The sequence below is a fragment of the Rutidosis leptorrhynchoides genome, chromosome 10, assembly GCF_046630445.1.
Source record: "Rutidosis leptorrhynchoides isolate AG116_Rl617_1_P2 chromosome 10, CSIRO_AGI_Rlap_v1, whole genome shotgun sequence".
NCBI classification, from domain to species: Eukaryota; Viridiplantae; Streptophyta; class Magnoliopsida; order Asterales; family Asteraceae; genus Rutidosis; species Rutidosis leptorrhynchoides.
Window position 1 is genome coordinate 284,655,682 of NC_092342.1, and position 144,179 is coordinate 284,799,860.

The window sequence follows — 144,179 nt, forward strand, 5'->3', positions numbered from 1 at the left end:
AAGTTAATCCTTCTAACATGACTTTTAAAATCAACTAAACACATGCTATATATCTATATGATATGCTAACTTAATGATTTAAAATCTGGAAACACGAAGAACACCGTAAAACCGGACATACGCCGACGTAGTAACACCGCGGGCTGTTTTGGGTTAGTTAATTAAAAACTATGATAAACTTTGATTTAAAAGTTGTTCTTCTTTGAAAATGATTTTTCTTATGAACATGAAACTATATCCAAAAATTATGGTTAAACTCATAGTGAAAGTATGTTTTCCAAAATGGTCATCAAGATGTCGTTTTTTCGACGGAAATGACTACCTCTTTAGTAATTGACATGTAACTTAATTTTCCGACTATAAACCTATACTTTTCTGTTTAGATTATTAAATTAGAGTTCAATATGAAACCATAGCAATTTGATTCACTCAAAACGGATTTAAAATGAAGAAGTTATGGGTAAAACAAGATTGGATAATTTTTCTCATTTTAGCTACGTGAAATTTGGTAACAAATCTATTCCAACCATAACTTAATCAACTTGTATTGTATATTATGTAATCTTGAGATACCATAGACACGTATACAATGTTTCGACCTATCATGTCGACACATCTATATATATTTCGGAACAACCATAGACACTCTATATGTGAATGTTGGAGTTAGCTATACAGGGTTGAGGTTGATTCCAAAATATATATAGTTTGAGTTGTGATCAATACTGAGATATGTATACACTGGGTCGTGGATTGATTCAAGATAATATATATATATCGATTTATTTCTGTACATCTAACTGTGGACAACTAGTTGTAGGTTACTAACGAGGACAGCTGACTTAATAAACTTAAAACATCAAAATGTATTAAAAGTGTTGTAAATATATTTTAAACATACTTTGATATATATGTACATATTTGTTATAGGTTCGTGACTTGACCAGTGGCCAAGTCTTACTTCCCGACGAAGTAAAAATCTGTGAAAGTGAGTTATAGTCCCACTTTTAAAATCTAATATTTTTGGGATGAGAATACATGCAGGTTTTATAAATGATTTACAAAATAGACACAAGTACGTGAAACTACATTCTATGGTTGAATTATCGAAATCGAATATGCCCCTTTTTATTAAGTCTGGTAATCTAAGAATTAGGGAACAGACACCCTAATTGACGCGAATCCTAAAGGTAGATCTATCGGGCCCAACAAGCCCCATCCAAAGTACCGGATGCTTTAGTACTTCGAAATTTATATCATGTCCGAAGGGTGTCCCGGAATGATGGGGATATTCTTATATATGCATCTTGTTAATGTCGGTTACCAGGTGTTCACCATATGAATGATTTTTATCTCTATGTATGGGATGTGTATTGAAATATGAAATCTTGTGGTCTATTGTTACGATTTGATATATATAGGTTAAACCTATAACTCACCAACATTTTTGTTGACGTTTAAAGCATGTTTATTCTCGGGTGATTATTAAGAGCTTCCGCTGTTGCATGCTAATAAATGGACAAGATTTGGAGTCAGCATGCTTGTATTATATTGTTTAAAAACTGCATTCGAGATTTATTTTGTTGTAACATATTAATATTGTAAACCAATATGTATTGGTAGTGTGTAAGTGTGATATTTTAGATTATCATTTCTGGATAATCTAAGTGGAGTCTTTTTAACCTTGTCGATAAAATAAAGGTTATGGTTTGTTTTAAAAACGAATGCAGTCTTTGAAAAACGTCTCATATAGAGGTCAAAACCTCGCAACGAAATCAATTAATATGGAACGTTTATAATCAATATGAACGGGACATTTCAGTTGGTATCCGAGCGTTGGTCTTAGAGAACTAGAAAATTTGCATTAGTGTGTCTTATCGAGTTTGTTAGGATGCATTAGTGAGTCTGGACTTCGACCGTGTTTTCTTTAAAAATGATTGCTTAACATTTTTGTTGAAAACTATATATTATTAACATGTATATATTATGTGATATATTAATCTCTTAATATGTTTGATATTATGTGATAGATGTCTACCTCTAGCACAAATCCCATTGACTCACCTAATAATAACGAAGAGTCGAATATATATTGGACTGATTCACAAGTTCCCGAAGAGGAACTGGAAGAAGAATCAGAACCGGAAGAAGAATCAGAACCAGAAGAGGAGGAACCGGAGGAGGAAATAGAACCAGTGGGGGAAATAATAAAACGGTTAAGTAAAAGAAAATCCTCAACCAACCGACCAAGGTTAATTAAGGTCAATGGTGTTTCCGCCAAAAAAGCAAAATATTGGGAGGATTACCAATTCTCCGATGAATCGGATTCCGACGAGAATTCCGATGATGTTATAGAAATTACCCCAACTGAATTTAAAAAGGCAAAAGAAAATAATAAGGGAAAGGGCATAAAAATAGAGAAATCTAATTCCAACCCCGATGAACTTTATATGTATCGTCAACCCCCGAAGTCCTTAAGTTGTAACAATGACCCGGGAACCTCTAAACCACCAGGTTTTTCTAAACCGTTGTGGAAAACGACAGCTCGTATTAGGGGAACATCATATATCCCTAGAAACTTGGCAAAACGAACCAAAATCGAAGAAGAAGAAACGAGCGAGTCGGAATAAGATAGTTGTATTCGTGTGGTGTAATATATGTAATATAGTGTGCTTATGCTTTATGATATATGTAAAAACTGCTTGTATTAATAAGTATCTTTTATGAATCTAACTCTTGTCTATTTTACAGTATAAAAACACAAAATGGATAGACAACCCAATATTTTAGAAGACCTACCCGGAGATATGATTGATGAAATCTTGTCTAGAGTCGGTCAGAATTCTTCGGCACAACTATTTACGGCGAAATCAGTTTGTAAGACATTCGAAGAACGTTCCAAGAATGCCTTGGTTTATAAGAGAATTTCGTTTGAAAGATGGGGGATATCACATTGGGAAACCCATAAGTTACGATGTGTTTACTTTGACGCATATATTGCGGGGAACCCAAGTGCTATTTTACGCAACGGGTTAAGAAATTATTTTGACTCAATGTATCCGAACATAGGACTTCATGATTTAGAAAAAGCGGCTAACATGCAACATAAAGAAGCATGTTATGCTTACGGGTTAGTAATGTTCGCTTCTCACCAAAGTGAGAAAAAGAACATCGGGCTACAACTATTAAACAAAACGTTCCCACATGTGACGGAGTCTGTAATTGGGGTAAGAAATGAGGTTTTTAGATTGTTACGGGACTGTTGGACATTACGTAACCCTCGTCCCTTTGACGACGTTACAACACGCTGTCTTATCAACGGTCACAACAGTTATGTTCCACAAGACCAAGGATGGGAAGTAGTCCTAGTAAAACCAGAATGCATGACTTGTTTCTGGACGTATGAATTACGTGTCTTTATTTCCTTTGCTGAACGACTTGTGTACTAGCTAGAATTATCTTCACAACTATCTTGTATCAAAGTTATTGTGTGCTATATTTCATGCTTTATGTAAAATAAGCGGTATTGTAAGTTTGTAAAATATTGTATAAAAGTTTGAACGCGAAATATTATTATAATCAGTTTTTCATATAGAATTGTAGTAGTTGAATTGTATATTAGCTACTAAGTATGAACTTAACGGGTAGGTACTACCCGAATTTAAACTTATAAAACGCTAATATGAAGAAAAAGCTTTTATAAATGAGTTCATATTATGCTACGAAATACTATTAACTACTCTTAATATTCTGTATGATTAACTTGTTCCATTTGACTATTTTGAAAGAAATGGCACCGACTACTCGACACACCGTGAATATGAATGAAGAGGAATTCTGTACTTTTCTTGCTTCAAACATAGCCGCAGTACAGGCTGCGCTACATACCAACAATAACCTTGGATCTAGCAGTACAGGAAATCGTGTAGGATGCACCTACAAAGAATTCACTGCCTGCAAACCTTTTGAATTTGATGGAACCGAAGGACCGATCGGATTGAAACGGTGGACCGAGAAGGTCGAATCGGTGTTTGCCATAAGTAAGTATACTGAAGAGGACAAAGTGAAGTATGCTACGCATACCTTCACAGGTTCTGCGTTAACATGGTTGAATACCTATCTAGAGCAAGTGGGACAAGATGATGCGTACGCACTACCGTGGTCAGCATTCAAGCACTTGATGAACGAGAAGTACCGTCCCAGAACTGAGGTCAATAAGCTCAAGACAGAACTTAGAGGGTTACGAACCCAAGGATTTGATATTACCACGTACGAAAGACGATTTACAGAATTGTGCCTATTGTGTCCGGGAGCGTTTGAAGATGAGGAAGAGAAGATCGACGTGTTTGTAAAAGGATTACCGGAAAGAATCCAAGAAGATATAAGCTCACATGAGCCCGCCTCCATATAACAGGCATGTAGAATGGCTCACAAACTAGTGAACCAGATTGAGGAAAGAATTAAAGAACAGACGGCTGAAGAGGCCAATGTGAAGCAAGTCAAAAGAAAGTGGGAGGAAAACGGTGATAAGAATCACCAATACAACAACAACAATTTCAACAATAATCGCAACAACTATCCCAACAATCGCAACATCAGTCGCAACTACAACAAATGGCCTAACAACAACAACAATAACAACAACAAGAACAACAACAACAGCAACTACAACAATCATCCCAACAACAATAACAACCGCAACAACAACAACAATCAGAAGCAGCTATGCCAAAGGTGTGAAAAGTATCACTCGGGGTTCTGCACCAAATTTTGCAACAAGTGTAAAAGAAATGGTCATAGCGCGGCGAAGTGTGAGGTCTATGGACCAGGGGTTAACAGAACGAAAGGAACAAATGGTGTCAGAACGAGTAATGGCGGAGCAAGTAGTGTCGGAGCAAGTTATACCAATGTAGTTTGTTATAAATGTGGAAAACCGGGCCACATTATTAGAAATTGCCCGAACCAGGAGAACACGAATGGACAAGGCCGCGGAAGAGTTTTCAATATTAATGCGGCAGAGGCACAGGAAGACCCGGAGCTTGTTACGGGTACGTTTCTTATTGACAATAAATCTGCTTACGTTTTATTTAATTCGGGTGCGGATAGAAGCTATATGAGTAGAGATTTTTGTGCTAAATTAAGTTGTCCATTGACGCCGTTGGATAGTAAATTTTTACTCGAATTAGCAAACGGTAAATTAATTTCAGCAGATAATATATGCCGGAATCGAGAAATTAAACTAGGTAGCGAAATATTTAAGATTGATTTGATACCAGTAGAGTTAGGGAGTTTTGATGTAATAGTTGGCATGGACTGGCTGAAGAAGGTGAAAGCAGAGATCGTATGTTATAAAAATGCAATTCGCATTGTACGAGAAGAAGAAGAACCCTTAATGGTGAAAGAAGATGATATTCCAAAGACTGCTTTCAGAACACGTTACGGTCATTACGAGTTTATGGTCATGCCGTTTGGTTTAACTAATGCACCAGCTGTGTTCATGGACCTTATGAACCGAGTGTGTGGACCATACCTTGACAAGTTTGTCATTGTTTTCATTGATGACATACTTATTTACTCAAAGAATGACCAAGAACACGGTGAACATTTGAGAAAGGTGTTAGAAGTATTGAGGAAGGAAGAATTGTACGCTAAGTTTTCAAAGTGTGCATTTTGGTTGGAAGAAGTTCAATTTCTTGGTCACATAGTGAACAAAGAAGGTATTAAGGTGGATCCGGCAAAGATAGAAACTGTTGAAAAGTGGGAAACCCCGAAAACTCCAAAACACATACGCAAGTTTTTAGGACTAGCTGGTTACTACAGAAGGTTCATCCAAGATTTTTCCAGAATAGCAAAACCCTTGACTGCATTAACGCATAAAGGGAAGAAATTTGAATGGAAGGATGAACAAGAGAAAGCGTTTCAGTTATTGAAGAAAAAGTTAACTACGGCACCTATATTGTCATTACCTGAAGGGAATGATGATTTTGTGATATATTGTGACGCCTCAAAGCAAGGTCTCGGTTGTGTATTAATGCAACGAATAAAAGTAATTGCTTATGCGTCTAGACAATTGAAGATTCACGAACAAAATTATACGACACATGATTTGGAATTAGGCGCGGTTGTTTTTGCATTAAAGACTTGGAGGCACTACTTATATGGGGTCAAAAGTATTATATATACCGACCACAAAAGTCTTCAACACATATTTAATCAAAAATAACTGAATATGAGGCAGCGTAGGTGGATTGAATTGTTGAATGATTACGACTTTGAAATTCGTTACCACCCGGGGAAGGCAAATGTGGTAGCCGACACCTTGAGCAGGAAGGACAGAGAACCCATTCGAGTAAAATCTATGAATATAATGATTCACAATAACCTTACTACTCAAATAAAGGGGGCGCAACAAGGAGTTTTAAAAGAGGGAAATTTAAAGGATGAAATACCCAAAGGATCGGAGAAGCATCTTAATATTCGGGAAGACGGAACCCGGTATAGGGCTGAAAGGATTTGGGTACCAAAATTTGGAGATATGAGAGAAATGGTACTTAGAGAAGCTCATAAAACCAGATACTCAATACATCCTGGAACGGGGAAGATGTACAAGGATCTCAAGAAACATTTTTGGTGGCCGGGTATGAAAGCCGATGTTGCTAAATACGTAGGAGAATGTTTGACGTGTTCTAAGGTCAAAGCTGAGCATCAGAAACCATCAGGTCTACTTCAACAACCCGAAATTCCAGAATGGAAATGGGAAAACATTACCATGGATTTTATCACTAAATTGCCAAGGACTGCAAGTGGTTTTGATACTATTTGGGTAATAGTTGATCGTCTCACCAAATCAGCACACTTCCTTCCAATAAGATAAGATGACAAGATGGAGAAATTAGCACGACTGTATTTGAAGGAAGTCGTCTCCAGACATGGAATACCAATCTCTATTATCTCTGATAGGGATGGTAGATTTATTTCAAGATTCTGGCAGACATTACAGCAAGCATTAGGAACTCGTTTAGACATGAGTACTGCCTATCATCCACAAACTGATGGGCAGAGCGAAAGGACGATACAAACGCTTGAAGACATGCTACGAGCATGGGTTATTGATTTCGGAAACAGTTGGGATCGACATCTACCGTTAGCAGAATTTTCCTACAACAACAGCTACCATTCAAGCATTGAGATGGCGCCGTTTGAAGCACTTTATAGTAGAAAGTGCAGGTCTCCGATTTGTTGGAGTGAAGTGGGGGATAGACAAATTACGGGTCCGGAGATAATACAAGAAACTACCGAGAAGATCATCCAAATTCAACAACGGTTGAAAACCGCTCAAAGTCGACAAAAGAGCTACGCTGACATTAAAAGAAAAGATATAGAATTTGAAATTGGAGAGATGGTCATGCTTAAAGTTGAACCTTGGAAAGGCGTTGTTCGATTTGGTAAACGAGGGAAATTAAATCCAAGGTATATTGGACCATTCAAGATTATTGATCGTGTCGGACCAGTAGCTTACCGACTTGAGTTACCTCAACAACTCGCGGCTGTTCATAACACTTTCCACGTCTCGAATTTGAAGAAATGTTTTGCTAAAGAAGATCTCACTATTCCATTAGATGAAATCCAAATCAACGAAAATCTTCAATTCATCGAAGAACCCGTCGAAATAATGGATCGTGAGGTTAAAAGACTTAAGCACAACAAGATACCAATTGTTATGGTTCGATGGAATGCTCGTAGAGGACCCGAGTTCACCTGGGAACGAGAAGATCAGATGAAGAAGAAATACCCGCATTTATTTCCAGAAGATACGTCAACACCTCCAACTGCTTAAAATTTCGGGACGAAATTTATTTAACGGGTAGTTAATGTAGTGACCCGAACTTTTCCATGTTTATATATATATTAAATGAAATTGTTATTTTACATGATTAAGTGTTTCCAACATGTTAAGCAATCAAACTTGTTAAGACTTGATTAATTGAAATAGGTTTCATATAGACAATTGACCACCCAAGTTGACCGGTGATTCACGAACGTTAAAACTTGTAAAAACTATATGATGACATATATATGGTTATATATATAGTTAACATGATATTATGATATGTAAACATATCATTAAGTATATTAACAATGAACTACATATGTAAAAACAAGACTACTAACTTAACGATTTTGAAACGAGACATATATGTAACGATTATCATTGTAACGACATTTAATGTATATATATCATATTAAGAGATATTCGTACATCATAATAACATGATAATATAATAATTTAAAATCTCTTTTGATATTATTGATGTTATGCGAGGTGTATATAAAATAGCTTTAAATTTTAGCAGGAAATACTATTAAATACGATACAATTTTACACAAGATATTTATTTATTTAGTGAATGGATATACTTAAACCTTGCTACAACACTTATAGGCAGTGTACCTAATCGTACAGTAGTGTAGTTTTTAGTAAGTCCGGTTCGTTCCACGGGGAAAATCTTTAAACAAAGCTTAATGCTATATTAGTTTACTTTTACAAATATATATATCAGTAATATTATTATTATAAAGGGGGGTTTTTACCGTTTAATGACCGGTTTGTTGATTTTAAAACTTTAGTCGCAATTAAAACTAAATGTAAAATAATAAATAAATACAAGACTTAATTAAAAGCGTAAAGTAAATAACGATAATGAAATTGCGAATAATAAAAGTGCGATAAAATAAACTTGCGATAATTTAAAAGTACGATAATTAAAAGTGCAATTAAATACAATAACAATAAAAATGCGATAATTAGAAGTGCAATTAAATATAAAATAAAGGAAATTAAATATGAAATAAAAGAATTATGCTTATTTAAACTTCCGTAATCATGATGTTTGACGTGTTGATTTTAGTTTTATGCCCATGGGTTAATTGTCCTTTGTCTTGGATTATTTAATATGTCCGTCTGGTTTTTGTCCATAACAATCCATCAGTCATAAATATAAAGTGCGAGTGTCCTCGTCAAATTATCCTTATACCCGAAGTTAAATATTCCAACTAATTGGGGACTTAAACAGTAACAAGATTTTAATACTTTGTTTAATAATTACACCAGGATGTCGACTGAGTGTAACCCAAGGTTTTAATATTTTGTTATCAATTATACCAAGTGTCCTTGTACATAATTTCACCCCTGTTTTAATTATTCTAGTGGCTATTAATCCATTCCCGTGTCCGGTTAAATGAACGATTATTCGTACATATAAATACCCCGCCCATCGTGTCCGATCGAGTGTATATGGTAATTTATAGGGACGCTCAATTGTAAATCTTTATATTAACATTAACAAACTATCATTTAGTTAAACAAATATAAAGCCCATTAATAGCCCATAGTCTAATTTCCACAAGTGTCGTTCTTTTGTCCAAACCCCAATTATGGTACAAAGCCCAATTACCCAATTTTAGTAATTAGCCCAACATCATGATTACTTCGGATTAAATAAGCATAATAATAACTTAGCTACGAGACATTAAATTAAAAAGGTTGAACATAACTTACAATGATTAAAAATAGCGTAGCGTTACACGGACAGAATTTCGACTTACACCCTTACAACATTTGCTAACATACCCTTATTATTAGGATTTAAAATTAAAATTAAAATTAAAATATAAATTATATATATATATATTTACGTATATATTGAGAGAGAGATAGATTATGGATATTGGTTTTTGCGATCAAACTGCGTTTGCTTTTATAGGGAATTGAGTCCAGGTGAGCTCCGCGACTCGCGGCATTTTTGCTCTTCAAACTCCGCGAGTCGCGGAGTTTGAAATTCCAGCTCACTCCAAATTGGATCTTAGTCTGCCGACAGTTTATTATATAATATAATATATATAATTTATATAATTAATTATATATTATATTATATTTATATACATAGTTAACTTGTAATTTTTAGTCCGTTGCGTCGAGCGTTGAGAGTTGACTCTGGTCCCGGTTCCGAATTTTCGAACGTCCTTGCGTACTATTTTATATCTTGTACTTTGCGTTTTGAATCTTGTACTCTTGTAATTTCGAGACGTTTCTTATCAATAATTGGAACCTCTTTGATTGTCTTTTGTACTTTTGAGCTTTTTGGTCGTTTGCGTCTTCAATTCGTCGAATCTGTCTTTTATCTTCACCTTTTATTATTTAAACGAATATCACTTGTAAATAGAACAATTGCAACTAAAAGCTTGTCTTTCTTGAGGAATAATGCTATGAAATATATGTTCGTTTTTAGCATTATCAAATATTCCCACACTTGAGCGTTGCTTGTCCTCAAGCAATATAGTTTCTACCTATATGTCGGCAATAAGCTATGATTTGGTTTTGATGAACTTGCCAATCTTCAAATGCTCTCTGTCTAGCATTTTCGTACTCCTGTGAAGCTATAAACCTTTGCATTTCTTGCATTTCATTTCCCCCTCCTACATTACCTTGCTGTTGGTTTCTCTCAACCTGTGGATGTCTACCATGGTATTGTACTACGGCATTATTTCGCCTCTTCAAAACTTTCGCACCATGGTATACATTTAAACCTATTGTATCGCGGGGTTCTGGTTCTTCGACTAATAATCCCCCCCGACTTATATCCACACCGAGATATTCAGCAATCAAAGTAATAAATATACCACCTCATATTATGCTATGCGGTCTCATCCCCCTAACCATAGCTGATAAATAATAACCCACACAATAAGGTATACTTACAGCGCTTTGTGGGTCTCGAATACACATATGGTAAAACAAATCCTGTTCATTTACCTTTTCCTTGTTCTTACCTCTTTGTGTAATCGAATTAGCTAAAAACCTATGAATTACTCTTAATTCAGCTCTATCTATATCCAAATAAGAGTAATTTCCCCCTTTGAATCGGTGATGGCTTGTTATTTGACTCCATACACCATGTGTATCAAAATTTTCATCTATCTTTCTACCATTTAGTATCAACCCTCTACAATCGGCAGATGCTAACTCCTCAGGCGTATATATACGTAAAGCCTGAGCCATGTCTAGTAAAGACATGTGGCGCATCGAACCTCCTAACAAAAATCTAATAAAAGATCGATCGGTTAAACTAGCTATCCGATCATTTAATTCTATACTACACAACAATTCTTCACACCATACTTTATATACAGGTCTACGCATGGTGAATAAACGTACCCAGTCGTTAAAAGTAGAATTATCATACCTCTGTGCAAGTAATTCCCTAATTGGCCCGGCCAATTCTACAGCTTCTAATGGTCCCCATTCTATGACCCTAGGTACCTCAACAACTTTAGAATGAAGAGTATGCAAACCCCTTTGGTATTTTGGATAATCTATCCAAAGTCTGTCAAATCTCAGGTTCGGGTGCAAATCTTCTAAGTGCATATCAGAAAATGTCATGACTGGATGAGGTATATCTTGTTTGTAGTAGTTATCCACCTCCTGTTGTTTCGCATTCTCAACAGGAGCATTGCGAGCTTGGAATGAAGATTCACCCCTTTCAGTCTGCAAAACACATCAAACACAATTTTTGTGCATCCAAATATGCATTAGTGTCAGCAAAATCATCAATCAAAATAATTACAATGACATGATCAATTTATATCAAACTTAAGCTCATTTTCATATTTTTATCAAATCTACACTTTTTCAAATAAGCATATACGAAAATGTTCTCCAAGTTCATAAGCATTTAACTCAAATAACATGTCAAAATAATCATTACTAGCAATTAAACAAGTTTCAAATGGCATTATCTTTCAAAAATCAAGTTCATGAATTTTAGACTTGAAAAAGTCCACTTTAATTCTCAAAATCATGTTTAGGCTCAAAGTTTGGATCATTTAACTACCTAAACATGTTACACTACTTAATTTAGCAACAATTCATGACAAAAATCGGCCATAACCTGTTTATATCAAAAAGCCCCAAATTGCTCAAGAACACAAACCCTAGATTACTCAAAATTTGAAGTTTAAGGCTTCTAATCATGTTAAATAGCATCAATCTAGGTTATACAAGCATAATACATAAACAATTTAAGCATAATTACACTAAAAAGCATCAAAATCAAATTGGGTATAAAATTGCTCAAGAACACTAATTTTCGGATTAAATGGTGTTTAGGTGTAGAAATTTACCGTTTTTCTTGAGTAATTCCTTGATAGCATCCTTCTCAACATGATTTTAGTAAAAGATTTGATGATTAACGGTGAAAAATTGTGAATTTGGGAGGTCTTTTTCGGGTTTTTTCGGGTTATTTTCGCAGTATTTTTGTTTTTGTGGTGTGCAACTGAGCTGTTCTTGCGTTTTATTTTTTTCTGTAATTCGGTCCCTCCGCGAGTCGCGGTGTTTGACCCTTCAAACTCCAAGAGTCACGGAGTTTGTATTTTTTATTTATTTATATCTTATACTAATTAAAACAATTAAGTAATTAATTTTAAAATTTTGTTTCCCTTGTTATTTAGGACGAGGTCGTTTCGGATCGATGTCCTAGTCCGTCCCTCGACAAAATTTTAAAATTTGTCTTTTTCAAGCGATTGTTTTTAAAAGCTTAGATTTTTTTTTTAGTTTTTTAATGTTTTTGACATACTTTAATTCAATAAGATTAAAAATAATGATAATAAAAGTTCTCGTCCCTCCCTCGGGTAAAGTAATTTCGGTTCAACGACCTAGTCTTCAACTTACGACGAATTTTAAAAATCATATTTTTAACTTAATGAGATAAAGTAAATTTTTTTTTTTAAATTCACACAATTTAAATATAAAATTCAAAATTAATATTAAAAATTCACAACAAACTTACAATTTAAAATGCATAAAAATAAAATTAATATTTTAAAAATTAAAAATTCACACCAAACTTAATTTAAAAATTCATATTATAAATTCACACCAAACTTATATTAATTTTTCAAATATTTACAATTTTAAATATATTGATTTTACAAAGTTTACAATATTAATTTAAGATTTATATATTAATTTTAAAAACATGGTAAAAATAAAATTAAAAATCTTTTTGGCTTTTTATCCCACTTTAATCAATCAAATATTATCAAAAATATGCGCCCCTCTTTTCGGTAAAGTAATTTCGGTTCCAAGACCTAATTTAACTCATGACGAATTTTTGAAATATTTTGGGTTGATTGATTAAAGATATTTATACCTTAAGAATAAACGTTAAATTTCGCAGTGATGTAATAAATTTTTGAATGATATCAATAATTTTGGTCGCCAAACCTAATTTTATTCAATACCAATTTAATACTTTATAGCGAACAAATTAGCATTTATTATCAAAAGGTTAAAAATAAAAATAAAAAATAAAAACTGTACAGACTTACCTGTGAAATAGATTTCTTAGTTATATGATCTATCACATTCATAAGATAGTCGGTTTAATTGGTTTTCCATGGCTACATAGGCGTAACCTCGAGCATTCAGTGTTTTTCTTCTAAACATATGAACGGTCCGTCTCTGCATAAAGTAACAAATTCGGTGTTTGAATAGGTTTGATTATTTGAACATTTACCTCCATGTGACCATTTTCCGCATTTGTGACATCTTTCTAGGTGTCGTGCTCTTCTTTTCGCTGCGGATTTTGATTTTCCTTTACCAAATTGTAACTTATTATCTTCGCATCTGGATTCTTTTCTTACTCCGTCCAATCTTTCTCTGATTACTGATACTATTTCACTCGGAAGTGTGTCATTATTACGTTTAGTGATCAAAGCGTGTAGCATTAGACCATGATTTAGTTCACAGGCAGTCTTCATTTCCTAAAAAAAATAAAAATTCAGAATGGGGGAGAAGACTAGTTCTTTAGGGTCTGCTAGGGAAAGACCGTTCGGGTTCCATTTTCGAGAACTACACGAAAACAGACAATCGAACTCTAACAGAAATACATATTATCCTTTAAAGACTTGATTCTCCCCACACTTAGTTAGCTGTGGTGTCGAAATTGTGATTAACTTCGTTGTCAACTTCCATCGAACCATGTATGTAATGTTTAACTCTGTGACCATTAACTTTAAATTCAATCCCATTTGAATTTATTAATTCTATCGTTCCGTATGGGAAAACTCTTTTGACTATGAATGGTCCAGACCATCTTGATTTCAATTTTCCAGGAAATAGCTTGAATCTTGAATTGAAAAGAAGAACTCTGTCTCCTTCTTTAAATTCTTTTGAACTTTTGATTCTTTTATCATGCCATTTCTTCGTTCTTTCTTTATAGATTAACAAATTTTCGTATGCTTCATGTCTTAATTCTTCTAATTCGTTTAGTTAACTTAATCGTAGACGTCCGGCTTCATGTAAATCAAGATTACATGTTTTCAAAGCCCAAAATGCTTTGTGTTCAATTTCTACTGGAAGATGACATGCTTTTCCATAAACAAGTCTAAAAGGTGTGGTTCCAATTGGAGTTTTGTAGGCTGTTCTAAAAGCCCAGAGTGCATCCTCCAATTTAATGGACCATTCCTTCGGATTTGATCCTACGGTTTTCTCTAGAATACGTTTTAAAGCTCGTTTGGTATTTTCAACTTGTCCACTTGTTTGTGGATGATATGCGGTGGAGATTTTATGAGTTACTCCAATCTTTTAAGGACTTTCTCAAGTTGATTATTACAGAAATGAGTACCCCGATCACTTACTAAAGCTTTCGGTGTTCCAAACCTTGCAAAAAGACGTTTTAAAAAGTTGACTACAACTCGTGCATCGTTAGTTGGGAGAGCTTGTGCTTCCGCCCATTTAGATACATAATCAATGGCTACGAGTATATATAGATTATTATGAGATTTTGGAAATGGACCCATAAAGTCAATACCCCAAATGTCAAATACTTCACATACTTGGATGACATTTTGTGGCATTTCATCACGTTAACTTATTTTTCCGGCCCTTTGACAAGCATCACAGGATTTGCAAAGAAGGTGTGCATCTTTGTAAATTGTAGGCCAATAGAATCTAGCATCATAAACTTTTCTTGCTGTTAGTTGAGGCCCATAATGCCCTCCTGTTGGTCCTGTGTGACAATGGTTTAAAATTTTACTAGCTTCATCTCCAAATACACATCGGCGTATTATTCCATCGGGACAACTTTTAAACAGATGTGGATCTTCTCAAAAATAGTGTTTTATATCACTGAAGAATTTCTTTCGTTTTTGGTACGATAATCCTTTTTCAAGGAATCCACATACTAAATAGTTTGCATAGTCTGCAAACCATGGGATTTCATTATAATCTATCTTCAATAGATATTCATCAGGAAAGTTGTCTTGTATGACCGATTCATTTAGAACTTCTAATTCGGGATTTTCAAGACGAGAAAGATGATCAGCGGCGAGATTTTCTGCTCCTCTTTTATCTCGGATTTCAATATCAAACTCTTGTAAGAGTAAGATCCAACGGATTAATCTTGGTTTAGCATCTTGTTTTGAAAATAGGTATCTAAGAGCAGAATGGTCGGTATAGACCACCGTTTTTGCTAGAACGAGATATGATCGAAATTTGTCAAAAGCAAAGACAATAGCAAGGAGTTCTTTTTCAGTAGTTGTATAGTTCGTTTGTGCTCCTTGTAACGTCTTACTAGCATAATATATAGGTTGAAATCGTTTTTCAATCCTTTGTCCTAAAACGGCTCCCATTGCAAAATCACTTGCATCGCACATTGGTTCAAATGGTAGATTCCAATTTGGTGTTATCATGATCGGCGCATTAGTGAGTTTCTCTTTTAGAATATTAAAAGATTTGATACACTCATCTGAAAAGATGAATGGAGCATCCTTTTCTAGGAGTTTATTCATAGGAGTGGCGATTTTAGAAAAATCTTTTATGAAACGTCGGTAAAAACCGGCATGCCCTAGAAAACTCCTAACTCCTCTAACATTGGTGGGATGTGGAAGTTTAGCAATTACATCTACTTTAGCTCTATCCACTTCAATTCCTTCTTTTGAAATTTTATGTCCAAGAACGATGCCTTCTTTAACCATAAAATGGCATTTCTCCCAATTAAGAACTAGATTTGATTGTTCGCATCTAATAAGCATTCGTTCCAGATTAACTAGACATGATTCAAATGTATCACCGAAGACTGAAAAGTCATCCATGAAAACTTCCATGCATTCTTCTATCATGTCATGAAAAATTGCCATTATACACCTTTGAAAGGTTGCAGGGGCGTTACAAAGTCCAAATGGCATGCGTTTGTAAGAAAAAGTACCATAAGGGCACGTGAATGTGGTTTTCTCTTGATCTTCGAGTGCCATTGGAATTTGAAAATATCCGGAAAATCCATCTAGAAAACAATAGTAACTATTTCCGGCTAATCTTTCCAACATTTGATCTATGAAAGGTAAGGGAAAGTGATCTTTTCTGGTGGCGTCATTTAATTTTCTATAATCAATACACACACACCATCCTGTTACAGTCCTAGTAGGAATAAGCTCATTTTTCTCATTTGTAATGACAGTCATGCCACCCTTCTTAGGCACGCATTGAACTGAGCTTACCCATGGACTATCAGAGATTGGATATATCAAACCTGCATCTAGCAGTTTAATAATCTCTTTCTTAACTACATCTTGCATATTAGGATTTAGTCTTCGTTGGCATTGCACATACGTTTTATGACCTTCTTCCATAAGGATTTTATGTGTGCAATACGAAGGACTTATTCCTTTAATATCATGAATCTTCCATGCAATGGCTGGTTTATGAGCTTTCAACACAGAAATGAGTTGTGATTTCTCATTTTCAGTAAGAGAAGACGATATTATTACAGGTAATTTAGATTCACCATGTAAATAAGCGTATTCCAAATGGTTTGGAAGTGGCTTTAACTCTAATTTCGGAGGTTCTTCTATCGATGATTTATATCGATATCTGTCTTCTTCTTTTAGCATTTGAATTTCTTCTGTTGTTGGTTCATATCCATTAGCTATAAGTGTAGCTAACATTTCAACTTCATCGATTGGTTCATTACCTTCTCCTAAAGAACATTCTCCTGTTCCTTGTAATTCTGGAAATTCTTCTAATAATTCTGCATGTGCATCTATAGTTTGAATATAATAACATGTATCATCTGCAGATTGTGGTTGTTGCATTGCTCTATCAACTGAAAAGGTAACACTCTCATCCTCTATACTTAGGGCCAATTTCTTACCGAACACGTCTATCATTGCTTTAGCCGTGTTTAAGAATGGTCTTCCTAATATGAGAGGAACTTGAGAATCTTCTTCCATGTCCAGAACAACAAAATCTACTGGAAATACTAAAGTACCAACTTTAACTAGCATGTTCTCCATTATCCCTCTAGGATATTTTATTGATCTATCGGCTAGGTGTATGCTTATTCTGGTTGGTTTCAATTCTCCAAGGTCTAGTTTAGCGTATAGTGAATATGGCATTAGATTTATACTAGCACCTAAGTCTGCCAATGCTTCTATTGAACTAAGACTACCCAGAAAACATGGAATTGTGAAACTTCCTGGATCAGATAGTTTTTCTGGTATCTTATTCAACAGCACTGCTGAACAATTAGCGTTCATAGTAACAGCCGAGAGTTCTTCCATTTTCTTTCTATTCGAGATTAGATCCTTCAAGAATTTAGCATATCTAGGCATTCCTGAAATCACATCAATGAAAGGAAGATTTACATTTATCTGTTTAAAAATATCCAAGAATTTGGATTGCTCGGCTTCAAGTTTCTCTTTCTTCATTTTACTCGGGTAAGGAAGTGGTGGTTGGAATGTTTTAACATAAGGTTTAGCCTTAACTGTGTTATCTTCATTAACCTTTTCAACTACCGGTTCTTTTTCCTTATCTTGATTAGGTTGTGGTTCTTGTGGAGTAGGAATAGCTTCATCAGAAGTTACAGGTATTTCAGGTGGTTTAAGTGTTGTACCACTTCTTGTGGTAATGGCTTTAGCTGTTTCATTCCGGGGGTTAGTATTTGTATCACTAGGTAGACTTCCCGGTTTTCTTTCACCTATTAACCTTGCTAGGTTACTTACTTCTTGTTCCAGATTTTGAATAGAAGCTTGTTGATTTCTAAATGCTTGAGCATTTTGTTCATTGGTTTGTTTCTGAGATGTGAAAAACTGCGTTTGAGTTTCAACTAGCTTTGTCATCATATCTTCTAAATTCGGCTTTTTATCATCGGTTTGTTGTGGTGGTTTGTTTTGAAAATTAGGTCTTTGCTGGTTGTAAGTATTATTGGATACTTGTTGATTGCTAGGACCTTGTTGGTTATTGTATGGAATATTTCGGTTATAATTCTGGTTTTGATTGTAAATCGGTCTTGGCGGTTGATAATTATTCTGATAATTATTTCCAGGCCTTTGGTTTATGTATGAAATATTCTCTCTTTGTTCCATTGTTAATTCAATACTGAGACAATCTTTTGTCAAATGTGGTCCTCCACACTGCTCACAACTAATTCGTATTGAGTGAATATCTTTAGTCATCTTTTCCATTCGTCTCTCAACAGCATCTATCTTTGCGGAAATGGAATCTAAGTCATGGCTAGAATCGGCTCTAGCTGCTTTAGATGATCTAACGATATCTTTTTCTTGGTGCCACTCATGTGAGTGGGAAGCAGTGTTATCAATAATTTTGTAAGCATCAGTTTCGGTTTTCTTCATAATAGAACCACCAGCTGCTATATCTATGTCTTTTCTTGTAGTGATGTCGCATCCTTGGTAGAATATTTGTACTATTTGACAGGTATCTAAACCATGTTGCGGACATCCTCTTAATAACTTTCCAAATCTTGTCCATGCCTCATATAGAGTTTCATTCAGGTTCTGTGTGAATGTAACAATTTCTCCTTGAAGTCTTACGGCTTTAGATGCAGGAAAGAATTGTTTAAGAAATTTTTCAACTAAAACGTCCCATGTATCAATCGCCCCTTCAGGTAACGATTCCAACCAATCTTTGGCTTCTCCCTTTAAAGTCCAGGGAAATAACATGAGATATATCTGTTCATCCTCCACTTCTCGGATTTTAAATAGTGTGCAGATCCTATTAAAGGTACGTAGATGTTCATTTGGATCTTCCTTCGGCGCACCACTAAATTGGCATTGATTAGTCACCATGTGTAGAATTTGTCCTTTGATTTCATAATCTGGCGCATTAATGTCTGGATGAGTAATTGCGTGACCTTGGCCAGTGCGTTTAGCTCTCATTCGGTCTTCCATACTTAAAGGTTCCAGATTCTCCATAATTGAATTTGTTGAATCGGAATCACTAGAGGATTATGATTTAATGGTTCGTTCCTCAACAATCTCTGTTTGAATGATTGGTGGTTCCGGAGGAAAATTTAATGGTTCAGGATCTACGAATCGTCCCTGAATATTCTCCGGATTCTCAATTGTGAGGTCGGGTTCGAAAAATGGATTATCGGAAATTTGAACTGGAGTACTTGGTCGACTGGATGACGATTCTAAAGAAAAATCAACGGCAGTAATATTTGCTAAATGTCTTGATCTAGTTACAGGTGGTGAACGTACAAAAGGTGGTGAACGTCTTGCTCGGTGCATTCACTGAATATCCTATTAGTTTTTAAAAGGAAAGAAAAATTATAATAAGTTATCCAATCAATAGACTTTTTTGATTTTGCCCACGTTTCGAATAGCCAAAAGATGCAGCAGCGGGGCAGGATTCGTTTGGTCTCAATATAATTGAGGACTGTTTGGCTCCAATAACCCGGTCCACGTACAAATCCAACTATTACTACGAACCAGAAAATTTTGATGTCAATCAATTTAACCACTTAAACTAAATTTTCGTAATTTTAAGAATTTTGGATAAGAAATAGAAAAAATTCTAAGTCCTAAAAACTAGAATGACGAGAAATAAGAAAGAAAAAGAGCGCGTCGGAAAAAGGTCGAAAAAGAAAAATGGTTGAAAAATAAAAGGTGACGGAAAAATAAAAGAAACTTATAAAACTTAAAAACACTTGACTAACCTAACCTTATTACTACAACTAACTTAAAATTATAATCGCAAATTGAGATTACTAATTGGAATGATAATTGATACATAGGTAAAAGTCGTCTAAAAATATTAAAGCTTACAAGAAAAACTATATCCCAAATGGAAATAACTTAAAAAGAAACTAAAACTTAAAAAGGCGTCGCAAAGTTCTAAAGTACCTAAATATTAGTCTAAAGAAAAAGCACTTAAGGAATTCTACGGCAAAGCCTAAAAATCTAGAAGTAAAAATAACTATGGCAAAAACTAAGTTTAAAACTAAATATGAGCTAAAAATACAAATATTACGCTAAAACGATTAAAATGGAAAAAAAAAAATATAAAATTATACAAAAAGTTGTAAAAATTACAATTTTTATAAAAATATTATTTTTATATTATTTATTTATTAAAACTATTAATTTTATATTTTATTTAAACTAATTTAACTAAATAAAACAAATAAATAAAAACTAAACTAAATAATATAATATAATATAAATAAACTAATTAGGGTTTAAAATTAATTAAAATTAATAAAACCCGTAATTAATGCAAATTAGGGTTCCTGTGTACCCGTGTCAGGTCTGCTCCGCGAGTCGCGGTATTCGATGCTTCAAACTCCGCGAGTCGCGGGGTTTCAAAATTCAACTCAGGTACAGTTTTGAAATTCGACGCGTTTTTCTTTTTTATTTTTTTATTTTATATTTTCTATTTTATATTTTCTGTTTTAAAATCTAAAATATTTATATAATAAAAACTTATATTTAAAAAACTAGAATAAAAATAGAACTACTTTATAATTTTATAAATAAAAATCTTAAAACTAGATTTATATATATATATTTTTTTCGGTTTTTTTTTATGTTTTAAATAAAAACAAAATACTTAAATAAAACTAATATTTTTATAAAATAAAAATAAAGAAACTTTATAAAACTTAAATATTTAACAAAATCTTAAAAATACTTATATTTTTGTTTTCTTTTTATATTTTCGAATAATTAAAAACGTATTTTTTTTTACAAAAACGTATTTTTATAAAAATGAATTTTAATAAAAGTAAACTAAAAATATTTTTTTTTTTAATTAGCGTTGCGCTTCCGGCTTTTAAGCTAAATTGTTCCCCGGCAGCGGCGCCAAAAATACTTGATGTTATGCGAGGTGTATATAAAATAGCTTTAAATTTCAGCAGGAAATACTATTAAATACGATACAATTTTACACAAGATATTTATTTATTTAGATAATGGATATACTTAAATCTTGCTACAACACTTATAGGCAGTGTACCTAATCGTACAGTAGTGTAGTTTTTAGTAAGTCCGGTTCGTTCCACAGGGAAAATCTTTAAACAAAGCTTAACGCTATATTAGTTTACTTTTACAAATATATATATAATTAATATTATTATTATAAAGGGGGTTTTTACCGTTTAATGACCGGTTTGTCGATTTTAAAACTTTAGTCGCAGTTAAAACCAAATGTAAAATAATAAATAAATACAAGACTTAATTAAAAGCGTAAAGTAAATAACGATAATGAAATTGCGAATAATAAAAGTGCGATAAAATAAACTTGCGATAATTAAAAAGTACGATAATTAAAAGTGCAATTAAATACAATAACAATAAAAATGCGATAATTAGAAGTGCAATTAAATATAAAACAAAGGAAATTAAATATGAAATAAAAGAATTATGCTTATTTAAACTTCTGTAATCATGATGTTTGACGTGTTGATTTTAGTTTTATGCCCATGGGTTAATTGTCCTTTGTCCTGGATTATTTAATATGTCCGTCTAGTTTTTGTCCATAACAGTCCATCAGTCATAAATATAAAGTGCGAGTGTCATCGTCAAATTATCCTTATACCCGAAGTTAAATATTCCAACTAATTGGGGACTTAAACAGTAACAAGATTTTAATACTTTATTTAATAATTACACCAGGATGTCGACTGAGTGTAACCCAAGGTTTTAATATTTTGTTATCAATTATACCAAGTGTCCTTGTACATAATTTCACCCCTGTTTTAATTATTCTAGTGGCTATTAATCCATTCCCGTGTCCGGTTAAATGAACGATTATTCGTACATATAAATACCCCGCCCATCGTGTCCGATCGAGTGTATATGGTAATTTATAGGGGCGCCCAATTGTAAATCTTTATATTAACATTAACAAACTATCATTTAGTTAAACAAATATAAAGCCCATTAATAGCCCATAGTCTAATTTCCACAAGTGTCGTTCTTTTGTCCAAACCCCAATTATGGTACAAAGCCCAATTACCCAATTTTAGTAATTAGCCCAACATCATGATTACTTCGGATTAAATAAGCATAATAATAACTTAGCTACGAGACATTAAATTAAAAAGGTTGAACATAACTTACAATGATTAAAAATAGCGTAGCGTTACACGGACAAAATTTCGACTTACACCCTTACAACATTTGCTAACATACCCTTATTATTAGGATTTAAAATTAAAATTAAAATTAAAATTAAAATATAAATTATATATATATATTTACGTATATATTGAGAGAGAGATAGATTATGGATATTGGTTTTTGCGATCAAACTGCGTTTGCTTTTATAGGGAATTGAGTCCAGGTGAGCTTCGCGACTCGCGGCATTTTTGCTCTTCAAACTCCGCGAGTCGCGGAGTTTGAAATTCCAGCTCACTCCAAATTGGATCTTACTCTGCCGACGGTTTATTATATAATATAATATATATATAATTTATATAATTAATTATATATTATATTATATTTATATACATAGTTAACTTGTAATTTTTAGTCCGTTGCGTCGAGCGTTGAGAGTTGACTCTGGTCCCGGTTCCGAATTTTCGAACGTCCTTGCGTACTATTTTATATCTTGTACTTTGCGTTTTGAATCTTGTATTCTTGTAATTTCGAGACATTTCTTATCAATAATTGGAACCTCTTTGATTGTATTTTGTACTTTTGAGCTTTTTGGTCGTTTGCGTCTTCAATTCGTCGAATCTGTCTTTTGTCTTCACCTTTTATTATTTAAACGAATATCACTTGTAAATAGAACAATTGCAACTAAAAGCTTGTCTTTCTTGAGAAATAATGCTAGGAAATATATGTTCGTTTTTAGCATTATCAATTATAAACATTGGGTTAACAACATTTAACAAGATCGTTAACCTAAAGGTTTCAAAACAACACTTACATGTAACGACTAACGATGACTTAACGACTCAGTTAAAATGTATATACATGTAGTATTTTAATATGTATTCAAACACTTTTGAAAGACTTGAAGACACTTATCAAAATACTTCTACTTAACAAAAATGCTTACAATTACATCCTCGTTTAGTTTCATCAACAATTCTACTCGTATGCACCCGTATTCGTACTCGTACAATACACAGCTTTTAGATGTATGTACTATTGGTATATACACTCCAATGATCAGCTCTTAGCAGCCCATGTGAGTCACCTAACACATGTGAGAACCATCATTTGGCAACTAGCATGAAATATCTCATAAAATTACAAAAATATGAGTAATCATTCATGACTTATTTACATGAAAACAAAATTACATATCCTTTATATCTAATCCATACACCAACGACCAAAAACACCTACAAACACTTTCATTCTTCAATTTTCTTCATCTAATTGATCTCTCTCAAGTTCTAAGTGTTCTTCATAAATTCCAAAAGTTCTAGTTTCATAAAATCAAGAATACTTCCAAGATTGCTAGTTTACTTCCAAGTTTTCTAAATCCATTCCAAGTAATCATCCAAGATCAAGAAACCTTTGTTATTTACAGTAGGTTATCTTTCTAATATAAGGTAATAATCATATTCAAACTTTAATTCAATTTCTATAACTATAACAATCTTATTTCGAGTAGAAATCTTACTTGAAATTGTTTTCGTGTCATGATTCTGCTTCAAGAACTTTCAAGCCATCCAAGGATCCTTTGAAGCTAGATCCATTTTTCTCATTTCCAGTAGGTTTATCCAAGGAACTTGAGGTAGTAATGATGTTCATAACATCATTCGATTCATACATATAAAGCTATCTTATTCGAAGGTTTAAACTTGTAATCACTAGAACACAGTTTAGTTAATTCTAAACTTGTTCACAAACAAAAGTTAATCCTTCTAACATGACTTTTAAAATCAACTAAACACATGCTCTATATCTATATGATATGCTAACTTAATGATTTAAAATCTGGAAACACGAAGAACACCGTAAAACCGGACATACGCCGACGTAGTAACACCGCGGGCTGTTTTGGGTTAGTTAATTAAAAACTATGATAAACTTTGATTTAAAAGTTATTCTTCTGGGAAAATGATTTTTCTTATGAACATGAAACTATATCCAAAAATCATGGTTAAACTCAAAGTGAAAGTATGTTTTCCAAAATGGTCATCAAGATGTCGTTTTTTCGACGGAAATGACTACCTCTTTAGTAATTGACATGTAACTTAATTTTCCGACTATAAACCTATACTTTTATGTTTAGATTATTAAATTAGAGTTCAATATGAAACCATAGCAATTTGATTCACTCAAAACGGATTTAAAATGAAGAAGTTATGGGTAAAACAAGATTGGATAATTTTTCTCATTTTAGCTACGTGAAATTTGGTAACAAATCTATTCCAACCATAACTTAATCAACTTGTATTGTATATTATGTAATCTTGAGATACCATAGACACGTATACAATGTTTCGACCTATCATGTCGACACATCTATATATATTTTGGAACAACCATAGACACTCTATATGTGAATGTTGGAGTTAGCTATACAGGGTTGAGGTTGATTCCAAAATATATATAGTTTGAGTTGTGATCAATACTGAGATATGTATACACTGGGTCGTGGATTGATTCAAGATAATATATATATATCGATTTATTTCTGTACATCTAACTGTGGACAACTAGTTGTAGGTTACTAACGAGGACAGCTGACTTAATAAACTTAAAACATCAAAATGTATTAAAAGTGTTGTAAATATATTTTAAACATACTTTGATATATATGTACATATTTGTTATAGGTTCGTGACTTGACCAGTGGCCAAGTCTTACTTCCCGACGAAGTAAAAATCTGTGAAAGTGAGTTATAGTCCCACTTTTAAAATCTAATATTTTTGGGATGAGAATACATGCAGGTTTTATAAATGATTTACAAAATAGACACAAGTACGTGAAACTACATTCTATGGTTGAATTATCGAAATTGAATATGCCCCTTTTTATTAAGTCTGGTAATCTAAGAATTAGGGAACAGACACCCTAATTGACGCGAATCCTAAAGGTAGATCTATCGGGCCCAACAAGCCCCATCCAAAGTACCGGATGCTTTAGTACTTCGAAATTTATATCATATCCGAAGGGTGTCCCGGAATGATGGGGATATTCTTATATATGCATCTTATTAATGTCGGTTACCAGGTGTTCACCATATGAATGATTTTTATCTCTATGTATGGGATGTGTATTGAAATATAAAATCTTGTGGTCTATTGTTACGATTTGATATATATAGGTTAAACCTATAACTCACCAACATTTTTGTTGACGTTTAAAGCATGTTTATTCTCAGGTGATTATTAAGAGCTTTCGCTGTTGCATGCTAATAAATGGACAAGATTTGGAGTCAGCATGCTTGTATTATATTGTTTAAAAACTGCATTCGAGATTTATTTTGTTGTAAGATATTAATATTGTAAACCAATATGTATTGGTAGTGTGTAAGTGTGATATTTTAGATTATCATTTCTGGATAATCTAAGTGGAGTCTTTTTAACCTTGTCGATAAGATAAAGGTTATGGTTTGTTTTAAAAACGAATGCAGTCTTTAAAAAACGTCTCATATAGAGGTCAAAACCTCGCAACGAAATCAATTAATATGGAACGTTTATAATCAATATGAACGGGACATTTCAGTTGGTATCCGAGCGTTGGTCTTAGAGAAACAGAAAATTTGAATTAGTGTGTCTTATCGAGTTTGTTAGGATGCATTAGTGAGTCTGGACTTCGACCGTGTTTTCTTTAAAAATGATTGCTTAACATTTTTGTTGAAAACTATATATTATTAACATGTATATATTATGTGATATATTAATCTCTTAACATGTTTGATATTGTGTGATAGATGTCTACCTCTAGCACAAATCCCATTGACTATGTCAAAACTCACCCGAAAACCCCCATAATCACAATCGACTAGTGATTATGTTCCAACAACTCATTTTACTCAAGGTTTCATCATCAAAGCATATTACTTGCATCAATTTACACAAAACCCATTTTGACCTAATCTTAAGTCAAAACACCCATTTGCAAGCTTACACAATTATTCACTTATAACCTAAATTAACTAGTTATATTAACATCCGAACATGATTATCAACTAATCAATTTCATCATCCAACCCAAAACCCACCAACAATGGTTATCAACACCATTTACTAGCTCAATCACCGAATTATCAACTAGTGGGTTTACTCAAGAACACCCAAATCAAAACCCTAATTATGAACACTAATTATACAATGAAAACTCGAAGTTAAAACATACCAATACTACCACAATGTAGCTAGGAGCGAGATGAACAACTTTAACACTCGAGCTTTTGATCGATTCAAGCTCCTTCTTCCCCAAATCTCTAAATCTCTCTCTAGAAATCTCTCTCTCGCTCTCTCTCTCTAGATGAAATTGGAGTGTTTGTAGATGTGAAATATGATCCAAAATTAGATCTCAAACTGATAATATGGCTACACATCAGGCCTCAAGTGAAAAGACCAAAATGCCCTTCATTTAACTCAAAATAGCAAAAGCAGATTTCCGTTGCAGGATAGGTGCGCGGGGCGCACCACTGCTTGTGCGCGGTGCGCACAAGCTCAAACTCAGCCTGTCAGTTTCTGTTTAATTCAGTTTAAATATCCAACGTTTATGTACACCTGTACACTTGGGTTTAGGGTCTTACAACTCTCCCCCACTTAAATTGGATCACGTCCCCGTGATCCTCGCCACTTAACTTACAGGACCCACACTCTATGGTCCTTCGACATACGTCTAAATTCGACATCCACAACAATCCCCACAAATCCTAAGATTTCGCACAACTCCCTTAGGCGACTTTACTCAAAAGTTACCCTTCCGATTTTAAATCATCATCCGTGATTTACCAAATCCACCAAACCAAGCACTAAGTCTCGCTTCGTTCCTAAACCAGAACGAACTCATACCTCGACCGCATGACAAACACATGCTAACCTTCCAAATCACGTACCGAGTTAGCAATCCCTTTAGCGTACCCTTATCATGTACATCACTAAAGTAACAACACACCAATAATATGGCCAACAAACAATACAATGGAGCTGACCAAAAGTGAATCCTCACGATTGGATACCACTTGTCCCACATCATGCGTACGTGGCCGATGAAAAGCGGTTGATCAAACGTTAACCACTTACCACTACGCAAAAAAGGCTGACAAAAAGCGCATCCTTACGGATCACACTTACCTCTCCCCACACATGGCCAAACAAAAGCGATTCCTAACGGAAAATGCATGCCACACACCAATAAGTAGTCAACGAAAAGGGAATCCTAACGGATAACACTTACTACTTATCACACTCCAACCGTGGCCAACGAAAAGTGAATCCTCGCAATTGGATAGCACTTGCCACTATACATACAAACAAACTAAGTATATACGCATACTTAGAATCATTCCACTCGACTTGGAATCTCCCGCACACGAACCATACGTATGCACAAACATCACTATCACGATCGCGCAAATCATAACCTATATCACGCATAGGTTCAAGAATACATTTCTCTAAAAGAGAAATTGGCATACCATCCCTCGATTACGGGACCCTACCTTGCTCAACGAGCCCGTCCATTTGTCTCTTAATGAGCTTAACCACATTACCGCCTCAAGTAGTAATTCACATCTAAACAAATAAATACAATTTAACCAAAATTGTACTTTACCACAAATTGACCAATCTAGGTCCCGACACTAATCTCCGGATCTACCATGAGCATTATCCGAAATTTCACACTAAAACCTCCTCGTGTGGGAGTGTAACTCCCCCATTTGGAACTACGTTCCATAACCACATCGTCGTGGTAATAACATCCCGCGATAATTACCACTCCCCAATATACGTGACCAATCTCTCCATCGGTCGTAGCACTCGAATTCCCAAGAATTCATTTCGCACACTAGAAATTGACGCTCATCGTCACCCGTTGTGTTATTTAAGCAACGACATAGAACCAACACAACACGCACCTTGTACAACCGTACAATGCTACCGAAAGGTAGACCTTTCCACCAATTGGGTTCACACGAACCATCACCGCATCTTGGTCCAACCTTGAGCATACAAAGGATCTTAACCTATCCTTATTCACTTCGAATGAAGAGTTCATCACAAATTACACAAACTTTATTCTTGCAATCCTCCGATTGCCATAGTTTGTTAAAGTTCCACCTAGTCACTCATGTACCTAAGGGTTTCTCTCCGGTACCCTAAGTACAATGTAACCACAACTTCGTCGGAGTCAAACATTACGCTTGCAGGTATGAAAGAGGCACCTGACATCTCGTTACATAGACTCCACTATCAACATTCATCGAGACCGAAAAGCTCGACCTCGAGGTTTCCATTCATCTGATGTCACCCATCACAACACTAAAGTGACCTTAAGTCATCCGTACCTGACGAAACTCATGTTTCATAAATTACGACACAAAAACGACTACGCGCGACCAAAACAACACCAAAGCCCATTCTCATGGCTTGGTAAAATATTTCGCCCAACACTAAGGAATGCTTGGAAGCACCAAGTCTTACGCCCTTCGCCCGTCAATATGACCATCATCATAGGGTAATTCCATAAGGAACGCTACCCCTCATCACACTACGCATTAACACAAAATGCATTAAACAAAATCATGAGTACGTTTCAATAAGATAATCGAAAATTACCTGAACATCGTCGTCAGGTTCTCATGCATCACCAACTAATTTCGGACATGCCGACTTTCGGTGTCCCTCCTTCCGGCAATTAAAACACGTAACCTTATTAGACTTCACATTCGTCCATTCGCGCGACAAATGACCCCATTGTTCGCATTTATAACACGTGGGTATAAAACCACCAGTACCACTCTTCTTCACGCTTCTGACACCCTCAGAAACACTTTTACTCTTTTTGTTCGAATGCATCGTAGTTTCGAACTTCCGCTTACTAACATCGGAACCACTCTTCTTCAAGACAAGCGTCTCAAAACCCTCCGCCATGTCAAATAACTCGTCAAAGGTTTTCACATAGTTCCTACTAATCTTCTCTTGGTAATGATCGTTCAAGGTTCAGTAAAAGTTTTCCTTCAACATGTGGTCATTCTCGACATACTCCGGAAAAAATTGGGTCTTCGATAAGAAAACGGATTTGAGAGTGTTTAAATCCATTGACCCTTGCCTCAAAGAACGCAACTCGTCCTTAAGCTTAGAAAGATCGGCCGAAGTTCGGTATTCCTTGAAAATTTTTGCCTTAAACTCGTCCCATGTGAACTCCATACATTGTTCCTCACAATAGAGTTGGATTTTCGCATCCCACCACAACTTGGCGTCACCCCTTAACATACTACTACCATACCTCATCTTCTTATCGAGAGGGCACTCACTAGTATGAAAGGCCCCCTCCATATCGAAGATCCATCGAGCACTCTTGAGTGGGTCTCGTTCGCCATCAAAAGTGGGAGGTTGAGCATCCTTGAAGTTTTTGTAGTAGAAGTCTCGCCTTCCTATATTATCTTCGTGAAGAACAATCTTCACTTGTTCCTTGACTAGATCGACTACTTCCTCGTTAATCAAATCTAGGAACATCTTCCTAACATCCTCTGGAAGAGCCGCATGTTGCCTTTGTATAATGGCCTCAACCTTGGCCGTGAACTCGGAGTCCTCGCCTTGATCATCATTATCATGTCCGTTCCTCGTCTTCATTCTTGGTTAGGAACGCAACACGAATAAATTACATACACCGTCACGAACAATAATCACAATCATATAAATACGCCACCGTTCGCACATCCCATCTAGTTCAATACTTGTTGTACATCACTTAATTGACTTGGCTTGCAACCGTAATAATGGTCGCGAAGCATTATTACGCTCACACGCCATGCTGAGCTCATGAATACAATAACCATCTCGCTAGATGCTCAACACAAGACAATATGATTAGTAACAATACAATCAATACTTAGCTAGTTCACCTATTCTCTAAGGCACTAACTAAAAAACCCGAACCGACCCGTAATCCTACAAGTCTCGCATAATAGCACACACAAAAAGTCTAAGTCTAGGCGCCTATCTCAAGTCACCTAAATCCCTTAGAGCATGCTCTGATACCACTTGTAACAACCCAACCCGTTATCCAACCCATTACGCAAAATATTTTTTTTTTAACAACAGAAGGGTGCGCGGCTGATAGTGCTCCAAATGAACATATATTTAGGCACAATATTCTTCCAATATGTAAAACTTTTAGTTACTATTGTTCTATTTTTATCTAATAATCGTTTAAATAAATAAGTGCGAAGACAAAAGAAGAAAACGACGATTTGAAGACGCAAACGACCAAAAAGCTCAAAAGTACAAAGTACAATCCAAGTGGTTCAAATTATTGATAAGAAACGTCTCAAAAGTTACAAGAGTACAAGACGCAAAACGCAAAGTACAAGATATTAAATCGTACGAAAGGACGTTCGAAAATTCGGAACCGGGACCTGAGCCAACTATCAACGCGCGACGCAACGGAGCTAAAATTACAAATCAACTATGCACATGAATATAATATAATATATATATAATTATATAAAATTATATATATATATTATATATATTAAATAAATATGTCGACAAGCTAGGAGCCAAAAAGTATGTGACCAGAAAATGACGGCCATGCGATCGCATGGCCATAAGGCACAAATCTCATGTACTCGCATGAGTTACTGTAGCAGGTCACATTCTATAAAACTCACGTTTTCTGGCCGAAATTAAACACACATCTTTTTCTTTTCCTTCTTTGTAAGAAACATATGTGTGTATATATATATATATATAATTTAAAGTTTAATTTAAGTTTAATAATAATTGGGTTATTGTAAGAAATGTTTGAAGGTTTTGTAAGTCTGAACTCTGTCCGTGTAATGCTACGCGATTAATCACCACTGTAAGCAATGTTCTTCCTTTTTAAATTAATGTCTTGTAACTAAGTTATTATTATGCTTATTTGAGCCGAAGTAATCGTGATGTTAGACAAAATATTAAGACGGGGTTATTAGATTTTGTACCATAATTAAGGTTTGGACAAAAGACCGACAGTTGTGGACATTGGACTATGACTATTAATAGATAGGGGGTATTGTCTAATTGAGCGACAACTCATTGGAACCTGTCGAACCTATCTTCAAATTAGTTAATCTAATAATCATTAAAATGATTATGTATGTCCTATTTAGTGACATTTATACGACATCTTTTACGATCATTTAATTAATTATTTGGGTTGGGTAATTGATTATTCATTCTGATCAAGTGGGTAAATTAATATTCATATCTCATTAAAACAGGGGTGGATTACATACAAGGATAATTGGTGTAATTGTTAACAAAGTAATAAAACCTTGGATTACACGCAGTCGATAACCTGGTGTAATTATTAAACAAAGTATTAAAACCTTGTTACAGTTCGAATCTCTAATTAGTTGGAATATTTGACTTCGGGAATAAGGTTAATTTGACGAGCATTTTATAATTATGACCGATGGACTATTTTGGACAAAAACGAAATAGGTATCAAATAATCCAGGACAAAGGACAATTAACCCGGGTAACAATTAATTAAAATCAAAACGTCAAACATCATGATTACGGAAGTTTAAATAAGCATAATACTTTTATTTCATATTTCATCATACCTTTATTTACTGTCATTTTAATTACTGCAATTTACTTTATCGCAATTTAAATTCTGTCATTTATATTATCGTCATTTATCTTTACGCTTTATTTAAAATCGACAAACCGGCCATTAAACGGTAAACCCCCCTTTTATAATAATAATATTAATACAAATATAGTTTTAAAAATATAGCATTAAACTTGGTTAGTTCCCTGCGGAACGAACCGGACTTACTAAAAACTACACTACTCTACGATTAGGTACACTGCCTATAAGTGTTGTAGCAAGGTTTTGGTATATCCACTCTATAAATAAATAAATAACTTGTGTAAAATTGTATCGTATTTAATAGTATTTTGTAATAAAATTATAACTATTTCGTACCCCTCGCACTACATCAAGTTTTTGGCGCCTCTGCCGGGGAACTCTTGAACGCCGAAACGAAACGCTATTTTCTAAATATATATATATATATATATATATATATATATATATATATATATATATATATATATATAAATCTGAGCCTGCACGATTTTGACCTGCATGTGAACTGAGGCTGAACCTCATGCGACCGCATGAGATTGACCCCTTAACTCCATGCGCCCGCATGGACTAGACTGACAGGTCTGATCATTAGCTGGTACGATTAGGGTTAAGGGTTTTAATTTTTATTATTATTAATTAATTAGAATTAGGGTTTAATTTAATAATAATTAGTTTTAGTTTTTAATTAAATTGTATTTTTAAGTTCTAATTAGTTTTATTAATTTATTAATTTATTAATTAATATTTTATAAAATAATAATATAAAAATAATATTTTTATAAAAATTGTATTTTTATAACTTTAGTTTTATTTTTTTAAATTTTGTATCTTTTAGTCGTTTAATCGTAATTTATATATTTATCGTTCGTAATTAGTTTGAGATTAGTATTTGCCGTAGTTTATTTTTATTTCTAGATTTTTAGGCTTTTTCGTAAAATCCCTTAAGTGCTTTTTCTTTAGATTAAGACTTAGGCGCTTTAGAATTTTACGACGTCGCTTATTGCTTTAGTATTTAAAATTTTAGCGACTTTTAAGTTATTGCCGTTTTGGATATAAAATTCTTTTAAGCTTTAATACCTTTAGACGCAACTTTTAATATTTAGTTTTTAGACTTTTGAGTTTCGACGCTTTTCTTTCTTATTTTTATTTTTCGACGCTTATTTTTCGACATTTTACGACGCACTCTTTTTCTTTCTTATTTCTCGATGCTCTAGTTTTTAGGACATAGAATTTTCCATTTCTTCTCTAAAATTTCAAAACGAAAAATTATTTTAAGTGGTTAAATTGATAGACATCCAAATTTTCTGGTTCGTAGTAATAGTTGGATTTGTTAGTGGCGAGTTGTGGGCTTCCGATTTAAAGGGTCCTGGCTACCTGCTGCATCTATTGGCTATTCGAAACGTGGGCAAAATCAGAAAAGTCTATTAATTTGATAACTTATATAATTTTTATTTTTATAACTAATAGGATATTCAGTGAATGCACCGAGCAAAATGTTCACCACCTTTCATATGTTCACCACCTGTAACCAGATCAAGACATCTAGCAAATATTATCGCCATTGATTTTTCTTTAGAATCATCGACAAGTCGAACAAGTACTCTAACTCAAATTTTCGATAATCCATCTGTTGAACCCGACTTCAAAATTAAAAACCCGGAGGATATTCAAGGACAATTCCAAGATCCTGAAACACTAATCATTCCTCCTGAACTACAAACCGTTAAATCAGAATCCTCTAGTGATTCGTATTCAACAAATTCAATTATGGAAGTAACAGAACCTCTAAGTATGGAAGACCGAATGAGAGCCGCACGCACTGGCCAAGGTCACGCCATTATTAAGCCAGACATTAATGCGCCAGATTATGAAATCAAAAGACAAATCCTACACATGGTAACTAATCAATGCCAATATAGTGGTACGTCAAAAGAAGATCCAAACGAACATCTTCGAACCTTTAATAGGATTTGTACTCTATTCAAAATCAGAGAAGTTGAGGATGAACAGATCTATCTCATGTTATTTCCCTGGACTTTAAAGGGAGAAGCCAAAGATTGGTTAGAATCGTTACCTGAAGGGGCGATTGATACATGAGATGTTTTAGTTGAAAAATTTCTTAAACAATTCTTTCCGGCATCTAAAGCCGTGAGACTTCAAGGAGAAATTTTTACGTTCACGCAAAAGCCAAATGAAACTCTATATGAGGCGTGGACAAGATTTGGAAAGTTATTGAGAGGATGTCCTCAGCACGGTTTAGACACTTATCAAATAGTACAAATATTCTATCAAGGATGCGACATTACTACACGAAAATACATCGACATAGCAGGTGGTGGTTCCATTATGAAGAAAACCGCAACTGAAGCTTACAAGATAATTGATAATACAGCCTCCCACTCTCATGAGTAGCACCAAGAAAAAGATATCTTTCATTCATCTAAAGTGGCTAGAGCCGATACTAGCCATGACTTTGATTCTGTTTCCGCAAAAATAGATGCTTTCGAGAGACGAATGGAAAAGATGACTAAAGATATTCACGCAATACGAATCAGTTGTGAGCAATGCGGTGGACCACACTTAACGAAAGATTGTCACATTGAGCAAACGATGGAACAACGTGAGAATGTTTCCTACATGAACCAAAGGCCGGGAAATAATTATCAAAATAATTATCAACCGCCAAGGCCAAACTTTAATCGAAATCAAAACATTCTTTACAATCCAAATGGACCCAACAATAACTCGTATAATCAATAAGGTCCAAATAACCAACCAACTCAAAACAACACTTTCAATCAACAAAGACCTGGCTTGTATAAACCACCACAACAAACCGAAGAGAAAAAGTCAAATCTAGAAGAAATGATGGCAAAACTAATGGAATCTCAAACACAATTTATTACATCTCAAACCTAAACAAATGAGAGGTTTGATCAGTCATTAAGAACTTAACAAGCTTCCATTTTGAATCTAGAAAAACACGTAGGTACTCTTGCTAGCATGATGAGTGAGAGAGAACAAGGAAAGCTACCGAGTAATACTGAAGTAAATCCTCGGAATGAGAATGTTAATATGGTGTCAACAAATTCTGAAAAACCAGATCCAGAAGATGGGAAGGTTTTAGATGTGAGTAACAATGAAGAAGTTACGCCACCACCACCACCCGAGTATGTAAAGCCAGTGGTGGCACCATACAGACCACCCATCCCGTTTCCAAGAAAAGGAGTTGAGTATGAGCAAGTAATAGGTAATAAAATTTGTGATACCTCTGGAATGAAGAAGAAGAATAAGAAAGTGCAAGAAATAAAAACCGTAAAAGTAAACCCGGTGAAGACAGTTCCACCGAAACCTCCACCCAAGTTAGGTGATTCGGGTGAATTTATTGTTCCTTGTTATAGTGATTGTGTCATGTATGATGCACTAGCATATTTAGGTGCGAGTGTGAGTGTTATGCCTCTTTCATTATATATGAGATTAGGAGTAGGTGAGTTAAGTCCTACAGAGATGAGTGTCCAACTCTTTGATCAAACCATTAGGCACCCAGTTGGAATTGCAGACAACCTACCCATTCAAGTGGGTAATTTAACCTTTCTAGTCGAATTCATTGTCATTAACATAGAAGAGGACTCAAACATTCCTCTAATTTTAGGTCGACCATTCTTAGCGTCCACTGGGGCGTTATTTGATGTAAGAGAGGGTAGAATGACACTTAGTAATGATGAAAAATCGATCACCTTTATGAGTTGAAAGTCTAAATCTCCACCAACTAAAACAATTGAACCAACAAAAACGATTGGTAAGAACCATGTTGTTTTACCAACTCCAACGGTAGTGCTTAGCAATAATAAAACGCCTAAGTGTGGGGAAAATGAAGTAACACCTAATGATGACTTGATAACAAAGAACTCCGTTGTTGATACAAAATTAAATGACTCCGTTATTAATAGTTCAATGAAGAAACTTATTAAACGGATTCGTGATGCTAGAACTAAGGGGAACTTTAAGTTATGTAACCGGTTAGTATCCAATCTATCGCCTAAAGAAAAGGCGAAACTAGTTGCATTTGTGGATATTATACAAGAATCCGACCAATGGCTTAAATCAAAAGTCACAGATATGCAAGTTGATTATGGTCTAAAAGAAATTGACGATGAAGTTAATCACAATTTCGACACCACAGCTACCTAAGTGTGGGGAGATTCAAATGTTCTAAAAAGAAAACGTTGTCTAGATTTAGTTATTCTGTTCTCGTTTAGTTCTGAGAATGGAATCCGATTGGTCTTTTCCACTAGCAGACACTAAAGAACTAGTTTTCTCCCCCCATTCCGAATTTTTGTTTTGTAGGTTTTGTATGAAATTAATTTGCATTTTTAAATTTAATTTTTGTGTGATTTAAAAAAAAACAAAAATTACTTTATTTCATTAAGTTTAAAAAAATGATTTCTAAAATTCATCGTAAGTTGAAGACTAGGTCATAGAACCGAAATTGCTTTACCCGAGGGCGGGGCGAAAAATTTTGTTATCATTATTTTTTAATTTTATTGATCTAAAGTATACCAAAAAAATTTAAAAACCCAAAAATCTTTGCTTTTAAAAAAATCGCTTTAAAAACGACAAATTTTAAATTTTGTCGAGGGACGGAATAGGTAAACATACCGAAACTACATAAAGTAAAAGGAAACAAAATTTTTAAAAAAAATTATTCATTTAAATTGTTTTAATAAATAAAGGTTTATATATATATATATATATATATATATATATATATATATATATATATATATATATATATATATATATATATATGTTTGTAGTTTATGTACAAAACAGGGTAAAACAGCACATTTTCAAAGACTAACATTAAGTTCAGCAAAAGCTACTAATTTTAACGACAAGACGTAAAATATCAAATGTGATATAAAACAATATGTTTGCAAACTCGGTATTTTTAATCACTTTTCTACACTAATCACCCTCATGAATTTATAGTTATAGTCTGATTTCATGCAAATGAGGGCATTGCATGATCTCAAGTGTGGGGAAGGGTTATAAATTCTCTCGGGTTTACACTTAGTTTAATTGCCAAATTTTGTGAAAATTTGGAAAATTTTCAACTAAATGAATTCAAAATCATGTTTATACATATTTATGAACGATAAAACTAGGTGTTAATGCCGAAATTATTGTTACCTCGGAGAGAACATAAATGGAGAAACAACCCAAAACGTTAGAATTCATTTAAAATGGAATAGAGGAGAATAAAAAGGCAAAGAAAAAAAATAAAAATTAACAAAAGCTAAGTGTGGGAAGAATTTATCAAGTTCTTTAAAACACATATCACATATTTTGTACAAGATTATTGCAGGTACTTTTGCTTTGGACTAAACGAATCAGTTTTACCCGAATTACTGTAATATATTTGAAAGAAAGATGGATCTACACGATGAATCAATTCCATCATTAAAAGGAAGTAAAGTCTTTCGAAAAAGACACGCGCTTCTTGATTTAGGTCAAGAAATTGTCGTCCAGACCAGCTGTAGGTTGACGAAAAATCTAGAAAAGTCATCTTTAAAATCAGCAGGAAATCCACGGACCTCAGCATCAAACAGGGTCGCCAAGTGGTCAGACTTATCCTAACCATGAGAGGATCTGTCTCGTAAAATGGGGAGGGCGCCATGTAAATTAGCTTGATAAGACTAATGAATCAGACCTCCAGAAAGGATAATCTCCTTAAAAGATTAAAAATCAGCTTTTAAGCCTGATATTACTCAATCCTTGAGATTGACCTTAAAGATTGAGAATTACAAACTCATGGAATTCAATGATATCTAAACTCGAGCTTGAACGAGAAAATATTTTGATCAAATTAAAGTCGATTTGTTTTCTGAAAACCTATTTTCAATGCGTTCATTACCATTGAATGTAAAATCCTAGGAATTCACCTGAAATTCATTAGGTCACCTGAACCAAATCGGGTGTCAACCGTAAGAACGGTGGTTGCATAGCATGGTCGAAGACAGGACCTTGTGCCAGACCGAAAAATTATAGGGTGATCTTTACTATTTCTCCTACAAAGGATAGTAATTGCATCCGACACGTTGTGGACCATGAAAAAATGCATGTCATTAGACATTGCCTTAACAGTTGCTTGTTCATCGCTTTCCTTTACAACCGGACGGTAGTTTACCGAAAGGTAATATACGAAACAAGTAAACTGGACGTGTTGCTTTCCCAATACAAGGTTAGCAAGTGGGTGACACAAAACCGTAAGTTTTGAGCTAAAATTTTCAAATCTGAAACCCACAAAACCCACAAAAACATTTTGCAAACACCGGTGAAGGGTTATTCCGGAAAACTTATCTAGGGTAAAAGCTAGAATGAATTTTCAAAAGATCAAATATTTTCATAAAGATCCAATTTTCTTAAAGGATCTAAATTTTCATAGTCATGTGGGACTGTAAACCACATCGTTAATATCATTGTTTATACCGCCGTATCAAAATCACTGATGTATAAAGTGTGAGAATAAAAAAATGATTCGAGTGAAGTGTGATTTAATTTCAAGTTCTGTATTGCTTGAGGACAAGCAACGTTCAAGTGTGAGGATATTTGATAGTGCTCCAAATGAACATATATTTAGGCACAATATCCTTCCAATATGTAAAACTTTTAGTTACTATTGTTCTATTTTTATGTAATAATCGTTTAAATAAATAAGTGCAAAGACAAAAGAAGAAAATGACGATTTGAAGACACAAACGACCAAAAAGCTCAAAAGTACAAAGTACAATCCAAGTGGTTCAAATTATTGATAAGAAACGTCTCAAAAGTTACAAGAGTACAAGACGCAAAACGCAAAGTACAAGATATTAAATCGTACGAAAGGACGTTCGAAAATCTGGAACCGGGACCTGAGCCAACTATCATGTGACGATTGCTATAAATTCATATGGACTAACACGTCATTCATCGATTTCATTGCGAGGTATTTGACCTCTATATGATACATTTTGTAAACATTGCATTCTTTTGAAAAGGCATACTATAAATGAATATTTAAATCAAAGGTTTTCGACATCTGATGATTTCTACATATAGACAATCACCGTAAATAATAGTTTACAATAGTACTCCCGTTGACAATGCCGTCAAAATAAGATACATGGTGATGATTTGGTGAATGCAATGTTTTCTTGAAAAATATGCCATGTAAGACTCCATGCGCATAGCTTGTCTAACATATAAGCAAACAGCGGAAGACTTCTAGGAAACTTGAGAATAAACATGCTAACAAGTGTCAACACAAAGGTTGGTGAGTTCATAGTTTTAATGTTTCGCATAATCTGTTTATAAAGGTGGATCACAAGATTTCAGTTGTTTCATCCAGAAACGTTTATCAAAATATTCTACGAAATTGAGCACCCTGGTAACTAAACTTAACGTATATATAATTTATACCCTTTGTATAATCATCTTAATAATACACGCAAATCAACGTGTACGCTTCTCAAATAGCATACGTCCGTTAAAAGGCTAGTGCTCTAGCTCGGACGGGGATATCAAGCCCTATGGATCCATATACAACTACTCGTGCCCACTAGTTCTTATAACCGGCAGTTACTAGTTACCAAAGCTAAGGGATTTTCGGTTCAAACTCGGTGTAGAATTTAGTATGTACTTGTATCCATTGCGTTTAAAATAAAGTGCATGTATTCTCAGCCCAAAAATATAGATGACAAAGGCAATTAAAAAGGGAGCAAATGAAACTCACCTTAGCAGCATATAAAGTCGTTCACCAAAATGTGACTGAAACTCGGAATATCAAATAATCGTAGATCTCAATCTAGAGAACATATGTTGGTTAATAAATGTCTATCAAGCTAGGTCAGGTCATAGTGTATCACAATCCTAATGCTCGAGATCGACATACAAAAGTTATCCAAAGTCGTTTCAAAAAGTCAATTTTGACAATAGTTCAACAAAACGAGACGTACCTTATATAAGGATTCATTTACTCGGTTGATAATATTCAAAAATCCAATTTATCAATCTTACAAATAAGTTGTTTAAATATTAATTGCAGATTCTAAAGCAATTCCAATTAACGTCAATTATAATTCAGTTGATCATATCTTTTAATCCGTTCATCGAAACTATTCGATATCTAAATGAAAAGTTATTGATTTTTCGCCAGATTTCCAAAAATATGTATATCATATACCTTTTACCAATAATATATGTATTTAATTCGTGATCTATTATAAACTGTTTAACGACGAAATTTAGCATACACGTATGTATAAATATATATACTCGAGCACTAGACATGGATACACAATTAATATATAAAAGATAAAAGATGAGTGCTTACGTATCAATATTGAGATTCAATATTGTAAGAAAGTACGTAGACGTAACGGAGATGATAAATACTAGTTTGACTCACGAGAAAAACACTTGAATAATACCCAAAACCTCCTTAGTAATAACACATAGTTTCCTTAGCTCTATCCCGCTTGAAAACCCATTTTGAAAGTGACACGCTCATGACCTCGTCGTAGTATTTTAAGTGATATAATTAGTAATAATAATAATTAATAATAATAATAATACTACAAATAATAATAAAATAAAAAATAATAATAATCTTAATAATAATAATAATAATAATAATAATAATAATAATAATAATAATAATATTAATAATATTAATATAAATAATAAATAATAATAATATTACAAAGGGAGTAGTGTATGTGTAAATAAAACTCGAGCAGAAACTGGACTTTTATAGGCAACTTTTTGGAATCTGATGCCCATGCGATCGCATGAGTTTTTAGTGTATTTTCCATGCGATCGCATGGCCGCCTGATCCAGCTCAAAATGTTTTTATTTTCTTGTTTGTCGACATATTATTATATAATATATATAATATATATAATTTAAATAATTAATTATATATTATATTCAATTCATGTGCATAGTTGACTTGTAATTTTCATTCCGATGACTCGTATGTTGTCACTCGACTTATGTCCCGGTTCCGGTTTCTCGAACGCATTTTCGTACGCTTAGAAAACTCGCAATTTATGTTTTGTGACTCGTACCTTTGTCAAAATATAATCTTAAATTATCAATAAACTATATCATTCAAAGTGTATCTTAAACTTTCGAGTGTTTTGGTCATTTACTTCTATAAATCATTGTCTCGCTATTTGTTAATATATATATAATAACAAATCATTTTATGACCAAGTTAATATATATTTTCAACATTCATTAACACGTTTTAAATATACGTCGCAAGTTATTCATACAATTAATATTCCAACTTATCATATATATTCAAATAAATATTTAAACCAATAAGTTTAATGTACGGTATCAAACAATTAATACATTGTTACTTTTTCAAGTTATAGTATATATATGTGTATCAATATACATATAATTGTTCGCGAATCATCAAGAACAACTGAAAGGTATTTGAATATATGAAAGTAGTTCAAAAATTTTGAGATTCAGTTTTACAGACTTTGCTTATCGTGTCAGAAATATTAAACCATATCGATAATTTGGTTCAGAATAAGTCAAAATTTTTCGGGTCATCACAGTACCTACCCGTTAAAGAAATTTCGTCCCGAAATTTGAGTGAGGTTGTCATGGCTAACAATAAAAATGTTTTCATGACGTATATGAGTCGATAAATAAAGTTTTATCACCATTGAATAATATGGATAAAGCAATCCAATTACTCGAAGTGTATGAGAGAAGTTATCGTAATAGAGTGAAATAGGAATTCGTCTTATCTTTTGACGTAGTATCGATTAATTTCTGGAATTCAAGGATTAAAGAAGATATTTGTAATCTAGATAAGATTTGATTCTTCGGTGATTAAGAAAATTATGATTTCCTTTGATTAAATGCGTAATCTGCCTCGAGTGTTATGTCTGATATTTTTATATAAATTGACCTCTTCCGTTTCATTTATTTTCACCACTTCTATAATCTTCTTCCTCATTTCATACTTCCAAAAGATTGTGAAATGCTTCATCCAGTTCTGATTCTTGATATACTCCTAACTTTTATATCTGTCATTCTTCTTTTTCATCTACCACCAGAGGAAGTTATTTTCTTCTACAATTAACTTGGGGTTAAAGTATTTTTCATTCTCCCGTGTCTTTATATTGCTATACGCATTGATATAAATGGTTTGTAATATATGTGTTGTTGTCAGGCTTTATATTTTTCCTTATATTTAGGAGTTTCATGCTTTCGTTTTTCCTTCCCGAATTCAAGTCAAGCGAATAATGGTCCAGAATTCGTAGCTATACATTTCGGAATGAACATAGTTAATGTTCTAAGAAAGAAATTGTAATGACACGATCTTGATTTGTCAAATTACCAGAATATCTGGAAAAGACCGAATCATCAAGAAAAGTATTTTCTTGATATATTTAGAGATTAAATAGAATGAAAGAGTTATGTAACATGATTCATGATGAGGGTGTGATCTGTGAACCTTTATCATGTTCCATTAGAAACTCAGCATGACTTACTGTAATATAATCACGTTGATCAAGTGTCATTATATTATACTAACTCATGCTTCAGTTCCCAACATTACTTCAAAACATTCATTTTTTCGAATTTTTCAGATTTTAGAAACTAAAATAGTTTCTTTTATGATGTAACACAGATAGTGCGAAGAGATGAATGATTTTCGATAAGAATAGGTATGAAGATATCTCCAGAAATATCGAGGATATTTATAATGAAAGTTACGATGATATCTTAGAATTTCTAATATCAGAGGATGATGCTGAAAATCTATCTGTGAAGGTTTAGAATAAGAAGTAAGGTTCTTACTAATGGTTTCAGCAGTCACTGAATCATTTGGATTCTTTGAAGGCAGGTTCAGTCTTTGTGATTTATCCACAGCCTCTTTCATACTTTACGCAATCCGTTTTTCAGTTCCAAACCTTCTCTTTTTCTCAGCTTTACCACCATACTATTCTTTATCATCAAACTTTTGACTGTTAAGGTCGTTTACAGTTTTTGCTGCTTCAGCAGCATTGTTCCAATTTCAGAGAACTAGTTCATAGTTTGGGATGTTTTTTATAAACTTCACATTCAAAGTATGTAAGTCTAGAAGATAGACATTATATGTATATATATAACTGTTGGCGTAGAATTGCTGCAAAATTCAAAATATTGATTGCTAATTCTCGGTAGTTGGTATGGCAATTGCCGTTACAAGACGTAGATGAGTACATGATAGGGTTTCAATGAGTATAAGGATTTTGCGAAAGATCAAGGATCAATGAGGTTGTTGATAAATTTACTGCTAATGTGGTAGAACGTGAAAGGTTCCCCGGTAACAAGAATGTATATGTCAAGATTATAATAAGGCTAATCTGAAAAGTCGAGGTTGACTGGTTGAATGGTTGATAATACTGGATACTTTGAAAAGGGATTGCAAGATTATTTTCGGTAAAAATAACGCTAAAGGATCTTGCACAGTTTTGAAGTCAAAGTATAGCTTTGAAAGATGTAGAGATCTAAGAATTATGTCACCGGTTCAGAGTTATGACTTGGATTCTGATCCTTCAATATCAGAATATGTAATTGAATTTGTATGACAACGATTGTATATCGTTGTGAGTGTTGTTAATAATTTTTTTTTTTTTTGAATCAAAGTTGAAGAATGTACAGTATAACATATTAATTGTGAACTTATATATTTCCCGAGTATTACCTACCCGTTAAAGATTTCACAATTAATATTTTGTACAAAAGAATTTTTATTACCGTCTTTATGAAAATATATGTATGTATATTTTCTTCAGATATAATACAGATTTAATGAGTTAATATCATATTAAGCTTATTTGATTTTCGGCTTGACTTAGAAATGATTAATCTTTAAAATATTAAAGATTACATAATCTTTGCGGAGTATTTCGCTAATGAAATCAATACTTCATTATTTATTCTTATTGATATTACTTGGTGAAGGATGTTGGTACTCGTGGAATTTTTGTGAACCTTACAAGGCACAGATGATGTTTTCTGGAAAGTTTTGAGTATATCAAAATTGAAAATGTAAAATCAATTATGTAATTGATTAATACACTTGGTTTATTATGAAATGAAATTCATTGGGTTGAAACAGAGATTGTAGTTAACAATGGTTAAGTTGTTAAGGAAGGATGTACATCATTGCATATTAGTAATATGAACTAACCGAGTAGTACCTACCAGTTAAGATTCACATGTAATAGCTTAGTACAAAAAGATTTATTTTGATTTCAAAATTCATATATATTAAATATACATAAAATTTCTTCAGGGGAAATGAGTTAATACTTCATCGGTTATTGTTGCTGGTATTTCTTGGTATCTACGGTGCGTATGACGTTGATGCTCGTGGAACAAATTGTGAAGTTGAGGTTTGCGATGCGGATGTTGTTGGTGGTGGTAATGGTACTGTTGGTGTTGTTGTTGGTGGTACTGTTGATGCCGGTGATGCTGCTGGTGCTTGTAACCTTTGCACCATATTCTCCAAAGCCACTACCCGAGCGCGAAGCTCGTTAACTTCTTCTACTACACCGGGATGATTGGCAGTTCGGACGAGCGGATGAATAAGATCCAGAATTTGAGATAGTATATTATCGTGACGAGATACTCTGGAAATGAGAGAGAAAATGGTGTCTCGAACAGGTTCGCCGGTAAGTGCTTCAGGTTCTTCTCCAAGAGGGCAATATGGTGGATGAAAGGGATCACCTTCTTCTTGTCTCCAATGATTAAGTAGACTAAGAACCCATCCCCAATTCATCCAGAATAGATGATGGCTAATTGGTTGATCCATTCCGGTTACACTGTCTTCAGAATTCAGGTGAATATCCATATCGAAATAGCTGTCAGAGTTTAAGGAATTTGAACTAGATACGGGATCCATCTTGTATAATTAGGGAGATAATTTTTGATATGAATTAGATTATAGAATTTAGTTTGGTATTCTTCAATACATAATTTACATATGTATATATAATACCAAATTCCATAAATCACGGAGAAATTTTTGGAAGATGTCAGGAAAAGTTTACAGTAACAGATACACTAAGATATGAATTTTGTCTATACACTATTCATGCAATCAATGCAGTAAAACGTGTCTAGACTTAAGAATGATAAGCATGTAATTTCTGACAAGAAATGATAAGCAAAACTTTTAACATGCAGACACGGTCGAAGTCCAGACTTACTAATGTATCCTAACAACTATCAGTTAGACACACTCATGCAAGACCTGGTTCACTAGGACCAACGCTCTGATACCAACTGTGACAATTGCTCCAAATTAATATGGATGAACACGTCATTCATCGATTTCATTGCGAGGTATTTGACCTCTATATGATACATTTTGTGAACATTGCATTCTTTTGAAAAGGCATACCATAAATGAATATTTAAATCAAAGGTTTTCGACATCTGATGATTTCTACATATAGACAATCACCGTAAATAATAGTTTACAATAGTACTTCCATTGACAATGCTGTCAAAATAAGATACATGGTGATGATTTGGTGAATGCAACGTTTTCTTGAAAAATATGCCATGTAAGACTCCATGCACATAGCTTGTCTAACATATAAGCAAACATCAGAAGACTTCTAGGAAACCTGAGAATAAACATGCTAACAAGTGTCAACACAAAGGTTGGTGAGTTCATAGTTTTAATGTTTCGCATAATCTGTATATAAAGATGGATCACAAGATTTCAGTTGTTTCATCCAGAAACGTTTATCAAAATATTCTACAAAATTGAGCACCCTGGTAACTAAACTTAACGTATATATAATTTATACCCTTTGTATAATCATCTTAATAATACACGCAAACCAACGTGTACGCTTCTCAAATAGCATACGTCCGTTAAAAGGCTAGTGCTCTAGCTCGAACGGGGATATCAAGCCCTATGGATCCATATATAACTACTCGTTCCCACCAGTTCTTATAACCGACAGTTACTAGTTACCAAAGCTAAGGGATTTTCGGTTCAAACTCGGTGTAGAATTTAGTATGTACTTGTATCCATTGTGTTTAAAATAAAGTGCATGTATTCTCAGCCCAAAAATATAGATTGCAAAGGCAATTAAAAATGGAGCAAATGAAACTCACCTTAGCAGCATATAAAGTCGTTCACCAAAATGTGACTGAAACTCGGAATATCAAATAATCGTAGATCTCAATCTAGAGAACATATGTTGGTTAATAAATGTCTATCAAGCTAGGTCAGGTCATAGTGTATCACAATCCTAATGCTCGAGATCGACATACAAAAGTTATCCAAAGTCGTTTCAAAAAGTCAATTTTGACAATAGTTTAACAAAACGAGACGTACCTTATATAAGGATTCATTTACTCGGTTGATTATTCAAAAATCCAATTTATCAATCTTACAAACAAGTTGTTTAAATATTAATTGCAGATTCTAAAGCAATTCCAATTAACGTCAATTATAATTCAGTTGATCATATCTTTTAATCCGTTCATCGAAACTATTCGATATCTAAATGAAAAGTTATTGATTTTTCGCCAGCTTTCCAAAAACATGTATATCATATACCTTTTACCAATAATATATGTATTTAATTCGTGATCTATTATAAACTGTTTAACGACAAAATTTAGCATACACGTATGTTTAAATATATATACTCGAGCACTAGACATGGATACACAATTAATATATAAAAGATAAAATATGAGTGCTTACGTATCAATATTGAAATTCAATATTGTAGGAAAGTACGTAGACGTAACGGAGATGATAAATACTAGTTTGACTCACGAGCAAAACACTTGAACAATACTCAAAACCTCCTTAGTAATAACACATAGTTTCCTTAGCTCTATCCCGCTTGAAAACCCATTTTGAAAGTGACACGCTCATGACTTCGTCGTAGTATTTTAAGTGATATAATTAGTAATAATAATAATACTACTAATAATAATAAAATAAATAATAATAATAATCTTAATAATAATAATAATAATAATAATAATAATAATATTATTAGTAATATTAATATAAATAATAAATAATAATAATATTACAAAGGGAGTAGTGTATGTGTAAATAAAACTCGAGCAGAAACTGGACTTTTATAGGCAACTTTTTGGAATCTGATGCCCATGCGATCGCATGGCCGCCTGATCCAGCTCAAAATGTTTTTGTTTTCTTGTTTGTCGACATATTATTATATAATATATATAATATATATAATTTAAATAATTAATTATATATTATATTAAATTCATGTGCATAGTTGACTTGTAATTTTCGTTCCGATGACTCGTATGTTGTCACTCGACTTATGTCCCGGTTCCGGTTTCTCGAACGCATTTTCGTACGCTTAGAAAACTTGCAATTTACGTTTTGTGACTCGTACCTTTGTCAAAATATAATCTTAAATTATCAATAAACTATATCATTCAAAGTGTATCTTAAACTTTCGAGTGTTTTGGTCATTTACTTCTATAAATAATTGTCTCGCTATTTGTTAATATATATATAATAACAAATCGTTTTATGACCAAGTTAATATATATTTTCAACATTCATTAACACGTTTTAAATATACGTCGCAAGTTATTCATACAATTAATATTCCAACTTATCATATATATTTAAATAAATATTTAAACCAATAAGTTTAATGTACGGTATCAAACAATTAATACATTGTTACATTTTCAAGTTATAGTATATATATGTGTATCAATATACATATAATTGTTCGCGAATCGTCAAGAACAACTGAAAGGTATTTGAATATATGAAAGTAGTTCAAAAATTTTGAGATTCAGTTTTACAGACTTTGCTTATCGTGTCAGAAATATTAAACCATATCGATGATTTGGTTCAGAATAAGTCGAAATTTTCCGGGTCATCACATATCAACGCGCGACGCAACGGAGCTAAAATTACAAATCAACTATGAACATGAATATAATATAATATATATATAATTATATAAAATTATATATATATTATATATATTAAATAAATATGTCGACAAGCTAGGAGCCAAAAAGTATGTGACCAGGAAATGACGGCCATGCGATCGCATGGCCAGAAGGCACAAATCTCATGCACTCGCATGAGTTACTGTAGCAGGCCACATTCTATAAAACTCACGTTTTCTGGCCGAAATTAAACACATATCTTTTTCTTTTCCTTCTTTGTAAGAAACATATATATATATATATATATATATATATATATATATATATATATATATATATATATATTTATAATTTAAAGTTTAATTTAAGTTTAATAATAATTGGGTTATTGTAAGAAATGTTTGAAGGTTTTGTAAGTCTGAACTCTGTCCGTGTAACGCTACGCGATTAATCACCACTGTAAGCTATGTTCTTCCTTTTTAAATTAATGTCTTGTAACTAAGTTATTATTATGCTTATTTGAGCCGAAGTAATCGTGATGTTAGACTAAATATTAAGACGGGGTTATTAGATTTTGTACCATAATTAAGGTTTGGACAAAAGACCGACAGTTGTGGACATTGGACTATGACTATTAATAGATAAGGGGTATTGTCTAATTGAGCGACAACTCATTGGAACCTGTCGAACCTATCTTCAAATTAGTTAATCTAATAATTATTAAAATGATTATGTATGTCCTATTTAGTGACGTTTATACGACATCTTTTACGATCATTTAATTAATTATTTGGGTTGGGTAATTGATTATTCATTCTGATCAAGTTGGTAAATTAATATTCATATCTCATTAAAACAGGGGTGGATTACATACAAGGATAATTGGTGTAATTGTTAACAAAGTAATAAAACCTTGAATTACACGCAGTCGATAACCTGATGTAATTATTAAACAAAGTATTAAAACCTTGTTACAGTTCGAATATCTAATTAGTTGGAATATTTGACTTCGGGAATAAGGTTAATTTGACGAGCATGTTATAATTATGACCGATGGACTATTTTGGACAAAAATCAAATAGGTATCAAATAATCCAAAACAAAGGACAATTAACCCGGGTAACAATTAATTAAAATCAAAACGTTAAACATCATGATTACGGAAGTTTAAATAAGCATAATACTTTTATTTCATATTTCATCATACCTTTATTTATTGTCATTTTAATTACTGCAATTTACTTTATCGCAATTTAAATTCTGTCATTTATATTATCGTCATTTATCTTTACGCTTTATTTAAAATCGACAAACAGGTCATTAAACGGTAAACCCCCCTTTTATAATAATAATATTAATACAAATATAGTTTTAAAAATATAGCGTTAAACTTGGTTAGTTCCCTGCGGAACGAACCGGACTTACTAAAAACTACACTACTCTACGATTAGGTACACCGCCTATAAGTGTTGTAGCAAGGTTTAGGTATATCCACTCTATAAATAAATAAATAACTTGTGTAAAATTGTATCGTATTTAATAGTATTTTGTAATCCAAGACGTACAATCTCGCTCGTGAGTGATATCGACATATAAGTCAACTAATACGTCAGTGTTAACCGTATTAGTGTCTCGTTATTTAAATGTATAATCATTTGGCACCATCAATTTCGATTTTTAAACTATCACCAAAATTATATATATTACTCAAGATAGCTAAGGATGAAGGTGTCAAACTTGACACATATTTATTTGTGTTTTTAGGTTTCATCTCACATGCATGCAGAATACTAGTAAAAATAAAAAGAATGAGCCTTTGGCAACAAAAGAAAAAACAAGAAGCTTTTTAAGAGAAATTAAACTTACAGATGAGAGAAGGACATACAAAGAGACGGTTGAATTTATGAATTATAAAGAAATAAGTAAAAAGGGATAAGTGGGGGTTATCTTAAATGTAATGATTAGGAAATATAGACCCACCACTCACCTAAGCCATCTCAAGTTCTCAACCACATAAAACTATATGTGTCATAAAAGGAAAAAAATATATTTTTGAATAAGTTTTAAGATATAAAATAATATACAAATGATAAAACTTATACAACTAAATATGAAGTACATACAGTAATGCTATGAAGATTTAACATTTTGTTATATAAAATGGAAATTGATAAATTCTTTATTTTAGACTTTGCATGCACACATTACATTATGTACATACAAACTCTAAGAGACATAATAGTGTACAAAAATTTAGGGGTTTAAACAAGCTGGGCCGGGCCTGAGCTCGACTAGGCTCGAGATCGACTCGTTTAAATTTTACTGAACTCGAGCTCGAGCTCGACTCGATTCGAGCCTTGAATATTAAGCTCGAGCTCAGCTCGTCTGGATTTATTCAAGCTCGAGCTCGACTCGAGCTCGACTCGATTATTCAAAACTAATACTTTTTATTATTATTATATATAGATTATATATTTTTTATATTTATTTAATTTATTGCACATCTTTATATTATATATGATTCGCTTTACTTTTTATATTGTGTATTATATATAGAATAGTAACTATTTTGTAGTTATTTAGTATATTATTAATCTAAAATAATAAATAATGCATATAAATGAAAAACTCGTTTATACTCACGAGCCTGTTCGAGCTTGATATAAGAAGCTCGAGCTCGAGCTCGTTTAGTAATTGATCCTAAAAACATGTTCAGGCTCGAGCTCGTTTAGGCTCGACTCGGACCGAACATTTACCAAGTTGAGCTCGAGTAGCTCGCGAGTAGCTCTGCTCATTTCCAGCCCTATGTGCATATAATATTATATCATTTTATCATTAATAGTGAAGATTATTATTATGTAGTATTTATTAAACTAACAAATGGTCACAACCTTGTTGCAGTGAACATTATTATTTTATAATATATCATCTCATGTTGATCGTATTTTGCTTGTCCACAAAGTTGGAGAGATAACCCTTCAAGGGTGTGCCAAAGGAGGGATTGTTAACCACGTGTTGAGTTTCTCATGATACTTCCTACTAACATACTTTGCCTATATATAACAAGTCAGAAGACACAAGAAGGACGGTCAATCTACAAGGCAAAATCCATTCACATGCTTATAATTCACTTTCACTTATATTCCATATAAGTAATGGAATAGTTTCAAACAAGTAGAGAATAAACAAGTAGAGAAGAAGATCATTCCTTTAAACAACATCAACCCACAAACACTCATATATTATTCTCATGAATCTCATACATGCAATCGGTTCCTATCAAGGATAAGTGGCGTAAAACCAATTACATCTCGAGTGTAATATGAGTTACCAAATAGGGAATCACCACCCAATACGATAAATCATCCAAGAATCCTTGTGAGAATCCAAGACGTACAATCTCGCTCGTGAGTGATATTGATAGACAAGTCAACTAATACGTCATTGTTGACCGTATTAGTGTCTCGTTATTTTAACTTATCATCATTTGGCGCAATCCGTGAGACCAAATTAAACTCTTTTCTGCACGAGTTGAATCTCTTTTATACTAAGACCGGTAAATAATGACCAGGAAAGCTTCCAACACCACGCCAACTCATGATCATGGCAAAGGCCCAAGCAGTCCCGAATTGCCTGCCGAACAATCCGTAGAGGCGAACGTCCCCATTATCGGAACATAAGAAAGCGTACCAACCCATGGAATATAAGAATCCTTGTGTTAATCTAAGACGTACAATCTTGCTTGTGAGTGATATTGATACACAAGTCAACTAATACGTCATTGTTTACCGTATTAGTGTCTCGTTATTTAAACGTACCATCATTTGGCACCATCAATTTCAATTTCTAAACTATCACCAAATTTATATATATTACTCAAGATAGCTAAGGATGAAGGTGTCAAACTTGACACATATTTATCTATGCTTTTAGGTTTCATCTCACATGCATGTAGATTGTAGAATACTAGTAAATAAAAACAAAAAGAAAAAGCCTTTTCGCAACAAAAGCAAAAAACAAGAGGTTTTTAAAAAAAAAAAAATGAAACTTACAACCATATTATAAAACACCTCTGTGACCATATGTACGATATTTGAAGCATTATGTACAACCTTATGGTAAAACACCTCTATGACCATATGTACAATATTTGAAGCATTATGTACAAATTTATGATAAAACATATTCATGACCATATGTACAAACTTTAAAATAAATTGTACAATCTTTTACAAAACACCTCATGAACACATGTACAAACTTTGAAGCATATTTCATATAATAATTGTATTTTATATTTAAAAAAGTAATTAAAGAGGCATTTGTTATTACTAATAATTATTATTAAATTAATATAGATAATTTTTAGAGCAAATTTAATTATTATTATATTATTATTATTCAAATATGAGTTCTCTTTACGGGATTAATTACGTTACATATGTATATGAAATACATGTCTCAATAAAATGTTGTAATGTAGGCTTTTATGACAAGGAAAGTAGTAATTATGATGAAAATTGAAAGAATGTCTCGAGAGAATAAATATGGTTCATTTATTCTGACCAAATATATAAATATGTTTGTAAAAATAATGACAAGTTTCTTAGTCGGAATATGTGATTCCACAGATCATTAAACTGAATGACTTTAGTATTTACGTTCACTTAATACATAAAATATATCATTAAACTATTTCGTTTAAACAAACTCGTAATTTCACGAGTCATTTCACTAGTATTATTATTATGTCATATTTATTAAACTAACAAATGGTCACAACCTTTTTGTGGTGAACATTATTATTTTATCATATATCATCTCATGTTGCTCGTATCTTGCTTGTCTACAAAGTTGGAGAAATAACCCTCCAAGGGTGTGTCAAATGAGGAATTTTTAACCATGTGTTGAGTTTCTCAGGATACTTCCTACTAACATAATTTGCCTATATATAACGAGTGGGAAGACACAAGAAGGACAATCAATCTACGAGGCACAATCCCTTCACATGCTTATAAGTCACTTTCACATATATTTCTCATAAGTAACGGAATAGTTTCAAACAAGTCGAGAAGTAGATCCTTCCTTTAAACAACATCAACCCACAAACACTAATATATTAATCTTATGAATCTCGTATATACGATCGGTTCCTATCATGGCTAAGTGGCGTAAAACCAATTACATCTCTAGTGTGATATGATAAATCATCCAAGAATCCTTGTGTTAATCCAAGACGTACAATCTCGCTCGTGAGTGATATCGATAACAAAATCAACTAATACGTCATTGTTGACCGCATTAATGTCTCTTAATATAAACGTATCATCAGTCAGTTTACACGTTTTGAGAACATTTAAAAACAGTTTTGATTAATAAACGTGCTATTGAGTACCGTAGATTCACAAATTACCAAAACCCTTTTTACGTACAAACATGTAGCACCTTTTATAGCATACGGTGCCTACAAATATCAGCCATTAACGAGGCAATTAAGAAACGACAACCGTAGCCAACTACCAATTTGTTCAAGAACCACACAATCATATCACATGGAACCAAAACTTCAGGGACTGAATTCAGCAATTTAAATAGTACAAGGACTATTACTCTAACTAATACTGATATTCCAATTTGACTGTTGTTGGATCAATTTTGTCTTTAAATACTAAAATCACTGATCAATCATACTTCTCTTTGGCTTTCCCCATAACTACATTCATCAAGCAGCATCCCACTTCCTATCCGCCGCCTTCATCAAAAAGGTACAATTTTTTTCATTTATATTTTGCTAGATCTTATACCTTTACAACCATTTAATTGATCCCATCAAAATCTTGAAAATTTTAATGGGTTTTCTTGATCTTATCATATAACCATTTCCATGTATTAAAAATCCAATCTTTTTGACATTTGATTGTTTTTTGGATATAATATATATTGGTTTTTGTCTGTATGCTGTATAACAAATGGCTGGAAGTATTGAAATGGTGTTAAATGAGCTTAATCTTGAAACATTTGATCTTAAATCTTTACAACCCATTCAATTGATCCCCATCTAAATCTTGAAAACTTTAATGGGTTTTCTGGATCTTATCATATTATCATTTCCATATATTAAAAATGTAATCTTTTTGACATTTGATGGTTTTTTTGGATATGATATATATCGGGTTTTGTTTGTTTGGTCTATAGCGAAATGGCTGGAAGTATTGATATGATGTTACATGAGCTTAATCTTGAAACTGTTGAATCATTGCCTGATGATTTTGATCCAACAACTGTGATTAATGATCCTGTACCTCCTGTTGTGGTTGATGATTCGGGTATAAACGGTGCGAAATTGGCCAATGGTATCGAAAAACCGAGGGAGATTGTTTTAGGAAGGAATGTGCATACTAGTTGTCTTGAGGTAACCGAGCCTGATGCTGATGATGAGGTTACTGGAGAACGCGAAGCTTATATGGCGAGCGTGTTAGCTAGATATAGAAAGTCTTTGCTTGAAAGGACTAAACATCATTTGGGTAAAAAATTTATACTGAAATGAAATATTTTTCTATGATCTTATTCTCTGTTGAATTATCTTGTTATGTAATCTGATTGCGTTGGATGTGTGCTCTGAAAGTGATTTTACGATGCTGTGATAACTAGTTTTTGGGGTTTGAATAATGAAATTTGCTTATGATTATCCAGCTATTTTATACCATATGAAATAATTAGTTTTTTACCCTAATTTACCCTAATTTGAGATCATTTTGCCTAATTTTATTATGTTACAATACCTTAAAAGTATCATGTTATCACCAAGTTATACAATATACACATCTAAACCTGCTTATCAGTTAATCATATTCAATTTTTTCTCCCTCATTTCGGCTTTCTTCACGTTTAAAGTTACTGTAATTATGATTAACCAATACCCATTGTGTATATTCCAGTTCTTTAACTTTTGGGTACCTAAGATACGTACATTAAAACGTTTGATTTAAAATTTGTACATTCTTGCACCTAATTATTGTGTTCTGTATAGGCTATCCTTATAATCTGGACTTCGACTATGGTGCATTATCTCAGTTGCAACATTTTTCCATAAACAACCTCGGGGATCCATTTATCGAGAGCAATTATGGTGTGCATTCTCGTCAATTTGAGGTTGGTGTGTTGGATTGGTTTGCTCGTTTATGGGAATTGGAAAAGAACGAATACTGGGGTTACATTACAAATTGTGGAACAGAAGGCAATCTTCATGGCATATTAGTCGGGTTTGTAGTTTCATACTTTATCAAACTCATTTATCTTGTTTCTACATTTGATATTAGTGTAATAATACCTAATGAGAAATTTAAATTTATAGGAGAGAAGTATTTCCTGATGGGATTTTGTATGCTTCGCGTGACTCGCATTATTCTATATTTAAAGCAGCAAGAATGTACCGAATGGATTCTGAAAAGGTCAACACGTTAATGTCTGGGGAAATCGATTGTGAAGATTTTAAGGCTAAACTTCTTCTTCATAAAGATAAACCGGCAATCATCAACGTCAACATAGGTTCCTTTTATGTTATTTATGTATCTATCAATATCTGTTAGTTTTGAGTGATCTTTATTTACACTTGCAAAATTGAATTTTTTTGTAGGAACAACTGTGAAAGGAGCGGTTGATGATCTTGATTTGGTTATAAAGACGCTTGAAGAAACAGGATTTGGACATGACCGATTCTACATCCACTGTGATGGTGCTTTGTTTGGTCTAATGATGCCTTTTGTTAAACTCGTAAGTTGTTCAATTAGACGCCAATTCCGATTATTTTATGTTTAGGGTATGTTTGGTAAAACTAGCTATTAGCTTATTGATCTGTTAAAAAAAGAGTAAATTGACAAAAAGCTAGGAGCTTTATCTCAAACGCTAGTTCTAGTAGCTTCTAGCTTTTTTCCTTCATCTAAAAGCTCTAAGTTCTTTTAACCAATTGAAGCTCTTTTATTAGATAAGAGCTTTTTTATGAAAGCTAGAAGCTTGAATATTCTAAAACTCCAAAAAGCTCCTTACCAAACATACCCTTAACCGGTCAAATGGCCCAATTCAAAATTCAAAACTTCAGTTTAAAAGGTAACATGTCAAATTTTGTTACAAGTCGCTTAAGTAACCTGCCGATGCATACAAACACAGCCTCCTTTCATACAAACAATATAAGTAGTTCTGTAATAATTTAGGTTTTATAATCAAGTTTAACATACTAATCTTTTATAAGATAATTGTCGATTAACTAACTTTGTGTATGATCAGGCACCGAAAGTTTCATTCAAGAAACCCATTGGAAGCGTGAGCGTTTCAGGTCATAAATTTGTTGGGTGTCCAATGCCGTGCGGTGTTCAAATAACGAGACTCGAGCATATCAACGCACTTTCAAGAAACGTCGAATATCTTGCTTCTCGAGACGCAACAATCATGGGATCCCGTAACGGTCACGCCCCAATATTCCTTTGGTACACTCTAAACCGTAAAGGCTACCGAGGGTTCCAAAAAGAGGTCCAAAAATGCCTTAGAAACGCGCACTATTTAAAAGGCCGTTTAACGAGTGCGGGAATAGGTGCCATGCTTAATGAGCTCAGTAGCACGGTTGTTTTTGAGCGTCCACAAGATGAGGAATTCATACGCAAATGGCAGCTTGCGTGTCAGGGGTGCATTGCACATGTTGTTGTCATGCCTAATATTAATATCGATAAGTTGGATGATTTTGTGAACGAGCTTGTTGAAAAACGCGCTGTTTGGTATGAAAACGGGAAGCTTCAGTCACCTTGTGTTGCATCTGAGATAGGAAAATGTAACTGTCTATGTGTGTTGCATAAGTGACTGATAATAAACAGTTAACAATGTTATAATTCAGTAGGCTTATAACTACCTTTAGTGGATTGGTTCTTGAATATAGACTTTGAAAATCTTAAGAACAAGAGTATATGAGTAAAGAGAGAAAGGAAGAAACACTATGGATGTAAGTGTGAGAAATGGTACATCTTTACAAGCATAACTCATGGGTATTTATACTACAAAAAGATACTATGGAAGTGACCCCAAGTTGACTATAAAATTGTACCAAAATTGACTATCCATACTTGCATTATTGTAGTTCCATACTTGCACAATTATTATTATTATCATAACACTCCCCCTTGGATAGCAATTTTGTTTGTTAAAGATCAACTGTAAGTTACTGCCTCGTTAAAAACCTTGGCCAAAGAAAAACCCAGTGGGATAAAAACTTTAGCTAAGGGAAAAAGAGTGCAGCATATAGTTGACTCCCCCTCAAGTAGACATTGCTGAGCTGTTACATCTTTTGAACTTGCCTCATGCCAATATTGTGAACATGCGTTCTGAAAATAGCAGTTGAAAGTGCTTTGGTGAAAAGATCAGCAGAGTTTTGATGGATTGAACATATATCATTTCAATCTAGTTGTCCTTAATGATGTCTTGAGTGTATGAGAAGAATCTAGGAGGTATGTGTTTTGTTCGGTCACTTTTGATATATCATTCTTTCATTTGTGCTATGCAAGCTGCATTATCTTCATAGATAGATGTTGGACTTTTATCGGGTTCTAGTCCACAAGAATAAGTAATGAGTTGTGTCATTGATCTCAACCAAAAACATTCCCAAGTAGCTTCATGTAATGCAATCACTTCGGCATGATTTGATGATGTTGCAACAAGTGTTTGTTTTTTAGAACGCCATGATATTGCAGTACCTCCATTTAGGAATACATATCCAGTTTGAGATTTAGCTTTATGTGGATCAGATAAATAACCTGCATCTGCATAACCAACCAAAACTTGTTTTGATTCGTTAGAATAAAATAATCCTAAATCGGTAGTTCCTCGAAGGTATCAAAATATGTGTTTGATCTCATTCCAGTGTCTTTTGGTAGGAGCAGAGCTGAACCTTACCAACAAATTAACTGCAAAAGAAATGTCAGGTCTTGTATAATTTGTAAGATATACATAAGAGCTCCAATTGCCCTAAGTTATGGTACTTCTGGTCCCAGAATATCTTCATGATCTTCACATGGACGAAATGGATCAGCTTCAACATTGAGTGATCTAACAACCATAGGAGTACTTAATGGTTTTGTCTTGTCCATATTAAAATGTTTCAAAATCTTTTCAGTATATGTTGTTTGATGTACAAGTAAACCATTAGGCATATGCTCAATTTGTAAACCAAGGTAATACTTGGTTTTTCCGAGATCTTTCATTTCAAATTCTTTCTTTAGAAGTTGAATGGCTTCATGGATCTCTTTATTTGTACCTATGATGTTAAGATCATCGACATAAACAGCTATGATCACATATCCGGATGTTGTTTTCTTAATGAATACACATGGGCAAATATAATTATTTGTATACCCTTTGCTTATCAAGTAATCACTTAATCGTTTATACCACATGCAACCCGATTGTTTCAACCCATATAAAGACCTTTGTAACTTGATTGAGTACATTTCTTTAAGTTTTGCATTGGTTGCTTCTGATACCTTAAATCTTTCAGGTATCTTCATATATATATATATCACTATCAAGTGATCCATATAGATAAGCAGTCACAACATCCATGAGATGCATTTCTAAATTTTTAGAAACTGCCAGGATGATTAAGTATCTAAAAGTAATTGCATCTATAACAGGAGAATAAGTTTCCTCATAATCAATTCCTGGTCTTTGAGAAAAATCTTGAGTTACAAGTATAGCTTTACCTTGTAACTTCATTTTTCTCATTTCCTTTTCGGGTAAAAATTCATTTGTGTCTCATACGTTTCACATCTTTAAAGTGAAAATGATTTATCCGAAAACTTTTCTTTTATTGAGCAATTCTAATTCAGCTCGTATATAGTCATGTCTATTTTGACATTCAATGACAGATTTTGGTTTCAGTTCATCATCTTTATTCATGATGTCATTATATGAAAAATTCTCATCAATATTTGTCATTCCATTTCGATTCCATATTATTGCATAATTTATTGCAATTTATGTATTTACATTTATCAATACCCTCTGCAGAAGGAATATTGATTTGTGGTTCTTCTTGAACACTTTCTTTTACCTCATTATCAGCTGATTTTTCTTTTCGAGGATTTTTATCTTTGGAACCAATTGGTCTCCCACGTTTCAGGCGTGGCAAAGACTCATGAGTGACATTTCCAACTTTTAGAATTTCAATTCTAGCTGAAGCATTTACTGCTGGTATACATGATTTAGTCACTCCTTTTTGTATCTGTAAATGCATCAGGTAATTTATTTGCAAGTTCTTGCATATGCATTATTTTTTTAACTTTCTTTTCGCATTCTTTTGTGCGATGATCAAGATACATTAATTTATGTTCACACCATGAAACATCCTTTTCTTTATTTTTCATTTCTCTCCCTAATCTAGGGAACAATGATAATCAGCAAAACGTGCTGTAAAAACATTATCCGTTATAGGTTCAATATATCTTATAATTGAAGATGTTTCATATTTAACATATATATATATCCCCATCCTCCTTTGAGGACCCATTTTAGTGCGTTGTGGTTGTGTAACTAGAATATACACTGCACAATCAAATGTTCTAATGGTGGTAAATATTTAGCTCTCGGCCAAAATCAAGTTGTAGGGGAGAATATTTATGAGTTGCACTTTGTCAAAAGTGAAATAATATCGCAGCATGTAAATTTGCATGTCCCCATATATATCACCTTGAATTCTTTCAAGAAACATTGGTGATTCTTTCTCAATGTGTTTTTCATTAATCACCATATGTGCTTTTCATTAATCACCATATGTGCTTTTAATTAATGGTTTTTCATTAATCACCATATGTGGTTTTCATTAATCATCATATGTGCTTTTTATCATATGCGCTTTTAATCATATGCGTTATGGTCTAAAACCATTTATTTATGAGTGATACATAACAAGCTAGGAATCTTAGAAAATTCAAACCATTCAAGTCTCAAGGTAGCTCATGGTTTATTTAATTAAGATTTTTCAACAGATTCACTCTCGTTTTCTTTTCTTTTGGGACTTATTTGTAGAGCTAAATAAGATGTTCATGTATTCAAGAAATAGTTACGCACAAGGAATTCAAATGATTCCAAACTTTAATCACGCTCACAATTTGAGCATCATTTTCCCCTTCAGTAACTTGGGAGCGGTTTTAGCAAAGAACCTCGTAAGATTCATTCAAGAACCTCGCAAGGTTCAGCCAGGAACCTCGCAAGGTTCAGTCACGAACCTCGCAAGGTTCAACGTGGTCGGCTAAAAAAACATCTTTTATTGCCAACGTTTAAGGTTCACCACAGTAAACTTTCTGAGTTTCTCCACATGATAGGTTGAGTGCTCGGCTAGTTTCCATTTGAAAAGTGATCCACACAGAATTAAGACGTAATAATAATCTACAACAAACTCAGAAATAACTGAATATCGCTTATCATATAATATAATTCATGTATTAAAACATCCACAATTAGCAGAATACTATGCAGTTTAAAAAAAATTGCGCCTGTTTACACTAGTAGTGAAGGCATATATGTATCACCGAGACCTCATAACAACATATACAAGTATACATTCAAGCCATTATCTTTATCAATTATAAAAGCTTTAACTTGTCGTTATCAGTATCCTCATATATATATTTCAAATAAACATATTCAAACATGCTCATTGTAACATACAATTTTAAGAGCATATTAGAATACAATTCACAACAAGTTAAAATAATCAGAAAACTCTAGCAATTTAATTGATAAATGGTTTGATTTTATACAACAAACTAATTAGTAGATGATATGTTGTAAATCAATTTATGTATAACGATCAGAATCAGATTAACAACATATATAACCCCCAAGTAATAATCTGTATGTAACTTCTATCATAATCAGTTTGTAAACTAACGAATTAATAGCGCATATATAACTCGATTTATGATCTTAATAATAAGCAAAAGAACAAAAAAAAAAAAAAATATAGCAAGTTTTGTTCTACAATTTAATATATCGTTTCAGCTTTTCGCCTTGAATTATAGTGGGATCCAGGTCATACCCTCTTGTCATGAATACAACTTAGATGATGGCTAATTAAGACCAGCAATAGTTTATAGTAAGAGTTAGTAGCAACACAGGGGTCTACCACTTGATAAGTGATCAAATCCAACATATTATTGATTATTTCACCACTTTCTATCATGTCATCTAATTTAACTTTATTTATTATTATTAATTATTAATTATTAATAATAATATTTTATAATACTTCACCGCACTTTAATTCCAAAGAAGCTTTAAGCCAAATTTTAAACATAATGGATATGTAATATTTAAAGATTCACCTACTCCATACAATCAAAACATACATCATCATCAATATATTAATCGTTTAAGAACTGTCAATCAATAGATAGTGGCAAAACCTTATAGATTAGGTACATGAGCTATATGGATCCGATAAATCATAGATCATAGGTAATCTGCTCTGAGTTTACTCAAGATCTAAAGCAAACAAATTAAATATGAAGTAATATTTTATAAACATACCCATAAACAAACATAGCATATATTCAAAAGCAAAGATGTGATATACAGTAATATTCTATAAAAATCGAAGATATAATCAATTTATATCACAAACTGTATTACGTGCATATTTTATCACAAGATTTCTTAATTTGTTTTATATAAACAGTATATAGAATATTTTAACAACATGCTAAAACAACACTTTCGTTTGTCAAATCATATTCTACAGCAGCTACTAATCCTTTTATAAATCGATTCAGTTTCGTAAGTTGGGAATCGAATCTGTTTAAGTTTGTAGGAATATTGTATACGAAACTGAAACAATTATACATATAATCACAAACATAATAATCATGTATAACACATAATTATAATGAGAACGAAAAGATAGAACGATCTAACCGAATTGAAGGTTGAACCGGGCTTGTGTTTGACACAATTCCCTTAAACAGATTTTGCGTCTGTTCCCAGGGTACATCGGTCTGAAGCAGCGTACTGCCGGACTTGAATATTTATCTTGATTAGTGACTTGTACTTGCTTAGATAAACCTTGTTTATACGGAGCACTTCGTGCTGATAACGTGTTATAATTCAGTAGGCTTATAACTACCTTTAGTGGATTGGTTCTTGAATATAGACTTTGAAAATCTTAAGAACAAGAGTATATGAGTAAAGAGAGAAAGGAAGAAACACTATGGATGTAAGTGTGAGAAATGGTACATCTTTACAAGCATAACTCATGGGTATTTATACTACAAAAAGATACTATGGAAGTGACCCCAAGTTGACTATAAAATTGTACCAAAATTGACTATCCATACTTGCATTATTGTAGTTCCATACTTGCACAATTATTATTATTATCATAACAAACAAGAAGTTATTAGTTATGTTTTTTGAATTTGTGTTAGTTCTTGTAATGTATACAAAGCTCTGATGTGTTGGCTTTATTTATCATTAATAATATTATAGTGTTTGATGTTACAATTATGTGACTCAAGTTAATTAGATTACTTAATGCAATGTAATTTACAATTATGTGACATAACAGAAACTTGATAAACCAAAAAGCAACAAATCCAAATCTTCAAGATACAAAATCCATAAAGCTAAAAGCACAAGTCATTCATATTCATATTCATACCAAACAATAAACAAAAAGCCTAAATGTTAATGTTTAACAACCGAAAGTTAAAGCTTTTAAATCAGTAGTTTGCAAACAAACTTTAGGTGATCCTTCTTGAGTTCAAGCTCGGGTAAAGGTGCATCATGGTTATCCTCAAGCCACGTGGTTGCATCAACAATCGCGTTCTCCATATCCTTCAACTTCTCAGCAGACACCTTCATATTAACATTGTTCTCTTCAATCTTATTCTTCAATTCGTACAAGTAATCTTCTAATTCATTATGAGCATCCGCTTTCTTCTTGAACTCAATATCGTCATATTTGTACTCCTCAGCCTCTCTTATCATCTTCTCAATCTCGTCTTTAGAGAGTCTTCTTCAATCATTGTCAATTGTAATTTTCTCCATCTTACCAGTAGCTATAATCCCAACAGTAACAGTAAGGATACCATTAGCATCTATCTCAAAGTATACCTTAATCGTAGTCTCATTTTTAGGAGCAGGTGGTATTCCATCGATTTTAAGTTTGCCCAAAAAGTGGTTATATGTAGATTTAGATCTTTCGCCTTGATTGTTGGATCAATCTTAACATAAAGTAATAGTTAGAGGTTTATTTTGTAAAATTATATCTCAAATGGATTTGAGGAGGTGGAACGTGTGAACGGATAACAAGTGGGCTAGCCGTCATAATTTTCAATTTTGCTTCTTCCTTGATTATTCTAATAGATTCTAGACTTGACTATTCTAATTTATTCTAGACTTGGTTATCCTAGATTATTCTAGACTAGACTTGATTAACTTAATGGACAAGGTTAATCAACTATAAATAGGGATGTAATAATAAGATTGTAATAAGAGTTTTTCTATAATTGGGGAAGGATTTCCAATAAGTTATTGTTCTTAAATTTTACTATTCTGTCTTATAATCTGGTACCAAATTTCTTCAATTGGTATCAGAGCTAAGTTACAAAAGGGATCGTGTTGTTGATCAAAAGGACTAGATCAATCACCAGTGTGACGATCGCTCCAAATCCATATGGACGAACACGTCATTCATCGATTTCATTGCGAGGTATTTGACCTCTATATGATACGTTTTGTAAATATTGCATTCTTTTGAAAAGGCACACCATAAATGAATATTTTAATCAAAGGTTTTCGACATCTGATGATTTCTACATATAGACAATCACCGTAATATAATAGTTTACAATAGTACTTCCGTTGATAATGCAGTCAAAATAAGATACATGGTGATGTTTTGGTGAATGCAACGTTTCCTTGAAAAATATGCCATGTAAGACTCCATGCACATAGCTTGTCTAACATATAAGCAAACAGCGGAAGACTTCTAGGAACCTGAGAATAAACATGCTTGAAAGTGTCAACACAAAGGTTGGTGAGTTCATAGTTTTAATGTTTCGCATAATCTGTATATAAAGGTGGATCACAAGATTTCAGTTGTTTCATCCAAAAACGTTTATCAAAATATTCTACAAGATTGAGCACCCTGGTAGCTAAACTTTAACGTTATAATAAGTACCCCTGTTTTAACATACATGCAACCAACATGTACAATACACGCAAACCAACGTGTACTAAACTCAAATAGCATACGTCTGTTTTATAGTTCAGGCTAGGGTTTCTATACCTGGAACAGACGGGGATGTCAAGCCCTATGGATCCATATACAACTATTCGCGCCCACCAGTTCTTATAACTGGCAGTTACTAGTTACCAAAGCTAAGGGATTTTCGGTTCAAACTCGGTGTAGAATTTAGTATGTACTTGTATCCATTGCGTTTAAAATAAAGTGCATGTATTCTCAGCCCAAAAATATAGATTGCAAAAGCAATTAAAAAGGGAGCATATGAAACTCACCTTAGCAGCATATAAAGTCGTTCCCCAAAATGTGACCGAAACTCGGATTACCAAATAACCGTAGATCTCAACCTAGAGAACATATGTTGGTCAATAAATGTCTATCAAGCTAGGTCAGGTCATAGTGTATCACAATCCTAATGCTCGAGATCGACATACAAGAGTTATCAAAAGTCAATTTCAAAAAGTCAATTTTGACTATAGTTCAACAAAACGAGACGTGCCTTATATAAGGATTCATTTACTCAGCTGGTAATATTCAAAAATTCAATTTATCAATCTTACAAACAAGTTGTTTAAATATCAATTGCAGATTCAAAAGCAATTAATGTCAATCATAATTCAGTTGATTATATCTTTAAATTCGTTCATCGAAATTACGCGATTTCTAAATGAAAAGTTATTGATTTTTCGTCAGCTTTCCAAAAACATGCATATCATATACCTTTTATCAGTATTATATGTATTTAATTCGTGATTCATCATAAACTGTTTAACGGCGAAATTTAGCATACAAACATGCATAAACATATATGTTCGAGCACTTGACATGGATACACTATTAATATATATAAAAGATAAGATATGAATGCTCACGTATCAATATTGTGATTCAATATTGTAGGAAAGTACGTAGACGCAACAGAGATGATAAACACTAGTTTGACTCACGAGCAAAACCCTCGAACCATAACCATAACCTCCATAGCTATAACCCATAATTTTCTTAGCTCTATCCCGCTCGAAAAACCTATTTTGAAAGTGACACGCTCATAACCTCGTCGTAGTATTTTATGTAATAATATTACTAATAATAATAATAATAATAATAATAATAATAATAATAATAATAATAATAATAATAATAATAATAATAATAATAATAATAATAATAATAATAATAATAATAAGAAGACTAATATTAATAATCTTAATATTAATAATAATAATAATAATAATATAAATTATAATAATAATACGGAGATAAATGGATAGATATGTGTGTTTGTGAACCAGAAAATGATCGATTTATATAGATGTGGCCTGTCCTCAGACCCCATGTGATCGCATGGTTTTTGGGCATCAAGGCCATGCGATCGCATGGCCCTCTGATCCAGCTCACATTCGTTTAACTTCTAGTTTGTCGACATATTTAAATATTAATATAATATATATAATTTAAATTAATTAATTATATATTATATTATATTCTCGTGTATAGGTGTCTTGTAATTTTCGTTCCGATAAGTCGTACGTCGTCACTCGACTCATGTCCTGGTTCCGGTTTTTCGAACGTCTTTTCGTACATTGAGAAAACTTGCATTTTTCGTTTCGTGACTCGTACCTTTGTCAAAATATAAACTTAAATTATCCATAAACTATATCACTCAAAGTATATCTTAAACTTTCAAGTGTTTTGGTCATTTACTTCTGTAAATCATTGTCTCGCTATTTGTGAATATATATATAATATCAAATCGTTTTATGACCAAGTTAAAATATATTTTTAATATTCATAAACACGTTCTAAAATACACATCGTACGTTAATCATATATATAATTCTAACAGTTAATATTCCTTATTATTGTATGTGTCCAAATTACGTTATTTAAACAAACACACTTAATTAACAAATTCTATTATATCGAAAAACGTTTTCGCACGTTTGAAACAAAATCAATTGTATATTATGCAGTTTAGTTCTCCATTAACTTTTATCTAACTTTCATTATCTAACACTTTACCATTTATTCCGAATATCGTTAAAAAGAAATGATTTCTCAAATCAGCGTGGACCTTATAACAGAGACTCGTAATAATATCATAATTCTTAAGGGACTCAGTAAATATCTTTTAATTCAATTGTTTGGCATAATTTTTTAACTCTGTAGCTAGATATATCAATCAGATAATCAAACCAATAAGTTTAACGCACATCATCATTTACCTAACACTTTGTTACGTTTTCAAGTTATAGTATATATATTTATCTATTTACATATAATTGTTCGCGAGTCGTTGAGAACAAACGAAGGGTATCTCAATAGTTCAAGAATTTTGAGATTCAACTTTACAGACTTTGCTTATCGTGTCGGAAACGTTAAAGATTAAGTTTAAATTTGGTCAGAAATTTCCGGGTCATCACAGTACCTCCCCGTTAAAGAAATTTTGTCCCGAAATTTGAGTGAGGTCGTCATGGCTAACAATAAATTTTTTTTCATGACGTACATGAGTTGATAAATAGAGTTTTATCACCGTTGAATAATATGGATAAAACAATCCGATTTCTCGAGGCGTATGAGAGAAGTTATCGTAAAAGAGTGAAATGAAAGAATAGAGATTCGTCTTAACTTTTGACGTAGTTACGATTGATTTCCGGAATTTAAGGAATAGAAAATCTTCATAATCTAAATAAGATTTGATTCTTCGAAATTTAAGGAAATTAAGATTTCCTTTAAATGCGTAATCTGCGTCAATTGCTATGTCCGATATTTTGCTATAAATTAACCACTTTCGTTTCATTATTTTCACCACTCCTACATCTTCTTCCTTATTTCATACTTCCAAAACATTGTGAAATGCTTAATCCAGTTCTGATTCTTGATATTTTCTTGGCTATCGTATCCTTCATTCTTCTTTTTCATCTGCCACCAGAGGAAATTATTTTCTTCTACTATTACCTTGGGGTTATAGTATTTTTCATTCTCCCGTGTATTTATATTGCTATACGCATTGATATACACGGTTTGTAATATATGTGTTGTTGTCAGGCTTTATATTTTCCCTTATATTTAGGAGCTCCATGCTTTCATTGTCTCTTCCCAACCTTAAGTCAAGCGAATAATGGTCCAGAATTCGTAGGTATGAATTTTCAGATGAACATAACTAATGTGCTAAGAAAGAAATGGTAATCGCACGATCTTGATTTGTCAAATTACCAGAATATCTGGAAAGACCGAATCATCAAGAAAAGTATTTTCTTGATATATTTAGAGATTAAATAGAATGAAAGAGTTATGTAACATGGTTCATGATGAGGGTATGATCTGTGAACCTTTATCACATTCCATTAGAAGCTCAACATGACTTACTGTAATATAATCACGTTGATCAAGTGTCATTATATTATACTAACTCATGCTTCAGTTCCCAACACTACTTTAATAACATTCATATTTTAAACTCGAAGGTTTCAGAATTTAGAAACTAAAATAGTTTCTTTTATGATATTACACAGATAGCGCGAAGAAGTAAATGATTTCGGATAACAATAGTTGTGAAGATATCTTCAGAAACATCTAAGATATTTATAATGAAAGATATGATGATATCTTAGAACATTTAAGATCAGAGGATGATGCAGAATATTGTCCGCAAAGGTTTAGAGCCAGGAGCAAGGTATTCGTTAATGACTTCAATAGATACTGAATCATTTGGATTCTTTGAAGCCAGGTTTAGTCTTTGTGATTTGTCCACTGCCTCCTTCATAGTTTGCTCAATCCGTTTTCCAGTTCCAAAACTTCTCTTTTTCCGAGCTTTGCCAATACACTATTCTTTATCATTAAACTTTTTATGGTTAAGGTCGTTTACAGTTTTTGCTGCTTCATCAGCATTTTTCAAAATTTCGAGAACTAAATCGTAGATTGGGGTGTTTTTCAGAAACTTCACATTCGAAATATATAAGTCTAGAAGATAGACGTTATATGCATATATATAACTGTTGGCGTAGAAATACTGCGAGATTCAAAATACTGATTGCTAATTCTCGGTAGTTGGTATGACAATTATTGTTACAAGATGTGGATGAGTACTTGATAGGGTTTCAATGAATAAGTATAGTGATTCTTCGGAGAGGCTTTAAGATCAATGAAGTTGTTGATAAGTTTACTGTTAATGTGGTGGAATATGAAAGGTTCCCCGGTAACAATGATGAAGGGGTAATTGTTATAATAAGGCTTATTCGAATGAACAATTGAAGGTGATTTTGCTGGAGTGGTGACAAAACTGTCTATTTTGAAAAGGGATTGAAAAGTTATTTTAGCTAATAAATGCCAAAGGGTCTGACACGGATACGTGTTAAACTATGTCTTTGATTTTGAGGGTTTTTCAGGTACAAGACTGCGGTAACATGTGGTTGGATCATCATCTCGATGATTCATTATTTGAAGTGTCTTCAGGAATTTCGAGGGATTTGAACATAGATTGTAATCGTTAATATTCATATGATGTTCTAGGAATTTGAATGATATAAATACTTTTCTGGGTTCTATGATGTTCTAGCACAGTTTTGAAGTCAAAGTATAGCTTCGAAAGATGTAGGAATCTAAGAATGATGTCTTTTGTTAAATCTTGACTTGGATTTTGATTTGTCAAAATCAAAATATGTAATCAAATTTGGATGAGGATGGTTGCTTTGATTTTTGTAAAAGAATATTTATTTTTGTGAAAATAGTGAGTATAGTTGATGATTTGTTGAATCAGAATCGAAGAATGTAACATATTAATTGTGAATTTATATATCTCTCGGGTATTTCCTACCCGTTAAAATATTCTCACCATTAACAGTTTGTACAAAAGAATTTTCTTAATTACAATCTTTATGAAAATATACCTACATATATATTTTTCTTAGATGTAATCATGGATTTAATGAGTTAACATAATATTAATCTCATCTGGTTTTCGACTAGGACTAGAATATATAATCTCTAAAACTTTTAGAAACTACATATTCTCTGCAAAATATTTCTTCGATGAAGTTATGAATCAATACTTCATCGTTTGTTGTTGTTGGTATTCCTTGGTATCTATGGTGTGTATGACGTTGATGTTCGAGGTACAGATTGTGATGTTGAGGTGTGGGATGCGGATGTTGTTGTTGGTGGTGGTGATGGTACTGTTGGTGTTGCTGATGGTGGTACTGTTGCTGCCGGTGCTGCTGCTGGTGCTTGTAACCTTTGCACCACATTCTCCAAAGCCACTACCCGAGCGCGAAGCTCGGTGACTTCTTCTATTACACCGGGGTGATTGTCGGTTCGGACGAGTGGACGAATAAGTTCTAGAATTTGAGATAATATATAATCGTGATGAGACACTCTGGAAATGAGAGAGAAAATGGTGTCTCGAATAGGTTCGCCGGTAAGTGCTTCAGGTTCTTCACCAAGAGGGCAATGTGGTGGATGGAAGGGATCACCTTCTTCTTGTCTCCAATGACTAAGCAAGCTACGAACCCATCCTCAATTCATCCAGAATAGGTGATGGTTGATTGGTTGATCCATTCCGATTACACTGTCTTCGGAATTCAGGTGAATATCCATATCAGAATAGCTATCGGAGTTTAAGGAATTTGAACTAGATACGGGATCCATCTTGTATAATTAGGGAGATGATTTTTGATATGAATTAGATTATAGAATTTAGTTTGGTATTCTTCAATACATAATTTACATATGTATATATAATACCAAATTCTATAAATCACGGAGAAATTTTCAAAAGGTGTCAGGAAAAGTTTACAGTAACAGATACGCTAAGATATGAATTTTTGTCTATACACTATTTATGCAATAAATGCAGGAAAACGTGTCTAGACTTAAGAATGATAAACATGTAATTTCCGACAAGAAATGATAAGCAAAACTTTTAACATGCAGACACGGTCGAAGTCCAGACTCACTAATGCATCCTAACAACTATCAGTTAGACACACTTATGCAAGACCTGGTTCGCTAGGACCAACGCTCTGATACCAACTGTGACGATCGCTCCAAATCCATATGGATGAACACGTCATTCATCGATTTCATTGCGAGGTATTTGACCTCTATATGATACGTTTTGTAAATATTGCATTCTTTTGAAAAGGCACACCATAAATGAATATTTTAATCAAAGGTTTTCGACATCTGATGATTTCTACATATAGACAATCACCGTAATATAATAGTTTACAATAGTACTTCCGTTGATAATGCAGTCAAAATAAGATACATGGTGATGATTTGGTGAATGCAACGTTTCCTTGAAAAATATGCCATGTAAGACTCCATGCACATAGCTTGTCTAACATATAAGCAAACAGCGGAAGACTTCTAGGAACCTGAGAATAAACATGCTTGAAAGTGTCAACACAAAGGTCGGTGAGTTCATAGTTTTAATGTTTCGCATAATCTGTATATAAAGGTGGATCACAAGATTTCAGTTGTTTCATCCAGAAACGTTTATCAAAATATTCTACAAGATTGAGCACCCTGGTAGCTAAACTTTAACGTTATAATAAGTACCCATGTTTTAACATACATGCAACCAACATGTATGTGACAACCCGGAAATTTCCAACCAAATTTAAACTTTATCTTTAAATTATTCCGACACGATAAGCAAAGTTTGTTAAGTTAAATCTCAAGAATTTTAAATTGTGTTCATACATTCATTATAACCTAGACCAAATTCCGACGATTCACGAACCGTTATATATAAATAAATATGTATATATATGTATATATATATATATTATAACTTGAGAATATTAATAAAGTATTAAACGTATAATACTTTATATGAACGTATTTGTTTCAATATGTTTATCGATGGAATTAGAAGATAATATCAAATGATTGAATTATTAGATACATTGAATTTATGGCTACGAGTTCCTGTTAGGAGGTCCACTTTGATTTAGGAAACCTTTCCCTTTTAACCATATTCGGAAAATGGTAAAGTAATTTTACATATAAGAACAAGGTGTCAACTAACGAGAACTAGACAAGAGTTAGTGAAGATTGCTATTTGATTTTCAATTCATACCTTACAACATTTTTCTCGTGATGTTAATAAGATAACTATTATGACTATCATTTTAAAGTTGAAATGTGGAATGTAAATAACTTAGATATTGGGTATCAACATTTTTCATTAAAATGATTTCATACATTTATTTAACCTTTGAACTTTATCTCATGCTTCACCAATAGACTGTAATTTAAAAACTTGAAACCTATTATGAATGTATATGATTCTACTTTTCTAAAACGTTTTATGATATAACGATTTTCATTATTTTAACCTTTAAATAAAATGATTCTTAAATATATTTAGTTTTGGAAAACAAAATTATCATATTTATTTGATTTAGTTTCAAACGTATAAAAACGTTTTCAGTTTAAAAAGAACTTTATTATTAAAACGTATATAACTTTTATAAATATCTAGAACCACTTTTGACAACTCATTACTTAACCAGTATGATAAAGATAACGATATTTATATTTTATTTTATTAAATATATATAACGATTTAAATTAATATTATATATATACGCGTATTATACGTACATAATTTTATACTTTTACTATACTTAAACTTTACATTTACTTTATTTTTACTTTACTTTAACTTTAATAATTCACTTTAATAATTCATACTTTAATAATTCACTTTAATAATTCATACTTTAATAATTCACTTTAATAATTCATACTTTAATAATTCACTTTAATAATTCATACTTTAATAATTCACTTTAATAATTTATACTTTAATAATTCACTTTAATAATTCAAAAATCTATTATAAATAGAATTCAAAAGGTTTCATTATTTCATAGAAACTTGAAAATATTTTTCTCTAAACTCTCTCAATCGATTTACATATATATATTTACTCCGTATTATTTCAAGATATTATTAGTATACATAAAATATTACGACGGAGTGCTGTCCGAGTGATTTCGAAATTGTTTTTCGAGCGGGATAAGGCTAAGGAAATTATGGGTTATAGCTATGGAGGTTATGGGTATGGTTCGGGAGTATTGCTCGTGAGTCAAACTAGTGTTTATCATCTCCGTTGCGTCTACGTACTTTTCCTGCAATATTGAATCTCAATATTGATACGTTCGTGAATCCGAGGCCAACCTTGCACTTGTTCAATGATGTTATATGTATTTTTACAACGAAATACAGTATGGTGAGTTTTCATAGCTCCCTTTTTAAATGCTTTTGCATTATATATTTTTGGGCTGAGAATACATGCATATTTTATAACTGTTTTACGAAATAGGCACAAGTACTAAAACTAATTCTACGTGGGTTTAAACTAGAAATATCCCCTTAGCTTGGTAACTATAACTACTGGTGTATGACTGGTAGGCGCGAATCCTAAAGATAGATCTATTGGGCCTAACAAACCACATCCTGACTATGGGATGCTTTAGTACCTCGAGGTTTATATAACACACCTGATTCGGTGTACTTTCAGAGGGTAAAACATGAACGTTAAGGCTTGTTACCAGGTGCCTACAACTTATAGAATGCTTTTTATACACTTGCGAGTGTATGGTTATTTATGAAACTGAAATCTTGTGGTCTATTACAACTATTGAAAATCATTATTTATGATAAAACTATGAACTCACCAACCTTTTGGTTGACACTTTAAAGTATGTTTATTCTCAGGTGTTAAAGAAATCTTCCGCTGTGCATTTGCTCATTTTAAAGATATTACTTGGAGTCATTCATGGCATATTTCAAAAGACGTTGCATTCAAGTCGTTGAGTTCAATAGAGATTATTATTAAATAAATAACAGATTAGGTCATTTATAGTTGAATCTTATGAAATGGTATGCATGCCTGTCAATTTTTGATGTAAAGAGCGTTTATCTTTTAAAAACGAATGCAATGTTTGAAAAATGTATCATATAGAGGTCAAATACCTCGCGATGTAATCAACTATTGAGAATCGTTTATAATGTATATGAACGGGTCCTTTCAGTTGGTATCAGAGCGGTGGTCTTAGCGAACCAGGTCTGCATTAGTGTGTCTAACTGATAAGTCGTTAGGATGCATTAGTGAGTCTGGACTTCGACCGTGTCTGCATTGTCAAAACTTTTGCTTATCATTTTTGTCAGAAATTGCCTGCTTATCATTCTTAGTCTAGTCACGTCTTACTGCATTGATTGCATGAATAGTGTATAGACAAAATTCATATCTTAGCGTATCTGTTACTATAAACTTTGCCTGACATATCCCGTAAATTCCTCCGTAATCTACGAAATCTTTTGCGCTATATATATAGATATTCTATGTAATTGGAACACCACCCGATAGCCGAAAAATCATTTCATATCAAAAAATCCTTTATTCAATCGAACAAAATGGAATTCGTCATTAGTTCAAGTCCCTCGAATTCTGATATGGAATCCCACTCAAGCTCCGAAAGTAGTGTGACTGGAATGGATCAACCAATCAGCCATCATCTATTTTGGATGAATTGGGGATGGGTTCATAGCCTCCTCAATCATTGGAGACAAGAAGAAGGCGATCCTTTCCATCCACCACATTGCCCTCTTGGCGAAGAACCTGAAGCACTTACCGGCGAACCTGTTCGAAACACCATTTTCTCTCTCATTTCCAGAGTATCTCGTCACGATTATATACTACATCAAATTCTAGATTTTATTTATCCGCTCGTTCGAATCGACAATCACCCCGGTGTAATAGAAGAAGTCAACGAGCTTCGCGTTCGGGTAGTGGCTTTGGAGAATATGGTACAAAGATTACAAACACCATCAGCAGCATCAGCAGCATAACCAGTACCACCATCATCAGCGCCAACAGTACCATTACCACCTCCAACCACAACCGCGTCGTAACCCTCAACTTCACAATCTGTCCCACGAGCATCAACGTCATACACACCATAGATACCAAGGAATACCAACAACAATAACTGACGAAGTATTAATTCATAACTTCATTGGAGAAGCATTCCGCGGCGATTATGTAATCTCTAAAGTCTTAGAGATTATCTAATCTAGCCCTAACCATAAAGCAGTTAAGCAAACCGAAATGATAGAAGGAAGAGTAGACACCCTGACAAAAATGGTGTGTGATTAACCAGCTAAACTTGTTTTACCAACAGCATCATTAGTACCATCAGCGTCACCAGCATCGTCAGTGCAGTCAGCATCAGAATCAACAACATCTATAACATCACAAACTCCGTCAATTCAAGAATCACTGTGGACATCATTACGAATCAATAACGCGTATATTGTATTATCGAGTTATGAAGAATTAACTCATTCCCTCTGAAGAAATTATATGTATATTTTACATATATATATTTTGAAAAAAATAAATAATAAATAAATAAATAAATCTTTCCGTGCTAAGCTATTGTGTATGAATCTTAACTACTTGGTTAATTCATATTACAAATATGCAATAATGTACGTATTTCGCCCGCAACTTAACCAACGTTAACTACAATCTCTGTCTCAATTCAATAAATTCCAATTCATAATAAATCAAGTATATATTTGATTTTACACTTTCATCATCGATGTACCCGAAACTTTTCAGATAACATCATTCGTACTTTGTGAAGTTTACAAGAATTTAACGAAAACCAACATCACGCCTCAACAAATAACGAAGTATTGATTCATAATTTCAATATTATTGAAGAAATACTTATGTAATCTCTAAAGCCTTCAAGGAATTATTCAATTCTAGTTCCAACCGTAAATCGAATGAGTTTAATTTAGTATTAACTCATTAAAATCTATGTTACATCTGAAGAGAATATATATACATATATATTTTCATAAAGACTGTAATAAAATTATTTTGTACAAAATATTAATTGTGAATTTTTTTTAACGGGTAGGTAATACCCGAGATATATATATATATATATATATATATATATATATATATATATATATATATATATATATATATATATATATATATATATATATATATATATTCACAATTAATATGTTACATTCTTTGAATTTGATTAAGCAAATTATCAACTATAATTCCTACTTTCACAATAATATACATTCTTTCATAGAAATCAAAACAACCATACTCATTCAAACTCAATTACATATTCTGATTTTGAAAAACTCAAAATTCAATTTGAGATATACCGGTACCATCACTTTTAGATTCCTACATCTTTCAAAGCTATACTTTGACTTCAAAACTGTGTTAGAACATCAAATGTATATTAACGATTACAATCTGTGTTCAAACCCTTCGAAAATTTCTGAAGACACTTCAAATATTGAGCAATCGAGATAATGATCCAACCACATATTACCCACAGTTATGTACTTAAAAAGCTCTCGAAACCAAAGTCATAATTCAACACATATATGTGTCAGATCCTTTGGCATTTATTAGCAAAAAAAAAAAATAACTTTGCAATTCCTTTGTAAAGTAGCAAATTATATCACAGCTCTAACAAGACAACTTCGATTTTTCATTCAGAGTAGCCTTATCATATCTCGATATATATGATTACCCTTTTGTTACCGGAGAACCTTTCATGTTTCACCACATTAGCAATAAACTTAATCACAACTTCACTGATCTTCGACCTTCCGAAGAATCATTATAATTACCGAAACCCCATCATTTACTCATTCGCATCTTGTAACGAGAATTGCCATACGAATCATCGGAAATTAGCAATCAGTATTTTGAAATCTTGCAGCATGTCTACGCCAGCAGTTATATGTGTATATATAACGTCTATCTCCTGGACTTACATACTTGAATGTGAAGTTTCTGAAAAACACCCTGAACTGCGAAATAGTTCTCGAAATGTTGATGAAGCAGCAAAAACTATAAACGACTTTAACAATAAAAGTTTGATGATAATGAATAGTGTGCTGGCAAAGCGCAGAAAAAAAAAAGTTTTGGAACTGGAAAACGAATTGAGCAAAGTATGAAGGAGGCTGTGGACAAATCACAAAGACTGAATCTGCCTTCAAAGAATCCAAATGATTCAGTATCTGCTGAATTCATTAACAAATACCTTGCTCCTGACTCTAAACCCCTGCTGACAATATTCTTCATCATCCTCTGATATTAGAAATCCTAAGATATCATCATATCTTTCATTATAAATATCCTCCATATTTCTGAAGATATTTTCATAATTATTCTTATCCGAAATCATTTATCTCTTCGCGCTATCTATATTACATCATAAAAGAAACTATTTTAGTTTCTAAATTCTAAAACATTCGAGTTTAAAATAGGAATATTTTTGAAGTAGTGTTGGGAGCTGAAGCATGAGTTAGTATAATATAATGACACTTGATCAACGTGAATATATTACAGTAATTCATGCTGAGTTTCTAAATGGAACGTGATGATTCACAGATCATAACGTCATCATGTGTCATGTTACACGACTTTTATATTCTCTTTAACCTCTAAAATATCAAGAAAATATTTCTTGATGATTCGGTCTTTTCCGAGGTATTCTAGTAATTTGACAAGTCAAGATCGTGCCATTACAATTTCCTTCTTACAACATTAACAATGTTCATTCTGAAATTCATATCTGCGAATTATGGACCATTATAAGCGGTACTTACTCACAAGAAGAAGAAACGAAAGGACAAAAACTCCGAAATAGAAATTGGGGTATAAATCGCAGCAAATAAAAAAAAGCATTAACTGGAGATGACAATGATTATAGAAGACAGAAACAGGGACATAAAAATATAAGGGAAGATATAAAACCCAACAACAACCTAGAAACTATAAACCATATATATCGATGCATATAGCAATATAAAGACACGGGAGAACTAAAAACACTATAAAACCAAGTGTATAGTAAAAGTAAATAGATTCTTCCGGAGGCAGGTGAAAAAGAAGAATGACAGATATGAAAGTTAGAAGTATATCAAGAATTAGAACCGGATGGAGCATATTGACGAATAATTCAAAGTATGAATTAAAGAAGAAAGAATAGAAGGTGTGGATTGCAAGGAAACGAAGGAGGTGGATATATAGTAAAATATCCGACAGAGCAATCAAAATAGATGATCGCATTTAATCAAAGCGGATCCTAACTTCCTTAATTACCGAAGAACCAAATCTTATTACGAAGATTTTCTCTAAATTCCTTGAATTCTGGAAATCAACCGTGACTATGTCATTGGCTAAAAAGAACGTGCATTTACCCATTTCATTCTTTTGTGATAACTTCACTCGTGCTCTTCACAAAAATCAAATTGCTTTATCAATATTACTTGATGATAATAAAACTATAATTTCCAACTCGTATACGTCATGAAAACATACTTATTGTCAGCCATGACCATCCCATTCAAATTTCGGGACGAAATTTCTTTAACGGGTAGGTACTGTGACAACCCAGAAATTTTCAACCAAATTTAAACTTTATCTTTATATTATTCTGACACGATAAGCAAAGTTTGTTAAGTTAAATCTCAAGAATTTTAAATTGTGTTCATACATTCATTATAACCTCGACCAAATTCCGACAATTCACGAACCGGTATATATAAATAAATATGTATATATATGTATATATATATTATAACTTGAGAATATTAATAAAGTATTAAACGTATAATACTTTATATGAACGTATTTGTTTCAATATGTTTATCGATGGAATTAGAAGATAATATCAAATGATTGAATTATTAGATACATTGAATTTATGGCTACGAGTCCCTGTTAGGAGGTCCACTTTGATTTAGGAAACCTTTCCCTTTTAACCATATTCGGAAAATGGTAAAGTAATTTTACATATAAGAACAAGGTGTCAACTAACGAGAACTAGACAAGAGTTAGTGAAGATTGCTATTTGATTTTCAATTCATACTAGGGTACATCCGGGTTCGGTCGCATGAACCTACTTAGATATTGGGTATCAACATTTTTTCATTAAAATGATTTCATACGTTTATTTAACCTTTGAACTTTATCTCATGCTTCACCAATAGACTGTAATTTAAAAACTTGAAACATATTATGAATGTATATGATTCTACTTTTCTAAAATGTTTTATGATATAACGATTTCCATTATTTTAACCTTTAAACAAAATGATTCTTAAATATATTTAGTTTTGGAAAACAAAATTATCATATTTATTTGATTTAGTTTCAAACGTATAAAAACGTTTTCAGTTTAAAAAGAACTTTATTATTAAAACGTATATAACTTTTATAAATATCTAGAACCACTTTTGACAACTCATTACTTAACCAGTATGATAAAGATAACGATATTTATATTTTATTTTATTAAATATATATAACGATTTAAATTAATATTATATATATACGCGTATTATACTTACATAGTTTTATACCTTTACTATACTTAAACTTTACCTTTACTTTATTTTTACTTTACTTTAACTTTAATAATTCACTTTAATAATTCATACTTTAATAATTCACTTTAATAATTCATACTTTAATAATTCACTTTAATAATTCATACTTTAATAATTCACTTTAATAATTCAAAAATCTATTATAAATAGAATTCAAAAGGTTTCATTATTTCATAGAAACTTGAAAATATTTTTCTCTAAACTCTCTCAATCGATTTACATATATATTTACTCCGTATTATTTCAAGATATTATTAGTATACATAAAATATTACGACGGAGTGCTGTCCGAGTGATTTCGAAATTGTTTTTCGAGCGGGATAAGGCTAAGGAAATTATGGGTTATAGCTATGGAGGTTATCGGTATGGTTCGGGAGTATTGCTCGTGATTCAAACTAGTGTTTATCATCTCCGTTGCGTCTACGTACTTTTCCTGCAATATTGAATCTCAATATTGATACGTTCGTGAATTCGAGGCCAACCTTGCACTTGTTCAATGATGTTATATGTATTTTTACAACGAAATACAGTATGGTGAGTTTTCATAGCTCCCTTTTTAAATGCTTTTGCATTATATATTTTTGGGCTGAGAATACATGCATATTTTATAACTGTTTTACGAAATAGGCACAAGTACTAAAACTAATTCTACGTGGATTTAAACCAGAAATATCCCCTTAGCTTGGTAACTATAACTACTGGTGTATGACTGGTAGGCGCGAATCCTAAAGATAGATCTATTGGGCCTAACAAACCACATCCTGACTATGGGATACTTTAGTACCTCGAGGTTTATATAACACACCTGATTCAGTGTACTTTCAGAGGGTAAAACATGAACGTTAAGGCTTGTTACCAGGTGCCTACAACTTATAGAATGCTTTTTATACACTTGCGAGTGTATGGTTATTTATGAAACTGAAATATTGTGGTCTATTACAACTATTGAAAATCATTATTTATGATAAAACTATGAACTCACCAACCTTTTGGTTGACACTTTAAAGCATGTTTATTCTCAGGTGTTAAAGAAATCTTCCGCTGTACATTTGCTCATTTTAAAGATATTACTTGGAGTCATTCATGGCATATTTCAAAAGACGTTGCATTCAAGTCGTTGAGTTCAATAGAGATTATTATTAAGTAAATGACAGATTAGGTCATTTATAGTTGAATCTTATGAAATGGTATGCATGCCTGTCAATTTTTGATGTAAAGAGCGTTTATCTTTTAAAAACGAATGCAATGTTTGAAAAATGTATCATATAGAGGTCAAATACCTCGCGATATAATCAACTATTGAGAATCGTTTATAATGTATATGAAAGGGTCCTTTCAATGTACAATACACGCAAACCAACGTGTACTAAACTCAAATAGCATACGTCTGTTTTATAGTTCAGGCTAGGGTTTCTATACCTAGAACAGACGGGGATGTCAAGCCCTATGGATTCATATACAACTATTCGCGCCCACCAGTTCCTATAACTGGCAGTTACTAGTTACCAAAGCTAAGGGATTTTTGGTTCAAACTCGGTGTAGAATTTAGTATGTACTTGTATCCATTGCGTTTAAAATAAAGTGCATGTATTCTCAGCCCAAAAATATAGATTGCAAAAGCAATTAAAAAGGGAGCATATGAAACTCACGTTAGCAGCATATAAAGTCGTTCCCCAAAATGTGACCGAAACTCGAATTACCAAATAACCGTAGATCTCAACCTAGAGAACATATGTTGGTCAATAAATGTCTATCAAGCTAGGTCAGGTCATAGTGTATCAAAATCCTAATGCTCGAGATCGACATACAAGAGTTATCAAAAGTCAATTTCAAAAAGTCAATTTTGACTATAGTTCAACAAAACGAGACGTGCCTTATATAAGGATTCATTTACTCAGCTGGTAATATTCAAAAATCCAATTTATCAATCTTACAAACAAGTTGTTTAAATATCAATTGCAGATTCAAAAGCAATTAATGTCAATCATAATTCAGTTGATCATATCTTTAAATTCGTTCATCAAAATTACGCGATTTCTAAATGAAAAGTTATTAATTTTTCGTCAGCTTTCCAAAAACATGCATATCATATACCTTTTATCAGTATTATATGTATTTAATTCGTGATTCATCATAAACTATTTAACGACGAAATTTAGCATACAAACATGCATAAACATATATGTTCGAGCACTAGACATGGATACACTATTAATATATATAAAAGATAAGATATGAATGCTCACGTATCAATAGTGTGATTCAATATTGTAGGAAAGTACGTAGACGCAGCAGAGATGATAAACACTAGTTTGACTCACGAGCAAAACCCTCGAACCATACCCATAACCTCCATAGCTATAACTCATAATTTTCTTAGCTCTATCCAGCTCGAAAAACCCATTTTGAAAGTGACACGCTCATAACCTCGTCGTAGTATTTTATGTAATAATATTACTAATAATAATAATAATAATAATAATAATAATAATAATAATAATAATAATAATAATAATAATAATAAGACTAATATTAATAATCTTAATATTAATAATAATAATAATAATATAAATTATAATAATAATACGGAGATAAATGGATAGATATGTGTGTTTGTGAACCAGAAAATGATCGATTTATATAGATGTGGCCTGTCCTCAGACCCCATGCGATCGCATGGTTTTTGGGCATCAAGGCCATGCGATCGCATGGCCCTCTGATCCAGCTCACATTCGTTTAACTTCTAGTTTGTCGACATATTTAAATATTAATATAATATATAATTTAAATTAATTAATTATATATTATATTATATTCTCGTGTATAGGTGTCTTGTAATTTTCGTTCTGATAAGTCGTACGTCGTCACTCGACTCATGTCCTAGTTCCGGTTTTTCGAACGTCTTTTTGTACGTTGAGAAAACTTGCATTTTTCGTTTCGTGACTCGTACCTTTGTCAAAATATAAACTTAAATTATCCATAAACTATATCACTCAAAGTATATCTTAAACTTTCAAGTGTTTTGGTCATTTACTTCTGTAAATCATTGTCTCGCTATTTGTGAATATATATATAATATCAAATTGTTTTATGACCAAGTTAAAATATATTTTTAATATTCATAAACACGTTCTAAAATACACATCGTACGTTAATCATATATCTAATTCTAACAGTTAATATTCCTTATTATTGTATGTGTCCAAATTACGTTATTTAAACAAACACACTTAATTAACAAATTCTATTATATCGAAAAACGTTTTAGCACGTTTGAAACAAAATCAATTGTATATTATGCAGTTTAGTTCTCCATTAACTTTTATCTAACTTTCATTATCTAACACTTTACCATTTATTCCGAATATCGTTAAAAAGAAATGATTTCTCAAATCAGCGTGGACCTTATAACAGAGACTCGTAATAATATCATAATCCTTAAGGGACTCAATAAATATCTTTTAATTCAATTGTTTGGCATAATCTTTTAACTCTGTAGCTAGATATATCATTCAGATAATCAAACCAATAAGTTTAACGCACATCATCATTTACCTAACATTTTGTTACGTTTTCAAGTTATAGTATATATATTTATCTATTTACCTATAATTGTTCGCGAGTCATTGAGAACAATCGAAGGGTATCTGAATAGTTCAAGAATTTTGAGATTCAACTTTACAGACTTTGCTTATCTTGTCGGAAACGTTAAAGATTAAGTTTAAATTTGGTCAGAAATTTCCGGGTCATCACAACCAGATTCTAAGACAGAAAAATACGAGCGTCGATCGAAGACCAGATTCATGGGGGATATTATCAATACCTCGGATGCAATCAAGGATACCAGCCATCTTACGTTCCAGTGCCCTATCCTAACTACGACCAATTATCCCATCTAGTCGCTTAGGATCAAAGCGATTTTTAAGGCACATGGAATCTGGGAATCAATTGAACCTGGAACTGATGTCGATCAGAAAAAGGATAATGCTGCAATCGCTTATCTGTATTAGTCTTTACCTGAAGACTTGATTCTTCAAGTTGCAGGTTGCACCCATGCAAAGGAAATCTGGGATGCAATTAATACCCGTCACCTTGGAGTTGAACGAGTAATGGAGGCTAGGCTTCAAACTCTTAAAGCTGAATTTGAAGCAGCACAGATGAAATATAATGAAAAAATTGATGATTTTGCAGCAAAACTTTCTGGAATTGCCTCAAAATCAGCTGCACTTGGAACCATCATTGAGGAAACCACGTTGGTGAGAAAAATATTAACTGCCATACCAGAAAAATTCTTAAATATGGCAGCCACTATCGAACAACTGGTTGATCTCAAAACGGTGAAATTCCAAGAAGTTATGGGTAGGCTAAAAGCTTACGAAGAACGAGCCAGTCTAAAGACTACAAATAACAGCCATGACCAACTTCTATTGTCCTATGAGGGATGGGACTCAAGAAAGAAAAGGGAAAACAGCTTTGTTCGAGGTCGAGGGAATGGCCAAGACACCCGAGGTAGGGGCCGAGGTCGTGGACAGTTTGGTGGTCGAGGAAGGGGTTCAGGCCGCGGACAAAACTTTTTTGCTGGTAGACAAACAACTGAAAACTTAACTAAAGATTGATCCAAGCTGCAGTGTTTTCGATGTGATGCATTTGGACACTTCTCATCTGATTGTCCAACGCGAAAGAAAAGCGAACAAGTAAATTTGACTCAAGCTAGATCAACCGAACTACCAGTGGCTAATGATGACAGACCTACACTATTGATGTCCGTAGCCAATCAAAGAAGTGAGAAGGAAGTAATTCATCTAAGTGAAAAGAAGGTTTTCCAGCAAAGTATGAGTCACATGATGGTGGAGAAAACATGTGATACTTAGATACTGGAGCAACAAACTACATGACAGGAAACAAAGGACTGTTTTCAAAACTTGATACGGATATTGGTGGTACAGTGAGATTTGGGGATAACTCGTGTGTAGATATAGAAGGAAGAGGATCTATTCTTTTAACATGTAAGAATGGTGAACAACATTTGTTGACCGGCATACTTTATATCCCATACTTAAAGACTAACATATTTAGTCTTGGGCAAACTGAAGAAGGGGGTTGTGTAATCTTGATCTAACATGGTTTCTTGTATATGTTTGAGGTAGATGGATCGCTGCTAATGAAGGTTCAAAGGTCTCCTAATCGGCTGTATAAAATTGATCTCAAGGTTGGGACACCAATCTATTTACATGCCAAGATTGATGATCCAGCATGGTTGTGGCATGCCCGTCTCGGTCATGTGAACTTTGATACAATAAAGCGGCTAGGGACCAACAATCTAGTTGATGGAGTGCCGGTTATTGATCACCCTACACAGATGTGCGAAGCATGTTTAGCAGGGAAACATTCACGACACAGTTTTCCTGTTCGGACAACTTTTAGAGCCCAAAATCCACTGGAGCAGGTTTATGCAGATCTGTGCAGACCTATATCCCCTGCCAGCCAAGCTGGAAACAGGTATGTTCTGCTGATTGTTGATGATCACAGCAGGTTTATGTGGTCTTTCATGTTAAAAACCAAAGGAGAGGCATTTGAGCAATTCAAGAAATTCAAGGCGATTGCTGAAAATCAATATGGAAGGAAAATAAAGGTCCTTAGAACTGATCGGGGACGAGAATTTACATCCAACGAGTTCAATCAGTATTGTGATTATGCTGGAATCACAAGACAGTTGACTGCACCTTACACGCCACAGCAGAATGGTATCGTTGAAAGGCGAAATCGAACAGTGATGAGCACAACAAGAAGTATTCTTAAAGCAATAGATATGCCACAAAGTTTCTGGGCTGAAGCAGTACGTCACTCAGTTTATGTTCTAAATAGGTTGCCCACAAAGATTCTGAAAAATCAAACACCATATGAGGCTTTAAAAGGAAGAAGACCAAATCTTGATCATTTACGGGTGTTTGGATGTGTTGGATATGTGAAAGTACCTTCAGATCAATTAAAAAAACTTGATGACAGAAGTATTCCTATGGTTTATTTAGGAACTGAACCAGGAACTAAGGCACATCGTATGTATGATCCCGAGAAGATGAAAATAGTAATCAGTCGAGATGTGGAATTTGATGAAGCACGCAAATGGGATTGGCATTCTGGAGTAGAATACAATCAAGAACCTAATCACAAAGGAGAATTCGTGATACATATAAACCCCGGTGAAGTTGTCTCAGCTGATCAAAATTTCGAAAATGGGCCTACTGAACCAGGCAGCCCAAGTAGCTCATATAGCCCACAAAGCAGCAACTCCTCAAGTCAAGGAAGATCGACCAATGAGGAAAGCATAACTCATTCTGATGTTAGCAGTCCTGAAACAACAGTAAAACAGCGAGGAACTATGATGTCTCGTCTCCTGACAGATACAGTCAATGAGTCAGATCCATCTATGGCAGAATAGGAGACATATGATGATACACCACCACGAGGTTGGAAAAATCAAAGTGATATATATGATCTTCTTCTTACTGAAGGAGAACCAACAAATTTCAGGGAAGCTACAAGATATAAAGAATGGCAACAAGCTATGGAAGATGAAATAGCTTCCATTGAAAGGAATAATACTTGGGAGTTAATGGATCTACCTCAAGGACACCGACCTATTGGACTAAAATGGGTATACAAAATTAAAAGGGATGCAAAAGGAAATGTCACACGACATAAAGCACGGCTAGTTGTCAAAGGCTACATCCAGACACATGGTGTAGACTTTGACGAGGTATTCGCACCCGTAGCTAGACTTGAGACTGTTAGACTTATTCTAGCTTTGGCATCCCAAAGAGGGTGGGATGTTCATCACCTAGATGTTAAAACAACATTTCTACACAGTGACCTCAAGGAAGAAGTCTTCGTATCTCAACCGGAAGGTTTTGTGATAAAGGGGAAGGAACAAAAGGTGTACAGACTGTCAAAGGCTCTCTATGGCCTGAAGCAAGCCCCACGTGCTTGGAATACAAAATTAGATGGAGTTCTAAAGGAATATGGATTTCAAAGGTGTAAGCTTGTGAAATGACCCGTTCATATACATTATAAACGATTCACAATAGTTGATTACATTGCGAGGTATTTGACCTCTATATGATACATTTTACAAACATTGCATTCGTTTTTAAAAGACAAAATTTCTTTACATCGAAAATTGACAGGCATGCATACCATTTCATAATATCCACTATCTAACTATAAATTGATTTAATAATAATCTTTGATGAACTCAATGACTCGAATGCAACGTTTCTTCGAACTATGCTATGAAAGACTCCAAGTAATATCTTTAAAATGAGCAAATGCACAGCGGAAGATTTCTTTAACACCTGAGAATAAACATGCTTTAAAGTGTCAACCAAAAGGTTGGTGAGCTCATTAGTTTATCATAATCATTTATTTCCATCATTTTAATAGACCACAAGAATTTCATTTCCAGTTCTCATAAATATACGTCCCATGCATAGAGACAAAAATAATCATTCATATGGTGAACACCTGGTAACCGACATTAACTAGATACATATAAGAATATCCCCTATCATTCCGGGATCCTCCTTCGGACATGATATAAATTTCGAAGTACTAAAGCATCCGGTACTTTGGATGGGGTTTGTTAGGCCCAATAGATCTATCTTTAGGATTCGCGTCAATTAGGGTGTCTGTTCCCTAATTCTTAGATTACCAGACTTTAATAAAAAGGGGCATATTCGATTTCGATAATTCAACCATAGAATGTAGTTTCAATTACTTGTGTCTATTTTGTCAAACATTTATAAAAGCGCATGTATTCTCAGTCCCAAAAATATAAAGGGTAAAAAGGCAAATGAAACTCACCATACTGTATTTCGTAGTAAAAATACATATAACGTCATTGAACAAGTGCAAGGTTGGCCTCGGATTCACGAACCTAAATTAATTATATATAATTATGTGTTGGTCAATATTTTTCTAACAAATTAGGCCAAGTCATAGTGTACCACGATCCTAATGCTCGAGACTAATATGCAAAAGTCAACAAAAGTAAATTTGACTCAAAATAATTTCCAAAAATCTATACATGATTAATATATAGTTTAAATATCGTCGTTTTATATTTCTAAATATTTTTAAAAGATTTATTAGAGTAAATAATATAATATAATTTATTTATTAATAAATAAAATTTTATATTAAATTTATATAATATAATATACTTTTATATATATTAAGTAATAAAATTTATAGAGTTCATTTAATATCATAAAGATAATATGATAGGTATTATTAAAGTAAGTTATTACACGTAGTAAAATATGTTTGTATCACATATTTATTTGATAAAATAATATCTATAATGATAGTAAGTAAAAGTTGTATTATTTTGTAATAATAATAATTATTATAAAAATATCAATATTTATAATTACTAAGATGACATTACGATAAAACGATAATTCTAATTATGATAACTTTAATATTTACGATAATTTTTAATATTATCTTTAAAATAATAATTCTATTTAAAATAATAATAATAATGATATTTTATAGTAACAATGACATTTCTATTAAAATGATAATTTTTGTTAAAATGATAGTTTTAATACTAACGATATTTTTAATAATAATAGTAATGATAAAAATAATAAGAACGATAATTTTATCTAAATCAATATCTTATAATATTTTAATTTCATCATGATACTCTTACTTATTATTTCCTAATCGTTTCGTTTAATAGCTTTTAATCGTCTTTTATATCGTGTTCATAATAATGATAATAATAGTAATCAAAATAATTAGGTGTTACAAATATTTGTTTTAATTACACTAATATTAATAATGATAGTTACTATAACATTTTTAACGATAATACTAATAATTATCTTAATGATAATATAGTAATAATAATAATAACAATGACAATATCCATTTTTAAATAATGATATATATATTAATAATGATAATAATAATAATAATAATACTAATAATAATTATAATAATAATAATAATAATAATAATTGGATAATAATAATAATAATACTAATTATAACTTTAACGATAATAACGATAGTAATAATAATAAAAAATAACAATTTTTAATGATAAATCCCTTTTATTGATAAAGATAATAATAATGATAATAATAAGATAAAACTAGAACGACGATAAAAACGACGATAATAATAATCATTTTTAATAAAAATATAGAAAATTCAATTGATTATAACTTCTAATCCGTTCATCGAAACCATTCGATATCTAAAGGAAAAGTCCTTAATTTTTCGCTAGCTTTCCAAGGACATGCATATCTTATACCTTATCTCAACCGCAAGTGTAACTAATTCAATATTCAACCTAACCTGTCTAAGGGCAATATCAAAAGTACAAGCATGCATAATCCTAAATACTCGAGCACTAGTCATGGATACACTATTTAGGAAAGCGGTTTTGACATCCATTTGCCATATTTCATAGTCATAGTGAGCAGCAATGGCAAATAATATCCTAATAGACTTTAGCATTGCCACTGGCGAGAAAGTTTCATCATAATCAATCCCTTGAGTTTGAGTGAAACCTTTTGCTACAAGTCTAGCTTTGTATGTATCCAAGTTTCCATGTATGTCGGTTTTCATTTTGAAAAGCCATTTACAATCAACTAGCCTAGAGCCAGGAGGTTGCGTAACAAGTTCCCAAACTTGGTTGTCATACATGGATTGCATCTCAGATTTCATGGCTTCCTGCCATTTATCTTTATCAATCCTTGATAAAGCATCTTGGTAGTTTGTTGGTTCATCCAAATCAACCGTATAGCAACCATCTATGAGAAAACCATATCTCTCAGGAGGATTGCTAATCCTACCAGATCTACGAATGTCTTGTGTATTTTGATCATCCATTTGATCACTATCAACATTTTCATGTTGAGTGCTAGTGTCAACCAATTGTGTATCATCTATTTGATCTTGAACCTCTTCAAGATCTATCTTCCTTTCACTACTTCCTTCCATTAGGAACTTAGTTTCAAGGAATTCCGCCTTCCGAGCAACAAATACATTCTGCTCGGATGGATCATAGAAATAATATCCCATATTATCCTTGGGATATCCTATGAAGATACACTTCGTGGATCGTGCATTCAACTTATTAGGGACGTAACCCTTAGGATAAGCTTCACATCCCCATACCTTTAAGTATGACAGAGATGGAGGTTTTCCAAACCACATCTCATGAGGTGTTCGTTCCACTTTCTTGGTTGGGGCCATATTTAAAATACGAGCCGCGGAGCATAGACAATAACCCCAAAATGATAGAGGTAACGTGCTTCTAGCCATCATAGATCGAACCATATCCATTAGGGTTCGGTTCCTCCTTTCGGAAACTCCATTAAGTTGGGGTGTTCCGGGTGGAGTAAGTTGTGAGATAATCCCACAACTCCTAAGATGATCTTGGAAAGCATCGCTTAGGTATTCACCTCCTCTGTCGGTACGAAGTACCTTAATTGTCTTATTGAGTTGATTTTGTACTTCGTTTTGATATTCTTTGAATGCTTCATACGTTTCGTCCTTGTGTCTTAATAAGTAGACATATCCGAAACGACTAAAGTCATCAATGAAAGTAACGGAGTATCTTTCACCATTCCTAGTCATGGGCTTAAAGGGTCCACATACATCCGAATGTATTAATCCCAATAAGTCTTTAGCCCTTTCATAGGTCCCTTTGAAAGGCGCTTTAGTCATTTTGCCTTGTAAACAAGATTCACATACATCAAATGAGTCCATTTCATTTGATTTCAAAAGTCCATTCCTTTGAAGTGTATGCATACGATTCTTGTTTATGTGACCAAGGCGACAATGCCATAAGTAGGAATCACTCAAATCCCTTTTGAGTTTCTTGGTGCTAGTATGGTACATTGAGCTACTAGATGATGCATCATCATGAACCAATTCATAAATTCCATTTGAAGGCGAAGCCTTGAAATAGAATACATTATCTAAATAAACATGGATATCATCATTAACAAAATTAAGATTAAAACCACATTGTTTTAAGCGAGAAATAGAAATAATGTTTCTACACAAATCCGGAGCATACAAAACATTTTCTAAAATAAGTTCCAATCCGCTTGGAAGCTTCAAAACAAAATCTCCTTGAGCTTTAACATGCACCTTTGCACCATTGCCCATATAGAGACTTGATGTTCCCGCCATATGATCACTTCTTTTGAACCCCTGCAAAGAATTGCAAATATGAGTTCCACATCCTGTGTCTAATACCCATGTATTAGAAGAAGTAATATTAAGCTCAATATATACCATATATATGTTACCTGAGGTTTGCCCTGCATCCCTCTTGTCCTTCAACTCCTTAAGATAGACCGGGCAATTTCGCTTCCAGTGACCCATTTCACCGCAACCGAAACACGGGTCTTCTTTGGGGTTTGCCTTCTCAGCTACCTTTTGCTTCTTAGCCTTGTTGATGGTTGGGGTAACCATCTTCCCCTTCCCTTTGCCTTGATAGGCGGGTCCTTTTCTCTTAGCCACCTTTGGCTTAGAGGTCTTACCTTTGGATCCACCTTGATCGATTGCTAACACGGGTAAAGCCCTTTTACCCATGCTAGTTTCCGCCGTTCTAAGCATACCGTGAAGCTCACCTATGCTTTTATCCATCCCATTCATATTGTAATTAATTACAAATTGATCAAACCTTTTTGATAGGGAGTTAAGGATAAGATCGGTGGCTAACTCATTTGATATGTTTAGGTTAAGACGGTTAGCACGATCAATAAGGCTTTTCATCTTAAGCACATAAGATGAAACCGATTGGGTATCGTCCATACGACAAGCATGTAGCGCCCGAACGGTCTCGAAACGCTCGACACGCGCTTGTTGAAGGAACATCTCCTTCAATTGCGTTATCATGTCGTATGCACTATGATGCTCGAAATCCTTTTGGAGTTCGGGAATCATAGTCCCAAGCATTAGGCATGAGACTTGAAGGGAGTCGCGGCAATACTTATCGTAAAAGGCCATTGCCTCCTCATCATCCTCATCCGGTTGATCGGGAATGGGGTCCTCAAGTACATACGCTTTATCCTCTTGTTTGAGGACAATCCGAAGATTGCGGAACCAATCCATAAAGTTGGTATGGTTGAGTTTGTCTTTCTCTAAGAGAGACCTTAATGATAGGTTGTTTAGGTTAAGTGGTGCGTTTGGTATGTTGTTGTTGTTGTTGGCGGCCATCTACAAAATTAACAAAGTTCGTTTAAGTATCGATTTTAATTTAACATTCAATACCCTTTAAATCAAATTGAACTATTAAATTCTAGAATCCAACGGTAAACCAAATTTCGGTTAGGTGACCTTTATCCCGCAATTTGATTTAGCTAGGTAGTCAATAAATGACAATTGCAATCCATTTGCAACTTCTAGAGTATGGGATCATGCAATCCTTTTGCATGGCATATTTATCCCATCAACGCCTATTTGTTCCTCATGCTTCGGTGACCCTAAGTTCATGATTCCCAAATCAAGTCGTCCTACTTGTATAGACTTGTAAATTCAGCATACAAGTGGTTAGGTGACCTTTATCCCACAAGTGTGCGAAATTTACCTTAATCATATTAGTTTACTCATAACGGTTAGGTGACCTTTATCCCATTATAAGTTCCCTAATATTTTTAAGTGTCATACAATAGGATGGCGTTTAAACTTGTTTACCATGTTTGTAAAAGGATTTTAAGTTTTCATTAATTCTAGTTTGAGAAAACTTTTATACCATACACCAACATGCATTTAGTGTATGGTACTTATGAAAAACCATTTCATGTCTTGTAATTGAGCCAATTACTTGATATAAACCATTTTATATGCGTTATTCTTTTCTTGTTCTTAACAACCATTTATCAAGGTTTTTGGTTGCTATTTTAATTTAACCATTTAAATTGCCGTTTTGTATGTACTTAGTACGTCTAATTTAACCAATTAAATTGTCGTTTTGTTTGTTGTTATCTTGTGATTAATTGTATCAACCAAACATACAATACAATAAACAAACAAACAATCACACATGCAAAACAAGTATGTTCACAATCTAGCCATTTTGGTGGACATTTGTTTAGCCGAAAACAAATGTCACCGGGTTAAGGGTAATAATACAAAGTAGGAGATTTCAAATCTCCCACTTAACCTTGCATCCATATGCTCCTTGTGTTCTTCAAGTCTTCATCATCTTGTATCTTCATTTTTACAAAATATGTATCCTAATACATTTTATCTAGAAAATGAAATTACAACCTATTCTATTTTACATACCAAATATAAAATGAATTACATAACAAATGAATGAATTATTACAAACCAATTGAATAATTATTACATGCCATTTGAATGAATAATAATACATACCAAATGAATCATAAATCAACCAAACACACATGCATGCAACACAAGGTCAAGGCTAGGATTGTGAACATTAACATGCAACCAAAATTGACCAAAATGGCAAGTTCCAAACCCCTTTTGGAACCTCCAAAATTCGGCCATCTCCTCAAACCCACCCAAACCCGAAAATTTTTGTATTCCATTTTCATGCATGTACTTGGAATGCAAATATAGTGGGTTTAAAGACAACAATTCGAAGCATATTTCAACAACTTCGGCTCTAGATACCATCGTTGGGATTTAACAAGTTACATAAGTCTTAAAACCTTTTAAGAATCATTATAATCGGAAGCGTGTAATAACCAATTCTATTTGTTATCTTTAAACCAATTAAAGTTAAATCCCTTCTTGGATCAAGTTGTGAATATTATGCTTACAAATTAACAAGAAAAGATAGAGTTATATACCTCCTTAAACTAAGTTAAAGGGCTGTCCAAAATGGTAGTAGGATGATGAACAAGAGTGTAGAACTTCAAGCTTTTGATCCTCCAACACCACCCCTAAGTTAGCTAGACTTTGTAACCTCAACACCCTTGTTAATCTAGCTTGAAACCCACTTTAATGTACTCAAAATTTCTGGACAGCAGCTCTCAAGAAATGATGATGAATGCAAGTTCCAAAAGCATGAAACCTCAAGAGATAATACCCCAAACTATGCACCAACACCCTTGCTATTAGTTAGGATTTATTTGCACTTGAAATTAGCTTGCAAAGATCAAAATATGAACCCTCTTTGGACCCTAAAGGCCTACGGCATTCAGCAGCTGCAACAACCCCTTTGTGCAGTTTTTTTTTGATCTTTTTTATGTGTATTTGAAGTGTGTTTGCATGCCTTGGTTACCATGAGTCAAGGGACAAGTTTTATGGATCAATACAAAAGCATGACCAACTAAAAACAAGAGTCTCTAGCATGTGCACTTCACTCCCAATGCCACTTCAAACTTGTTTATATAAAATAAGTTTTATAAAAGTATTAATTTTTATAAAACCCTTTTTATAAACTTCCACATATAAACATGTGCATTTTATATAAAACCAATTTATACAAAATGTAATATAACATTATTAATTATTTACCTATAAATAATTAAATTCATATTATATAAATTATTCCATAATTTATATATATATACACACATCAAGTAATATTTAAGAAAACCATTTTTCTTAAAGTTCAAGTGTCGCGTATTTGATCAATGAACCAATCGTTAAAATCAAATACGAATAAGGTGTCGGTAAGTTTGTTATTGGGTATGACCCGACTTGGATCATAACACGTTAGCCACGTTAATTTAATATGTATCTCGGGCATACGAAACACCTTCAATCTCCCACTTGCACGATAAACATAAGAAATTAATGCAAGTGATGGATACAGCCTAACACACCGTCCATCACCCCTAATATGTTATGACTTTGTGCCATTCAATAACATCATCCCTTTCGAGTTCCCATCTCGAATATGATTAGGTGAAACTTTCATTATTTCCTTTCGTCCTAGATGTCATGTTAAATCCAAGAGATACAGAGTGATCACTCTCTTATAGATTTAACTTTTCAGGCCTTAGACATCTGACTCTCAACGAATAAGAGGGACAAATTCCATCTTGACTACATACGTCCTAGATATACACTTTGTAATATACCTGAGTTCTTCCTTATGTACTACCATATTTCAGAATAGCGAAGGAAAGAATCAAGGTACAATACTTGGTGAATATCCGAACCCAATATGTATCTCAGGTCAGAGGACACAATGACATTCGCCTTTACTCAAGATTACATGTGATCAACCACAAAGGCTCTATACAGTAATTCTTGAGAGCGGGTCTTCCAATATTTGTTTCCCACAAATATCTATGAACCTTGGTTGCAACCTTGCCCCACATTCAACCTATGAATGTATACCAATCCGAGTTCATAATAGTCTAAACCTCACACTCATTCCCACAAATGTGATCGACTACGGAATTTAGAATAATTACTTATTCATGGATAAAATATGCAAAATAGGAACTTAACTCAAAATAAATTAAACCATAATTATATTAATGAGTTTGAACCACTTTGTTCCATTACAATACTTAAATAGATCATGACCAATCACTAGAATATCGAAGCCCTAATGCATAAACATGTCCTTCATGTTTTGCTCCATATAAGAGTTTCGTGAGAGGATCCGCTATGTTATGATCTGTGTGAACTTTGCGAATACATATCTTTCCCTTTTCAACTTCATCCCTAATGTAGTTGAATCTCCGCTCAATGTGACGGGTCTTTTGGTGAGCACGAGGTTCCTTGATTTGAGCAATCGCACCTTCGTTGTCACAAAAGATCTCAAGAGGGTCTTGAATGGTAGGGACCACTCCTAAGTCGTCGATGAATTTCTTCATCCATGCAGCTTCCTGTGCTGCCAATGATGCGGCAATGTACTCCGATTCTGTAGTGGATAATGCAACAACATCCTGTTTTGAACTCTTCCAAGAGACCGCACCTCCATTTAATGTGAATACATAACCGGACCGTGATCGAGAATCATCTCGATCAGTTTGGAAACTCACGTCCACGTAACCTTTTACAGCGAGTTCCTCCTCACCAGACCCGTATATAAGAAACATATCCTTAGTCCTTCTAAGGTATTTCAATATACTTTTAACAGCAATCCAATGACTGTTTCCTGGGTTTTTCTGGTATCTACTTGTCAAGCTAAGAGCGCATGACACATCCGGTCTAGTACATATCATTGCATACATGATTGACCCAATAGCAGACGCGTATGGGACATTCTTCATTTTCTCCTGTTCATCTTTTGTGGTGGGGCACTGAGATGAACTGAGAAGTGTTCCTCTTTGAATAGGTACCAAACCTTTCTTAGAGTTCTCCATCTTGAACCTTTTCAAGACCTTTTCAATGTATGCACTTTGATTCAAACCTATCAATTTCTTGGATCTATCCCTATAGATTCCAATCCCCAAAATGTATTTTGCTTCTCCAATATCCTTAATGGAGAAGCAACTACTTATCCAAGTCTTAACTCCTTGTATTTGTGGAATATCATTTCCAAATAATAATATATCATCCACATATAGTACAAGGAACATGACAGTGCTCCCACTGGCTTTCTTATATACACAAGCTTCATCACCATTTTTAATGAAGCCAAATTTCTTTGCCTCTTCATTAAAACGATGATTCCACATTCTAGATGCTTGTTTCAATCCGTATATTGATTTCTTTAACTTGCATACCTTTTTAGGATTTTTCGGATCAACAAAACCTTCGGGCTGTACCATATAAACATCTTCCTCAAGATATCCATTTAGGAAAGCGGTTTTGACATCCATTTGCCATATTTCATAGTCATAGTGAGCAGCAATGGCAAATAATATCCTAATAGACTTTAGCATTGCCACTGGCGAGAAAGTTTCATCATAATCAATCCCTTGAGTTTGAGTGAAACCTTTTGCTACAAGTCTAGCTTTGTATGTATCCAAGTTTCCATGTATGTCGGTTTTCATTTTGAAAAGCCATTTACAATCAACTAGCCTAGAGCCAGGAGGTTGCGTAACAAGTTCCCAAACTTGGTTGTCATACATGGATTGCATCTCAGATTTCATGGCTTCCTGCCATTTATCTTTATCAATCCTTGATAAAGCATCTTGGTAGTTTGTTGGTTCATCCAAATCAACCGTATAGCAACCATCTATGAGAAAACCATATCTCTCAGGAGGATTGCTAATCCTACCAGATCTACGAATGTCTTGTGTATTTTGATCATCCATTTGATCACTATCAACATTTTCATGTTGAGTGCTAGTGTCAACCAATTGTGTATCATCTATTTGATCTTGAACCTCTTCAAGATCTATCTTCCTTTCACTACTTCCTTCCATTAGGAACTTAGTTTCAAGGAATTCCGCCTTCCGAGCAACAAATACATTCTGCTCGGATGGATCATAGAAATAATATCCCATATTATCCTTGGGATATCCTATGAAGATACACTTCGTGGATCGTGCATTCAACTTATTAGGGACGTAACCCTTAGGATAAGCTTCACATCCCCATACCTTTAAGTATGACAGAGATGGAGGTTTTCCAAACCACATCTCATGAGGTGTTCGTTCCACTTTCTTGGTTGGGGCCATATTTAAAATACGAGCCGCGGAGCATAGACAATAACCCCAAAATGATAGAGGTAACGTGCTTCTAGCCATCATAGATCGAACCATATCCATTAGGGTTCGGTTCCTCCTTTCGGAAACTCCATTAAGTTGGGGTGTTCCGGGTGGAGTAAGTTGTGAGATAATCCCACAACTCCTAAGATGATCTTGGAAAGCATCGCTTAGGTATTCACCTCCTCTGTCGGTACGAAGTACCTTAATTGTCTTATTGAGTTGATTTTGTACTTCGTTTTGATATTCTTTGAATGCTTCATACGTTTCGTCCTTGCGTCTTAATAAGTAGACATATCCGAAACGACTAAAGTCATCAATGAAAGTAACGAAGTATCTTTCACCATTCCTAGTCATGGGCTTAAAGGGTCCACATACATCCGAATGTATTAATCCCAATAAGTCTTTAGCCCTTTCATAGGTCCCTTTGAAAGGCGCTTTAGTCATTTTGCCTTGTAAACAAGATTCACATACATCAAATGAGTCCATTTCATTTGATTTCAAAAGTCCATTCCTTTGAAGTGTATGCATACGATTCTTGTTTATGTGACCAAGGCGACAATGCCATAAGTAGGAATCACTCAAATCCCTTTTGAGTTTCTTGGTGCTAGTATGGTACATTGAGCTACTAGATGATGCATCATCATGAACCAATTCATAAATTCCATTTGAAGGCGAAGCCTTGAAATAGAATACATTATCTAAATAAACATGGATATCATCATTAACAAAATTAAGATTAAAACCACATTGTTTTAAGCGAGAAATAGAAATAATGTTTCTACACAAATCCGGAGCATACAAAACATTTTCTAAAATAAGTTCCAATCCGCTTGGAAGCTTCAAAACAAAATCTCCTTGAGCTTTAACATGCACCTTTGCACCATTGCCCATATAGAGACTTGATGTTCCCGCCATATGATCACTTCTTTTGAACCCCTGCAAAGAATTGCAAATATGAGTTCCACATCCTGTGTCTAATACCCATGTATTAGAAGAAGTAATATTAAGCTCAATATATACCATATATATGTTACCTGAGGTTTGCCCTGCATCCCTCTTGTCCTTCAACTCCTTAAGATAGACCGGGCAATTTCGCTTCCAGTGACCCATTTCACCGCAACCGAAACACGGGTCTTCTTTGGGGTTTGCCTTCTCAGCTACCTTTTGCTTCTTAGCCTTGTTGATGGTTGGGGTAACCATCTTCCCCTTCCCTTTGCCTTGATAGGCGGGTCCTTTTCTCTTAGCCACCTTTGGCTTAGAGGTCTTACCTTTGGATCCACCTTGATCGATTGCTAACACGGGTAAAGCCCTTTTACCCATGCTAGTTTCCGCCGTTCTAAGCATACCGTGAAGCTCACCTATGCTTTTATCCATCCCATTCATATTGTAATTAATTACAAATTGATCAAACCTTTTTGATAGGGAGTTAAGGATAAGATCGGTGGCTAACTCATTTGATATGTTTAGGTTAAGACGGTTAGCACGATCAATAAGGCTTTTCATCTTAAGCACATAAGATGAAACCGATTGGGTATCGTCCATACGACAAGCATGTAGCGCCCGAACGGTCTCGAAACGCTCGACACGCGCTTGTTGAAGGAACATCTCCTTCAATTGCCTTATCATGTCGTATGCACTATGATGCTCGAAATCCTTTTGGAGTTCGGGAATCATAGTCCCAAGCATTAGGCATGAGACTTGAAGGGAGTCGCGGCAATACTTATCGTAAAAGGCCATTGCCTCCTCATCATCCTCATCCGGTTGATCGGGAATGGGGTCCTCAAGTACATACGCTTTATCCTCTTGTTTGAGGACAATCCGAAGATTGCGGAACCAATCCATAAAGTTGGTATGGTTGAGTTTGTCTTTCTCTAAGAGAGACCTTAATGATAGGTTGTTTAGGTTAAGTGGTGCGTTTGGTATGTTGTTGTTGTTGTTGGCGGCCATCTACAAAATTAACAAAGTTCGTTTAAGTATCGATTTTAATTTAACATTCAATACCCTTTAAATCAAATTGAACTATTAAATTCTAGAATCCAACGGTAAACCAAATTTCGGTTAGGTGACCTTTATCCCGCAATTTGATTTAGCTAGGTAGTCAATAAATGACAATTGCAATCCATTTGCAACTTCTAGAGTATGGGATCATGCAATCCTTTTGCATGGCATATTTATCCCATCAACGCCTATTTGTTCCTCATGCTTCGGTGACCCTAAGTTCATGATTCCCAAATCAAGTCGTCCTACTTGTATAGACTTGTAAATTCAGCATACAAGTGGTTAGGTGACCTTTATCCCACAAGTGTGCGAAATTTACCTTAATCATATTAGTTTACTCATAACGGTTAGGTGACCTTTATCCCATTATAAGTTCCCTAATATTTTTAAGTGTCATACAATAGGATGGCGTTTAAACTTGTTTACCATGTTTGTAAAAGGATTTTAAGTTTTCATTAATTCTAGTTTGAGAAAACTTTTATACCATACACCAACATGCATTTAGTGTATGGTACTTATGAAAAACCATTTCATGTCTTGTAATTGAGCCAATTACTTGATATAAACCATTTTATATGCGTTATTCTTTTCTTGTTCTTAACAACCATTTATCAAGGTTTTTGGTTGCTATTTTAATTTAACCATTTAAATTGCCGTTTTGTATGTACTTAGTACGTCTAATTTAACCAATTAAATTGTCGTTTTGTTTGTTGTTATCTTGTGATTAATTGTATCAACCAAACATACAATACAATAAACAAACAAACAATCACACATGCAAAACAAGTATGTTCACAATCTAGCCATTTTGGTGGACATTTGTTTAGCCGAAAACAAATGTCACCGGGTTAAGGGTAATAATACAAAGTAGGAGATTTCAAATCTCCCACTTAACCTTGCATCCATATGCTCCTTGTGTTCTTCAAGTCTTCATCATCTTGTATCTTCATTTTTACAAAATATGTATCCTAATACATTTTATCTAGAAAATGAAATTACAACCTATTCTATTTTACATACCAAATATAAAATGAATTACATAACAAATGAATGAATTATTACAAACCAATTGAATAATTATTACATGCCATTTGAATGAATAATAATACATACCAAATGAATCATAAATCAACCAAACACACATGCATGCAACACAAGGTCAAGGCTAGGATTGTGAACATTAACATGCAACCAAAATTGACCAAAATGGCAAGTTCCAAACCCCTTTTGGAACCTCCAAAATTCGGCCATCTCCTCAAACCCACCCAAACCCGAAATTTTTTGTATTCCATTTTCATGCATGTACTTGGAATGCAAATATAGTGGGTTTAAAGACAACAATTCGAAGCATATTTCAACAACTTCGGCTCTAGATACCATCGTTGGGATTTAACAAGTTACATAAGTCTTAAAACCTTTTAAGAATCATTATAATCGGAAGCGTGTAATAACCAATTCTATTTGTTATCTTTAAACCAATTAAAGTTAAATCCCTTCTTGGATCAAGTTGTGAATATTATGCTTACAAATTAACAAGAAAAGATAGAGTTATATACCTCCTTAAACTAAGTTTAAGGGCTGTCCAAAATGGTAGTAGGATGATGAACAAGAGTGTAGAACTTCAAGCTTTTGATCCTCCAACACCACCCCTAAGTTAGCTAGACTTTGTAACCTCAACACCCTTGTTAATCTAGCTTGAAACCCACTTTAATGTACTCAAAATTTCTGGACAGCAGCTCTCAAGAAATGATGATGAATGCAAGTTCCAAAAGCATGAAACCTCAAGAGATAATACCCCAAACTATGCACCAACACCCTTGCTATTAGTTAGGATTTATTTGCACTTGAAATTAGCTTGCAAAGATCAAAATATGAACCCTCTTTGGACCCTAAAGGCCTACGGCATTCAGCAGCTGCAACAACCCCTTTGTGCAGTTTTTTTTTGATCTTTTTTATGTGTATTTGAAGTGTGTTTGCATGCCTTGGTTACCATGAGTCAAGGGACAAGTTTTATGGATCAATACAAAAGCATGACCAACTAAAAACAAGAGTCTCTAGCATGTGCACTTCACTCCCAATGCCACTTCAAACTTGTTTATATAAAATAAGTTTTATAAAAGTATTAATTTTTATAAAACCCTTTTTATAAACTTCCACATATAAACATGTGCATTTTATATAAAACCAATTTATACAAAATGTAATATAACATTATTAATTATTTACCTATAAATAATTAAATTCATATTATATAAATTATTCCATAATTTATATATATATACACACATCAAGTAATATTTAAGAAAACCATTTTTCTTAAAGTTCAAGTGTCGCGTATTTGATCAATGAACCAATCGTTAAAATCAAATACGAATAAGGTGTCGGTAAGTTTGTTATTGGGTATGACCCGACTTGGATCATAACACGTTAGCCACGTTAATTTAATATGTATCTCGGGCATACGAAACACCTTCAGAATGAATGTATGAACATAGTTTAAAATTCTTGCAATTTAACTTAACAAATATTGCTTATCGTGTCGGAAACATATAAAGATTAAAGTTTAAATTTGGTTGGAAATTTCCGGGTTGTCACAGTACCTACCCGTTAAAGAAATTTCGTCCTGAAATTTGAGTGGAAAGGTCGTGAATGATAATAAGTATGTTTTCATGATGCATACGGGCTGAAAATTAGAGTTTTATCATCAGCGAATAATTTGGATAAACAATCCATTTATATGAAGAGTACGAATGAAGCTAACATAGAAGAGTGAAATGAGTAAGTGTAGATTCATCTTATCATTTGACGTAGATATGATTGATTCCCAGATTTCAAGGGATTTGAAGAAAATCTTCTTAATAAGATTTGACTCTCCGGTAATCAAGGGAATTAGGATCCGCTTTAAATGCGATCGTCCATTTTAATTGTTCTGTAGGAGATTTTCTTATAAATTCACCTCCTTCGTTTCCTTACAACTCACACCTTCTGTTGATGCATTTTATGCAAGTTCCTAGACATCTACCCGCGTCCATTGCAGGTACAACAGTTCACAGGCCACCATGATTGCTCGTTATTATCCTATCCGTGTTTGTATGTGGTTACAGGAACTGCAGGAATGAGATTTAGATGTTTAACTATGTTAGACTTAGTCAGACGTACGAGTGAAGCCTCACTCGTACAGCTGACAGGCTCATACGCACAGTTGATGCTGAGCTAAGTCACAATTACAACCTAAATGAGAAGACACGAGTGAGTGATCACCCGTACGACTGATGAAGCCAACTTGTACGTGTGATGAATGAATCGTATAGGTGAGTCAACAGCAGGGGTATATAAAGTCTTATGTTCTTCATTTTAGGTTAAGCCTCTCATTTGTTACACACACTTAGATCTAGTGAGCTCCTCCGATTCTCTCTCAGTCCAAATCACCCAGGTGGTGAATAATAGCTCTAGGTGTTGATCTAATCACACTTGATTTAGTTGTGGTTTGACTAAATTAATCAAAAAAAACTTAACCTATTCACTAGAGGGTTTGATTCACTTATTCCGCCATTGTGTGAGTTAAATCTGTTGATTTCTAAGTTCCTAGTCATGTTTCATCACCTTCTATTCTTTCCCCCTCAACTCATATTTTAAAGTATTCATCAATATGCTCCATCCAGTTCTGATTCTCGATATACTTCTAACTTTCATATCGGTCATTCTTCTTTTTCATCTACCGCCGGAAGAATCTATTTACTTCTACTATACTCTTGGGTTTATAGTGTTTCTAGTTCTCCCGTGTCTTTATATTGCTATATGCATCAATATATATGGTTTATAATTTGTGGTTTGTCGTTGGGATTTATATGTTCCCTTATATTTCAAAGTATCTGCTTCTGTCTTCTATAATCATTATCATTCACAGTTAATGCTCTCTTTTATTTGCTGCAATTTATACCCCAATTTCTATTTCGGAGTTTTGTCCTTTCGTTTCTTCTTCTTGCGATTAAGCACCGCTTGTAATGGTCCAAAATTCACAGATATGAATTTCGGAATGAATATTGTTAATGTTCTAGGAAGGAAATTGTGATGGCACGATCTTAACTTGTCAAATTACTAGAATACCTTGGAAAAGGCCGAATCATCAAGAAATATTTTCTTGATATTTTAGAGGTTAAATAGAATACAAGAGTCGTATAACATGGCACATGATGATGTTATGATCTGTGAATCATCACGTTCCATTTAGAAACTCAGCATGACTTACTGTAATATAATCACATTGATCAAGTGTCATTATATTATACTAATTCATGCTTCAGTTCCCAACATTACTTCAAAATATTCCTATTTTAAACTTGAATGTTTCAGAATTTTAAAACTAAAATAGTTTCTTTTATGATGTAATACAAATAGCGCGAAGAGGTAAATGATTTCAAATAAGAAAAATTAAGAAAATATCTTCAGAAATATGGAGGATATTTATAGTGAAAGATATGATGATATTTTAGAATTTCTAATATCAGAGGATGATGAAGAATATTGTCCGCAGGGGTTTAGAGTCAGGAGCAAGGTATTCGTTAATGACTTCAGCAGATACTGAATCATTTGGATCGTTTGAAGTCAGGTTCAGTCTTTGTAATTTGTCCACAGCCTCCTTCCTACTTTGCTCAATCCATTTTCCAGTTCCAAAACTTCTCTTTTTCTTCGCTTTGCCAACACACTTCATCATTATCATCCAGCTTTTACCGTTTAAAGTCATTTATAGTTTTTGCTGCTTCATCAGCATTTTTTTTTCCATTTTCGGAGAACCAATTCATAGTTCGGAGTGTTTTTCAGAAACTTCACATTCAAATTAAGTCCAGAAGATAGACGTTATATATACACATATAACTGTTGGCGTAGACATCCTGCGAGATTTTAAAATACTGATTGCTAATTCCCAATGATTCGTATGGCAATTCTCATTACAAGATGCGAATGAGTAAATGATGGGGTTTCAATGAATAATTATAATGACTTTTTGGAGAGGCTAAAGTCAAAGGGTAATGAAGTTGTTGGTACATCTGCTAATAATGTGGTGGAATGTAAAAGGTTCCCTGGTAACGAAGGTGTATATCTCAAGGTTATAATAAGGTTAGTCTGACTGAAAAGTTGAAGTTGACTTGCTGGAGCTGTGACAAAACTGGCTACTTTGAATAGGAGTCGCAAAGTTATTTTTGCTAATAAATGCCAAAGAATCTGACGCGGATACGTTGTTTAAACTTTTACTTTGGTTTCAAGAGTTTTTCGGGTACATAACTGTGGGTAACATGTGGTTGGATCATCATCTCGATTGCTCATCATTCGAAGTGTCTTCAGAAATTTTCGAAGGGTTTGAACACAGATTGTAATCGTTAACATACATTTGATGTTCTAACACAGTTTTGAAGTCAAAATATAGCTTGTGAAAGATGTAAAGATCTAAGAGTGATGATTTTAGTCATATCTCAAGTTGAATTTTGAGATTTCAAAATCAGAATATGTAATTAAATTTTAAATGAGTATGGTTGTTTTGATTTCTATAAAAGAATGTATATTGTTGTGAAAGTAGGGAGTATAATGGATGATTTGCTGAATCAGATTCGAAGAATGTAACATATTAATTGTGAATTTATATATCTCTCGGGTATTACCTACCCGTTAAAAAAATTTTCACAATTAATATTTTGTACAAAAGAATTTTATTACAGTCTTTATGAAAATATGTATATGTATATTTTCTTCAGATGTAACATAGATTTAATGAGTTAATGTTAAATTAAACTCATTTGATTTACGGTTGAAACTAGAATTGAATAATCCCTAAAGGCTTTAAAAAGTACATAACTTTTACGCAGTATTTCTTTAATGACATTGAAATTATGAATCAATACTTCGTTATTTGTTGATGTATGATGTTCGGTTCGTGGAATTCTTGTGAATTTCGCAAAGTACGAATGATGTTATCTGAAAAGTTTCGGGTACATCGATGATGAAAGTGTAAAATCAAATATATACTTGATTTATTATGAATTGGAATTTGTTGAATTGCGACAGAGATTGTAGTTAACGCTGGTTAAGTTACGGCCGAAGGACGTACATTATTGCATATTTGTAATATGAATTAACCGAGTAGTTAAGATTCACACACAATAGCTTAGCACGGAAAGATTTATTTCAAAATATATATATATATATATATATATATATATATATATATATATATATATATATATATATATATATATATATATATATATATATATATATATATATATATAATATACATATAATTTCTTCAGAGGGAATGAGTTAATTCTTCATAACTCGTTGATACAATATACACGTTATTGATTCGTAATGATGTCCACAGTGATTCTTGAACTGACGGAGTTTGTGATGTTATCGGTGTTGTTGATTCGGATGTTGACTGTACTGACGATGCTGGTAACACTGACGGTACTATTGATGCTGTTGGTAAAGCAAGTTTAGCTTGTTAATCACACACCATTTTTGTATGGGTTTCTACTCTTCCTTCTATCATTTTGGTTCGCTTAACTGATTTATGGTTAGGGCAAGATAAGATAATCTCTAAGACTTTAGAGATTACATAATCACCGCGGAATGTTTCTCCAATGAAGTTATGAATTAATACTTCGTCAGTTATTGTTGTTGGTACTCCTTGGTATCTATGGTGCGTATGACGTTGATGCTCGTGGGACAGATTGCGAAGTTGAGGTTTACGACGCGGTTGTGGTTGGAGGTGGTAATGGTACTGTTGGCGTTGATGATAGTGGTACTGGTTATGCTGCTGATGCTGCTGCTGGAGTTTGTAATCTCTGCACCATATTCTCCAAAGCCACTACCCGAGCGCGAAGCTCGTTGACTTCTTCTATTACACCGGGGTGATTGTCGGTTCGGACGAGCGGATAAATAAAATCTAAAATTTGATGTAATATATAATCGTGACGAGATACTCTGGAAATGAGCGAGAAAATGGTGTTTCGGACAGGTTCGCCGGTAAGTGCTTCAGGTTCTTCGTCAAGAGGGCAATGTGGTGGATGGAAGGGATCACCTTCTTCTTGTCTCCAATGATTGAGGAGGATAGGAACCCATCCCCAATTCATCCAGAATAGGTGATGACTGATTGGTTGATCTATTCCGGTCACACTGCTTTCGGAGCTTGAATGAGATTCCATTTCGGAATCTGAGTGACTTGAACTGATGACGAATTCCATTTCGTACGATTGGATAAAGGATTTTTTTTCCGTAGATTACGGAGGAATTTGCGGGATATGTCAGGCAAAGTTTAAAGTAACAGATACGATAAGATATGATTTAGCAGATATGCTAAGATATGAATTTTTGTCTATACACTATTCATGCAATCAATGCAGCAAGACGTGTCTTAGACTAAAAATGATAAGCAGGTAATTTCCTGAGGATGATAAGTAGTTAATTTTTGACACAAAATGATAAGCAAAACTTTTGACATGCAGACACGGTCGAAGTCCAGACTCACTAATGCATCATATCGACTTATCAGTTAGACACATTAATGCAGACCTGGTTCGCTAAGACCACCGCTCTGATACTAACTGAAATGACCCGTTCATATACATTATAAACGATTCACAATAGTTGATTACATTGCGAGGTATTTGACCTCTATATGATACATTTTACAAACATTGCATTCGTTTTTAAAAGATAAAATTTCTTTACATCGAAAATTGACAGGCATGCATACCATTTCATAATATCCACTATCCAACTATAAATTGATTTAATAATAATCTTTGATGAACTCAATGACTCGAATGCAACGTTCTTCGAAATATGCTATGAAAGACTCCAAGTAATATCTTTAAAATGAGCAAATGCACAGCGGAAGATTTCTTTAACACCTGAGAATAAACATGCTTTAAAGTGTCAACCAAAAGGTTGGTGAGCTCATTAGTTTATCATAATCATTTATTTCCATCATTTTAATAGACCACAAGAATTTCATTTCCAGTTCTCATAAATATACGTCCCATGCATAGAGACAAAAATAATCATTCATATGGTGAACACCTGGTAACCGACATTAACTAGATACATATAAGAATATCCCCTATCATTCCGGGATCCTCCTTCGGACATGATATAAATTTCGAAGTACTAAAGCATCCGGTACTTTGGATGGGGTTTGTTAGACCCAATAGATCTATCTTTAGGATTCGCGTCAATTAGGGTGTCTGTTCCCTAATTCTTAGATTACCAGACTTTAATAAAAAGGGGCATATTCAATTTCGATAATTCAACCATAGAATGTAGTTTCAATTACTTGTGTCTATTTTGTCAAACATTTATAAAAGCGCATGTATTCTCAGTCCCAAAAATATAAAGGGTAAAAAGGCAAATGAAACTCACCATACTGTATTTCGTAGTAAAAATACATATAACGTCATTGAACAAGTGCAAGGTTGGCCTCGGATTCACGAACCTAAATTAATTATATATAATTATGTGTTGGTCAATATTTGTCTAACAAATTAGGCCAAGTCATAGTGTACCACAATCCTAATGCTCGAGACTAATATGCAAAAGTCAACAAAAGTAAATTTGACTCAAAATAATTTCCAAAAATCTATACATGATTAATATATAGTTTAAATATCGTCGTTTTATATTTTTAAAAGATTTGTTAGAGTAAATAATATAATCTATTTATTAATAAATAAAATTTTATATTAAATTTATATAATATAATATACTTTTATATATATTAAGTAATAAAATTTATAAGGTTCATTTAATATCATAAAGATAATATGATAGGTATTATTAAAGTAAGTTATTACACGTAGTAAAATATGTTTGTATCACATATTTATTTGATAAAATAATATCTATAATGATAGTAAGTAAAAGTTTTATTATTTTGTAATAATAATTATTATTATAAAAATATCAATATTTATAATTACTAAGATGACATTATGATAAAACGATAATTCTAATTATGATAATTTTAATATTTACCATAATTTTTAATATTATCTTTAAAATAATAATTCTATTTAAAATAATAATAATAATGATATTTTATAGTAACAATGACATTTCTATTAAAATGATAATTTTTGTTAAAATGATAGTTTTAATACTAACGATATTTTTAATAATAATAGTAATGATAAAAATAATAAGAACGATAATTTTATCTAAATCAATATCTTATAATATTTTAATTTCATCATGATACTCTTACTTATTATTTCCTAATCGTTTCGTTTAATAGCTTTTAATCGTCTTTTATATCGTGTTCATAATAATGATAATAATAGTAATCAAAATAATTAGGTGTTACAAATATTTGTTTTAATTACACTAATATTAATAATGATAGTTACTATAACATTTTTAACGATAATACTAATAATTATCTTAATGATAATATAGTAATAATAATAATAACAATGACAATATCCATTTTTAAATAATGATATATATATTAATAATGATAATAATAATAATAATAATAATAATAATAATAATAATAATAATAATAATAATAATAATAATAATAATTGGATAATAATAATAATAATAATTGGATAATAATAATAATAATACTAATTATAACTTTAACGATAATAACGATAGTAATAATAATAAAAAATAACAATTTTTAATGATAAATCCCTTTTATTGATAAAGATAATAATAATGATAATAATAAGATAAAACTAGAACGACGATAAAAACGACGATAATAATAATCATTTTTAATAAAAGTATAGAAAATTCAATTGATTATAACTTCTAATCCGTTCATCGAAACCATTCGATATCTAAAGGAAAAGTCCTTAATTTTTCGCTAGCTTTCCAAGGACATGCATATCTTATACCTTATCTCAACCGCAAGTGTAACTAATTCAATATTCAACCTAACCTGTCTAAGGGCAATATCAAAAGTACAAGCATGCATAATCCTAAATTCTCGAGCACTAGTCAGGGATACACTATTAGTATGTAAAAGTTAAATTATGAGTACTCACGTATCAATATTGAGATTCAATATTGCAGGAAAGGTACGTAAACGCAACGGAAATGATAAACACTATATTGACCTCACGAGCATACCCATGAACCATACTCAATCACCTCTATAGCTATAACCCATAATTTCCTTAATCCTATCCTACTCGAAAAACAATTTCGAAATCACTCGGACAGCACTCCGTCGTAATATTTTATGTATACTAATAATATCTTGAAATAATACGGAGTAAATATATATATGTAAATCGATTGAGAGAGTTTAGAGAAAAATATTTTCAAGTTTCTATGAAATAATAAAACCTATTGAATTCTATTTATAATAGGATTTTGAATTATTAAAGTGAATTATTAAAGTGAATTATTAAAGTATGAATTATTAAAGTGAATTATTAAAGTATGAATTATTAAAGTGAATTATTAAAGTATGAATTATTAAAGTGAATTATTAAAGTATGAATTATTAAAGTGAATTATTAAAGTTAAAGTAAAGTAAAAATAAAGTAAAGGTAAAGTTTAAGTATAGTAAAAGTATAAAACTATGTACGTATAATACGCGTATAAATATATATAATATTAATTTAAATCGTTATATATATTTAATAAAATAAAATATAAATATCTTTATCTTTATCATACTAGTTAAGTAATGAGTTGTCAAAAGTGGTTCTAGATATTTATAAAAGTTATATACGTTTTAATAATAAAGTTCTTTTTTTTGAAACTAAATAGATCAATCGAGTCTTTATGAGATTCAATCTTCCATTATCCTTTGTCTAGTTCTCAATGATTGACAATTTGTTCTTATTTATAAATCACTTTACCATTTTCCGAATATTATTAAAATGGAAAGATTTCTCAAATTAACGTGGGCCTTTCAACAGAGACTTGTAATCATAATTCAATATATCTGATAATTCAATCATTTGATCTTATCTTCTAATTCCATTGATAAATGTTTTGAAACAGATACAATCATATAAAGTATTTAATCTAATATTTTGTTTACGTTTCAAGTTATAATATATATACACATATACATATATAATCATATTCATTTAATGGTTCGTGAATCGTTGGAACATGGTCGAGGTTGAATGAATGTATGAACATAGTTTAAAATTCTTGCAATTTAACTTAACAAATATTGCTTATCGTGTCGGAAACATATAAAGATTAAAGTTTAATTTTGGTTGGAAATTTCCGGGTTGTCACAGCTTGAACAAGCTGTATACAAAAAAAGAACACAAGAAGGATCACTTTTGGTAGGAATTTATGTTGATGATTTAATTGTAACGGGTAATAACCCGGAGAAAATTAAACAATTCAAAACGCAAATGGAAGATAAATTCGAGATGAGTGATCTGGGCTTACTTTCTTATTATCTCGGACTCGAAGTAATACAAGGCATAGATGGAATAAAAATTCATCAATCAAGATATGCTAAAAGAATCCTAGAGGAAGCAGGAATGTGGGAGTGCAATTCTACCAAATATCCAATGGGACCAGGTCTGAAGTTGATGAAAGATGATGGCAGCACATGTGTTGATGCAACTGAATACCGAAAAAGAATTGGATGCCTTCGGTATTTAACTCATACACGGCCGGATCTTGCATACTCGGTGGGATATGCAAGTAGGTATATGCAAACTCCTAAAATTACTCATCTTCAAGCTGTTAAGCAAATTCTCAGGTACTTGAAAGGTACAGTAGACCTGGGTATTCACTATCGAAGGAATGGTAGCAATAACCTACTTGGATTTAGCGACAGCAGCTTCTCGGTGGACCCAGATGTTGGAAAGAGTACTACTGGATTAGTGTTCTACTTTGATGATGGACCAATTGCTTGGAATTCACAAAAACAACAAACGGTGGCCTTATCGTCCTGCGAAGCAGAATTTATGGCTGCTACTGCAGCAGCTTCTCAAGCAATATGGTTAAGGGGACTCTTAGCTGAAATAACTGGAAGACAAAAAGAACAAGTTGTGATCAAAGTTGATAATAAGTCAGCAATATCATTGATGAAAAATCCGGTATTTCATGGAAGAAGTAAGCGTATCGACACACGGTATCATTTCATACGAGAGTGTGTTGAAAACGAGAAGATTAAAGTTGAACACATCAGTAAAGATCAACAACGGGCTGATATTCTTACAAAAGCATTGCCGAAGTTAAAGTTTGCTGAAATGAGAGAGATTCTTGGGGTTCAAAGGATTGAAGACTCAAAGAAATAAATGATGACTCAAGGTCAAGATTGGGGGGGGGGGGGGTGATTGTTGGACCAATCTTGACATAAATTAATAGTTAGAGATTTATTTTGTGAAATTATATCTCAAATGGATTTGAGGAGGTGGAACGTGTGAACGGATAACAAGTGGGCTAGCCGTCATAGTTTTCAATTTTGCTTCTTCCTTGATTATTCTAATAGATTCTAGACTTGACTATTCTAATTTATTCTAGACTTGGTTATCTTAGATTATTCTAGACTAGACTTGATTAACTTAATGGAAAACGTTAATCAACTATAAATAGGGATGTAATAATAAGATTGTAATAAGAGTTTTTCTATAATTGGAGAAGGATTTCCAATAAGTTCTTGTTCTTAAATTTTACTATTCCGTCTTATAATCTGGTACCAAATTTCTTCATTGATATATTCTGATAATTGCGGCAGTTATATCAACAGTCATACCGTAATCTCTAGCTTTACTCGTAGGAATTGGCATGTTTCGTGGAATCACAATATCAAATATTTTTCCCTTTGTATCTATACCAAATGATAAAGGAGTTACATCCGATAACACCACATTTTGAACACTTCTGTTACCCACACCGCTTAACTTTGCAGCCATAAAGGCTGCACCATACGCAACAGCTTCATCAGGATTCAGAGTTTTGCATAGCTGCTTACCATCAAAAAAGTCCTGCAACATTTGTTGGACTTTCGGTATCCTAGTTGACCCGCCAACCAGAATTATCTCATCTACACACGACTTCTTCATATTTGCATCGTTTAAACAACTCTCAACAGTATTGATACATTTATTAAAGAAACTATTATTCAGCTCTTCAAATTTCGCTCTAGTAAATCTCATAGAAAAATCAATCCCCTCATGTAAGCATTCCAAATCTATTGATGTTCGAGTAGTAGACGAAAGAATCCTTTTTGCTTTCTCACAAGCGAATCTCAACCACCCCAATGCTTTTTTGTTCCCAGTTAAATCCATTTTCGATTTCCGTTTAAATTCTTTAATACAATGTTCCACCATTAGGTTATCGAAATCCTCACCTCCTAGATGAGTATCACCTGCAACACCTTTCACCTCAAAAATATCACCTTTTTCAACGGTCATTACGGAAACATCAAAAGTACCACCACCCAAATCGAACACGAGCACATTTATCTTCCCGCAAATAGAAGACTTATTATTTAGACCATATGCAATTGCAGCTACTGTAGGCTCGTTGATCATTCGAACAATGTTTAATCCGGCAATCGTGCCTGCATCTTTTGTAGCCTGACGTTGTGAATCATTAAAATAAGCTGGGACAGTTATGACAGCATTTTTAACATTAGACCAAGATAAGTCTCAGCACATTCTTTCATCTTTGCAAGAATCATTGACGAGATTTCTTCAGCCGAAAATTCCTTCTTTTGACCTTTGTATGAGACAACAATTGTTGGTGTGTCGCCTAACCCTCCCGTAACCTTAAAAGGCCACAACTTTATGTCTTCCTGCACCTGGGGATCACTGAAACTCCTTCCAATCAACCTTTTTGCATCTGAAAAGGTAACAATTTATTAAAAAATTAGGCAACTTAACGATTTATATTTTCGTTATATGAAGTTTGAACACGAAACATCAAGTATATCACAACTAAATATCTTATGGAAGCTACACTTTTGCTGATACTTATCTTACTGTGTTACGGTGATCTTTAGCTCTAAATTAACAATTTTTAACATGGTTGTAAATGATCCTAACAAACACCCATTGGGAATTTTTTTTTTTTTAACCGATCCAATTTAGGATTATTAGAAAAAATTTGGAAGAAAAATTTAAGTTGACTCATTAAAATTCTAAAGTAACATAAAGGAACATGAACACAACTTAACCAATAAATTTAAAAATATATCAGTTCACTCATAAACGGAAGCAAGGTTTGAATCAAAGATCTTTATTTAAAATATTTACCAACTCTGCTCTTTTTTATTAAATTAAATAACTTATAATCTTGTTCATGTAATCATGTTTATTAATGAATAGTAACATAACAAAATTCCATGGTTTACAAGTTAATTTTGTTAATTATTTCAGGAAAGTTTCTGTTTATGTAACCTACAGTATGTTTTATGATTAATCAAATTAAATATCATATACATACATATAAGCTAAAATTTAATTAATTAAATAGATTTTGAGATGGAATAGTGATTACCAAATATGGTGTTAGCAGAGTTGATAAGAGATTGATTTTTGGCGCCATCACCAACCAAACGTTGAGAATCAGTGAAAGCAACACAAGACGGTGTCGTTCTGTTTCCTTGTTCATTAGGTATGATCTCAATGCGATCATCTTTCCATGCACCAACACATGAATATGTTGTTCCGAGATCAATCCCAATCGCCAAAACGTCGCCGTTTCCACTTCCTCCTGCCATTAATTACGTTCACTTTCGATAATTCGTACTGGTTGACTATTATACATTTATATATAGAGGTGGAATTTTATACTCCGTATACCATAAGGATTCTTCTCCGTATGATAAACGACTTAGATATATAATTATTCTTTCCTTCACTAAGATAACGGAGCATCTTTGTTATGGAGTAATAATTTTGGGACTTCCTTTTATTAGACTAGAGTTTATTAAACATGCCATAATATTACACCCGAGTATTGATACAACTTTATTATATTTATTTACTAGCTTAAGACCGCGTCTTTTCGTCAATAAAATTTTCAAATATAATAATTTGTGTATTAGCTCATTTAAAAATTCGATACAAATAATGTAATTGAACAAAATATGAGATATAAATTAAGTAAAATACTAACATTAAATTTAAGTAAAGTTCAACCGAGTAAAAGAATATAATTTGTAACACCAAGTTGAATATTCAGGTGTACTATTATTTTATAATAGTAGACTATGAATTTGTAGCTAAGTATGTCTATGACGACTTTTCCATAGGTTATTCAATGCAACAAAGCGTTTGAATTGGTAATTTAGTGTCAACACGTACTGAAGCAACTTGATTTTCTTTTCAGTATCCTTCACATGTCTGTTAAACTCTTTTGAAGCAGTTTATCAGCCTACGTAACCACCATAACAAAATTTAGTATTTGACTCTTTCATTGCAATCGATCATATTATCTAGTTAAACTTGACATGTGCCCTGAAAAGTTTGTCATAGCACACTCATCATCTTTATTGACAAAATCTTATCCGGATAATGAAGTAGATAAAAGAAATTGAAAATTTACCTTATACAGAATAATTTTTCAAAGACAATATGCTCTAAAGTCTTCACAAGGAAAATTTGGATAAAAGATGAGAGGTTCGATTATTACCCAAAAAATATGGATAACCTTGACAATGGTAGTCTAGGTTTAAATATGGATCATAAATTTCGCCCTTACCATTAATAAAAAGGATGTCCTACAACTACCTCACCATTGCGCAAATTTTACCAAATACAATCCCATCTCACCTCCAAAATGAAAGAAAAGCACAAAAGTCTTCACAAGGAAAAAAATGAGTCATTTTGACCCACTTAAATCAACTTTAAAAAATGTGTGGTATCATCGTTGATCCATGCATTAATATAATAGGTAAAATTCGTCAAATACTAAATACATTAAAAGTAAACGGGTCAAATGAGTCGAAGGATTCAAGAAGTATCGTTTATGATATATAACCTCTCTAATCATTTTATTCACAAAATTTGTACTGCTAAAGAGATAATTTATTCTTGGCAATCATATTTTCTACATACAAGCTAGTTAATGTTATATAATTAAAAGAAGGTTGTTACGGGTCAACTCCAGTTGACCCGTTCCAAAAATAACCCATTCAAACCTGAATTTGAGTTGACCTATTACATGACCCCGCCCATTTTTCACCCCAACCGGATCTACCACAGTAATATAAGTTTGTGACAACGTACCTCACAATAATCTCGGAGAAGTATCCACCACCAACACAACCAAGAAAGTTCCAAATACTAATCATTGAAACAAAAATACGTGGATTTTCATAACCGAGTGATTGACACATTTGACCAAGGTTATCGATTATGGTCAAATCCGTTCCAGAAATCAAGACCGAAGACCAAAACATGAGCAATAAATCGGCTTACTTGGTGGTTAGCAAATGAATTCTAACAACAAAAAATGTTAAATTATCAAGCTTATTTTCTCTATTTCTCATGTCTAACTTAATGTGTTTCTGTTGGTTATGTAAGGTTTGGTGGTGCTGTTTTTCCTATGCTTGAGGGCTCTTTTGCTCATGTGCTAAAGTTTAAGGGGGCTGTTTGATCATGTGCTAAAAGTTTAAGGGGGCTGCTGTTCGTTTGCCTTTTATGGAGGGGGACTTTCTGCATTTTCGAGACTTTATTTATATGGCTGTATGTGTAGGGTTACAAAATGACACACACATTCAGCAATTACAGTCGCCGGTCATCTTCACCTACTCAATCCCTAAAATCCAAATCTCTTTTATCAATTGTTTGAACCTGCTATTAGTATTGTTCTTTTACGATTGTAATCTTGGTTCTTAATTTTGGCACACATATTTGTTTCTGCTGGTACTCCGATTGTATGTTGATGTTTTCATGGTGACTGATTTTGATTCATAAGTTTGAGTTGCTGTTGCTTTATCCGTTCTTTTCATGGTATCAGAGCTTAGGCTCGTGATCTGCTACTGGTGAATCGACTGTTTGAAAGAAACCCTAATTTTAAAATTAGGGTTAGGGCTCGATTGGTTATTGATCCGATTTTCTGCACCAGTTTGTTGATTGGTTATTAATCGTGCTCTGCTGCTAATCGTCTTCCGCTGATCTGTGTTACTGTGATAGAGTATTATTGCTCTATAGGGGAGTACACTTCCTTTTCCTCTTTTTTTTTTTTATCTGTATCACCCCTTATTGACCGAATCCCAGTGCCCAACTCTTGATCTACGTTCTTGAAACGTGTGAATACCTGATCAAGCACTTGGTTGATTCGTGACCTCTCTTGCTTATTATCTGTTTTGTCTCTTTATCCTTACAGGTATTCTTGGTCTGTTATTTTGGGATTTTGTTTGTGTGTTATGTGTTAATTTTCTTATTGTGTGTGGTTCTGTTCTACTGTCTTTTTTTGTGTTTTGTTTGCTCTTGCTGCCCTCATGGGGGATACTGAAGCTTCTGCTGTTACTTTGATTACCAAACTGGACTTTGGGGATCCACTTTACCTTCACCCTAGTGACACCTCCACTACACCTTTAATCTCTTTAAAACTTAAAGGGACTGAAAACTATAAAATATGGAGTAGATCTGTGTTACTTGCTCTTGAAACTAAAAACAAAGTTGGCTTTATTGATGGCACTTGCATTAAAAATACCACTGATGAAGTTTTGTCTAAACAATGGGATAGGTGCAACTCTGTTGTCCTGTCCTGGTTACTTGGGTCAATAGCTGATGAACTTTACTCTGGTCTCATTTTTTCAAAGAATGCTTCAACTATCTGGACCGAACTAAAGGAAACATATGACAAGGTTGATGGGTCTGTTATTTTTAATGTTCACCATAAAATCAACTCTTTAAAACAAAATGGATCCTCTTTGTCTGAATATTATCATAGTTTGAATGCCTTGTGGAAACAATATGAAACCTTAGTTGTCATACCCACCTGTAACTGTGTTGCTGCAACTCACATTGCTGATCACAACAAGACCCTCAAACTTATGCAATTCCTCATGAGATTGGATGATTGCTATATGTCTGTTAGGAGTAACCTCCTTTTAAGAGACCCTCTTCCTGATGTCAAGACTGCTTATGCTGTGGTATCAAGGGAAGAATCCCACAGGGGTTTCTCCAACAAAGATATCACAACTAAACCCCAAACTTCTGCTTTCATTGCCCAAACCTCTAATAACAGATTTCAAAATAATAATGGTAATAATAATAGAGGTCCTAACACCAGTCTTAAGTGCAAAAAGTGTAGCAAGGTAGGTCATACAATTGAAAGATGTTATGAAATTATTGGATACCCACCTGGATACAAAAGAAATGGACCTAGTTCTGGCAGTTGGAGACCCACTGCCCCTAGACCTTCTGCCAATAACAGTGTTTCCAACCCTCCTGATGAGGGTAACTCTCCTGGCATACCCATGTCCTTCTCAAATGAACAAATGCTCAAGCTTCTCAGTCTTATCAATGATAAGCCTGCTGCCACATCCAGTCATGCTAATGCTTCAGGTATCCTATTCAATAATAGCAAAAAATTTAATTCCAACTTTGATAAATTTTTCAACTTTAATTGCTCTCAAAACAAAGTTATATATCCTAGTTGGATCATTGACTCTGGTGCAAACCAGCACATGACCATGTCTGAAAAACTTCTTTGTGATGTCATTGATGTGTCAAAACTTAATCTTTCTGTTGGTCACCCAAATGGAACTAAGGCCAAAATCAAGTGGGTTGGGAATTTAAAGTTGACAAATGATTTGACTCTGTTTGATGTTCTTGTGGTTCCTGAATACTGTGTCAGTCTCTTATCTGTGCACAAACTTTCAAAAGATAGCAATCTAATGGTTAGCTTTAATGACTCTAAATGTTATATTCAGGACTTGAAAAAGGGGACTATAAAGGGGACTGGTAGCCAACATGATGGCCTGTACTTGTTTGATTCTGTTCCTTATGTGAGTAATTGTTATGTGTCTTCTAAACTTTGGCATTCTAGACTTGGACACCCATCCAATCAGGTTCTAAATGTTTTAAAACAAAAATTAAACTTAAAAGATACTCTTGAAAATGAACCTTGTGATATTTGTCATCAGGCAAAACAAACAAGGGACCCTTTCCCTTTGAGTAATCATAAATCTAACTCTCTTGGTGACTTAATTCACCTTGATTTATGGGGTCCCTTTAGAATCCAAAGTAGAGAGGGCTTTAAGTATTTCTTGACTATTGTTGATGACTATTCCAGAGCTGTGTGGCTATATATGCTAAAATCTAAAGATGAAGTTTATGATAATGTTAATATCTTTGTAAATCTCATTGAAAATCAATTTTCTGCTAAAATCAAAATCTTTAGAAGTGATAATGGAACTGAGTTCTTGAACTCTAAATTTCACAATCTTGTGTCAAACAAAGGAATTATTCATCAAACTACATGTGCCTACACACCACAACAGAATGGAATAGTTGAAAGGAAACACAGGCACCTGCTAAATGTAGCTAGGGCCCTTATGTTTCAAGGGGGTTTGCCCCTAAATATGTGGAGTGAATGTGTTCTAACTGCTTGCTATTTGATCAATAGGACTCCCACTGCTGTGCTTTCTGGAAAGACCCCCTATGAAATTATTTTTAAAAGTGAACCCAATCTCTCCCATTTAAAGTGTTTTGGATGTTTATGTTTTGCTGCTGTTTTAAATCCTTCTGACAAATTTCAAAGTAGGTCCTTAAAATGTGTTCTCATTGGTTTTTCAAATGAAAAAAAAGGTTATAAACTTTATGATATTGAGTCAAAAAATATTTTGTTTTCTAGGGATGTCAAGTTTTATGAAACTGTGTTTCCTTTAAAATCAAAAGAGTCTACAACTGATGCAAATGCTTTAAACCACAAAAACTTTTTTAATAGTGAAAACTTTACCTTTTTTGAAACTGACACTGAAAGTCCCAATGATGAAGGGAGAGATGTAAGTGATAATGATGGCAGTAGTGATAATGATCATTGTGCTAGTCATTGTAACAATGACCATGAACCTGATTGTAGTCCTACAGCAACTTTAAATGATCACTCTACTTCTCCTGAGAGCAATACTGATAACAATAATGATGGGTCACAACAACCTGAGGTTCATAATGAACCTGAAGTCCTAAGGAGATCTTCCAGAAACACTGCAATGCCTAGGAAATTTGATGACTATGTGATAGAGGGTAAAGTTAAGTATGGGATAGAAAAGGTTGTTAACTATTCTTTGCTAAGTTCTGATAATTTGTGCTTTGTGTCCAATCTGAATAAATCTATTGAACCTAAATCTTATGAGGAAGCCTGCCTTGATCCCAATTGGGTTGAGGCTATGAACCTAGAAATGGAAGCTCTCATTAGAAACAACACATGGGTTATCACTGACCTTCCTGATGATAGGACTCCTGTTGGGAATAAATGGATCTATAAAATTAAATATAAGTCAAATGGAGAGATTGAGAGGTACAAGGCCAGACTTGTAGCTAAAGGCTACAGTCAAAAGGAGGGCATAGACTATGATGAGACCTTCTCTCCTGTGGTAAAACATGTTACTGTCAGATGTTTTATTACCATTGCTGTTCAAAATGGGTGGCCCTTATATCAACTTGATGTTAACAATGCTTTTCTCTATGGTGACCTTCATGAGGATGTTTACATGACCTTGCCTAAAGGATACTATAGTGACTCTGATAAAACCAAAGTGTGCAAACTGTCCAAATCTTTATATGGGCTTAAACAAGCACCAAGGCAATGGAATGAGAAGTTGAACTCTGCCTTGGTTGAAAATGGTTTTACTCAAAGTGAATCTAACTACTCTTTGTATGTGAAGAATAATGATAATGTGTTTATTGCCCTGCTTGTTTATGTGGATGATATTGTGATCACTGGGAACAACCCTGATGAAATTGACCAAGTCAAAAAAAATTTAAAATCCAAATTTATGATTAAGGACTTGGGAAAACTGAAATATTTCCTTGGTATTGAAATTCTGGAAAATAATGATGTTATATGCATGTCTCAAAGAAAGTATTGCCTTGATCTTCTAAATGACTATGGGTTGCTTGGGTGTAAACCTGTGTCAACCCCCATTGAACAAAACTTATGTGTGGCATGTGAACCTAGTGACAAGGATAAACCCATTACCAATCTCACTGAGTATCAAAAGCTTGTTGGGAGATTAATCTACTTATCTCTCACTAGGCCTGATATTTCCTTTGCTGTCCAGGTGCTCAGTCAATACATGCATGCCCCTCTGCAATCTCACTTTGACCTTGCCATTAGGGTTCTAAGGTACCTAAAGGGTGCTCCTGGCAAGGGTATTCAAATGATGAAAGGCAAGGGGTACTCCCTGCATGCCTACTGTGACTCTGACTGGGCAAAGTGCAAGCTTAATAGGAAATCTGTTACTGGATACCTTGTGTTCTTTTGTGGGTCACTTGTCTCTTGGAAAAGCAAAAAACAAGCTACCATCTCCAGGTCCTCAGCTGAAGCTGAATATAGGGCCATAGGGTCCACTGCTTGTGAAATTGTGTGGTTAAAAAACCTTCTACTTGACTTTAATATTAAAGTCAATCTTCCCATTACCCTGTTCTGTGACAATAGCTCTGCAATTCAAATTGCAGCCAACCCTGTCTTTCATGATAGAACCAAACACTTTGACATTGACCTACATTTTATAAGACATAAAGTTACTTCTGGTTTAATCAGAACCGAAAAAATTGAGTCTGCAAATCAACTTGCAGACATTCTAACTAAAGGGTTGGGTACTGCTCAGCATAATCTCCTTTCAAAAGGGTTGGGACTTGTTGACATGTTCCAAAATAAGCTTGAGGGGGGATGTTAAATTATCAAGCTTATTTTCTCTATTTCTCATGTCTAACTTAATGTGTTTCTGTTGGTTATGTAAGGTTTGATGGTGCTGTTTTTCCTATGCTTGAGGGCTCTTTTGCTCATGTGCTAAAGTTTAAGGGGGCTGTTTGCTCATGTGCTAAAATTTTAAGGGGGCTGCTGTTCGTTTGCCTTTTATGGAAAGGGACTTTCTGCATTTTCGAGACTTTATTTATATGGCTGTATGTGTAGGGTTACAAAATGACACACACATTCAGCAATTACAGTCGCTGGTCATCTTCACCTACTCAATCCCTAAAATCCAAATCTCTTTTATCAATTGTTTGAACCTGCTATTAGTATTGTTCTTTTACGATTGTAATCTTGGTTCTTAATTTTGGCACACATATTTGTTTCTGCTGGTACTCCGATTGTATGTTGATGTTTTCATGGTGACTGATTTTGATTCATAAGTTTGAGTTGCTGTTGCTTTATCCGTTCTTTTCAAAAAACACCCAAGACATATAATAAAACCTTCAGTGCTTTTCATGCCAACAACTTTTACAAAAAAATAAATTTGGCTATAAGTAGGAAACTTAAAATTCATATTCAAAATATGAGACACATATAATATATGATACTTTAGATTGTGGTGACAGATATAATATATGATACTTTAGGTAATGTGTGATATAGCCATGACGTGTTCAAAGCAAAACCTGAAGTTGTTTTTACGGCACAAGGAAGGTTGACCCAAAAAATGCTTATCATTTAAATTTAAATACAAGTATAATTAGTACTCCTCAGAGTGAATGAGAAAGTATGCAACTAAATAATACCCACATTTTCTTATTTGAGCCATCTGACCTACCCGATTATTATTATGAATTATTTATTATTCATTCACACGTAAATGGGTTAACCCATTCATTAGTAAGTAAGCGAGTCTATTCGTAAAGATATGAGTCAACATTTCCACCTCTAATTTTAGCAATATTTGACATCCTCTTTTACTTCATTAATTACACTAAAATACTAATTAGTGCTAAAGGATTATCAGAAAAAACCAGGAAACCCTTCTTTCCAATCTTTCGATAACTCTGAGTTATGTGCCAAATAAATCATCAGCCTGAAATCTATACAACACCGATGGTGCTTTTCGTAAATTGTAAGGGGTGGATTTTGTTGTATTATCTTCAAGAGTTGTAAGAGTGGCCCATTGAGCAAGACTCGGGACCCACACGGTCAAGTGTGGGTCTGCAAGGTGTCTTCTTTTGTTGTCTTCCAGGTGTCTTCTTTTGTTGTTTGTCTGGTGTCTTCTTTTGTTGTTCGCCTGGTGTCAAGTGTGAGCCTGCCTCTTTTCACCACTTTTGGTTTTAATTCACCATCACCATCTTGCCTCAGATTATCAAAATCCCTTTTTGCCAATTCCTGTATGGACCTCGCCTGAGAGAATGAACAACATGAATTATGACTAAAAAAGTAAAAAGTAGATGCAAACTATAATCCATTAATAGCTTGTAAAATAAAAACGTAAAGCTGTGAAAACTGTTGGAAACTAAACTTGATTGTGGGCTATTTGTTTTGGATTTGGGCTTGCAAGTATACAACTATTTTGGATCAAGATTATAGCCCATTATGTAGAAACTTCTTGTAATATGTAGTAGTGAAAGTGTGTAGAATGTGTGTAGAATAATCTTGTAAAATATCTAGGTCTAGAAATACTAGGAAATATCTAGATAGTAGTAGATGATGGAGTGATCTAGACTACTCCATTGAGTAGTATAAATAGAGGGCTTCACCCCTCATTTGTAATCAAGCAACAAAGCAATTCAATAAGCAAATCAAGTAATAAACAAAGCCTTCAAGATCAATCAAACTTCTAAATCATCAATCCTCTCTTCCACAAATAATATACATAACCTCCTATTTCTAACAAATTGGTATCAGAGCTTGGTTCGACAAGATGATGGCCAACAATGTCATCACATTTCCTCGCCTCACAAAGGATAATTATGATCGATGGAGCATCCAAATGAAGACCTTCCTAGGTGGACAAGACTTATGGGAGATTGTGGAGGAAGGCTATGAGGAATCTGTAGAAAAAGGTCCTCTCGGCAAGGAGAAAAAATTAATGAAGACGAACGATCAAAAGGCTTTTTCCATCATCCAACAAAGTGTAGATGATGGAGCTTTTGAGAAAATTGCAAGTGCAACCACCGCCAAGAAAGCATGGGAGATCTTGGAGAATTCTCACAAGGGAGTTGAAAAGGTGAAAAAGGTTCGACTACAAACACTACGAGGTGAGTTCGAATCCTTAAATAAGAAAGACTCAGAATCAATTTCCGATTATTTTACAAGAGTCTTGGCGATTGTCAATCAATTAAAGAGGAATGGTGAAACTCTAAGTGATGTAAGAGTCATTGAGAAGATTCTTAGATCATTAGATTCAAAATTCGACTATATAGTCGTAGCCATCGAAGAATCTAAAGATCTAGAATCAACGACTATCGATGAACTCATGGGTTCACTACAAGCCCATGAAGAGAGGTTCAATAAGAATAATAAGGAGCAATTGGAGCAAGCTTTACAAGCAAAACTGTCTTTCAAGGAAGAGAGCAGTGAAAAGACTCATCAAACGAGTCAACGAGGTCGTGGTCAAGTACGTGGCCGAGGACGAGGACAAGGATATATCAAACGTGGAGGTTATAGTTCTTACAGAAATGAAGAAAGAAGTCAAAATTTTCACCCGACAAGAGGTCGCGGGAGAGGCTACACAAGTAGAAGGCCAAGGTATGACAATTCTCAAACCAAATGCTATAATTGTCCTAAATTTGGCCACTATGCTTCGGAATGCGAGAAGTCAAACAATTACGTGCAAGAAAGAGCAAATTTAGTGTAAGAAGATACCGAAGCTGTGAAAAACACTTTGTTACTAGCATACAAAGGTGAAGATAACGGAGAATCAAATTTGTGGTATCTCGACACGGGTGCAAGCAACCATATGTGCGGTGACAAAAACATGTTTGTGGAGTTAGACGAGGTAATTAGTGGAAATATCACCTTCGGAGATTCCTCTAAAGTCCCGGTTAAAGGCAAAGGTAAGATTCTCATCCGCATGAAAAATGAAAGGCATCAATTTATCTCTAACGTGTATTATGTGCCTAATATGAAGACGAATATACTGAGTATTGGACAACTCTTAGAGAAAGGCTATGATATTCACATGATAAATCGTACTCTTTCTTTAAGAGACCAAAAAGGAGGTTTGATTGCTAAGGTGCCAATGTCAACGAATAGGATGTTCATGCTAAATATTCAACATGACATTCCAAGATGTTTAAAAGCATGTTTCAAAGACAATTCTTGGCTTTGGCACATGAGATACGGGCACTTAAATTTTGGAGGGTTAAAATTATTATCAAGTAAAGGAATGGTGAAGGGTTTGCCTCCAATTAATCATCCAGATCAAATATGTGAGGGATGCCTTCTAGGAAAGCACTTTCGAAACAGTTTTCCAACAGAAGCTTCTAGTAGAGCGAAGAAACCTCTAGAACTTATTCACACGGATGTGTGTGGACCCATCAGCCCACCGTCTTTTGGTAAAAATAGATATTTTCTTCTATTCATTGATGATTTTAGTCGAAAGACATGGGTCTATTTTCTAAAAGAGAAGTCGGAAGCTTTTGGAATGTTCAAGAAGTTTAAAGCATTTGTGGAGAATCAAAGTGGTCTCACCATAAAGGCGATGAGATCCGATCGTGGAGGAGAGTTCACATCTAAGGAATTCAAGGAATTTTACGACAACAATGGGTTACAACGTCCTCTAACTCTTCCGTATTCACCTCAACAAAATGGTGTTGCGGAAAGAAAAAATAGGACCATTCTTGATATGGCCCGGAGTATGTTAAAGAGCAAAAGGATGCCTAAGGAATTTTGGGCTGAGGCAGTAGACTGTGCGATCTATCTTGCAAATCGCTCGCCCACCAGAAGCGTCAAGAACAAAACACCCATTGAAGCTTGGAGTGGAAGGAAGCCCGGCATCTCACACCTTCGAGTGTTCGGAAGTGTGGCATATGCTCATGTGCCAGATCAGAAGAGGACGAAGCTCGATGATAAAAGCGAGAAACTCATATTCGTGGGCTATGACTCAAGTTCGAAGGGTTACAAGTTATACAATCCCAAGACCGGTAAAGTAATCTCAAGTCGAGATGTGGTGTTCGATGAAGAAGCAACATGGGATTGGAATGTTCCCGAAGAGGAGAACTACGACTTTCTCCCTTATCCATTCGAGAGTACTGCAAGGAACGAAGAATATCTAGAAGTTCAAGAACCTTCTAGTACACCATCTCCGCACTCTCCACGTACTCCAACCACTACACCTAATGAAGTGACACCAACATCTGGAGGAGAATCAAGTAGGCTACAACATCACACAAGGAGCATTAGGGAGTTGTACGAGGTAACCCAGCCTATGGAGGATCTATCATTGTTCTGCCTTCTTGCCGATTGTGAGCCAATAAGTTACGAAGACGCAGTAAAAAGCCAAAAGTGGAAACGTGCCATGGACGAGGAGATTCAAGCAATCGAGAAGAATGATACGTGGGATCTTGCTACACTACCAAAAGGGTATAAGGCTATTGGTGTAAAGTGGGTGTACAAGGCCAAGAAGAATTCCAAAGGTGAAGTTGAAAGATATAAGGCAAGGTTGGTGGCAAAGGTATATAGTCAACGAGCCGGCATAGACTATGACGAGGTATTTGCTCCCGTCGCTCGTCTAGAAACTATAAGATTGATAATCTCACTTGCGGCTCAACATAATTGGAAGATTTATCAAATGGATGTTAAATTCGCGTTCCTTAATGGCCACTTAGAAGAAGAAGTCTATATAGAACAACCTTTGGGATACATCGTGAAAGGCCAAGAGAATAAGGTGTTGAAATTGAAAAGGGCCTTATATGGGTTGAAGCAAGCGCCTCGAGCATGGAATAGCAGGATAGACAAGTATTTCCAACAGAATGGCTTTACAAAATGCCCACATGAGCATGCTCTCTATACCAAAGTAAGTAAGGAAGGAGATGTTATGATTGTGTGCCTATATGTGGATGACTTGATATTCACTGGCAGTAATCCCAAAATGTTTGAGGAGTTCAAGAAAGCAATGGTTCGGGAGTTCGAGATGACCGACATTGGACTTATGGCTTACTATCTTGGGATCGAGGTAAAACAAAAGAAAGAAGGAATATTCATATCCCAAGAAGGTTATGCGAGTGAGGTGCTCAAGAAGTTTAAGATGAATGAATGCAAGACAATGAACACACCGGTGGATTGCAATCTCAAATTGTCAAAAGATGATGAAGGATACTTGGTGGACCCAACACAATACAAGAGTTTGGTTGGAAGTTTGAGGTACCTAACCTGCACGAGGCCAGATATTCTCTACGGAGTTGGACTAGTAAGTCGATACATGGAAGCACCTACAATAAATCACTTGAAGGCAGCCAAGAGGATACTTCACTACATCAAAGGTACGATTGACTATGGAATGTTTTATTCGCCTTCTGATCACTTCAAGCTAGTTGGATACAGTGATAGTGATTAGGCGGGAGACAAAGATGATCGTAAGAGTACGAGTGGTTTCGTGTTCTATATGGGAGATACGGCGTTCACATGGAGCTCGAAGAAGCAACCCATTGTGACTCTGTCAACGTGTGAAGCCGAGTTTGTAGCAGCAACATCGTGCACCTGTCATGCAATATGGCTCAGGAAGTTACTAAATGAGCTTAAGTTTTTTCAAAAGGAAGCTACAGAGATATATGTGGATAACAAGTCTGCGATTTCTCTAGCAAAGAATCCAGTCTTCCATGATCGAAGCAAGCACATCGATACGAAATACCATTACATCAGGGAGTGTGTTACAAATAAAGAGGTGCAAATAAAGTACGCGAAGTCACTTGACCAAGTTGCTGATATTTTCACAAAGCCTCTAAAACACGAGACGTTTCAGAGATTACGGAATATGCTCAGAGTAACGAAATCAAGTTTAAGGGGGGCTGTTGGAAACTAAACTTGATTGTGGGCTATTTGTTTTGGATTTGGGCTTGCAAGTATACAACTATTTTGGATCAAGATTATAGCCCATTATGTAGAAACTTCTTGTAATATGTAGTAGTGAAAGTGTGTAGAATGTGTGTAGAATAATCTTGTAAAATATCTAGGTCTAGAAATACTAGGAAATATCTAGATAGTAGTAGATGATGGAGTGATCTAGACTACTCCATTGAGTAGTATAAATAGAGGGCTTCACCCCTTATTTGTAATCAAGCAACAAAGCAATTCAATAAGCAAATCAAGTAATAAACAAAGCCTTCAAGATCAATCAAACTTCTAAATCATCAATCCTCTCTTCCACAAATAATATACATAACCTCCTATTTCTAACAAAAACTACCTACCGGAATAATATTGTAATAGGCGAATTAGATTGGATTGCATTGCATTAGTACAAATCAAATTATCATCAGCCTGCAAACAGAAGATATAGTGGACCATTGCATTAGTAAACAAATATCATATTCCTGCATATTTCTCGAATATTCATTGCCATATATTTAACTTAAATAAGAGACACACGAATTGGATTAAGACAGTTTGTACATTATATACAATGATTAAATGGTAAAATTAGTCAATTTAAAGTAGTGCGTATAAATCAAATTTATTTAACCAAAAACTGCAGTAGATGTAAGCCTCCACTGTGGTGGCTGAAATGTCCCGTTCTTATTGATTAAAAACGTTCCATATTAATTGATTTCGTTGCGAGGTTTTGACCTCTATATGAGACGTTTTTCAAAGACTGCATTCATTTTTAAAACAAACCATAACCTTTATTTCATAAATAAAGGTTTAAAAAGCTTTACGTAGATTATCAAATAATGATAATCTAAAATATCCTGTTTACACACGACCATTACATAATGGTTTACAATACAAATATGTTACATCGAAATCAGTTTCTTGAATGCAGTTTTTACACAATATCATACAAACATGGACTCCAAATCTTGTCCTTATTTTAGTATGCAACAGCGGAAGCTCTTAATATTCACCTGAGAATAAACATGCTTTAAACGTCAACAAAAATGTTGGTGAGTTATAGGTTTAACCTATATATATCAAATCGTAACAATAGACCACAAGATTTCATATTTCAATACACATCCCATACATAGAGATAAAAATCATTCATATGGTGAACACCTGGTAACCGACATTAACAAGATGCATATATAAGAATATCCCCATCATTCCGGGACACCCTTCGGATATGATATAAATTTCGAAGTACTAAAGCATCCGGTACTTTGGATGGGGCTTGTTGGGCCCGATAGATCTATCTTTAGGATTCGCGTCAATTAGGGTGTCTGTTCCCTAATTCTTAGATTACCAGACTTAATAAAAAGGGGCATATTCGATTTCGATAATTCAACCATAGAATGTAGTTTCACGTACTTGTGTCTATTTTGTAAATCATTTATAAAACCTGCATGTATTCTCATCCCAAAAATATTAGATTTTAAAAGTGGGACTATAACTCACTTTCACAGATTTTTACTTCGTCGGGAAGTAAGACTTGGCCACTGGTTGATTCACGAACCTATAACAATATATACATATATATCAAAGTATGTTCAAAATATATTTACAACACTTTTAATATATTTTGATATTTTAAGTTTATTAAGTTAGCTGTCCTCGTTAGTAACCTACAACTAGTTGTCCACAGTTAGATGTACAGAATTAAATGGATAAATATTATCTTGAATCAATCCACGACCCAGTGTATACGTATCTCAGTATTGATCACAACTCAAACTATATATATTTTGGAATCAACCTCAACCCTGTATAGCTAACTCCAACATTCACATATAGAGTGTCTATGGTTATTCCGAAATATATATAGATGTGTCGACATGATAGGTCGAAACATTGTATACGTGTCTATGATATCTCAAGATTACATAATATACAATACAAGTTGATTAAGTTATAGTTGGAATAGATTTGTTACCAATTTTCACGTAGCTAAAATGAGAAAAATTATCCAATCTTGTTTTACCCATAACTTCTTCATTTTAAATCCTTTTTGAGTGAATCAAATTGCTATGGTTTCATATTGAACTCTATTTTATGAATCTAAACATAAAAGTATAGGTTTATAGTCGGAAAAATAAGTTACAAGTCGTTTTTGTAAAGGTAGTCATTTCAGTCGAAAGAACGACGTCTAGATGACCATTTTAGAAAACATACTTCCACTTTGAGTTTAACCATAATTTTTGGATATAGTTTCATGTTCATAATAAAAATCATCTTCTCAGAATAACAACTTTTAAATCAAAGTTTATCATAGTTTTTAATTAACTAACCCAAAACAGCCCGCGGTGTTACTACGACGGCGTAAATCCGATTTTACGGTGTTTTTCGTGTTTCCAGGTTTTATATCATTAAGTTAGCATATCATATAGATATATAACATGTGTTTAGTTGATTTTAAAAGTCAAGTTAGAAGGATTAACTTTTGTTTGCGAACAAGTTTAGAATTAACTAAACTATGTTCTAGTGATTACAAGTTTAAACCTTCGAAAAAGATAGCTTTATATGTATGAATCGAATGATGTTATGAACATCATTACTACCTTTAGTTCCTTGGATAAACCTACTGGAAAAGAGAAAAATTGATCTAGCTTCAATGGATCCTTGGATGGCTCGAAGTTCTTGAAGCAGAATCATGACACGAAAACAAGTTCAAGTAAGATCATCACTTGAAATAAGATTGTTATAGTTATAGAAATTGAACCAAAGTTTGAATATGATTATTACCTTGTATTAGAATGATAACCTACTGTAAGAAATAAAGATTTCTTGAGGTTGGATGATCACCTTACAAGATTGGAAGTGAGCTAGCAAACTTGAAAGTATTCTTGATTTTATGAAACTAGAACTTTTGGAATTTATGAAGAACACTTAGAACTTGAAGATAGAACTTGAGAGAGATCAATTAGATGAAGAAAATTGAAGAATGAAAGTGTTTGTAGGTGTTTTTGGTCGTTGGTGTATGGATTAGATATAAAGGATATGTAATTTTGTTTTCATGTAAATAAGTCATGAATGATTACTCATATTTTTGTAATTTTATGAGATATTTCATGCTAGTTGTCAAATGATGGTTCCCACATGTGTTATGTGACTCACATGGGCTGCTAAGAGCTGATCATTGGAGTGTATATACTAATAGTACATACATCTAAAAGCTGTGTATTGTACGAGTACGAATACGGGTGCATACGAGTAGAATTGTTGATGAAACTGAACGAGGATGTAATTGTAAGCATTTTTGTTAAGTAGAAGTATTTTGATAAGTGTCTTGAAGTCTTTCAAAAGTGTATGAATACATATTAAAACACTACATGTATATACATTTTAACTGAGTCGTTAAGTCATCGTTAGTCGTTACATGTAAATGTTGTTTTGAAACCTTTAGGTTAATGATCTTGTTGAATGTTGTTAACCCATTGTTTATTATAACAAATGAGATGTTAAATTATTATATTATCATGATATTATGATATATAATATATCTTATTATGATGTATATACAGTTAAATGTCGTTACAACGATAATCGTTACATATATGTCTCGTTTCGAAATCATTAAGTTAGTAGTCTTATTTTTACATATGTATTTCATTGTTAATACACTTAATAATATATTTACTTATCATTTAACATAATTAACCAAGTGTATCAATATCTTAATATGATTCATATGTACCTAGTAAGACGTTGTTATAACGATAATCGTTATATATATCGTTTTCGAGTTTCTTAAATTAATAGTCTCATTTTTATGTATATAACTCATTGTTAAAATACCTAATGAGATACATACTTATAATAAAAACATGTTAACTATATATATAACCATATATATGTCATTGTATAGTTTTTACAAGTTTTAACGTTCGTGAATCACCGGTCAACTTGGGTGGTCAATTGTCTATATGAAACATATTTCAATTAATCAAGTCTTAACAAGTTTGATTGCTTAACATGTTGGAAACATTTAATCATGTAAATATCAATCTCAATTAATATATATAAACATGGAAAAGTTCGGGTCACTACAGTACCTACCCGTTAAATAAATTTCGTCCCGAAATTTTAAGCTGTTGAAGGTGTTGACGAATCTTCTGGAAATAGATGCGGGTATTTCTTCTTCATCTGATCTTCACGCTCCCAGGTGAACTCGGGTCCTCTACGAGCATTCCATCGAACCTTAACAATTGGTATCTTGTTTTGCTTAAGTCTTTTAACCTCACGATCCATTATTTCGACGGGTTCTTCGATGAATTGAAGTTTTTCGTTGATTTGGATTTCATCTAACGGAATAGTAAGATCTTCTTTAGCAAAACATTTCTTCAAATTCGAGACGTGGAAAGTGTTATGTACAGCCGCTAGTTGTTGAGGTAACTCAAGTCGGTAAGCTACTGGTCCGACATGATCAATAATCTTGAATGGTCCAATATACCTTGGATTTAATTTCCCACGTTTACCAAATCGAACAACGCCTTTCCAAGGTGCAACTTTAAGCATGACCATCTCTCCAATTTCAAATTCTATATCTTTTCTTTTAATGTCAGCGTAGCTCTTTTGTCGACTTTGGGCGGTTTTCAACCGTTGTTGAATTTGGATGATCTTCTCGGTAGTTTCTTGTATAATCTCCGGACCCGTAATCTGTCTATCCCCCACTTCACTCCAACAAATCAGAGACCTGCACTTTCTACCATAAAGTGCTTCAAACGGCGCCATCTCAATGCTTGAATGGTAGCTGTTGTTGTAGGAAAATTCTGCTAACGGTAGATGTCGATCCCAACTGTTTCCGAAATCAATAACACATGCTCGTAGCATGTCTTCAAGTGTTTGTATCGTCCTTTCGCTCTGCCCATCAGTTTGTGGATGATAGGCAGTACTCATGTCTAGACGAGTTCCTAATGCTTGCTGTAATGTCTGCCAGAATCTTGAAATAAATCTGCCATCCCTATCAGAGATAATAGAGATTGGTATTCCATGTCTGGAGATGACTTCCTTCAAATACAGTCGTGCTAACTTCTCCATCTTGTCATCTTCTCTTATTGGCAAGAAGTGTGCTGATTTGGTGAGACGGTCAACTATTACCCAAATAGTATCAAAACCACTTGCAGTCCTTGGCAATTTAGTGATGAAATCCATGGTAATGTTTTCGCATTTCCATTCCGGGATTTCGGGTTGTTGAAGTAGACCTGATGGTTTCTGATGCTCAGCTTTGACCTTAGAACACGTCAAACATTCTCCTACGTATTTAGCAACATCGGCTTTCATACCCGGCCACCAAAAATGTTTCTTGAGATCCTTGTACATCTTCCCCGTTCCAGGATGTATTGAGTATCTGGTTTTATGAGCTTCTCTAAGTACCATTTCTCTCATATCTCCAAATTTTGGTACCCAAATCCTTTCAGCCCTATACCGGGTTCCGTCTTCCCAAATATTAAGATGCTTCTCCGATCCTTTGGGTATTTCATCCTTTAAATTTCCCTCTTTTAAAACTCCTTGTTGCGCCTCCTTTATTTGAGTAGTAATGTTATTATGAATCATTATATTCATAGATTTTACTCGAATGGGTTCTCTGTCCTTCCTGCTCAAGGCATCGGCTACCACATTTGCCTTCCCCGGGTGGTAACGAATCTCAAAGTCGTAATCATTCAATAATTCAATCCACCTACGCTGCCTCATATTCAGTTGTTTCTGATTAAATATGTGTTGAAGACTTTTGTGGTCGGTATATATAATACTTTTGACCCCATATAAGTAGTGCCTCCAAGTCTTTAATGCAAAAACAACCGCGCCTAATTCCAAATCATGCGTCGTATAATTTTGTTCGTGAATCTTCAATTGTCTAGACGCATAAGCAATCACCTTCGTTCGTTGCATTAATACACAACCGAGACCTTGCTTTGATGCATCACAATAAATCACAAAATCATCATTCCCTTCAGGCAATGACAATATAGGTGCCGTAGTTAGCTTTTTCTTCAATAACTGAAACGCTTTCTCTTGTTCATCATTCCATTCAAATTTCTTCCCTTTATGCGTTAATGCAGTCAAGGGTTTTGCTATTCTGGAAAAGTCTTGGATGAACCTTCTGTAGTAACCAGTTAGTCCTAAAAACTGGCGTATGTGTTTCGGAGTTTTCGGGGTTTCCCACTTTTCAACAGTTTCTATCTTTGCCGGATCCACCTTAATACCTTCTTTGTTCACTATGTGACCGAGGAATTGAACTTCTTCCAACCAAAATGCACACTTTGAAAACTTAGCGTACAATTCTTCCTTCCTCAATACTTCTAACACCTTTCTCAAATGTTCACCGTGTTCTTGGTCATTCTTTGAGTAAATAAGTATGTCATCAATGAAAACAATGACAAACTTGTCAAGGTATGGTCCACACACTCGGTTCATAAGGTCCATGAACACAGCTGGTGCATTAGTTAAACCAAACGGCATGACCATAAACTCGTAATGACCGTAACGTGTTCTGAAAGCAGTCTTTGGAATATCATCTTCTTTCACCCGCATTTGATGATACCCGGAACGTAAGTCAATCTTTGAATAAACAGACGAGCCTTGTAGTTGATCAAATAAGTCATCGATTCTCGGTAGTGGGTAGCGGTTCTTGATGGTAAGTTTGTTCAACTCTCGGTAGTCGATACACAACCTGAATGTACCATCTTTCTTCTTGACAAACAAAACAGGAGCTCCCCACGGTGATGTGCTTGGTCGAATGAAACCACGCTCTAAAAGTTCTTGTAATTGGCTTTGTAGTTCTTTCATCTCGCTGGGTGCGAGTCTGTAAGGAGCACGAGCTATTGGTGCAGCTCCTGGTACAAGATCTATTTGAAATTCAACGGATCGATGTGGGGGTAATCCCGGTAATTCCTTCGGAAATACATCAGGAAATTCTTTTGCGACGGAAACATCATTGATGCTCTTTTCTTCAGTTTGTACTTTCTCGACGTGTGCTAGAACAGCATAGCAACCTTTTCTTATTAGTTTTTGTGCCTTCAAATTACTAATAAGATGTAGCTTCGTGTTGCCCTTTTCTCCGTACACCATTAAGGGTTTTCCTTTTTCTCGTATAATGCGAATTGCATTTTTGTAACAAACGATCTCCGCTTTCACTTCTTTCAACCAGTCCATACCGATTATCACATCAAAACTCCCTAACTCTACTGGTATCAAATCAATCTTAAATGTTTCGCTAACCAGTTTAATTTCTCGATTCCGACATATATTATCTGCTGAAATTAATTTACCATTTGCTAATTCGAGTAAAAATTTACTATCCAAAGGTGTCAATGGACAACTTAATTTAGCACAAAAATCTCTACTCATATAGCTTCTATCCGCACCCGAATCAAATAAAACGTAAGCAGATTTATTGTCAATAAGAAACGTACCCGTAACAAGCTCCGGGTCTTCCTGTGCCTCTGCCGCATTAATATTGAAAACTCTTCCACGGCCTTGTCCATTCGTGTTCTCCTGGTTCGGGCAATTTCTAATAATGTGGCCTGGTTTTCCACATTTATAACAAACTACATTGGCATAACTTGCTCCGACACTACTTGCTCCGCCATTACTCGTTCCGACACCATTTGTTCCTTTCGTTCTATTAACCCCTGGTCCGTAGACCTCACACTTCACCGCGCTATGACCATTTCTTTTACACTTGTTGCAAAATTTGGTGCAGAACCCCGAGTGATTCTTTTCACACCTTTGGCATAGCTGCTTCTGATTGTTGTTGTTGTTGCGGTTATTATTGTTGTTGGGATGATTGTTGTAGTTGCTGTTGTTGTTGTTGTTGTTGTTGTTGTTGTTGTTGGGCCGTTTGTTGTAGTTGCGATTGATGTTGCGATTGTTGGGATAATTGTTGCGATTATTGTTGTAATTGTTGTTGTTGTTGTATTGGTGATTCTTATCACCGTTTTCCTCCCACTTTCTTTTGACTTGCTTCACATTGGCCTCTTCAGCAGTCTGTTCTTTAATTCTTTCTTCAATTTGGTTCACGAGTTTGTGAGCCATTCTACATGCCTGTTGTATGGAGGCGGGCTCGTGTGAACTTATATCTTCTTGGATTCTTTCCGGTAATCCTTTCACAAACGCGTCGATCTTCTCTTCCTCATCTTCGAATGCTCCCGGACACAATAGGCACAATTCTGTGAATCGTCTTTCGTGCGTGGTAATATCAAATCCTTGGGTTTGTAACCCTCTAAGTTCTGTCTTGAGCTTATTGACCTCGGTTCTGGGACGGTACTTCTCGTTCATCAAGTGCTTGAATGCTGACCACGGTAGTGCGTACGCATCGTCTTGTCCCACTTGCGCTAGATAGGTATTCCACCATGTTAACGCAGAACCTGTGAAGGTATGCGTAGCGTACTTTACTTTGTCCTCTTCAGTACACTTACTTATGGCAAACACCGATTCGACCTTCTCGGTCCACCGTTTCAATCCGATCGGTCCTTCGGTTCCATCAAATTCCAAAGGTTTGCAGGCAGTGAATTCTTTGTAGGTGCATCCTACACGATTTCCTGTACTGCTAGATCCAAGGTTATTGTTGGTATGTAGCGCAGCCTGTACTGCGGCTATGTTTGAAGTTAGAAAAGTACGGAATTCCTCTTCATTCATATTCACGGTGTGTCGAGTAGTCGGTGCCATTTCCTTCAAAATAGTTAAATGGAACAAGTTAATCATACAGAATATTAAGAGTAGTTAATAGTATTTCGTAGCATAATATGAACTCATTTATAAAAGCTTTTTCTTCATATTAGCGTTTTATAAGTTTAAATTCGGGTAGTACCTACCCGTTAAGTTCATACTTAGTAGCTAATATACAATTCAACTACTACAATTCTATATGAAAAACTGATTATAATAATATTTCGCGTTCAAACTTTTATACAATATTTTACAAACTTACAATACCGCTTATTTTACATAAAGCATGAAATATAGCATACAATAACTTTGATACAAGATAGTTGTGAAGATAATTCTAGCTAGTACACAAGTCGTTCAGCAAAGGCAATAAAGACACGTAATTCATACGTCCAGAAACAAGTCATGCATTCTGGTTTTACTAGGACTACTTCCCATCCTTGGTCTTGTGCAACATAACCGTTATGGCCGTTGATAAGACAGCGTGTTGTAACGTCGTCAAAGGGACGAGGGTTACGTAATGTCCAACAGTCCCGTAATAATCTAAAAACCTCATTTCTTACCCCAATTACCGACTCCGTCACTTGTGGAAACGTTTTGTTTAATAGTTGTAGCCCGATGTTCTTGTTCTCACTTTGGTGAGAAGCGAACATTACTAATCCATAAGCATAACATGCTTCTTTATGTTGCATGTTAGCCGCTTTTTCTAAATCACGAAGTCCAATATTTGGATATATTGAGTCAAAATAATTTCTTAACCCGTTGCGTAAAATAGCATTTGGGTTCCCCGCAATATATGCGTCAAAGTAAACACATCGTAACTTATGGGTTTCCCAATGTGATATCCCCCATCTTTCAAACGAAAGTCTCTTATAAACCAAGACATTCTTGGAACGTTCTTCGAACGTCTTACAAACTGATCTCGCCTTAAATAGTTGTGCCGAGGAATTCTGTCCGACTCTAGACAAGATTTCATCAATCATGTCTCCGGGTAGGTCTCTTAAAATATTGGGTTGTCTATCAATTTTGTGTTTTTAAACTGTAAAATAGACAAGAGTTAGATTCATAAAAAAATACTTATTAATACAAGCAATTTTTACATAAATCATAAAGCATAAGAACACTATATTACATATATTACACCACACGAATACAACTATCTTATTCCGACTCGCTCGTTTCTTCTTCTTCGGTTTTGGTTCGTTTTGCTAAGTTTCTAGGGATATATGATGTTCCCCTAATACGAGCCGTCGTTGTCCACATTGGTTTAGAAAAACCTGGTGGTTTAGAGGTTCCCGGGTCATTGTTACAATTTAAGGACTTCGGGCGTTGACGATACATATAAAGTTCATCGGGGTTGGAATTAGATTTCTCTATTTTTATGCCCTTTCCCTTATTATTTTCTTTTGCCTTTTTAAATTCAGTTGGGGTAATTTCTATAACATCATCGGAATTCTCGTCGGAATCCGATTCATCGGAGAATTGGTAATCCTCCCAATATTTTGCTTCCTTGGCGGAAACACCATTGACCATAATTAACCTTGGTCGGTTGGTTGAGGATTTTCTTTTACTTAACCGTTTTATTATTTCCCCCACCGGTTCTATTTCTTCATCCGGTTCCGATTCTTCTTCCGGTTCCGATTCTTCTTCCGGTTCCGACTCTTCTTCCGGTTCCTCTTCGGGAACTTGTGAATCAGTCCACGAATCATTCCAATTTACATTTGACTCTTCATTATTATTAGGTGAGTCAATGGGACTTGTTCTAGAGGTAGACATCTATCACATAATATCAAACGCGTTAAGAGATTAATATATCACATAATATTCACATGTTAAAAATATATAGTTTCCAACAAAATTTGTTAAGCAATCATTTTTCAAGTAAACACGGTCGAAGTCCAGACTCACTAATGCATCCTAACAAACTCGATAAGACACACTAATGAAAAATTCTGGTTCTCTAAGACCAACGCTCGGATACCAACTGAAATGTCCCGTTCTTATTGATTAAAAACGTTCCATATTAATTGATTTCGTTGCGAGGTTTTGACCTCTATATGAGACGTTTTTCAAAGACTGCATTCATTTTTAAAACAAACCATAACCTTTATTTCATAAATAAAGGTTTAAAAAGCTTTACGTAGATTATCAAATAATGATAATCTAAAATATCCTGTTTACACACGACCATTACATAATGGTTTACAATACAAATATGTTACATCGAAATCAGTTTCTTGAATGCAGTTTTTACACAATATCATACAAACATGGACTCCAAATCTTGTCCTTATTTTAGTATGCAACAGCGGAAGCTCTTAATATTCACCTGAGAATAAACATGCTTTAAACGTCAACAAAAATGTTGGTGAGTTATAGGTTTAACCTATATATATCAAATCGTAACAATAGACCACAAGATTTCATATTTCAATACACATCCCATACATAGAGATAAAAATCATTCATATGGTGAACACCTGGTAACCGACATTAACAAGATGCATATATAAGAATATCCCCATCATTCCGGGACACCCTTCGGATATGATATAAATTTCGAAGTACTAAAGCATCCGGTACTTTGGATGGGGCTTGTTGGGCCCGATAGATCTATCTTTAGGATTCGCGTCAATTAGGGTGTCTGTTCCCTAATTCTTAGATTACCAGACTTAATAAAAAGGGGCATATTCGATTTCGATAATTCAACCATAGAATGTAGTTTCACGTACTTGTGTCTATTTTGTAAATCATTTATAAAACCTGCATGTATTCTCATCCCAAAAATATTAGATTTTAAAAGTGGGACTATAACTCACTTTCACAGATTTTTACTTCGTCGGGAAGTAAGACTTGGCCACTGGTTGATTCACGAACCTATAACAATATATACATATATATCAAAGTATGTTCAAAATATATTTACAACACTTTTAATATATTTTGATATTTTAAGTTTATTAAGTTAGCTGTCCTCGTTAGTAACCTACAACTAGTTGTCCAGAGTTAGATGTACAGAATTAAATGGATAAATATTATCTTGAATCAATCCACGACCCAGTGTATACGTATCTCAGTATTGATCACAACTCAAACTATATATATTTTGGAATCAACCTCAACCCTGTATAGCTAACTCCAACATTCACATATAGAGTGTCTATGGTTGTTCCGAAATATATATAGATGTGTCGACATGATAGGTCGAAACATTGTATACGTGTCTATGGTATCTCAAGATTACATAATATACAATACAAGTTGATTAAGTTATAGTTGGAATAGATTTGTTACCAATTTTCACGTAGCTAAAATGAGAAAAATTATCCAATCTTGTTTTACCCATAACTTCTTCATTTTAAATCCTTTTTGAGTGAATCAAATTGCTATGGTTTCATATTGAACTCTATTTTATGAATCTAAACAGAAAAGTATAGGTTTATAGTCGGAAAAATAAGTTACAAGTCTTTTTTGTAAAGGTAGTCATTTCAGTCGAAAGAACGACGTCTAGATGACCATTTTAGAAAACATACTTCCACTTTGAGTTTAACCATAATTTTTGGATATAGTTTCATGTTCATAATAAAAATCATCTTCTCAGAATAACAACTTTTAAATCAAAGTTTATCATAGTTTTTAATTAACTAACCCAAAACAGCCCGCGGTGTTACTACGACGGCGTAAATCCGATTTTACGGTGTTTTTCGTGTTTCCAGGTTTTATATCATTAAGTTAGCATATCATATAGATATATAACATGTGTTTAGTTGATTTTAAAAGTCAAGTTAGAAGGATTAACTTTTGTTTGCGAACAAGTTTAGAATTAACTAAACTATGTTCTAGTGATTACAAGTTTAAACCTTCGAAAAAGATAGCTTTATATGTATGAATCGAATGATGTTATGAACATCATTACTACCTTTAGTTCCTTGGATAAACCTACTGGAAAATAGAAAAATTGATCTAGCTTCAATGGATCCTTGGATGGCTCGAAGTTCTTGAAGCAGAATCATGACACGAAAACAAGTTCAAGTAAGATCATCACTTGAAATAAGATTGTTATAGTTATAGAAATTGAACCAAAGTTTGAATATGATTATTACCTTGTATTAGAATGATAACCTACTGTAAGAAACAAAGATTTCTTGAGGTTGGATGATCACCTTACAAGATTGGAAGTGAGCTAGCAAACTTGAAAGTATTCTTGATTTTATGAAACTAGAACTTTTGGAATTTATGAAGAACACTTAGAACTTGAAGATAGAACTTGAGAGAGATCAATTAGATGAAGAAAATTGAAGAATGAAAGTGTTTGTAGGTGTTTTTGGTCGTTGGTGTATGGATTAGATATAAAGGATATGTAATTTTGTTTTCATGTAAATAAGTCATGAATGATTACTCATATTTTTGTAATTTTATGAGATATTTCATGCTAGTTGTCAAATGATGGTTCCCACATGTGTTAGGTGACTCACATGGGCTGCTAAGAGCTGATCATTGGAGTGTATATACTAATAGTACATACATCTAAAAGCTGTGTATTGTACGAGTACGAATACGGGTGCATACGAGTAGAATTGTTGATGAAACTGAACGAGGATGTAATTGTAAGCATTTTTGTTAAGTAGAAGTATTTTGATAAGTGTCTTGAAGTCTTTAAAAAGTGTATGAATACATATTAAAACACTACATGTATATACATTTTAACTGAGTCGTTAAGTCATCGTTAGTCGTTACATGTAAATGTTGTTTTGAAACCTTTAGGTTAATGATCTTGTTGAATGTTGTTAACCCATTGTTTATTATAACAAATGAGATGTTAAATTATTATATTATCATGATATTATGATATATAATATATCTTATTATGATGTATATACAGTTAAATGTCATTACAACGATAATCGTTACATATATGTCTCGTTTCGAAATCATTAAGTTAGTAGTCTTATTTTTACATATGTATTTCATTGTTAATACACTTAATAATATATTTACTTATCATTTAACATAATTAACCAAGTGTATCAATATCTTAATATGATTCATATGTACCTAGTAAGACGTTGTTATAACGATAATCGTTATATATATCGTTTTCGAGTTTCTTAAATTAATAGTCTCATTTTTATGTATATAACTCATTGTTAAAATACCTAATGAGATACATACTTATAATAAAAACATGTTAACTATATATATAACCATATATATGTCATTGTATAGTTTTTACAAGTTTTAACGTTCGTGAATCACCGGTCAACTTGGGTGGTCAATTGTCTATATGAAACATATTTCAATTAATCAAGTCTTAACAAGTTTGATTGCTTAACATGTTGGAAACATTTAATCATGTAAATATCAATCTCAATTAATATATATAAACATGGAAAAGTTCGGGTCACTACAGTGGCAATGTATAATACCCCGTCAAAATCTATTAACGGAATGTTAACTCTGGTCCCAGTGCTTGGCTTGACTTCTATGTAAAAACAAAGTTCTACAGCGGAAGCAACTAATACCTGAGATAAAACATGCAAAACGGATCAATATAAAGTTGAGTAAATCTACAAGTTTAAGTAAATATTTCATCATATGTTTCATAAAACAGTTTCCATAAATCGTTTATCGAAAATCAGTTATCAAAATCATTTATCAGTAATCGGTATCCAAAAATCAATAATCAGAAATCAGTAAACATTTATCAGTATAAAACCATCATGGTTTAATTCAAAAGTTTGCATACACCAAATGCTAAGTATTAAACTATTTTTAATCAGAGATGTCAAGTTTCAACTGAGTAGGACATCAAAAAGGTTTTGTTTCAAATGTTTGTAGACATTACCATGTCTAGTTTCTAGTTCGTAAACCACAGGTTTAAGTAGCATAAAGCAAAGTCTGAAAAGCATTACTCAGTGTAATTATTTTTTGTTAACATTAATCGTAAGTTAGGCCACGAGATTTTTTTGAAAGCTTCGTAAAAGTATACATTTGTCATGAGCACTTGATTATAAGACTTTAACCCGCGGATAGCTCATTCGATACACGTCTTCCTTTTACCCTTTCTAAGCATACACTGATCAAGTGTACAAGTTACAACAAAATAAGCACCCTGTGCTTTCGGGCGAGGTTTGTCAAACCTAACGGTACCGTCCCAATAAGTCGAGCTTACGTAAAGTAATTAATATAATCAAGCTAAGGGATTTTTGATCTGAACTCATATGTATATTCGTTTAAGTTACTCGTGCCTAATATGTAAAACAACTGTAAACTCTTAGTAAAATAGTACGGTAGTCGGACGATGTAAAACAACAGTATCTCATCCCAAAAATGTTGATGAAAAAGGGACTGTAGACTCACCTTGAAAATGCACAATAAACTCTTAGTAAAACAGTACGGTAATCGGACGATCACAACCGTAAAATGCAACCTAATCATATAAGTTGCCTTAAATAAATACATAAGTCACACTATATCAACCCATAGTATACGCATAGTCCTAGTGCTCAGACTGACTCAACAAGTAAGCAAAAATCAACAAAAGTCAACCAAAGTCAAACCAAAAGTCAAACTTGGTCAAAGTGGTCAACTAAAGTAAAAAATCTCAGTAGGTCATGTAATCTTAATCAAAATGTCAATCCTAAGTCAACTAACATGTTTTAGCTCACAGTTTGTCAAATACACGTTCACAGTTTATCACATGGCATTAAATTTACGCATACCTTACAAACAACGAGCATAATTCATAGCACATAAGTCATGGTAATATGAAAAAATCCAGATCATAACAAGACTCATAAACATTTCTAAAAAGTCTATCCAGGGCCTTATACGATGTCTATAAGTCGGGTTTCAGATAGGGTCTAGTTAAGGTTTACCAAATCAGTTTCTGCTCGCGCAATAGTTTTATAAAAATTCTAATTTAATTTAGAAAATAGCTATTAATGAACGGACAATTTTGGATGACTCTAGACACTCCAAAGTTTCAGTGATAAAATAACCAAAGACTTTCATATAGCCATTTTGTACAGTTTATTCATTAAAGTCAGACCTTCTGTTTTAGACAACAATCAGACATGTCATTTGGTGATGCACATAACACATAGCAAACAACATTTTCAGAAGCTCTCATACAAATGTAATATGCTTATGAACATCTAAATAATAACATTCCAGAAGATCAAAGTCCCAAACAATTCATAGTTCATATGAGGTTATTTCGTATGCATACGAAGACAGTTTTAGCTCAATACAAGTTACTAATATTCGTTTAATCATATCGAGAGCAATACAAATCCTTTTAACATGATTCTTAAGTCCAAATTTAGTGATTTTTAACAAGGAATCCAATGGTTAGCAAATCAATCACTCATTCATAAAGTACAAACACCATAAAATTCGTATAGCTTTCAAAACCCTAACAAAACTTCAATTGATCATAACTTACGCATACGGTAACGAAAATACGCGAATCCAAAGTCCAAATTTATTAATTTTTCGAGATCTATCCATATATAGATACATTATATTAATAGTAGATAAACTCATTTAATCAGATTCATAACCAATCAATTCGTGATTACATTAAAACACGTCAATCGCGCAAAATAACGACTAACAATGACTAATAACACAATCATTTGAGCACTAGACTTTTGTACACTATGTAATTGCATAAAATCAGATCTAATAAGATTAGGGTTAGTGGTTTTATACCTTTAAAACACAAATTGCTTATACCAATAGATAGAGAACGATGAGAGGATCACGAATATGTAAACGATTTAGCAATCAAGCAAGAAATTGAAGTGTTCTTGATCCTTGGAAGGTGTCAACTATTTTTGGGGGTTATGGGGCTGAAATATATCGTGGATAGGGTAGGGAGGAAGAAGAATATGTGCAGTTTATGATTTAGGTGGATTAGGATTGCCTAAATAAGGAATAATTAGAAAATAAGGCTCAAATTAAAAACAAGGGAGGCCCCCTTTGTTGGATTTCCACCAAATGGCCCACATGGGTGATCCATAGGCTAATATTGACTAGTTAGAACATTTATTTCCTAGCCCATTAGGTGTCGTTAATCGAAATCGAAAACCGTAGCGTTAACCGAGCGTTTTGACGAATTCTACGCGTTTTAAATCTATAAAACTTCTAATAAATCAAAAGTATTCTAAAAACATAATATTTATATAAAATAATCATTAAGATTGATTTATCATTTGTTTCGTTGTCTTAAAGACGTTTTCCCTATTTTCACTCACCGTACGTTTTTCTTGCGTTTTCTAAGTTTCTCGCATACTTCTAAACCAAAGTATGAAATCAAGTAATATGTAGCACATATTAAAAATAATATTTTCTAAGAAAAAGTTCTGGCGTATAAATTCATTGAATTTAACTAACGGTCATTAAATATTTAACGAAAAAGTTAACGGAAAAAGTCGGGTTGTTACATTACCTACCCGTTAATGAAATTTCATCCCGAAATTTAGTGCACATTGGCAAGAGTCGTTTCGTCCAAAATCAATTGCGGATACTTTTGTTTCATTTGGCCTTCACGTTCCTACGTGAATTCTGGTCTTCTGCGTTCGTTCCTCCGAACTTTAACAATCGGTATGTTGCTCTACTTTAAGTTTTTGACCTTACGGTCCATGATCTCAATAGGTTCCTATATGAAATGAAGTCTACTATTAACTTGTATTTCTTCCAAAGGATTTTCATGTTCTCGTTGGTCAAGCTCTTCTTCAAGTTCGACACATGAAACATGTCATGAATTTCGCTGAGTTCTTGCGGTAGTTTCAGTCTATACGCTACCGGTCCAATTCGTTCAGTTATCTCAAATGGTCCAATGTATCTTGGACTTAGCTTACCTCGTTTACCAAAACACACCACACCCTTCCAGGGTGATACCTTAAGCATGACTTTTGTAGTGACCCGAACTTTTCTGAACCTTTCTATGATTATATGTTTAATGAAAACTATATTTACATGATTAAATGTTTCCAACATGTTAAGCAATCAAACTTGTTAAGACTTGGTTAATTGAAACGGAAATTTTGTAAACGTCTGATTACCCAGTTTGACCAATGATTCACGAACGTT

General features: G+C 33.6%; 1 protein-coding gene and 1 pseudogene across 1 annotated transcript; one reads left to right on the forward strand and one right to left on the reverse strand.

The window, feature by feature from the left end:
• The first annotated feature begins 53,743 nt into the window (after positions 1–53,743).
• Positions 53,744–62,607, forward strand: LOC139869989 (serine decarboxylase-like). The gene is made up of 7 exons (XM_071857846.1): positions 53,744–53,834; positions 54,265–54,593; positions 55,100–55,331; positions 55,424–55,617; positions 55,706–55,842; positions 56,353–56,941; positions 62,498–62,607. Exons 2-6 carry the CDS (start codon positions 54,269–54,271, stop codon positions 56,917–56,919), a joined length of 1,455 nt encoding a protein of 484 aa, XP_071713947.1. The 5' UTR covers positions 53,744–53,834; positions 54,265–54,268; the 3' UTR covers positions 56,920–56,941; positions 62,498–62,607.
• Positions 62,608–62,820: 213 nt separating this feature from the next.
• On the reverse strand, positions 62,821–113,151 carry LOC139871104 (heat shock cognate 70 kDa protein-like; annotated as a pseudogene).
• Positions 113,152–144,179: the final 31,028 nt, after the last annotated feature.

Bases quoted from the DNA above. Each gene is read 5' to 3' on its own strand.
- LOC139869989 (XM_071857846.1), top strand. From the start codon at position 54,269: ATGGCTGGAAGTATTGATATGATGTTACATGAGCTTAATCTTGAAACT. The intron at 54,594-55,099 runs GTAAAAAATTTA...TGTTCTGTATAG, and splicing joins AAGGACTAAACATCATTTGG to GCTATCCTTATAATCTGGAC. The intron at 55,618-55,705 runs GTTCCTTTTATG...ATTTTTTTGTAG, and splicing joins AATCATCAACGTCAACATAG to GAACAACTGTGAAAGGAGCG.